The sequence below is a fragment of the Pecten maximus genome, chromosome 10 (genome assembly GCF_902652985.1).
Source record: "Pecten maximus chromosome 10, xPecMax1.1, whole genome shotgun sequence".
In the NCBI taxonomy this organism is placed as follows: domain Eukaryota; kingdom Metazoa; phylum Mollusca; class Bivalvia; order Pectinida; family Pectinidae; genus Pecten; species Pecten maximus.
Genome location: NC_047024.1, coordinates 19,660,965 through 19,779,634, shown reverse-complemented (window position 1 = coordinate 19,779,634; position 118,670 = coordinate 19,660,965). Strand labels below are relative to the sequence as shown.

The window sequence follows — 118,670 nt, the reverse complement described above, 5'->3', positions numbered from 1 at the left end:
ACATCAGCAGATCTAGACTGGTAATTGCAATTTGCATGCAGATCATTTACGAACTAAAAATCATTAATAGATTACCAGATGATAACAAATTTTTTTTGAAAATTTATTTTCCGACTTGTCAAGATATAGTCATCATAATATGCCTTATGGTAGAAGGTAAACTTCACATTGCTGGATCAATTACCTTCTACCTGGGTTATCAGTCAGGTGTGACCACACCCTACTGTTATGTAAGAATGCCAGACAAGGAAACTAAAATTACTACCTTAACAGTTACCTTGACACCTGTGTGTGTGTTTATGGTAAATTTCCTAGCTGTCTAAGTAATATTTTCCCTATAAAGTTATAAATAAAACAATAAGTCAAGGGGATACAAATATTATACGGGGGAAACTTATTTGAGGGCCTCAAAAAGTTTCCGGATACTTTTTTGATGGGTGGTACAAATATGATATGACACCGGCATTTTTCGATTCAGACTTACTATCGTGATTTAGGGGTATTTTCTTTCGGCCGAAATTGCATGGTAACGTGTAGCCATACACAAAATTCCCGCAATTATCCAGATCCAAGAATATGTTATGGACACAACCTCGGTTGGCAAGTACATTCCGAATATTAAGACACATATCACAAACACAAAAGCACGATGAACCTACTCACAATTTTTATAAGCAAAAACATAACATTAACTTAAGCAACAAAAACCACCTTTGCAGATGTTTAGAAAAACATACAGCAATAACGTTTCTTAGGAAATCGAATAAAGTATTATAATAGTGTGTTTGGGTCAAATTGAGCGGTCGGATGGCACCATGGCAACACACTCATAAACAGAAAATCACGCGGTGTATAGGTAATAAACACAAATAAGCTGACTTAAAAGCTGCCTAATTAACATATTAAGATGTTCTTCATATCAACATACTATTTTCAACTGTAAAAATAGAATTATAGTTACCGGTAAGTAGTCAATAAAGTATGTTTTCTTAATGCACTCCAGGCACCTCCACTCATTCAGCACGCCATTTTATGTTGACAGGTATACCCGAACCGACAGTAGTATATTATCTAATACTCCGAAATCTTCCCATGTAAATGTGTACAGGCGACTAATTGGGATTTAACTCTTTTGTGTGTGTTACTAGTGTATCTATTACATAAGATATGTAACATATCGGGTACGGAAGATCTTAGGGTCAATACAACACACAAGAACAACATAGCAACATTGGAACTCAGGTCGAAGGTCAACACAACCTACAAGGACAACACTGGAACACAAGGTCGAAGGTCAACATAACACACAAGGATAATATAGCAGCACATGGTCTATACAACATACAAGGTCAACATTGGAGCTCAAGGTCGAAGGTCCTTGTATGTTTTATTGACCTTCGACCTTGAGTTCCAATGTTGTCCTTGTATGTGGTATTGACCATCTGTTGCTATGTTGTCCTTATATGCTGTATTGACCTTCGAACTTGAGTTCCAATGTTGTCCTTGTATGTGGTATTGACCATGTGTTGCTATGTTGTCCTTGTATGTTGTATTGACCTTCGAACTTGAGTTCCAATGTTGTCATTGTATGTTGTATTGACCATGTGTTGCCATGTTGTCCTTGTATGTTGTATTGACCATGTGTTGCCATGTTGTCCTTGTATGATGTATTGACCTTGTGTTGCCATGTTGTCCTTGTATGTCATATTGACCATATGTTGCCATGTTGTCCTTGTATGATGTATTGACCACATGTTGCTATGTGATTTTGTGTTGATAAGTGTGTTACTATGGTGCCATCCGACCACTCAATATGGCCCCATTATAAAACTATATTTCACTCCCTAAGAAACTACATTGTTGTATGCTTTTTCTAAATATCTGCCTGGATGGTTTGCGTTGCTTTAGTTTCGTGTTTATATTATGCTTTTCCTGAAAATTGTGAGTAGGGTTCATTGTGTTATTGTGTTTGTGATATATGTACTAATATTCGGAGTGTACTTCCCATCCGAGGTTGTGTCCATACCATATTCTGGGAATCTGTAGGATAGCGGAAATTTTGTGTATGGCTACACGTTACCATAGAAGTTCCACGTAAAGAAAATGCCGTAAAATCGCTAAAATAAGCCTGAATCGAAAACAGACTGGTCTTGAAAGTAAGCTTTGGATTTCTTGCAGTCAAATACATCTTGAAAATATGTCTGCTTTGAAAATGGGCCGTACGTGAAAATAAGCCTTCAATTAATCAGTGCAGTGAAATATATATAAAAAAATTGTCGACTCTATTTGTCATGTTGTCACTTACCATAACTTTTTTTTCTATAAATGAAACACAACTTGATGAGCATATATGCATAATACTAACTACATCCAACTAATAAATTAAGTAATTACTTTAAAAAAAAGAAAGAAATATATATCATTTCAAACTTTATCAAGTGAATCATTTGTGAATACATTGTGCTCAGCATATAAGGGAACATACACAAACAAGTTGTTTAAAAAAAACCCAATTTATTTCTTTAGAAAGAATACAATGAAAGACGCCTGTTAATTCCTTTGCACCCAGCACAGCCTTTAAAACTGGCTCCTGTTACTTGCTATTCTTATGAAGACATGCTCGCCTGTAAAAACACATGTCACTGTGTAAGGTGTTTTATCGCAGGTATACCTGCTACATGTAAAGTAACATGTGTATACATGTGTAGGCGCTGGCAGGACATTTATGGAATCTTTAGTTAATTTGGGTATGCTTATCTGTTGATTTTTCATGTGTATCGAGTATGTGACAACTGAAAAGTGCTGACGATTTCATTAACTATTATGAGCAACGGCGAGTGTTATTAATCAATGATTTTTTTTCGAAAATAAGACGTTCACGTTAATAAGCCTTACTCGCCTTACGGGGTAAATGACTTCGAAAATAAGGCGGCCTTGAAAATAGGCCTATTTGATAAATAAGCATAGTATTCCTTACACAATCAAAGTCGTGAGAAAGAGGAATGAAGCAAAGTAGTTTATTTGAGACATTCCATATGATAGAGGGGTTTATGATATTGTTACTGACGCTTGTATATCACTTCTCACATCATCATCATCATCATCATCATCATCATCCATTTCAATCATTATCATCATCTTCATCGTAAGATCATTATTCTTCTATCAATAAGTTATGTTTTGATATTCACTATAAGTCATCATCATTACCATCATTACAAACTATAACAATAAATTTATTTATAACCATACATACCAATACATGTGTATATATTCTGACAAAAACACACGCACACATATGCAACACCCAAACACAAATATTCAGTTTTCTGGTAGCCTGATCAATCGTGTCAAGGGCTCAGTTTCTGTGTTGGTTATATCAACTCTAGCTACGTCAACTGAGTCGTCGGCACGATTAACCACGCTCCAACTTATAAATACCAGTTACATCTAGCATATACACAAAAAAATCAAAAAACAAAAAAACTTACATACACATTCAAAACAATCTCCACCCACGCAACATTACATATTAACATTATACATACAAACTCGTACCTTTGCACACAATCACACACACTCTTCACTTGTTGAAAAATAAAAGAGGAAAAATGCATGAGAGAGGAGAAATAGTGAGAAAGAAAGGGGAGATTCATTATAGTTTAAATGATCTAGAGGGAAACTAATACATATGTTTTGGCAAAGACAGGCTTTGGGGTACATATTTGTATTTTGGGATTTTTTTAAAGGAACTAATGGAAAAACAAAGAACAAAAATTTTCTACATCTCCAATAATGGCTTTCATTTCCTCCAGTTGATTTCAAACATTCGCTTTTTATGCTGATTATTTCCATTATTAAGATATTTTGAACAAGTAATGGCCTTTGATGACATTAACAAGACTATTAAGATTTAAAGACTTATTAAAACATCTGGTTGAATAGATATAATGTTTGAGGAAAATTATCAATTCGTTATCTGCTGGCCTCGCCTGAGGTGGTGTGATACCAAATATAAAAGATTCCTTATCTGTTGAAAAGCAATTACCAAGATATCTGTTAGATTTTCGAATTCCCGTAGTTGTCTTTGAATTTCTCTGCATTCCCATAAACAATGAATTAAAAATAAATAATTGTTTCCGTTTCACTATTACACATCGCAAGAAATATTAACTTTAAACAGAAAATTGTTTGTAACTATTATATGGTGTATTATTCTCGTTTGAAACAACTGTAACTCTGAATTGTTTGTGACTGTAAAGGAAAAGATTTTCCTCCATTTATCAGCAACAATAAGAAAAGTTGTACCCCGTTTATAGATCCCAGTTGGCACAGGACCTGGTGTAATGAGAAGTTATAAAAAAATCTTTTGAGCCTTTATGATTTTTGAAAAATATTTCTGGACTGGTTTTTATCTAACATAACTCTTTATTGCTAATTGGCAAAGCATTAAACTCCAGGAGGCGACGCCAAAACGATACACATAGATAAGAGACTTACATAATCTCTGGACTAAATAGCGATACTGGTGCAATGTTTTCAAATAATTGAATATCGGTTTGTTTGTTTGTTTGTTTGTTTGTTTTTGTTCTCTAGGGACCTGAGCCTACACATTTCAAGTGCAGTACAGTATCAATGTCTCTCATGCCATTTTTACTTTTACCCAATTATGCAGGGACAGTATCACAACGAGTGATTGTAAAAATGATAACTCCCCTACACTGGTAATAACTGTATATGAATTCTTCACTTCAAGCAAAAGGTTGGAATGAAAAAACTGACATGATCTTACCTAAGCTTGAGTGGAGGAATGAAATCTTCAGGAGAAGGAATTTTGGCTTTTGTCAATGGTTAAGGAGCCATGCATCGCATTCTAGGTTGGAGGATTCTCTGTCCTACATTCGTATTAAAGAATATTTTTCGTCAACTTATCCTTGATTTTGGAGAACACGAATTTCTATCTTAAACACGACCGGGATGGTAAACGCATTGCACTTGCATAAAAATTGCCACGTGAATATTCATCAAGCAAAAAAAGTTTTGGTCTTATGAAAAACCAAAATAAAAGAAAATAATTTTCATCGACATTCCAACTCGAATGTATGATAAAATGCACTGAAAGGAACACATATGATCATTATGTTGAGTTTGAATCATATCTGTATATCAATTTACAATGCCTTTTATTATGTATGACAGACAGGCAATTGACATACGCCTTTTTGGTTTCTTCTATATTAAAATTAATATGATCTATGTCGTAAGAAGGGAGATAACTTGAAGTAAATCTTCCGAAAATCATGTACGAAGAATGGGTTTCGGATGATTGTTCATGATAATGTTGTCTATATATAGTAACAATTAATTACTTTCTGCTCGTGTTATCGGCACTTCTTATTTGAAGCGTTATTTATGGATTCCAGAATATCTTCTGATATATTGATAACAAGATGGCAGTTCTTGAACATATCTTAAGTGAGAAGTTTTAACAATTTCTCAGACAGTTAGTTAGACCGCCGATGAATTAACCAAACAAACCACTCTAACGAATTCCTTTCAATCTCCCTGGCGTTTTCCACATTTCCTTTTCATTTTACCGCGAAATGTATTTCCAAACAACCGTCATTGCCGTGTATGAAAGCATTAAGATGATGGTCAGTTTTAACTGTAAGAGACACGTGTGTCATTGGAGGCACACTTATATGCTAACATCGCTCTATCTAACCTTACATTCAAAAGCAGCAAGAAAAAAGAAATGAATTTAACAGGTGATTAGTCGCACAAAAGAAATCTCTTTATATACGCTAATCAATGTATGTCGAGAAAAGTACTTTTGCATTCTCACATAAATCACAACATTCGCTATACTATGCAACCGAGATCGACCGTCAATTTGTATTGATTTAAAAAAAATCAGCATCGAATAAAAATACGTTTTCTTTAAAACAAACAGACGATTACGCCATGTGAATTTTTTATTCAGATGGTGTGTTTTTTGTTATGATTTATGATAGAGGACAAATTTCAATTATGTTTAAACCATCAACAATGTTATAACTCAAAAATTACATATTTTGCGATATTTGTTTGCCAAAAGGAATAAAATATTAATTGCATCCCGAAAGAATCATGCTCCGAATATGTAGCCTTTAGTCATATAGGTGATCGTTATAGATTTTTTTGATTTTTTTTTTATATATTGTCTGTGTATTAATGAGACATATTTCTAAACAGGTGATCATTTTAGGTCACTGTTGTTTTTTATCTTTTATTTATTTATTCATTTATTTATTTCATTTTTTTTTTCTTATCATATTTATTTTCAATTACATGTATTGTGTGTGTATTTACTGAGTCATATTTCAGTACATACGCTCTCAGAATCTTTAAATTGCTAAATCACTATTATCTATAACAGGTAAATATCTCAAATATATGAAAGTAATCCTAAACCAACCAACACGTGTTAAGAGAAACAACTAAAATAAACCAAAAGCTAAAACCACCATCACGTGCCAAGGGGAACAAGTAAAACAAACCATCATGTGTAAATTCCCTCCCCAAAACACAATCAAATATAATGGGAAAAAACGAAAATAACAAACCCATTTTAAAAGTTATATGTTGTTATCAATATAAGATATGAAAACCTTATGCGGTTGCATTTCTTCATTTCTCAGATTTTACCAATCGTGAAAACTGGTATCTGCCAATACACGTGACAGAGACAAAAGAAAAATATAACTGTCTGTGTTCTTTTTTTCGGAGTCAAAATATACCGTACAAGTCTATTTATTTATATTCCCTCGTGCAACTGTGCGTGTTTGCTCCACCTTTCGTATTTCTGAATACCGACGAGAGTGCAGCAATTCTTTTAATAAATCATGATGGCGGTGTTATTGGTAAATTGTAAATCCTTGATATGTCACTATTTGCTATCAATAATATGCATGGGAACAACACCTGTTCTAAGCTTTTATCGTGATATAAAAAACAATAGTGCAAAGAAGATATTTGCATAGCAGACAAAACAGTATAGTTCGGCAACATGGCTAAAAAGCTATTATCGTGCACTGATTTTTTTTCTTTTTAAATCTTAAAACAAGTTTCATTCGTCTTCATTACAGATTTAACCTATGAAAAAAACATGTAATAAAAACAATTCTATAAATGTTATTTCACAATCCTCATTTTATTCTAATAACCGGTTCCAATCACCAATACACCTTATACATTGAACGACTTCTTCAATGCATAATTTCCTGAACAGTCTATACATGTACACATTTACCAACATTTGGCAACACAGTTTTATTCTGAAACGGTGAACAATGAAGAGGATGTTGTGGAATAAAGGGAACGGAAGATGAACGAAAAGAACAAAGAAAAATAAAAAAAAAAGCATAAAGAAACTATTAAAGGAAGTTGACGAAGAAAAACGTGAGAGAGGTGAGTACATCAGTATAGTTTAATGAAGATATATTGTTATATACATATATATAAAGAATGATAGAAATATCTAAGATCCTTCAAAACTTTGATAGACTTATCTATGTTATCAAATACATAGTGTCACGTGTGCTAGGATTCTGAAAAATATACGATGACAGATTTCATAGTGTCACTATATTTCTTAAGGCACATATTCTCCTTAAAATTTTCAAATTCAAATTCAAATTTCACATATTGACATGATGTATAGAGAAAAACATATGTACAATATAATATTTAGAATTAAAGTAGTGTTCGTAGTTGATACACGGCACCGTTTCACAAAAAACATTTTCATTCTTATCAAGAAGAACAAATCATGTCATTAATTAATCTGATAAAAATACACATTTTCATTAGTGTTTTAACATTAGTTATATTCATTAGCTTGTTAAACATAATAATATTTGGTCTTGACCAATAGCATTTGTCTATATATACAATTCTGTCAGCAGATAACACTGTTCAATCAAGTCAATAACGTAATTCATCACCAATTTGTTGACCATTACAAGTTGGACATTTTCTTTCCTTATACTCAATCTGGTGCCATCTATCAGTTTCAACAATAAATTATGATTAGTAATGCGAACTTTACAATAAATAGCCTATCTTTATTAGGTGAAATACGAGATGGTCGTAATCAGCCAGCATAGTATGGGGACATGAAAATTCGTTCAAATGATGAAGCTAACATTTCCTTTTATCCACAAGGTGCTTGTGACTGAGTGTTAAATTCTGCCATTCTATAATATTCCTGGAATGCAGTGATCGAAAATGAAATAACCTTTATAGTATCGAGGATGGACATATTCTAGGGGTACAGAGGGCGAAAATGAACGTAACCTTTGGAGTATCGAGGATGGACATATTCTAGGGGTACAGAGAGCGAAAGTGAACGTAACTCACTGTGTATCGATTCGGGATGGACATATTCTAAGGTGCAAAGAGCAAAAGTGAACGTGACTCCTGGTGTATCGAGGATTGACGTATTCCAGGGGTGCAGAGAGTGAAAGTGAGCGTAACCCGTGAAATATCAAGGATGAATAGTATGTTTGATACGATAATATTGCGACTAACGAATTAAACTGCATCGTGCATCTGTTTTGGTTTTGGGGTCAAAATTGTTCAATGTCCAGAGGAGAAACAGGGAGAAATTATATCGTAGTGGAAGTCGTCTATTAGATGATATGAATATATGGATCGCGATGTATTTACATACATGGATGCGAATTGTACACATATTACAAATATTCATCGAGTACAACTACGACAGGGAAATTCAAATCTATATATTCGAATCACCAACACATAGTGTAAATGATACATTGTGCTAATAAATAGATATATAACATAGCAACACAAATGTCGAAGAAAGACAACTGTTTGATTCGTGCCAAGACTAGCCTAGCCAGAAATACCCGCAGCTTATACCACTGCACCACATCTGCGTTCTTGATATATTATATAAAGTGCATGTCCATGTAGAGTTGAATATGGGAATGCAATATATGCGATCTATAGAGCTGTATAGACATTGTCCCTTTTCATTTCGTGATTAAGGAGCAGGTGAACTCGTGCGCAAATTATAACAATGATGTCATCAGTACGATAAAGTAGACATCGTTTGACCAAGACCTTTCACAACATATTTCTTGTATAAGGTGTCATCATTACTATCGACCAACAAAACCTACACAGTGAAACCTGACTTTACCAACACATAACGTGACAGTGTCAATTTTTCGGATATGATAGAGTATCGGTAAAATCATATGTAGTTAAAGTTGAATTTCACTGTACAGTGTTATTAAGGACATGGGAAGCCCGGTTTGTATTTGTCTATTAGCCAAAGCATGTTAAACTGTCAAGTTTGGCAACTGTGGACTTCTGAGAAATCTGATCGATGTATCGAACAATCACCTCTGTTCCGCCAACCTCCATTTCGATTTTCCCGTCGACTATTTCCGGCCAGCCTCCTTCTGGTGGATCAATCGTAATTATTGCATGGCGGTTGCAGCCCGCCTCTGTGACGAATTTCGTGTTAGATTTCTTAGACGTGTATATTTCAATTTCCTTGACATCATACTTCCACATCTCCCTGTCGCTTGCTCTATGGTCGCTGTGCACCTCGGTAGTTTCCTTCTCGCCCATTTCCACGATGCGTCCTTGACGGAAGAAAGTTTCAAAGCAGCTTCCACATCTGACTGTCTCTCCGGATTTGAATGTCGCAGCCCCAACATGCTCTTCAGGGTCGTACAGTTTGTTAAGGCTTATACCTATACTATAGTGGCAGTACCTTGCGGTGATTGATTCTGGTCGGTGACCGTACAGGACAGCTCCCTTGAGGACAGACAGACCACTTTCCATAGGTATGACAACATGATGGCGAGGAAATACTTCTTTGATTGCATCGCTGACAAGTTTGCACTCTGAAAACCCTCCTACCAATAGAATAGTGGCTACGCTGATCTTGTTCCCATCCAATAAGGATTTCAGATGTTCCGTGATATTGGAGATTGTTTCACGAAAGAAACTATCAAATTTGAATGGTTTGATGTGCATTTTGTCTTTTTTCAAAGTAACACAATCAGCGGAATTTTCAAAGCCCTTGCCGTTGATTTTTTTGTATAATTTATGCAGTCCTAAAGGGAGCCGGATAGATAGGTCTTTCCCTTCTTTCAGTATATCCGTATTTCGTTTCTTAACCTCAAAATCACGGATAAGTTCTAGAAAGTCCCACGGTTCCTTTCTTTTCAACCTTCTAATTACCTCTTTTCCGAATGTCTCTATTAAGAAGCTCATGAATGCGGCGTTGACTCTTGCACCTCCCCATGGTCCCCCACTAACGGTAAAGGTACTCCTCATCTTGTTCCCGGATACCTCCTGGACCGTGATGTCAGCGGTGCCCCCTACAAAGAAACACAATTCGTAAAAGCAATACGTGCAGACGAAAATCTCTGCTGGAATTATTTTAATGAAATCTAAGGTCCCTTTCCAATCCGTTACGTTTATATTATCATTTGTAAGCGGCGTGTTCGATGATTGTATGTTGTCTAACAACCATGATACTTTGTTTCTGAATCTGCATGGTAAATGTCAAGTCAATTCGTCCACGTAATTCATGTAGGTGTATATCCGTATTTGGTATCTGTCAATCATAACACGTAATTAGAAATGTTTTGTGCAGGATTTCAGATACACAACTAGGCAATTAGAAATATTGTACGAGCAGGATTTTAGATACCACTTTGAGAGTACATGTACCTATTGTTATTTGATACATTTTGTCTTAATAAAGTTCAACATCGCCATTTTTGTGCATGCAGGAATTTAGATACCATTTGGTAAGTATTTAATCGATTTTAAGGTGTCATTCCGCCAGTGTTCATACACAATTTAATTATTACTATATTTAATGTCAATAAAGCCTTACCTTTATATTTTATCTTTAATATATATTGTTGCTTTTGTTACCTCTCTCATAGGGAGTTTGTAAATAACCCAATCAACACTTATCATCCGTGTTATTGTTGAGACATTACACAACGTTTCAATTGTTTTTACCGGCCCACCCTATTATCATTTAACTTCAACATATAAGTCATTGTATAAGTTTGATAAATTATCAAAAAGATTTATTAATATTTCATATTTAAAAAGCAGTAACATTAATAGATATTCGTTGCTGAAGTTTTATACATCTATAGTACTGTTTATTTATCCTAAAAAACATATTTTCCCTTCAAAGAAAAATAGCATCTTACCTCCGAGATCCACCACCATGATTCCGTCACCTTCCTGGAATATGTTTCTGTTTGCTCCACTGACTTGATCTACCGGAATTTGTTTGCAGAATAGCGCCGCAACTTCCGGTTCATATGCCAGCGATAGTGCATCGTTAGGTATACCAGCCTTGAAAATAAGTAAATAAAAGTTTTGCCTACTGTTATGTCATCATGCAAAGCAACTCAGTTACGGAAGGACGCATAAAATTGACACGATATAAACCGTTACATCAAAATGCATCTATAAATATCCATAATCAAGTAATAAGTTTCATATTTGATTGATATCGCGAATAAAATGTGGATGTTTTTAAACCTCAATTGCGCATTCCCTCATTATCTGTTTGGCCTGATCTGTCCATACGGCTGGTACAGTGATGACCCAGCGGACGTCCTTGACCCCTGTTTCAAACCCACGGGAATTCAGATGATCAAGAAGATGTTGTTTGAGATACCAAATCGACTTCATTATGACATACATCAATGATATCGGTTTTCCGAAAATATCATTCACTTCCATGTCACGCCGAATACCATTTTGAATTTGGTCACTCTCCTAGAATGATAATAATACACACAAATGACCACAACATGATTCATCTGCAATTAATCCATAAAAGTACTTAAAGAATTAACTAGACTTCAACAGAAGCGGATGGTCACCTACGCTCAAGAGTATCACCTCGAAAATACTTCATTCATGTAATATGATCACCATTAAAAAACCATGCAGCAAGTTACAGAAAAAAAAAACCAGAAAAATTGTATAGGTCAAGTAAGAAAATTCCCTATTTGCAAAGGGCCATAACTCCAGCAAAAACTGGAATATTAACGTACGTCACGCAAGAGGCCACGGAAGGAAAATACACGCATATTCGTGTTGTGTGTATGTATTAAAGCCGTTCAATTATTTACCAATTGAAACCAAAACTGACCGTATCTTGATAAAGTATCATCTTGAAGGAATCTATATAATAAAACGTTTCCAATTCATCCTTCATGGTGTCATCCTCTGCCATATCAGTAAACTTGTTTTCTGCTTTAAAGCCAAACGAATTAAAAGACTTGTCTGGATTCAGGAGAAGGACCGAGGACGTTTTGTGGGAAAGATTGTGTCCACCGTGCCAAATTTCAACGTTGATATGAAGCGGGTCTCGCAAATAATCAGATTTGAAGGAGAAAGCATGACTAGAATAAGTCGTTCCGAGATCAATGGCTGCCACCATGAATCCCCTATCCACCGGTGTCGCCATGTTGGTCTGGAAGAAACGGTAGATAACTAAAAATAATAGCTCATTAAATGAATGACAGATTAATAAATGCAAAAACAATGTTGAACCTCGGGTTTGATAATATAATGGGCATGAAATCGGGAAAGGCGCATTGCAACCAAAACATACTTGAACATAGGGTCGATACAATATACAAAGGACAATATTGGTACATAGGGTCGATACAATATACAAGGACAATATTGGTACATAGGGTCGACACAATATACGAAGGACAATATTGCTACATAGGGTCGACACAATATACGAAGGACAATATTGATACATAGGGTCGATACAATATACAAAGGACAATATTGGTACATAGGGTCGATACAATATACAAAGGACAATATTGGTACATAGGGTCGATACAACATACATAGGACAATATTGATGCATAGGGTCGATACAATATACAAAGTACAATATTGGTACATAGGGTCCATACAATATACAAAGGACAATATTGGTACATAGGGTCGATACAATATACAAGGGACAATATTGGTACAAAGCGTCGATACAATATACAAAGGACAATATTGGTACATCGGGTCGATACAATATACAAAGGACAATATTGGTACGTAGGGTCGATACAAAGGACAATATTGGTACATAGGGTCGATACAATATACAAGGACAATATTGGTACATAGGGTCGATACAATATACAAGGACAATATTGGTACATAGTTACGATACAATATACAAAGGACAATATTTGAACATAGGGTCCATACAATATACAAAGGACAATATTGGTACATAGTTTCGATACAATATACAAGGACAATATTGGAACAAAGGGTCGATATAACACACAAGGATTATATTTGAACTAAATGTCGATGCAACTCACAACTACAGCATTGGAACTCAATGTATATATAAAGGACAAGGGGAATATTCGAACAACATACAAAACAACGTAGCAACACAAGGTTAATACAACAAATAAGGACAACATAGCAACACATGACCAATACAACATACAATGACAACATAGCAACACATGATCAATACAACATACAATGACAACATAGCAACACATGGTCAACACAACACAAGGAAAACACGTTGTCAATACAACATACAAGGACAACATAGTAACAAATGGTCAATACAACATTCAAGGACAACATAGTAACACATGATCAATACAACATACAAGGACAACATAGCAACACATGGTCAACACAACACAAGGAAAACACGTTGTCAATACAACATACAAGGACAACATAGTAACAAATGGTCAATACAACATTCAAGGACAACATAGTAACACATGGTCAATACAACATACAATGACAACATAGTAACACATAGTCAGTAAAACATACAAGGACAACATAGCAACACATGGTTAATACAACATACAAGGACAACATAGTAACACATGGTCAATACAACATACAATGACAACATAGTAACACATGGTCAATACAACACATAAGGACAACATAGTAACAAATCGTGAATACAACATACAAGGACAACATATGACTATAAGTCGATACAACAAATGAAAAGGAAACACGACATTGACAAATACAGATATTTAGCGGCGAAACCATTTTGTCCAGAAATTGTGTGAGTCTCTATATACATCATTTGTGATGTTTCCTTCTTGAGATGATACTTTTTGCTCAATTGATGTGATCCCAACTTATTTATGCATGTTTACGTGTATACTGGCATGCCCCAAGGAAACTATTTCGCTCAATTTCTCTTCCTCACGAATCTTAGAACACACAGCTCACTTTTTTAATGCGTATATATGTTCCATACTGTAAAAAAAACAACCAACACAAAGACGACACACATAAACTTCAAAAAGAAAGGTTTACTACATGAAATTGCACCTATAGAATGTATATGTCAATACTATAGAATGTATATGTCAATACTATCTGCATATATATAGGTGACAAATATCAACAATCTGGCTTAAAAGCTAGCGATTAACTTTATAAAATTCTCTCCGTATATTACTTATTTAAACTGTGATAAATAGATTATAGTTACCATGGCTAGCAGTCAGTGAAGTATATTTTCTTTAAGTACTCCAATACACCACCACTCAACCAGCATCGCCATTTTATATTGAACAGGTATACCTAAAACGAAAGTACTATATAGAATACAGCGAAATATCCCAATGTCAAGGTGTACATGTGACTATCTGGGCTTCAACTGTTTTGTGTGTTTTTAGATCGGTGTATCTTTGTAAATAAAACATTATCTGTCAATATAAAATGTGCAAATGAATAAAAGTAAAAATTGTTGTTGAATTCGGGGAGTGAGAGACAATCGGCCGTGGAAAATAGTTCTGTGAAATTCCGTGATACCTGGCAAACGGGATCCAGAAGCAATCGTGTTAGGTTGAACCGCATATTTTAATCAAGAATAAGTTCTGATAACGACACGACTAATGTGTCGAAGGCTTAATCTTGATTTTTAATGCCTCTGAACACAACAATGCGTTATCGTGGTCACTGTCCTATTGTTATATGAATTCTTTATTTAAACTATCAAAGATTTGATTTGTTATTTCTATATCTTGTAAATTATATTTTCCCCATCACAACTCCTCGAAATCAAAATGGTCTGTTTTTTTCTCTTTAAAAGCAGACAGGAAGAGACTGCTAGAGCTTTGTAAAATTTTGTCAAGTTAGTTTTATCGGCAATTATTTGATCAGAATTTTCAAAAGGGTCATAGCTCCAGCAAAAACTGGAATATTAACGTACGTCACACAAGATGCCACGGAAGAATTATTTGAACGTGGTGAACTGTCTTAATACACGCATATTGGTGTTGTGGGTATGTATTAAAGCCGTTCAATTACTTACCAATTGAAACCGAATCTTACCGTATCTTGATAAAGTATCATCTTGAAGGAATCTATATAATAAATCTTTTCCAGTTGATCCTTGATGGTGTCATCCTCTCCCATATCAGTAAACTTGATCAGATTTGAAGGAGAAAGCATGACTAGAATAAGTCTTTTCGAATTCAATGGATGCAACCATGAATCCCCTATCCACCGGTGTCGCCATGTTGGTCTGGAAGAAACGGTAGATAACTAAACGTAATAGCTCACTAAATGGATGACAGATTAATAAATGCAAAAACAATGTTGAACCTCGGGTTTGATAATAAATGGGCAAGTACAATATTGGTACAAAGGGTCGATACAATACACAAAGGACAATATTGGTACATAGGGTCGATACAATACACAAAGGACAATATTGGTACATAGGGTCGATACAAAGGACAATATTGGTACATAGGGTCGATACAATATACAAAGGACAATATTGGTACATAGGGTCGATACAATATACAAAGGACACTATTGGTACATAGGGTCGATACAATCCACAAAGGACAATATTGGTACATAGGGTCGATACAATACACAAAGGACAATATTGGTACATAGGGTGGATACAATATACAAGGGCAATATTGGTACATAGGGTCGATACAATACACAAAGGACAATATTGGTACATAGGGTCGATACAATATACAAAGGACAATATTGGTACATAGGGTAGATACAACATACAAAGGACAATATTGGAACATAGGGTCCATACAATATACAAAGGACAATATTGGAACATAGGGTCCATACAATATACAAAGGACAATATTGGAACATAGGGTCCATACAATATACAAAGGACAATATTGGTACATAGGGTAGATACAACATAAAAAGGACAATATTGGTACATAGGGTCGATACAATACACAAAGGACAATATTGGTACATAGGGTCCATACAATACACAAGGACAATATTGGTACATAGGGTTGATACAATATACAAAGGGCAATATTGGTACATAGGGTCGATACAATACACAAAGGACAATATTGGTACATAGGGTCGATACAAAGGACAATATTGGTACATAGGGTCGATACAATATACAAAGGGCAATATTGGTACATAGGGTCGATACAATATACAAAGGACACTATTGGTACATAGGGTCGATACAATCCACAAAGGACAATATTGGTACATAGGGTCGATACAATACACAAAGGACAATATTGGTACATAGGGTGGATACAATATACAAGGGCAATATTGGTACATAGGGTCGATACAATACACAATAGACAATATTGGTACATAGGGTCGATACAATATACAAAGGACAATATTGGTACATAGGGTAGATACAACATACAAAGGACAATATTGGAACATAGGGTCCATACAATATACAAAGGACAATATTGGAACATAGGGTCCATACAATATACAAAGGACAATATTTGGAACATAGGGTCCATACAATATACAAAGGACAATATTGGTACATAGGGTAGATACAACATACAAAGGACAATATTGGTACATAGGGTCGATACAATACACAAAGGACAATATTGGTACATAGGGTCCATACAATACACAAGGACAATATTGGTACATAGGGTTGATACAATATACAAAGGGCAATATTGGTACATAGGGTCGATACAATATACGAAGGGCAATATTGGTACATAGGGTCGATACAATATACAAAGGGCAAAATTGGAACATAGGGTCGATACAATATACAAAGGACAATATTGGTACATAGGGTCCATACAATACACAAGGACAATATTGGTACATAGGGTTGATACAATATACAAAGGGCAATATTGGTACATAGGGTCGATACAATATACGAAGGGCAATATTGGTACATAGGGTCGATACAATATACAAAGGACAAAATTGGAACATAGAGTCAATACAATATACAAAGGACAATATTGGTACATAGGGTAGATACAACATACAAAGGGCAATATTGGAACATAGGGTCGATACAATATACAAAGGACAATATTGGAACATAGGGTCCATACAATATACAAAGTACAATATTGGTACATCGGGTCGATATAATACATAGTAACACATGGTCAATAAATCATATACGGACAACATAGCAACACATGGTCAATACAACATACAAGGACAACATAGTAACACATGGTCAATAAACAACATATAAGGACAACATAGTAACACATGGTCAATAAATCATATACGGACAACATAGTAACACATGGTCTATATAACATACAAGGACAACATAGTAACACATGGTCAATAAACAACATATAAGGACAACATAGTAACACACGGTCAATAAATCATATACGGACAACATAGCAACACATGGTCAATACAACATACAAGGACAACATAGTAACACATGGTCAATAAACAACATATAAGGACAACATAGTAACAAATGGTCAATAAATCATATACGGACAACATAGTAACACATGGTCTATATAACATACAAGGACACCATAGTAACACATGGTCTATATAACATACAAGGACAAAAAAGTAACACATGGTAAATAAAACATACAAGGATAACATAATAACACATGGTCAATACAACATACCAGGACAAAAAAGTAACACATGGTAAATACAATATATAAGGACAATATAGCAACACATGGTCTTTACAACAAACAAGGACAACATAGTAACACATTGTCAATAGAACATACAAGAACAACATAGCAACACATGGTCAATAAAACATACAAGGACAACCTAGCAACACGTTGCCAATACAACATACATGGACAACATAGCAACACGTTGTCAAAACAACATACAAGGACAACATAGCAACACGTTGTCAAAACAACATACAAGGACAACATACAAGAATAATAATGATGCTCAGAGACGAATATACACACACGGACAACACAAGACTACAAGTCGAAACAACATTAAGAGAAATCTGAAACTGTATGTTGTATTGACTGTGTGTTGCTATGTGATTTTGTGCTAATAAGTGTGTTACTATGGTACCACCCGACCACTCAATATGGCCCCATTATAATACTATATTTCACTCCCTAAGAAACGTTACTGCTCTACGCTTTTTCTAAACATCTGCCTAGGTAGTTTGTGTGCTTAAGTTTAGTGTTAATGTTATGTTTTTGCTGAGAACAATTGTGAGTAGGTTTCATTGTGTTATCGTGTTTGTGATATATGTACTAATATTCCGAGTGTACTTCCGATCCGAGGTTGTGTACATACCATGTTCTGGGATCTGTGAGATAGCGAAAATTTCGTGTATGGCTACATGTTACTGTACAAGTACCGCGGAAAGAAAATACCATAAAATCTCTATAATAAGCCTGAATCGAAAAAAGACCGGTCTTGAAAGTAAGCTTTGGATTTCTTGCAGTCAAATACATCTTGAAAATATGTCTGCTTTGAAAATGGGCCGTACGTGAAAATAAGCCTTCGATTCTTTGCAGTGAAAAATATATAAAAAAATGTCGACTTTATTTGTCATGTTGTCACTTACCATAACTTTTTTTTCTATAAATGAAACACAACTTGATGAGCATATATGCATAATACCAACTACATCCATCTACTAAATTAAGTAATTACTTTTAAAAAAAAATAAGAAATATATATCATTTCAAACTTAATCAAGTGAAGCATTTGTTAATACATTGTGCTCAGAAAATATGGGAACATACACAAACAAGTTAAAAATACAATTTATTTCCTTAGAAAGAATATAATGAAAGACGCCTGTTAATTCCTTTGCACACAGCACAGCCTTTAAAACTGGCTCTCATTACTTGCTATTCTTATGAGGACATGCTCGCCTGTTAAAACACATGTCACTGTGTAAGGTGTTTTATCGCAGGTATACCTGCTACATCTAAAGTGACATGTGTATACATGTCTAGTCGCCGGCAGGACATTTATGGAATTTTCAGATAATTTGGGTATGCTAATCTGTTGATTATTCATGTGTGTCGAGTATGTGACAACTGAATAGTGCTGACGATTTCATTAACTATTATGAGCAACGGCGTAAATAAGCCTTACTCGCCTTACGGGGTAAATGACTTCGAAAAAAGGCGGCCTTGAAAATTGGCCTGCTTGGTAAATAAGCATAGAAATCCTTACAAAAAAAGAAAAGAAAATAAGGCGGCTTATTATTTTGTGGGTCCAACACAGAATGCTCAAGTAAATATTTGATTGTAGAAATGGTTTTGTATTCTCGTTCTTCGATTATTTTATGTTATTTTGTAGTGTATTTTCTAGAAATTTTAGGGGAATTTGTTTTTTAGTGTATATTGGTGCGGTGTGCGTTTTGCTGAAAGTTTGAGTACAATACATTCGTCTGCGTGCAATTTAATGCAGTCAACCATTATTTGTGCGTTATATTTTCTTTTGGTTGGTTGATAAAGTGTGAAGCAAATCATCTTATTAAAAGTGTCTATGTACTAAAAGTCGTGAGGAAGAGGAATGGAGCAAAGTGGTTTCCAGAGAGAGAGAGAGAGAGAGAGAGAGAGAGAGAGAGAGAGAGATATTCATTATAGTTTTAAATGATCTAGATGGAAACTAATACATAGGTTTGGCACTGTCAGGCTTTGGGGTATTTTGGGATTATTTATTTATATACTCATTTGTTCTTTTTAAGGAACTAATGGAAAAACAAGGAACAAATATTTCCTACATCTCCAGTAATGGCTTAGATTTCCCCCGGTTGATTTCAAACATTCGCTTTTTATGCAGATTATTTCCATTATTTAGATATTTTTGAACAAGGAAATGGTCGTTGATGACATTAACAAGAGTATTAAGATTTAAAGATTTAAAGTTTTATTTAAACATCTGGTTGAATAGATATAATGTTTGATGAAAATTATCAATTCGTTATCTACCGGGCTGGCCTGAGGTGGTGTGATACCAAATATAAAAGATTCCTTATTTGTTGACAAAGCAATTCACAAGATATCTTATAGATTTTCGAATTCCTGTAGTAGTCTTTTAACTTCTCTGCATTCCTATAAACAATGAATTATTGTTTCCGTTTCACTATTACAAAAGGTACACATCGTAAGAAATATTAACTTTAAACAGAAAATTGTTTGTAACTATTATATGGTGTATTATTCTCGTTTGAAACAACTGTAACTGAATTGTTTGTGACTGTAAAGGAAAAGATTTTCCTCCATTCATCAGCAACAATAAGAAAAGTTGTAGATCTACCCCCGTTTATAAAATCCAGTTGGCACAGGACCTGGTATAATGAGAAGTTATAAAAAATCTTTTGAGCCTTTATGATTTTTGAAAAATATTTCTGGACTGGTTTTTCGAACTGAGACTCGGACTTAATTTTATCTAACATAACTCTTTATTGCAAATTGGCAAAGCATTAAACTCCAGGAGGCGACGCCAAACGATACACATAGATAAGAGACTTACATAATCTCTGGACTAAATAGCGATACTGGTGCAATGTTTTCAAATAATTGAATATCGGTTTGTTTGTTTGTTTGTTTGTTTGTTTGTTTGTTTTTGTTCTCTAGGGACCTGAGCCTACACATTCCAAGTGCAATACAGTATCAATGTCTCTCATGCCATTTTTACTTTTACTCCCCTACACTGGTAATAACTGTATATGAATTCTTCACTTCAAGCAAAAGGTTGGAATGAAAAAACTGCCATGATCTTACCTAAGCTTGAGTGGAGGAATGAAATCTTCAGGAGAAGGAATTTTGGCTTTTGTCAATGGTTAAGGAGCCATGCATCGCATTCTAGGTTGGAGGATTCTCTGTCCTACATTCGTATTAAAGAATATTTTTCGGCTACTTATCCTTGATTTTGGAGAACACGAATTTCTATCTTAAACACGACCGGGATGGTAAACGCATTGCACTTGCATAAAAAATGCCACGTGAATATTCATCAAGCAAACAAAGTTTTGGTCCTATCAAAAACCAAAATAAAAGAAAATAATTTTCATCGACATTCCAACTCGAATGTATGATAAAATACACTGAAAGGAACACATATGATCATTATGTTGATTTTGAATCATATCTGTATATCAATTTACAATGCCTTTTATTATGTATGACAGACAGGCAATTGACATACGCCTTTTTGGTTTCTGCTATATTAAAATTAATATGATCTATGTCATAAGAAGGGAGATAACTTGAAGTAAATCTTCCGAAAATCATGTACGAAGAATGGGTTTCGGATGATTGTTCATGATAATGTTGTCTATATATAGTAACAATTAATTACTTTCTGCTCATGTTATCGGCACTTCTTATTTGAAGCGTTATTTATAGATTCCAGAATAACTTCTGATATATTGATAACAAGATGGCAGTTCTTGAACATATCTTAAGTGAGAAGTTTTAACAATTTCTCAGACAGTTAGTTAGACCGCCGATGAATTAACCAAACAAACCACTCTAACGAATTCCTTTCAATCTCCCTGGCGTTTTCCACATTTCATTTTCATTTTACCACGAAATGTATTTCCAAACAACCGTCATTGCCGTGTATGAAAGCATTAAGATGATGGTCAATTTTAACTGAAGAGACACGTGTGTCATTGGAGGCACACTTATATGCTAACATCGCTCTATCTAACTTACATTCAAAAGCAGCAAAAAAGAAATGAATATGACAGGTGATTAGTCGCACAAAAGAAATATCTTTATATACGCTAATCAATGTATGTCGGGAAAAGTACTTTTGCATTCTCACTTAAATCACAACATTCGCTATACTATGCAACGGAGATGGGAATACGTTTTCTTTAAAACAAACAGACGATTACGCCATGTGAATTTTTTATTCAGATGGTGTGTTTTTTGTTATGATTTATGATAGAGGACAAATTTCAATTATGTTTACACCATCAACAATGTTATAACTCAAAAATTAAATATTTTGCGATATTTGTTTGCCAAAAGGAATAAAATATTAATTGCATCCCGAAAGAATCATGCTCCGAATATGTAGCCTTTAGTCATACAGGTGATCGTTATAGATTTTTTTAAATTATTTTTTTTATATATTGTCTGTGTATTAATGAGACATATTTCTAAACAGGTGATCATTTTAGGTCACTGTTGTTTTTTTTATCTTTTATTTATTTATTCATTTATTTATTTCATTTTTCTTTCTTATATTAATTTTCAATTACATGTATTGTGTGTGTATTTACTGAGTCATATTTCAGTACATACGCTCTCAGAATCTTTAAATTGCTAAATCACTATTATCTATAACAGGTAAATATCTCAAATATATGAAAGTAATCCTAAACCAACCAACACGTGTTAAGAGAAACAACTAAAATAAACCAGAAGCTAAAACCACCATCACGTGCCAAGGGGAACAAGTAAAACAAACCATCATGTGTAAATTCCCTCCCCAAAACACAAGCATATGTAATGGAAAAAAACGAAAATAACAAACCCATTTTAAAAGTTATATGTTGTTATCAATATAAGATATGAAAACCTTATGCGGTTGATTTCTTCATTTCTCAGATTTTACCAATCGTGAAAACTGGTATCTGCCAATACACGTGACAGAGACAAAAGATAAATATAACTGTGTTCTTTTTTTTCGGAGTCTAAATATACCGTACAAGTCTATTTATTTATATTCCCTCGTGCAACTGTGCGTGTTTGCTCCACCTTTCGTATTTCTGAATACCGACGAGAGTGCAGCAATTCTTTTAATAAATCATGATGGCGGTGTTATTGGTAAATTGTAAATCCTTGATATGTCACTATTTGCTATCAATAATATGCATGGGAACAACACCTGTTCTAAGCTTTTATCGTGATATAAAAAACAATAGTGCAAAGAAGATATTTGCATAGCAGACAAAACAGTATAGTTCGGCAACATGGCTAAAAAGCTATTATCGTGCACTGAATGTTTTTCTTTTTAAATCTTAAAACAAGTTTCATTCGTCAGAAATATCATTACTCAGGAAAGTTGTCTTCATTACATTACATTACCTATGAAAAAAACATGTAATAAAAACAATTCTATAAATGTTATTTCACAATCCTCATTTTATTATAATAACCGGTTCCAATCACCAATACATCTAATACATTGAACGACTTCTTCAATGCATAATTTCCTGAACATTCTATACATGTACATATTTACCAACATTTGGCAACACAGTTTTATTCTGAAACGGTGAACAATGAAGACGATGTTGTGGAATAAAGGGAACGGAAGATGAACGAGAAGACCAAAGAAAAATATTGAGGAAAAAAAGCAGGAAAAAAGCAGAAAGAAACTATTAAAGGAAGGTGACGAAGAGGGGGTGAGTACATCAGAATAGTCTAATGAAAAATATACTTGTTATGTACAAATATATGAAGAATGATCAAAATATCTAAGATCCTTCAAAACTTTGATAGAAGTACAGTGTACCCTCGACCTATCGCCACTCGAATCTACCGCCACCCTCGCATACCGCGTATCTATGTTATTATGTAAATACATAATGTCACGTGTGCTAGGATTCTGAAAAATGTACAATGACAGCTTTCAAAGTGTCACTATATGGAATACTTAAGGCACATAATCTCCTTTTGAAATAATTAACATACAATATACATATTGGTACTGATGTTCACACATAATGATGTGAGTTGGTTTTTTTTAAAACAAACATTCATAGATAGTAAAGAAACGATTTTTATAAAATGTTAACTGTACAAAAGGCACATGGTATCATGAAACACCAAATAATACATGAATTCTCGATACTTCAGGAGTTACGCGCATTTGTGGTCCCAGCATCCATGGAATATGTCATGGCGAAATCGAAGGCACACGCCGAGCCATTTCATTAATATAAGGGAGGAAATCTACCCAATCGCTTAGCTGGTGATTTTTATTCAGAACACAGAGGAGCGGCAGCCAAGTTCAAAACCAGTCAATGTAACAGTATGAAGACCTCCAGATTCGTTTGCTCCAAAACAAATATGAAGCTAGTCATTTTGCCATATCGAGAAGGTCGCTGTGACTGAGCCAAAACGGTAACACGAGATGGTCGTAATCAGCCAGCATAGTATGGCGGGGGGGGGGGGGGGGGGGGGGGGGGGAGAGATGAAGGCAACGTTTTGTTGTAATCAGCGAGGTGATTGTAACATAGCCTTACATTCTGCCATGAAATATTTCTGGAGTGCAGTGATCGAAAATGAACGTAACATTTGGAGTATCGAGGATGTACATACAGTTGGGAGCAAACTAAACTTGGTAGTCTAGTGCACTTCAGTGCACTACAAAAGTTAACTCCAGTTAACATCGTAGTGCACCTGAGTTAACATCGTAGTGCACCTGAGTTAACATCGTAGTGCACTTGAGTTCACATCGTAGTGCACTGGAGTTAACATTGTAGTGCACTAGAGTTAACACTGTAGTGCACTGGAGAGAACATCGTAGTGCACTTGAGTTCACATCGTAGTGCACTAGAGTCAATACATACAAAGTATTTGATATACAATGCATAATCTCTTGAACATATAAATGTTTCATTAAAACCAATTTTTTAAAATATATATACAGGGACTAGTCCATGTATGTTGTGTGTGTTCATGATGGTGTGTACATTTTACTTTTATTTCAGATATGTTTATTACATGTATATAAGTACAATACATGTCACGTATTGGTAAATAGAATATACACAAAAACTGACAAAATACATGTATCATATTACATAAATTCCACCCATTGATTCAACCCATTGATTCCCCCCATTACATCCACCCGTTGCATCCATGCATTTACACTAAATTAAGATTAGTTATAATTAAGGAAGCATTGAAAACACCAGTTTTGAAATTAAAATTAAATCGATCAACATCAAGCAATATTGATTCTGCCTTCATTGAAACATATATTGTACGTGCAACATAAATGTTAGTCTTTCCAGACCAGGTAAATAACACAAAATGGGATTATGATTGTAATTTTGTTGAAAGGTGTGAAAACACAGCCAAGGAATCTGGCACAAGGAGTCCAGCTGTTCTGGGCATGGCCAACGGGCATTAAGCTTAATTAAGGGTTTACCTGTACAGGTACTGTAATAGTCATGCATGGCTACCCCTCCCCTAAACACTCATGTAATTATATATAATCAGTCCCCAATCTAATTTTTATCGTATGTACCTAATAAGTGTATGAATTAGTTTCCCCGTTAAAACTTTTGATTATTATTGAGAAATAAAAATACTGATTTGCAAGCTTTCAAGATAATATTATAAAGGTTTTTGAAATCCAAACAAAAACTTGTGAGTTTACCTGTCGTTTTGATAAGTGTCACCAAGCTGAGTGTATTAGAGTATGGGTCAAATCCAAGTGTCAAAAATTATAGTTACAGTCATGCTAGACCAAATGTCTGCATCGACTACATCTTAAAAATAATAGGTAAAACAAATATGTTTATAATTTGATTGTTTTTTTCATTACTTATTACATTATTATATTCATAAGATTATAAACAAATGAATTTTTTTTCAAATGTCTATAGGGAGGTTAATTACTTATCATTATTATTTTGCAGAAATGATTGATTACAAAATGTTACATTTCACTGACCACTTTTACATGGCATTTACCTGGTGGTCACTCAGGTATGACCATACAAGACCAAGGTGTGAAAATTGATCTGTTGGTTAGACCTTACCTGTAATTATCCCCTATTGTTCTACTCTCACACCTGTAGTCTCACCTGACCAAGAAAATACTTAACCTGTATCATAGTTCAGAATGTCTTACCTGGTAAACGCTGGGTGTCGTATATGGGGTCTTCCCCGAACACCAACTCTGGTGAGGGTGGGGTGTTTACATAGGAGTTAAGGTGTGTTGATAGGGAGTTATAGTCTGTTACAGAAATATCATCAATGTAAGAACACAGGTAAATCAGCACAGGTAAATCAACTCACCTGTTAGGTGATCAGTCATTAGCTGTTAATGATTGCCAAACTGTTTCAGAAATAGTGTATAAAACTGAAGCACACTTTGGAAACTCATCATATTTTGCTGATCATCGTCTTTACATACATATTTATATGTACTTGCTGAATCTTGAATTGTAAAACAATTGTATCGTTGAATACTTTTGAACATTTTATTAAAGGATGTGTCATATTGATTTAATTTGGAGTGTAGATATTTAAAAAGTACTTTAATACGATTGTTTAATTTACATTCTTTTATATTATTTCAGCAAATTCAGCCTTGTATCATTTTTCATTTATAGTGTAAATGCTGTATATATCTGATAATCAATATTTAAATTGGCATTTAAATTGAATAATTACGGAATCTTAAATCCATACTTTTTCACTGTAAATTAATTGTATATTACTTAGACTATTATAGGTATACTCCCTAATCAATTAATCATATATATATATCATGAATATAACTATAATTATAACATTGTATGTGAAGCTTTCAGGAAAATATATAAATTTGTTTGCTTATTCAATATAAAACAAATAATTAACATAAGTTGAGGGGAAGCTACATACTTTTACACACAATGAATTCCACTAAATCCTAATAAAATCTTAACTGCAAGAGACTGATACCAGTCCAGTGCCCTTGGGGCCCCTAGACCATTGCCATTCATACCTGTCACATATTAATTACCCTGTGTGATGTGGGTCACACCTGATCAGGCTGGTTTCCCCAATTAACTCCAAGGGGGTCCATTTATAGCAGGCATTATACCGAAACCTTATCTAACTATAGGTATCCTCTCATAATATGTAAGTTAATAATTGACAAGATGAATGTTCCTGTAGTCAGGTTTCATTAATACATCATTACAAACATGAAATAAATATAAAATCAAACCACTAGAATGTCTGAAGATGGAATTTAATATTTCATATTGTTTTAGCATAGTATTAAAAATACACATTTCCTGCATCTGGCATGGATTGAATTCCTCTGGCCTTTATACATTAATACTGACATTTTGACAGAATATATTATATTTAAGTCTAAATAAGAAATCTCTCTGTCAGCAAGTCTAAATTAGTACTGAGTCAGAAGGTTTAATTGTGCTACATACACGAACATGGGTAGCTATACCTTCAAAACTTAACTTGCACACATAATATACAACACATCAAATCATATAGGCCTAGCTCATAACAACATTTACCCAAGAACTGAAGTGCACATCATAGTGCACTTGGGTTAACATTGTAGTGCACTGGAGTTAACATCGTAGTGCACTGGAGTTAACATCGTAGTGAACTCAAGTGCACTACGATGTTTAGTCTAGTGCACTACGTTGTTCACTACGTGTGCACTACGAAGTGCACTTGGTACCAAGTTTAGTTTGCTCCCAACTGTATTTTAGGGGTACATAGAGCGGAAGTGAACGTAACCCTTGGATTATTGAGGATGGACATATTTTAAAGTTCAAAGAGTAAAAGTTAACGTGACTCCTGGTGTATCGAGGATGGACATATTCTAGAGGTACGGAGAGCGTAACTCACTATGCATGGAGCGAATATGAACGTGACCCTTGGTGTATCGAGTATGGACATAGTCTATGGGTACAAAGAGCAAAAGTGAAAGTAACCCACCAGGATTAACATTCCTCTTCGGACAGGGATATCCGTGGTTTTACCGGGGTGAGAATTTCTTATCTGACCCTAGGGGAAAGACAAGCTACACGTGCTCTTTTCACGTTCTTAACAATTGTATTTCGTCACGTCAACAATACCATGACGTCACGTCGACATTACATTGCATTGATGTAACGTCAATATTTCTGGCTAAGCGATTGATTGCCGTAGACCATGAGTTCGGGGCCCGGTCAGGGCACGAATCATGAAGTTGTCTTCCTTCGTCAATCGTATTACAATGTTATATGTATATATATTATTACCATATATAGAGAGAAATAAAGGGATGCACTTACTCACACGTATCAATTATATATCAATTGTATATTTGGTTAAAAATAGCATTGCATGTGCTTATTTTCTTAACTTGTGACTATGTTTATATCAATTGAAATTTTTATCAGAAAAATAACCAACTATCTCAAAAGATTGTCGATGAACCAAAACAAATGAACTTATAAATCATAACGTAACTGACAAGCATTTAGAACTAATAATTTAAAATCGGACTAGGAATGCAACAGATGCGATCTATAGAGCTGTATAGACAATAGCCCTTTTAATTTCGTGATATAGGAGCCGGTGAACTCGTGTGCAAATTTTAAAAATGATGTCATCAGTACGATAAAGTATTTGACGAAGAATTTTCAAAACACACGGTATATTTCTTGTCTAATGTGTCATAATTACTATCGAACAACAAAACCTGCACAGTGAAACCTGACTTTACCGACACATTACGTGACAGTGTCATATTTTTGGATATGTCGTTAAACCTGGTTTTCACTGTACGTTGTTATTAAGGACATGGAAAGCCCGGTTTGCATTTGTCTATTAGCCAAAGCATGTTAAACTGTCAAGTTTTGCAACTGTGGACTTCTGAGAAATATGATCGATGTATCGAACAATCACCTCTGTTCCGCCAACCTCCATTTCGATTTTCCCGTCGACTATTTCCGGCCAGCCTCCTTCTGGTGGATCAATCGTAATTATTGCATGGCGGTTGCAGCCCGCCTCTGTGACGAATTTCGTGTTAGATTTCTTAGACGTGTAGATTTCAATTTCCTTGACATCATACTTCCACATCTCCCTGTCGCTTGCTCTATGGTCGCTGTGCACCTCGGTAGTTTCCTTCTCGCCCATTTCCACGATGCGTCCTTGACGGAAGAAAGTTTCAAAGCAGCTTCCACATTTGACTGTCTCTCCAGACTTGAATGTCGCAGCCCCAACATGCTCTGTAGGGTCGTACAGCTTGTTAAGACTTATACCTATACTATAGTGGCAGTACCTTGCGGTGATTGATTCTGGTCGGTGACCGTACAGGACAGCTCCCTTGAGGACAGATATACCACTTTCCATAGGTATAACAACATGGTGGCGAGGAAATGCTTCTTTGATTGCATCGCTGACAAGTTTGCACTCTGAAAACCCTCCTACCATTAGAATAGTGGATACGCTGATCTTGTTGCCATCCAATAAGGATTTCAGATGTTCCGTGATATTGGAGATTGTTTCACGAAAGAAACTATCAAATTTGAATGGTTTGATGTGCATTTTGTCTTTTTTCAAAGTAACACAATCAGAGGAGCTTTGATAGACTTTGTCGTTGAATTCTTCGTATAATTGAAGAAGTGCTAAAGGGAGTCGGATAACCAGGTCATTCCCTTCTCTCAATTTATCCGTATTTCGTTTCTTAACCTCAAATTTACGGATGAGCTCTAGAAATTCTCCAGTTTCCGTTCTTTTCAACCTTCTGATTACCTCATTACCGAATGTCTCTATTAAGAAGCTAATGAATGCGGCGTTGACTCTTGCACCTCCCCATGGTCCCCCACTAACGGTAAAGGTACTCCTCATCTTGTTCCCGGATACCTCCTGGACCGTGATGTCAGCGGTGCCCCCTACGAATTAAACAATTCGTAATGCAATACGTGTAGACCAGACATACAATTTCATAATTATCATGCATGTACCTTTATAGTTTTTCCTTAATAACGTTCAACAACGCCTTACCGTATAAATAACTCCAAGATTCCTTATGTCATATTGTATAGCTTCTTACAGCGGGAGTTTGTGAATAAACCAATCAACGCCTTATTTTTAGTTAAGTTTATTTTGTTTTACGTCCTATTAACAGCTAGGGTCTTTTAAGGACGTGCCTGGTTTCTGAGGTGGAGGAAAGACGGAGTATCCGGAGAAAAACCAACGGCCTACGATCAGTACCAGGTAACTGCCCCACGTGGGTTTCAAACTCGTAACCCAGAGGTGGAGGGCTAGTGATGGGACACCTTAACCACTCGGCCACCGCGGATCCTCAACGCCTTAAGTCCTTGTTATAATTCATACATTATATAACGTTTCATTTCGATTTTGTTTTTACCGTAATTCATAAACGGCCCACCCTACTATCATTGAAAGATTAGACAAATGCATTGGCAAAAACGAATTGAAGCTTATTGAAGTTTTGTCGTACTAATAAATGACATTTGTCTCATTTAACTTTGACATATATTTGTATAAATCATTTTATAATTGTTTCATATTTTTAAAAAGCCATGACATGGTGCATTTGCATTTATGAAATATTCGTTGCATCAGGATTTTACATCTATAATTATACACTGCTTATATACCCTGAAGAACTTATACAAAATAGCATCTTACCTCCGAGATCCACCACCATGATTCCGTCACCTTCCTGGAATATGTTTCTGTTTGCTCCACTGACTTGATCTAGAGGAAGTTGTTTGCAGAATAGCGCCGCCACTTCCGGTTCATATGCGAGCAAAAGTACATCGTCAGGAATACCGGCCTTGAAAAAAAAGTAAATAAAATTTTGCCTACTGTTTTTCATCATGCAAAGACACTTCAACTGAACTGGAAGTTACGAAAGGACATATAATTCGCAACCATTCATTACAACAAGATGCATTTAAATAACCATGATCAAAGAGTAAGCTCCATATTTGATTAATTGATGTCGCGAATAAATGTTTTTAACCTTGATTGCGCATTCTCTCATTATCTGTTTCGCCTGGTCTGTCCATACGGCTGGTACTGTAATGACCCATCGGACATCCTTGACCCCAGTCTCAAAGCCACGAGAGTTCAGCTCATCCAGAAGATGTTGTTTGAGGTACCATATCGACTTCACAATGACATCCATCAATGATATCGTCTTTCCGAAAATATCATCAATTTCCATGTCACGCCGAATCCCATTTTGAATATGGTCACTTTCCTAGAATAATGATTATATACATAAACGAACATTTTAAATAATTGATCTGTAATTAGCATTAGAAGAATAAACTAGAAATCCACAGATAGCATGCGCCCACTGAATTGAAAAGGTGTCATTTTGATGGTCAATATATGAAAAGCTTCATACATGCTATTACAGTTTGACTGATTGACGGAGTTTAACGTCCACAAATTACCTGAGGTATATGCGGATGGTATAATGATTGTTTGCTTCTATAGTGAGGGACATAACTTTAGACGTAGATTGAATTTAACGCAAGTCTTGAACTCGAACTGTATTGCCACATTCACGAAAACAATCATGCATCAAGTTACATACTTATGAGAATATCCTCTTTGCAAAGGGCCATAACACCAGCAAAGTATAGAACATTAGTACAGAATCATAAGTTAAATAATAAAAGATATACATTGTATAATACATTTTACGAATTTCCAACTGGATGCGGCAAGCTGTAGTGAAAAAAAGCTGAAACTCTTAATTGTGATGATTAGACAAGTGTACCTATGCAAAAAGATCTTTAACTCCAAAACAAATCTCATAAAGCCACACACCAAGTAACAAATCGATATAGCAAGCGTAACGAGAAAAAAGGTCCTGAAACAGGTAATTATGAGACTATCCTATGTGCGGAGGGCCATGACTCCAGCTAAAAATGGAATATTGAAACGAAGTTCGAACTCAAACTTTAATTCATTATGACAAAGCCACATAATATATCTAAAAATCAAAGTAGCAAACGGTAAATTAATGAATAAAAAAAACTGAAATGAGGTGACGACGGGCAAAGTGATCCCTAACGAGGAGTTTGCCATGCTTCGCAATCGACATAAAAATTATGACCGGAATTAAATGGAATTTAACAAGCTGGGGGTATTGATTGACCAATGAATGTCTCCAAAATGAGTTATCCCCACGTGAAATGTTTAGTGATTTTTGGTACCTACTTGACACATTCCTTTAACATTGCTTGTGCGAGGCTTCCTTACATGTCGTTTCTAAGTTCTGATGAACAATAACATCGCTTTGGAATATAAAAAAATATATTTCATTTGATTAACGGCGGATGATGCACCAAACATTTCCTGACATTAAGTTTTTCATTTTGCAATGCAGTTTTGTTTCACAACGTATCTTAACACCATAACGTCAACCTACAGATTTATCCAAAAAATATGAGGTCCAAAAACTATTCCGCGCTATACTCTGCGACATTACTGAAGGTAATCAATCAATTAATCAATCAATCAAAGACCTGCTGTGCAAAGGATAAGTACCTTAACATCATTTTGATGTTGGCATTTTAAACCCTGAACCTAACTTCCAACAATAGAGGACAATAAATTTAAATCAACATAACCGAATCTTAGAGGGTAGTGTTCATCATACGAGTCCCTTGTATCAGGCATATTCCTGTTGTGTGTGTGTCCTAAAACCACTCGATTCTGTATACCTATTGAAACCAAATCCTACCGTATCTTGATAAAGTATCATCTTGAAGGAATCTATGTAATAAAACGTTTCCAGTTCATCCTTCATGGTGTCATCCTCTGCCATGTCAGTAAACTTGTTCTCTGCTTCAAATCCAAACGAATTAAAAGACTTGTCTGGATTTAGGAGAAGGACTGAGGACGTTTTGAGGGATAGATCGTTTCCACTATGCCATCTCCCAGCGTAGATTTGAAGCGGGTCTCGCAAATAATCAGATTTGAAGGAGAAAGCATGACTAGAATAGGTCGTTCCGAGATCAATGGCTGCCACCATGAATCCCCTATCCACCGGTGTCGCCATGTTGGTCTGGAAGAAACGGTAGTTTACTAAAAATAATAGGGTGGATACAATATACAAAGACAATATTGGTACATAGGGTCTATACAACATACAAAGGACAATATTGGTACATAGGGTCGATACAATATACAAAGGACAATATTGGAACAAAGGGTCGATACAATATACAAAGGACAATATTGGTACATAGGGTCGATACAATATACAAAGGACAATATTGGTACATAGGGTCGATACAATATACAAAGGACAATATTGGTACATAGGGTCGATACAATACAGTGTATACAAAGGACAATATTGGTACATAGGGTCGATACAATATACAAAGGACAATATTGGTACATAGGGTTGATACAATATACAAAGGACAATATTGGTACATAGGGTCCATACAATATACAAAGGACAATATTGGTACATAGGGTCCATACAATATACAAAGGACAATATTGGTACATAGGGTCCATACAATATACAAGGACAATATTGGTACATAGGGTCCATACAATATACAAAGGACAATATTGGAACATAGGGTCCAAACAATATACAAAGGACAATATTGGAACATAGGGTCCATACAATATACAAAGGACAATATTGGAACATAGGGTCGATACAATATACAAAGGACAATATTGGTACATCGGGTCCATACAATATACAAAGGACAATATTAGTACATAGGGTCCATACAATATACAAAGGACAATATTGGTACATAGGGTCGATACAATATACAAAGGACAATATTGGTACATCGGGTCGATACAATATACAAAGGACAATATTGGTACATAGGGTCGATACAATATACAAAGGGCAATATTGGTACATAGGGTCGATACAATATACAAAGACAATATTGGTACATCGGGTCGATACAATATACAAAGGGACAATATTGGTACATAGGGTCGATACAATATACAAAGGACAATATTGGTACATACGGTCCATACAATATACAAAGGGCAATATTGGTACACAGGGGCGATAAAATACACAAAAGACAATATTGGTACATAGGGTCGATACAATATACAAAGGACAATATTGGAACAAAGGGTCGATATAACACACAAGGATGATATTGGAACTCAATGTCAATACAAATGACAAGGGGAATATTCGAGCAACATACAAAAACAACATAGCAACACAAGGTTCATACAACTTACAAGGACAACATATCAACACATGGTCAATACAACATACAAGGACAACATAGCAACACAATTGTCAATACAAAACATACAAGGACAACATAAAAGGTCAACATACAAGGACACTATTGATGCTTAGAGACCATAAGACACACAAGGACAACATATGACTGCAAGTCGATACAACAAGTAGGGAAATCTGAGCATATACAACGATTAATCAAATCAAAAGGAAACACGACATTGACAAATACAGATACTTAGCGGCGAAACCATTTTGTCCAGAAATTGTGTTAGTCTCTATATGTATCATGTTTTATGTTTCCTTCTTGAGATGATACTTTCTGCTCAATTTATGTGATCCAAACGTATATATGTATGTTTAGGTGTACACTGGCATGCCCTAAGAAAACTATTTCGCTCAATTTCTCTTTCTCACGAATCTTAGAACACACAGCACACTTTTTATGCGAGTATATGTTCCATACTTTAGAAAACAACCAACACAAAGATGACACACACAAACCTCAAAGAGAATGGTTGAACTCAAGAAATTGCACGCAGACAAATGTTTTGTTCTCACTAATTCACCAAAACGCACATCGCACCAGCATACATCAAGAATAACAACAACAACAACAACAGCAACAACATCAACAACAAAATAATTAGCAATTACACTACAAAATAACATAAACCCAAAATTACACAACAATAACATTGCGTCAACGAAATAATTACTTTTGTTTTAAAACGCAGCCTTAAAAACAAATTCACCACAATCAACGAATCAAAGAGCATGCATTTAAGAGAATTTCTCGACGAAAATTGAGACCTTATTATTGTTCAAATGTAAATCAATATCTAGACTTTTAACAAAACCAGTCTTAACAGGATACGACACGGTCAGGTAATAATGAACCGAGTGACATGACAGTTGACATAATTGATATTTGCACCACCATTTGGTTTTTAACAAAAAAAAAAAAAAAAAACATATTATGCCTTTTCAGACAATTTTTTTTTATCGATACTATTTGGGAAAAAATATGCATTTAAAAAAGTTTATTTCAAATAGAAAATGTCACAATTATCTGTAAGTGTTTTGCGGTTACAGGGAGAATCTTTATTTCAGTTGAGAAACTTTACCTAAAAATCATATACTCTTATAGTGAAAGATTATGATGAGTATTAAATTATGGAAGAATTAAATCAACCTTACCTTAAAAATGAAAATAATACAACACATAACGGTGGTTTTTTTTTCTATTTGTCACATGAAAATGAGACCTGACTAATATAATATACATCTAATATGTATTTGCTGTGCTCGCAGGAACAACAAGTTGTACTCGAACGTAGGTCTGACGTTCGTTTGGAAATCCTTTTTTTCGAAAGGCAGCATTTCATCAGTGTTCCATATCCCATTAAAATAAATTCACCGTAAAATAAAAGAACATTCATTGATGACCATCACTAGCCTAAAATTGTGTCAATATTGTTATGTTTGGGACCAATACAATAAAACAATAGAAACCAAATAAACAAAGAATGACATTGTGTCAACATATATAACACAAGGTAACTTACAGATTCAGACCGGCAGACTATGATCTTTCTCATAAACAAAATGTCCTCGATCCAGCAGATCTCAGAACACGACATGGACACAATTTTGGTTGAAACCAAAACATGAATGTAAGACTAAAACATCACACACCATCCAGCCAGATATTTCTGGGCGAGTCTAGTACAGTATTGTAGTAGGGATTATATAACATTGGCGAGCCAAGGTGTTATTCATTCATGGGACAGTGTTGGTCCTGTACTTCACTTGATTTTCATATTTATTATACAAGATATAAAGTATATAAGATATCTTATTTAAAGTTTATGAGATATCTTACATAATTTGTAAGATATCACAGTCAATTATCTTCCTAAGATATATCATTTACTTTATGAGATACATTATATGATATATAAGATAAATTGTAAAGAAAAATATATAAGACATCTAATTAAGTATTTAAGACACCTCATTTATTATATGATATATATCTTATAAGGTATATAACATATCTTGTATAATTTGGTTTATCACTAGATCTACATTACATTGCTGCATGAATAAATGATAAATTGACTCCCATATATGACTGTTAAAGAAGATACATTATATGTGATAACAATACCCTATTTACTGTGTACTTACATTTACATATGTACCACTGTGGCACACTTAAAGTACAGTTATAAACTGTTGATAACACTGAGACAATCTGGTTGCATGTTTAACTATAGCTATTATTACTGTTACATACATTTATTTACGTATAGAATAGCTATGTCACTACTATCAGCATAAAGAGCTTGGACAATTTATATAATCTAGCATTAGATTGAAATAATTATCTTAAAAACAAGCAAACAAACAAAAAATAAATAAATGAAAATTAGGAAACGGATTCTTTAAGAATTTTACAGTGTCGTTCCGATGGTTCAAATATAATTTTTCAATGGTCTAAGGTAACTCTATAAACAACAACAACAACAAATCACACAGATATATATAGGTGACAAATATCAACAATCTGGCTTAAAATCTAGCGAACGAACCTTATAAAGTTATCTCTGTATAATACTTATTTAAACTGTGACAAACAGATTATAGTTACCATGGCTAGCAGTCAGTGAAGTATATTTTCTTTTAGTATTCCAATACACCACCACTCAACCAGCAACGCCATTTTATATTGAACAGGTATACCTAAACCGAAAGTACTATATAGAATACAGCGAAATATCCCCAGGTCAGGGTGTACAGGTGACTATCTGGGCTTCAACTGTTTTGTGTGTGTGTTTATATCGGTGTGTCTTTGTAAATAAAACATTTTCTGTCAATATAAAATGTGCAAATAAATAAACGTAAATATTTTTCTTGAATTTTGGGAGTGAGACCAACGACTGTGCAAAAAGTTCTGTGAAGTTCTGTGATGCCTAGCAGACGGACTCCAGAACAAATCGTGCTAGGTTGAACTGTTTTAATCAAGAATAAGTTCTGATAACGACACGACCAATGTCTCGAAGGCTTATTCTTGCGTTTTAATGCCTCTGAACCCAACAATGCGTTGTCGTGGTTACTGTCCTACTGTTATACGAATTCTTCATTTAAACTATCAAACATTTGATTTGTTATTTCGATATCTTGTCAATTATATTTTCCCCAACACAACTCCTCTAAATCAAAATGGTCTGGTTTTTTCCTTTGAAAACAGACAGGAAGAGACTGCTAGAGCTTTGTAAAATTTTGTCAGGTTAGTTTTATCGGAAATGATTTTATCAGAACTTTAAAAATGGTGTTAAGCTGCGATTAGCCTAACGCCCTTTTAAACAACTGTGCCCAAATGGGAAGCTAGGAAAATCGGAATGAAATAAGAAAACTCAAATATATATCTTGTAATTTTTTAACATGACTTTCTGAAGCCTTTTTTGGGTTACAACATGCGTTTTTACTCTATCTAACAAGTTTTGTGCACTCAAATATCTTGTGTATTTCGATGTTAGTCTAAATGATAGTAAAACTGTCTGTAAAACGTTTCAATCAATCTAAAACTGGTTTCGTTTCGTCTTTGGCTTTTAGTTTAGGGTCGTTGAAAATGGTGTGCACGGATTAATGACAGTAATTCAAAGGCCATTCTATAGTTTCATCACACTGAAATATCATATTATGAAACGGGAGCACGTTATACCGACAACGGTTTAACAAGCCCAACAAAGAGCACGAAACTTGAACCGCATTGCTTTATCTTTGTCTGGGCGGCTTCCTTTGGTAGACCTTATCACTTAAACTATATATGTTAGGTGTTTACACATAAGACGCTATAGAATGTAAGAAGGTATGTTATTAAATGGAAACAATGATAAGTATTGCAACGTGTGTAGCTAATTTATTTAATGGTCGCTTGCCTTACGTGTCACTAAATCAATAGCCAAAATGGGATCCAATCTGATGCTATAAATTACTCTTTATATTTCCTTGTTGGGTTAAGAAATATTTTCATTTATGAGTCATTGAAAGAATTGTGTTTATTTCATGACAATAAGAATATATTGTAGTACCAGGATTTCTGAAACAGCAAGAGAATTTCGACTAACTCTTACCTTCCTACAGTCGTCATACTGCAAAAATCATCGACGTTATCAACCAGGACCACCTCTCATTGGGCGTTTCGACTCCAATTATGGAACGTCCTAAAAGTGGGGAGTCGACAGTGATTGGCCAAATCACTGCCCGTCGATGGATGACTTAAAGCTATTGTCCTCCCTTCTCCACCAGCTGGACGATTTCTCTGCTGTTGTTGCCAGTCTTTAGGTTTAGGTTTAAACATATTTTTATTGCTTCAAACTGTAAGCATGAGGATTAGGCACAAGTTATACAACTTACTAAAGCCCTCTCCTCCAAAAAATATTACAACATGTGACACAAAACAATGGACATTTACATTAATTTTGCGATTGACAAATTAGAAAAGGAAGACTAAAGAGAGAAAGTGAAGGGAATACAGATAATTATACAATAATTAATTTATGTCTAACAAAATTTTTTGATTTACACACAATAACATAATATAATATCTGCCTGGAACAAACTGACTACATATGCACGCTCCTTCATCTTATCATTGTCCTTTTATGCTCATTCCTTAATCGTTCTCCTTTAGATAATCAAGCTCCTGCTAGGTAACTTTTCATTGTGCCAGGCAGAATAATATTTACAGAACAAATAAAAAAATTAGTGGACAGTTTATACAAAAATATCAATTCGTAACGTTCAAGAAAGGACGGTGATAGAATTGTGTAGGGAATTAATAGAAAGACATGAATATAGGAGGATGGAATACTAAGAGCATTTGTATGATATAATGTGTTTAAAATAGTCTCATAGACTCACCTATTCTGCAGGGATATATTTAAAATCTGTTACTAGCATGAATGAATTCTTGGACACTTTCAAAAATAATTTTATGTTCCGGTTTCAGATAGAAATGCCCATACAGGAGAGTATCCAGTTGTAGTGGTTGATAATGATTCAACTTTATTAACATATCGTTCCTTATATTATTATATATAGGGCATTCTAATAAATGTACAGCTGACTTTCGGTCTTTTCCCCGGTTGCATAATGCCTGCAAACATTCTTCACATGGACTGAGCAGGGAACCCTCTGCACCCCATTTCTACTGGTATCACCCGTACACTCCATCCTTTTGCCCTAACGTCATAATTAAAGCAAGGCTGGCGTACGCCTCTTTACATATCATTGTCCAAAGTCAACTCGCGCACCACCCATTTCTGAGCTCCGTCCAGTATTCCTCACTGGTATGCTGCTGTTTTGCTACCTGACTCTCCATATCTTACCAAGTTGATGTAGGGTTGTTGTCTCGCACATAGAACCTTGTTCTGCATCCTTGTATATCCCCCCTGAGTCAAAGCAGTATTGCACGACGATATTAAATGGACAAGGTTACCCGGTCGATCACATAATGGCCAGTTGGGGTTTTCTGTGTCAGCCCCTATCGATGCAAGTTGGTAGGTGTTGGTGGAACATCGTACACTGACTGCAGGAGGACCAGAATTCTATACGGTTCCAACTTCCAGATGTCTGACCATGTAAGACGTCTTTCAGCTGCCTACCATCTCGCCCATGCACCATGTACTCTTATTTCAACCATATTTACCGTCCGGATCTCTTCCTCTATCTTCTTTCTACTCACTCTGTCCGCTGTTCCCCGCCTTTGAATATGTGTTGTCTCTATCTCGTCTGCTAATGCAGGTAGTCCAACAATGTCGCCGTGCCTCAATCTACTTTTTGATTTTTACCGCGCTGCTTGCTTCATCTACCACTTCCATCCTGATAGTCTCCATTACAACATTCCTGATCTTCCCGTCTTCGGAGTCTCTAAGAGTCATCACCAGCTTAGCCTTCGCCACGTTAAATTCTTTCACCAATGATGATATGGGTAGTTGTAGTTTGGCTGTCGTGCTGTACAGGCCCACACTGGCGAACCTATGTGAGACTCCAAGCCAACGTCGTAGACACTTGCTGATCTTCCTCTTAAGAGCTTCAACTGTAGTAGTGTTAACTTCGTACAGTGTAAGAGGCCAAGTCAGGCGAGAAAGAAGCCCATGCTGGTACATCCAGTATTTGAAATTCCCAGACAGTCCTGTTTTGTCGATCTTCCTCAAAACTTTCCTCCGTCTGGGTCTGTCACCGTTTGATATTCCTGCTGTCATTCAGGCTGGCATCAAACCACTATTCCGACCACTTGATTGGATTTTCCACAATCATTAGTATCCCCTCCTGCTGCATTGAGAGCTTGAACTTTCTTGTCATCTTCCCTCTTTTCAAGAAGAGACATCTAGATTTCCTTGGTTTAAACTTCATCCTTGCCAATCCAACTGTTTCATCTAGAGCTTATTATGATCCATTTTTTCTGTACATGGGTGGTAGTTGTTATAGTCATGTCGTCTATAAAACCTCTATTCGGTGGTAATCCCATCCCTGATGACGTTTTAGGTCCTCTAGTTCCCCTGTCTGCTATCCTGATGATACGTTCATCCCCATCACAAAGAGTGTGACATATATAGTGCATCCTGTCACGGAAACCTCGAGTGCCTGCCACGATGTTATCTCTCCAACTATCAACCGGAGCCTGATGGTACTGAAATGGGTCGAAAAAACTGGTTGGGGACAAACCCACATGCATTGGCGAGGTCTAAACAAACACCATGATTGATCTTGACTTTCAGGATAAGCTGTGTGATTGCGCTGGTGTGTTTGATACATCCTGGGAATCCTGGAATCCCTCCCTTCTGCACAGATGTACTCATTAGATGTCGTGTATGCCGTCATCTTTCAGGCGAGTATGGCAAAGACGATTTTTCCTTCAACACTCAAGAGTGATATATTTTTGGAATGACATGTTGAATTCTTAACCAAGTTTGTAAGCTCGAAAATGTCACACGTGTTTTGCAGCGGTTGACCTTTGGGTGTTGAAAGGTTGAACTATTACCTTTTAGCACCCAAAGGTCAACCGTTGCAAAACATGTGTGACATTTTCGATCTTAAAGATTTGATTTAAAATTCAACATGTCATTCTCACAAACAGACCAAATTGTATTGTGAAAATTTGTAAGTTTAATTCGGGTATCAGTGATGTATATAACATTGTGTCTTTGCAATTAAGAAGCCATATCTCTGTTAGGAAACCCAAGAGAACATATCACAGCAGTCTCAAACACTTTACTATAGAAGATTTCCACTTGGATCTACAAAAAGCCACCCTCGATGAAACTGACATACAAACAGATGTTAACACAGCATACAACCATTTCAACAATAAACTTACCGACATAGTGAACATACATGCACCAATGAAAAAGAGGAAACCCAGACTAAACCAAGCTCCATTCATGAACAAGAAACTCAGTCAAGAAATATATCACAAGAAAATGCTACACAACAAATACATATCAAATCGCACAAAACAAAACTGTGAACAGCACAGGGCACAAAGGAATAAGGTCACAAAACTCAGAAAGCAATCAATCACACACTACTTCATTGACAGATGCATAGGAGGACAAAACAACCAAGACTTTTAGAACACCATCAAAGCCTTCATCACCAGTAAAGGCTGCCAGAATCATGCAGACAAAGTCTTGGAAGGACAGAAAAATATAGTGAATGACCAGAATAGCGTAGCTAACATATTTAATAACTGTTGGTAAATGTAACAAAAGACATAGGGTCTGACAGCCCCACAAGAGATGACACGTATCCCGGTCTACATGCTATAGCTGAAAACAAGCGACATTCAACACAACTCACATTTAAACATGTAGATGAAAACTTCATAAAGAAACAAATCAACAAAATTAACCATAAAAGCTACAGGCCATAACAACATATCACCAAAACTGAAGGCTAGCTCAACCCTACATCATCGAACCAGTCACTACACTTGTAAATCTCCCTTTAACCGTATCAACATTCCCAGATACACTGAAAACAGCACAAGTCATGCTCATACACAAAAAGAACAGTACACTTGACAAGGGAAACTACAGACCGGTAAGTATATTCCCAGCACTTTCTAAGGTCTTTGAGAGAACCATACATTCTGAGTGAGTTCTTTGGTGTCTTTCATCCGTATCTGTCTGATTTCAGAGCTGGATAGGGATGTCAGACGGCATTACTGCTGGTCATCGAGGACTGGAAACTGGTACTGGACCAGAATAGGTATGTATGTTGCATACTTATGGATCTCTCAAAGGCTTTAGATTTTCTGCCGCACAATCTTCTTCTTCTAAAACTTAAACAATATGGACTCTCAAATTCGGCCACAGATCTCTTATCCAATTATCTAAAAACAGACAACATAACATCAAACTAGGAACTTTCACAAGTAAATTTCAGAACATATACAAAGGAGTCCCACAAGGTTCTATTCTAGGCCCCATCCTCTTTAACATCTTCATAAATGACATCTTCCACTTCATTCAACACTGCAAACTATACAACTATGCAGATGACAATACTATAAGCAAGGCATACACATATTTGGACATAGTAAAAACAGCACTACAAACAGATAGCAACTCACTTATTACCTGGTTCGCAGATAACCACATGAAGGCTAATCCAGACAAATTCCAAGCAATGGCAGTTGGTAACAAAACACAACAACAAAACACCACCTTTCAGATTGGTATTAACACTATAGAATGCGAACTAGAAGTTAAACTTTTAGGGGTCATATTAGATTTCAAGCTTTTCCACACACATGTAGCAAATATCTGCAAAAAAAATCATCAAGACAACTTAACACACTAAAACGCATTGGCAAACACCTAAACAGAGTAGGCAAGCTCACTATATATCACACTTTTATCCTTTCAACTTCAATTTCTGTCCACTCATATGGCACGTCTGAGAAGCAACCAACAGACAAATTAAAAAAAAAACGGAAAAAAAATCAGGAAAGGGCACTCAGCTTCATATTCGACATACAGGAAGATACTTACTAAAATTTACTGGCCCGTGCAAGATCACCATCACTCAGAATAAGGATACTCAGGAATTTTGCAATAGAAGTCTTCAAAATCACAAACAAACACCAACATACTTGCATGATTTAACAAATATCATAGAAAAAAAACATACACATTCAGATATCACAACACTGCAGATATACCACATGTTAGGACAACAAAACATGGCAAGAACTCTTTTCGGTCAGAAGCACCTAAAATCTGGAATGCCCTACCAGACCACTTCAGAACAACAACTCCACTCACACAATTCAAATCACTGACAAATAGCTGGTATGGGCCACAATGCAAATGCAGCAGATGAAGACAAAACATAGACGCATACACATAACATCAGACTTTTTTTTTTTTTTTTTAGTCTATATAAACTTAATGTTTAATATTTAATATTTGTAAAGTGCTACTGCTATATCTAAAAGAGGTAACTCCAAAGAAATATATTTCAAAACAATCATTTTCTGCAATAATCTGTTTTTGCAATTTGACATATATGTTTTATTTGTCTTTCTTTCTTTTATTTTGTATATTATGTGCATGTCTTTTACTGTTGGAGTCAGTTTTGATAGCTCATTAGAGCTTATGTTGATTTGTTATAATATGTACCGGCTATAAATAAAGTTTGAATTGAATTTAACTGAACTGGTTCAGGGTTGCAGAGTTATTCTCCTTCGGAACAAATATTCCTTCTGCTGTCTGCAAGGATTCTGGAAACTTGTCAACGGACTTCAATTAATATAATCAAATGATAAACATTTCTTATTTACAGATTCAAGTTATATAAATATGAAACTTAAGTACATATGCTAATTACACTTGATGGCCCTCGTGAAGAGCGCGCATCTTACTTTGAGAGGAAATGAGGTACCCGGAGAAAACCCATGTGGAGGGTGACCAACGTACCTTTTCACGTTCGATCGGGAATCTAACCACGGCCGACAAGGTGAACGGCGGGTGGGTAACCACTTCCCCATCCATCCCTGATTCTACCCCTTGAAGAAATACAACAAGAAAGAGAACGTGTGTTTCGGAGAGGTAAACGTATTTGACAAAAATTATCATAATGTCGTGTTCTCAAAGTGAGAGCCGTGTGTTGAACAGTTCAAGCTATATATATATATGATATCAGGAAGAATGTTTCCGGTGGGTATCAACCGTGATGTGTTACCACCGAATAATATTCTACCAGGTGACACAGTTGACAAAGTGGTATATCGCTTAAGAAGAAAGGGACTTGCATATATATTTTTTCTTGACTCTATGTGGCAACTATGGAATAATCCTGTTATCGCCATGTGTGATCTTTGTCAACTTAAAAACAAAAAATACTCACAACAAAGAAATGTAACGTGTCCCGGTTATTTCGGAAAAGTAAATATCACACAAATAAATTCAATAAGTTCTCTCAATCCCCTGCGTTCCTCGGATCTCATTATGATATCATTTATCACTCGGTATCCTGTGTAAGTAATGATGGAACGCGGGAAGTTTAGTACCAAATCGTTCTATATTTCAACTGCAAGACTGTGTCCTTTCTCCTTTACACCATCTGGCACCACCGTTTTGAAAATACTATTCATTTAAGCCATGGAATTGGTTTGTTTGTTTTGTTTAACGTCCTATTAACAGCCAGGGTCATTTAAGGACGTGCCAGGTTTTGGAGGTGGATGAAAGTCGGAGTACCCGGAGAAAAACAACCGGCCTACGGTCAGTACCTGGCAACTGCCCACGTAGGATTCGAACTCGCAACCAAGAGGCTGAGGGCTAGTGATAAAGTGTCGGGACACCTAAACCACTCGGTCCCTTAAGGCCATATGGTAGGCATATCAATTATACACTTTATACCAGGGATTAGTCTGAAACAACTTAACAAAAATAGCCTTTCATTGTATCTAGTTTTTGTTTACCTTGTGTAAACAGATTTCGTCAAACTAATCTGACCAGTTTTTCGTTGTTGTTGTTTTGTTTGTTTTTTATTTTGTATTTTGTACTTTTTTTTCTCACTCATGGTGTATATTGTGAAAATATGCGTGTTGTGGGCTTGTTATGTGTCCGCATTTCCAACGGAAATACAACATTTTAACCGTACTAGTAGGCTGTCACTACTGAATTGATACTAGCCAAACGAATATGACCAACAAACATAAATATCTCGCTCATGAAAGATCTTAAATTGCCGGCTGCGGAATGTGAATACACGGTTTCATGGTCAAAAGGCCGATTACACTACCGACTGAGCCATGAGGTCTAGATTAAAAATCCAGGTTGCCTAGTTACATCTCTGACCGAACTCTTTGTGTTGAAGCTATCATCGCCATTTTTAACAGAACAACATTCTTTACAAGCCTGTGTTATCTTCAAGCATGATTCGTATTGCAATAGAAATGCATTTATCAGTACGAGGAACGAGTGAATTAATTTAGATTTTTTTTGTTGAAAACTTTGTGTACTGAACACATTTGCTTTTATCGTGCAGACTCATGTTTTCATTTTTTTTCAAAACATGAAAAGTGTTGTGTTTATCGGAAGTGTTCCCTTACTCAGTTTGTATACACCTCCAAGCATGCCCATGTACAAACATTGCCATACCTACCGCATCAGTCAGAATAGAGACCCAGGCCTTTCCTTAACGACTGAGAAATGTCAGGCATTTTCTTTACGGCTATAATTCAATGGACTAAATTTGATGTTACAACTACCTTAGTTTGTTCTCTGACGAATTTGAGGTCTACAGTAGCTAACAAATAATTGATCTAAAACATTTGACTACCATTAATCAGAGACGTATATACCTGATATACATGTCTCTGCATTAATTATCACAATTATCGTCGCAATTTTTTCCAAACTCAAAATTGAAATACGTTGTTTGGAAATTAACAAAGCATTTAAGTTATATTAATTTTGTTATTATTATTTCAATTATTTATGTTTATTTCTTACCTTCTCTTGTTCTATTTTCTTTATTTATTTATTATCATGAATTTATCATGAATTCTCTGTTTTTATGTAGCCTAATCTAGAATCTAGGCTATTAATTTACAGACCATTTTCTTCCATAGTAGCCAGTATATTTATTTATAGATAATTAATACATTATTTACATAATTTATTCATAGATTATTAATACATTATTTACATTATAATGTATGTGTAATTACATCATTTATATATTTATTAGATAATTGTTACGATTACTAGGGACCAACATTTCCTCGTGAGATGCTCAGGTGCTCGGTGGTAGTTTTATACTATAAGAGTTATCTACCTTCCATTGATTGCCATTTTGAAAATGTACCTTTTGTTTTAAAAACCCCAATTATTTTTGAACACTCAATTTAAAAAGTTTCGATCGATTTTTCTAAATATCATAGTATTTGATAAATCATTTGTATATAGGCATTAGGCTAGTAAAGACTGCAAAGAATAATCGAAACCTTTCCCGCAGGAGTAGGGAATCTAATTGGAACAGCCAATGAAAATACCTTGATCGACATTTCAATGGGCCTCCAGCGGCTTGCGTAGGTATCGGTATATTGGACATTGTTTGAAGTCAACGGACGGCAATTAACCTGTAATCAGTGCCATGCGGAAGTAGGTAAGTAATCGAGATATATACGGACATTTACCATATTCTTTCTTAAATTGAAAATACTGGATTACAAGTGGTTAAAAGCAGCAAATTCAACTTGTCAAACGACGTAAGACAACTTTGCAGCAACGACCAATATGTGTGATTATTGGACCAGAGTTTTTAGGCCTTTTCGTCAACTTTGGCGTCCAACGGAAATCAAGACATGGAATTAAGTTTATCTTTATTGTGAGTGTAAACATGATGTTCAATTTACATTTGTGAAAATGCAAGGATTTGCAAAGGTGTTGCGTGACCCGGATTTCTACAGCTTTGTTTACGATTTTCACCTGTACTCGTCGGCCATATTTGATTGGTAAAAATCATGGCGGCGTCAGTGCACATCTCGAGCTCGCTCCCTGTAAACGAAGTCACGATGAGAATGTGACGGTTGTTTGGAAATTGCATATAGCTTAGAATGTGTTATTAGTAGACACGTGGGTTCATTTCCTGTCTGCCAGAAGTCATTACAGCATCAACAGTTCTCTGTTGTGTGTTAGCCTAGTGCATGGCTTCCAATACACATGGGTTCCCTCCGGGGGAGGGGAAGAGGGAGGCATTTTATCAATCATTTATTAGAGTGTAGACTTGACGAGTAGAAAACCAAGTATTTTTAGAGACCATTTGAACATACTACCCTTGATTAGAATTTTTGATTGCCTAATAATCATGTTTATTTTGAAATTTGGGGTTTATTGAGCAAAACATGACTCAAGATCCCCCCCCCCCCCCCCCCCCCCCCGTGGAATATCAGTTGGGGGGGGGGGGGGGGGGGGTAATTCTGCCATGTGTTTCCAACAGGTGGCGCCAGGTGTTAAGAGGTCAGTGCTACTGTGTCCTCTGTGAGAGTAGTGACCAGTGACTCTTCTTGCTGACCTGTCTGGGTTCACCCAATATTATAGATAACTGTCTGAGGACAAAACACCTGGGGCCTCTCTAATGATGTGTAGGCCTATATAGGTACATATATGGTATATTATGACAGCAGTTTGGGAAGAAATAGTACATGTATGCAAATTGCAATATACATATTTGATTGTTCAACTTCAACATTATAGATTTATATTAAAAAGTAAGACAAACTGAATATTTAAGATCGACTATAAAAAAATGTTTGTAATTTCCAAAATTTTGAGACTTGATCTGAAAAATATTTATAGCATTGGTTGAAACTAATTTTCACACTTTGCAATTGCAAACACGAATTGCTTTCTGTCAGAGCTGTATGTTGATTACAAAATCGCGATGTAATTAGGTCAATTGGTGTTTGTAGGAGGAAACCAAGATATCTCGTACTTTCGTCTTTAATATTTGACTCCTAAACGGTTTATCCTTATAATTCATTTCATCTTGATCAGCTGTTATTTTTCTCGGTGAAGTTATCTGAAATTGACACAACACTTACTGACCATAGTTTGTTTTCCTGAGCTATTTATATGTCTCCCAACCGTCTGGTTAAAACTGGCAGCTTCGTAATATGACCACACACAAATCGTGTTAGGTGGTAAATCTACTGGCTGTACAATCATTCAATTTACAAATGTGCAACATGCGGGTGCCAAGAATTGCTGATGTTGTGTAAATCTGTATTCAAATAATCTTAACATAAGGAGGCAACAGTCGTTTTTTAGCTTGTGCAAGTCGAAAAGGAAGGTATATTAAAATTTTAAAAGGAAGACATCAATATATATATCAAACAGACTACCAGGAGATTTTCAAAATCTTGGAGTTCCTTTCTCTCTTGACAAGGTGAAATGCCTGCTGGTTAAGTGCACATCAGCTGCCACACCAGTTGTTAGCGAGTGCAGTCATGTATGTAAGTAAGTTTGTATTGAGACCATTGAAAGTTAAGTGATGACTATAAGTATGCAGTTGTCAGTAAGTGGTGTTGTCAATTCAAAATGTTTTCAGGATGTTATATAGTGTGTTAAGAGGTACAAGCTGTTTTTAAATGATATGATGTATTCATTATACAACTTGATATTTGTGTATATCGTTATATTGTTTTTTTTAATTGGGATAAATGTAATATCGATATTTGTTATCAATCCAATTCCGCCTTGAATTTCCACTAATTATACAAATCATAAGTGTTTTTTCAGAGTAAAATTTTCAGAATAAGGTCATAGATAGCAAAAATCATAACATGCATAGCAAAATTCCTTTCCTTATTATAGATATGCAAGATGTCTGAGTTGTGGAAGCTTGTTTTGGTCTGAAGATTATGTAGAATCTCTTAGTCTGTTGATCATCAAATGTTTACAGCAAAACTCAACGAACTTAATCTCCCCGTTATGTAATGTAATAGTTGGAAGAGGAAGTGAGGTTTGGTGATTACAAACACATTTTTATGGCGTACGTGTAATGCTTCAGGGCCCTGCACTATTTTCAGATTTCCATTAAGTTACTGTACTTCAGAAACATTGAAAAGAAATATAAAAATTCTATGTCTGAATTACATTGATTCACTACTGCCTTGGGCAATCTAAACATAAAAGCTCTGTTTGTGCATTAGTGTAAAATATAACATCAATGAAAGTCCGTGTGCTGTGTAGAAATGGTTTGAGCTGCTTTGCATGTTTCGAGTGATAAGTCAACTGAAATATTGATCTGACATGACAAAACTTACTGAAACTGCGACTAATCTAACAGTTTAGATGTTTGTGATCAAAATGCATTCATTGCTCCCCAAAGATCCATTTTGGATTTCACAGTCCAATTTGTTTGAAAATAGAAAACCTGTACTTGTCAGTGGTTCAATGCATATGTCTAATGGTTGACTATCATTTCTGTTATTTTTGCTCCGAGATCAATGAATAGGAAAACTAGCGACTTGTTTCTGGTGTGATATTTTAACAGTCTCATTACATTATTGATGAGCATAGCCGGTGACAAATGTGTAGTGTAAACTTGTGTATATAGATTACAGTATCAAGGATCCTAGTAAATCAACATTGATGTTGTCCAGGGGGATGACATTGATCTGGAGCGAGACTGTAAGATGTACTAGCTATATATAGTGTATCACACTGATTGATAGAACTGTCCACAAATGACATATATATAAATTTATATATCAGTAAATGTCTTTCTGTATCGCTGTTACTAGAAATGAATTTTTGTTTGAACTATCATCTCAGTCCTGCCTACTCTACATGATTTGAAATCCATTTCACAAAAATCCCGCCTGTTGTCGCAACCCCTCTACCCGGTAAACCCCAGACGTAGTCACAGTCTTTGGCAGTCTCTGTCAAAATCAATATATCCCTGTCAATAACATCACACCAGTAGTCTGCCCCTCTCCCCCTCACACAAATTAAACATCACAACTAGCCTGTTGACTGCCATTTTGCCTGATATCCCTGTCACAAACATCTCACCTACGCCTTTTGTCTGTGCCTTTCGCACAAACACTGCACCTGTATATCTTTCAGTGATGAAAACATCACTGCTGTAGTCTGCCCCTTTCAGTGATCAAGTCCCTGACACAAACATCACACCTATAGTCCGCCCCCTCAGTGATCAAGTCCCTGACACAAACATCACACCTGTATACTAGTCTGCCCCTCTCAATGATCAAGTCCCTGACACAAACATCACACCTGTAGTCTGCCCCTCTCAATGATCAAGTCCCTGACACAAACATCACTGCTGTAGTCTGCCCCTCTCAATGATCAAGTCCCTGACACAAACATCACACCTGTAGTCTGCCCCTCTCAGTGATCAAGTCCCTGACTCAAACATCACACCTGTAGTCTGCCCCTCTCAGTGATCAAGTCCCTGACACAAACATCACGCCTGTAGTCTGCTCCTCTCAGCGATCAAGTCCCTGACACAAACATCACACCTGTATACTAGTCTGCCCCTCTCGGTGAATCAAGTCCCTGACACAAACATCACACCTGTATACTAGTCTGCCCCTCTCAGTGATCAAGTCCCTGACACAAACATCACACCTGTATATACTAGTCTGCCCCTCTCAGTGATCAAGTCCCTGACACAAACATCACACCTGTATACATAGTCTACCCCTCTTCCTTTACGGACATCAATTGTCGGCCACTAATTAACTCTATCTGATGACATGACTGCTGTAGTATAATTACTTGCCATTGTGGAAATAAAAAAGACAACATGGTGACTTGCATGATAGTTTAATTGTAGAAAAAACAGGTGTACACCAGCCTTTGGGACACAAAAAGGTTTTTTCAGAGTGAGGTATTTATTTCTTTTCATCTTTTGCCTGCCATTGTGTGAAGGTGTATTGTTGTTTTTGGGGACAACAGAGGACATCATGGGACTTACCCTGCCTATCATCCCCTAGAAGACTTTATCCTATCCTGCAATGTCTTTTAATGTCTTCGTGGACATGCTATCCCACCTGGCTATATGTGTACCTCAGTCGATGAGAACCTGATGATTATCATGACTTAAATATCTGTACTTGGTTTAATGGTTTCGCTATTGTGTGAAGTTATAAATAACACTAGGTATATTTGTCTGTGCCATAATGCTATGAAGAAATTTTCTTTTTTATAAGTTAAAAGCTGTCCCGTATTCGGTATATATATATGTAGCGGTAAGGGTTTATGCCTGGGAAAGTTGAGTACCGTTTCTTACCTGTCTTCACAGGTAACTGTGAAGTGAACAGGTAAATTTGAATATACACCGATGACTCATAGCTGGTGTACATGATTGTCAGATTTTGGCTGTTAATTCAAATATCCTGGGTTTTTTCATCGCTGAATATTTTCTATATGGATGTTTAGAAACATTTTAGATGGGTTTGTGACTTCAATACATAATCATACATGTGTCAAGTTTCTACAGGCCTTTATCTATATAGAATTGTTGAACATAAGATATTCAGCTTTATATATATTGCTGTAAGTGTATTAAAAGACATGTATCCAATTTTCAATAGAACTTTTTGGGGAAAAAAATGAAATCATTTCAGTATTAAGATTTTTAAAAATGTCACTGCCAATCTGGTACTCTGTACAAAATCATATACTAGATAATAATTTTACATACTGTATATGTTTACTGTATAATAAGCATTAATTATATGACATTTGTCATTTAGTAATACAGTTTAGGTATTCTGTTACACTCTAATCAGTATATAATGAGATATCTTTGAAATGAAAACTGTACTTGAGATATTTATATACATATAACGATTAACCATATTTATCCTGCAGTGGGTCCGGCCACTGGGCACTGAATACAATAGAGAGGTGGGCCTATTATCAGGCATGGGTATTATATTAAGAGATAATATGGTATATTTATAATATGTTAAATATATAGCTCTGTGGAAATGCCATCAAATATATCTCCATTCAGAGGTTAATCTAGACCAGTTTTACTACCGAAATTAGGTAGTATTCCTCACTGCTGGTGTTTTCCCCTTTGAATAAAAACAATTTCCCTATCAAGAAAAAAAACGGGAAATGTATTCAAAACAGGGGAAATCTCACAAATTTTGATGAAATATGTAAGAATTATAGCAAAGAATAGCTGTAAAATTTTAAAGTTTAAAGAATAATCAATAATAATTCAAGACACTACAGCCCTTCATTTCTCCTGAATTTCATAATTGTTAGTATTCTCCAAATCCTAGATTAACCCCTGCCATTTTTCTGTTCAACCCACGCTTTACCTAGAATCGGGGGTAAACTATGTTGGTTGCCTGGTCTAACTGTAGGATAAATACAGTATTTTCTGAGTAAACTATGTTGGTTGTGGTCTCACTGTAGGATAAATACAGTATTTTCTGAGTAAACTATGTTGGTTGTGGTCTCACTGTAGGATAAATACAGTATTTTCTGAGTAAACTATGTTGGTTGTGGTCTCACTGTAGGATAAATACAGTATTTTCTGAGTAAACTAAATTTTATCATTGCACAAGATATACACGTGTGTAGTACAAGGTTATATATATCCTGACAAACCGTCTGGTGTTTTGATTTACTACTTCTATAAATCATGCCAAAGACCAGTGGTTCTAGTCCATTCATGTTCTACATATTATTTATGTGTTTATGGTATTAAAGGTGTCGATGATATCAGGGTGGGTACAGATCAGTATACAGTTGTTGTGAGGCCATGAATTATGTATATATAGACAGAATTAGCTTGCAGAATTATTTGTGAGGGAAATATTGGATTTATATACTATTAACAATATAGCTAGATAAAATTCTCACCAGTATGTTACTGTGTACACAACAGTAATCAAGGCAATTCTCACTCCAGGCTTGGAGAACCTGCATAGTGTTGTGTAGTAGTACAGGTCCAATATAGCCTATGGCCTGGAATGTGGCTTAGATGATGGAGGGGGGATGCTTTTTATGTCATCATTCAGATATATTCCAGCAACTTGTTAAAATTAACTTCATATTGTTACTATAGTTGCATCAAACCTCATCACCAATCAAATAAATTGCATTAAGATTAAGATTTGAGCTGTTTTCCATTTCAAATACTCCCCCCCCCCCCCCCCCCCCCCAAAATAAAAAGACAAACCAACCCCCCAAAACAATAGCCCTTCAAAAAAATCCAGGATAAATTGAACTGCTTTGGGCATCAAGTGGGAGCTGTGTTTTACATAGTGTTTTTGCTTTGTCACCAGTGAATCTTGGTAAAACCTCGAGTCACCCTGATGTCGACCACAGGAGGTTTTCATGGAGTCATTAAGTGCTGTGTGCCATTTGACTCTTTTTGATGTGGTTAGTTGAGCACCAAGTGTTGTCATTAAAGCACAGCTGAAATAATCTGTTTATGAAGTTTCACTGCTATGATTTTTCTATAATTGTTGGCTTTATATATAGTGGAGTCTGAATTCATCACATTGGCACAGTTTAATAGCATATTCTGTACTCACTATAACCTACTTTGGAGACAAAATAGTTGCAGGTGGTTTATAAATGGGTTATAAACATTTTTAACATGATTAACCGGATATGAATAGGATAAACAGTTATTTTCAAAAAATAAAAGTGCATGCAGAGATTTTGAATCGGTTTTAATTAGTAGCTAACAGTGGCTGCTGAAATTTATTCTTCTAATCAGGTTATGTGGGAACAGGGTATATTTTAATCATTAGTCCCCAAATGATGATATTAGGGTAAATATGCTTGCAGCAGTACTATTATCAATGATGATAATATTGTGGTTCATTTTGTCATATTATGTTACATTGTTTTAACCATGATAATTTTTATTATCAAATTTCTCTAATTTTATAAGGATTTATTATCTAACAAACTTTTTTCATGTGTTTTTCGGATTGACATTAGTATCAGGCCATATATATGGAGTGACTGATGGTATGACCCAAAAAAAGCCAGTTTAGGTGGTATTAAGTCACCTCAAATGTAGTTGATTGACGCCGACATGTGATGGGCTCATGCAAGCTGTCGAGTTAATTTAAAAAACATTTATGTAAATTAATGTTTAAATTGAAGCTTTGAGTATTAAAATATGATACTGGTTCCATGTATTTCTGTCTAATTGGTAGGGAAAGTTCAAATTAAAATACAAAGTTGATTATATTAGTGTAGAGGTCATCCCATGGGTGATGTAACACAGTAATTGGTTGCTAGTTATCATAAAGTCCTTGAAGAGGATATCAGCACATTTTGGAAATATGTGACCTGATACCAGTACATTTGGGGATTTGGCCTAGTAATGCATTTTTGCAAGATGCCTGCATGCTCAAGTCTCTTAGGTTTGACTTCATGTGTACTTATATTTTTATGCAGCCATCAAGCAAGATTTGGGAAGAGGGGTCTAGATCTATATACTTGAACTATAATGATTTCAATGTGGCTATATAGCATTAGCTGTGTCCATGCATACTGTTTTGTAAAGCTCTACCTGAGCATGTCCAGTGTTAGTGTTTTAGGCCCTGTGACTGTCCAGTGTCATCTGCCTGCCTGAGTGTCACAGCATGACCATGTCCAGTGTTCTCTGGCCAGTGTACTTGTACCAAGTGTCCAGTGTACATGTTAGTGTTTTAGCCCTGACCATGACTGTCCAGTAGTGTCATCTACCAGCTGAGTGTCACAGCATGACCATGTCCAGTGTTCTCTGGCCAGTACACTCGTGTCAATGTCCAGTGTCACTCAAAATAACATTCACTGCATATGATCCAGTGTGCATGATCAGTCACCAATATGATCACAACAATGGCCACGGAAATGCATGGCCACAGTTAGCCATATAAAGCCTTTTATGGCCAAACACACTTAGTGTCCACCGACTTATAGACAGACCAGTCTGATATATCGATGACTAAAGGCGAGGAGACAATGACCGTTGACATCTTGACCGACTACTCACTATTGATCATAAACGGGTCGATGAAACATTATAAACAGATTAACTCTTGTTTTCCTGCACATGAAAAATTGATGCATATGGCATTCCTACAACTCTTAATTTAATAACTTCATTACCATCTGCAAGAAATACATGCATATACATGATATGAAAAATAGGAAAAGCTTTTACCTAAAATTTACGGATATAAGGGATTTTCATAGATATATATTTGGTGCTAAAATTCTTTTAAATGTTACAATGTGTTTGTTCCTATTTTAATAATATTAAGTATGGTCCAGCTTATATTGATGGTTAAAACCCATTTGATCACATATTGTTCTGATTGTTGATGTCGTTGACATTTTGTCAAAATCCATGATAATTCCTTCTGGAATTATTAGACAATTTACAACCGGTACAGAATTCAAACACGATACACTGACATAAAAACTTGTACGAAAATGTACATTTCTAAAATTTGTATGAATTCATTAAAGTATTTCATTTACATTAAGCATGTAGCATAATATCAAGCTAACAGTTCTTCAATCTCCATCAAGCAATATGGCTTTTAGCACCTTTTGATGGTGCTCATTGATGTGATTGGTGCATGTTATATTTCTGAATTGGTCAGGGACCCTTCTGTTCCTGTAATCTCGTTTATAATACTGGGGCTATATAATACAGGAAAGGTCGTTCGGTGTATGTCTCAACTGCTTGTTGTTTGACTGATCGATATATATTTATATCGCTAAAAAGTATTATGAAAACATTACCGTAGCACAATAAAGGAAATGACTCAGTTTAAGCTTTGGTCAATATGGCTGTCCTTGTGATTAAAGATCTAAAGATTTAATTTATTTTTATCCATTAGATCAATAGCCGTATACATGTGTATTATCGTATGTGCATACAGCAATTATGTATTAATATATATATAAAGTTTATTAAGAATTTATTAATTCTTGTTTGTTCTATTACCATGAAAAATACTTAGATATATTTTTTGGTCAAGACAATATATATAGATATATTTTTTGGTCAAGACAATATATAAATATATTTTTTGGTCAAGACAATATATAGATATATTTTTTGGTCAAGACAATATATAAATATCTTTTTTGGTCAAGACAATATATAGATATATTTTTTGGTCAAGACAATATATAAATATCTTTTTTGGTCAAGACAATATATAGATATATTTCTTGGTCAAGACAATATATAAATATATTTTTTGGTCAAGACAATATATAAATATATCTTTTGGGTGTTTTTTTTTCTATGTTGATTGTAATTGATTTTAAAGACAGGCCATGGCCAATATAACTTAATTTTCCATCAACATCTTGACCTCTTAAATCTCTATCTACTTAAGTGTTGACCTGAAAATCAGTCCACCTTTGAGATGGACAGCGAGTTGATGTCTGGTCAGTAGGTGTGGTACAGGTGCGTAATGACTCCCCACCACCTGGTCATCAGTACCACAGGTGTAAATAACACAGGTATATCCTTTAACTATTACAGGTGACAGTAGGAAGTGTAACCAGTTTGTGATTGACTGTGAATGGAACAGAGATGCCTTCAGGTCATTCTGACCAGGACAGCTACATAATACAACAGTCGCCATATCGCTCCTCTGCTGACCAGTCCTACAATGCTAACGAATCTGCGGCCAGCATTCTGAAGACAGTCAAGGCACAGGTATGCATTCCTGCAATCACTCATCCATGACCAGCCACGCCTCTAGGCACACATATACTACACACATTGTACCTCAATATGACGTGTGTGTACAATATCGTGCTCGATTATGAGTTGTGTACTGGGATATTCTGGTAAATTTTTAGGCCTATATACCTGTATACTTGTCTATCCCCAGCCATGTTATCAGCAAAACACTTCAGGGTTAAGTATTACCTGAAGGTGCAAATCATGAATATCAGAAGTAGAAATGTAAATATGAGAATTCAAATAATGTATACATATGTGTATTGTTGTCTTGCTTGGCTGCATATATAAGTCACACTGCCGACAATCCCATTTTCTAAAGAATAAAATTGTATTATTTTCTTAATTTTAATTCACAAACAATTAATTATAATCCCCCTTTGAGCAATTTTTGACCATGAACAATAACTACAATACTAACGGCAATTCCATAAAAGTAACTTATAATTCGTTTAGTGAAAGGAATTAGGGTATTAAATTAAAAAGTGAAAAAACTTTCTTAAGCAAATACATGTTGATAACAGAGTTAAGATCTTGACTTTAAACAGTGTTATAGATTTTATACATGGCACAAGTTGAGATATGTTCAATATGCCTCGTCAGCAGACTTTGATGCTACAACCAAGTATATGTCAAGAGAGTTTTAGATAAGAAATTTGCACATTATAGTGAAATTTAATCAAATTATTTGCAGAAAGGGGAAAAAATGCCAATTTCTTGATGGACCGCCAGTTGTAGAAAATGCTTATAACTATTGGCTATAGCTTTCAACTCCAATTTTCATGATATATATTAATTAATATGAACTAGGAATCATATCTGTAGAGTTAAACACATGTCAATTTGATGGACTAAGGTTTCCAGAGTGAAATAAAAATGCATTCACAATTAGTTTATGCATTGATATATTTGCAATTTGTTGTTTAAAACAAGGACAACAAATACTTTGTGAGAGTATTATCGATCAGATCCATAATGCTTATCTATATATCAGAAATTATCTTTCACTATCAGCTGACAAGGAGCTATAGTGAAATGCATTGACCCCAGTGCCTAGCTAGCTGAAAAAGGTTTACAAGTTGGGTTGACATTAAAAACTTCACCATCCTGATGGGAAAAGGACAGAAAAGTCACTCACATGCTATGTTAACACTAATCCAACTTTGACTTAAAGTTTAAAGTTTCCAAACAAATGTACTTTAATATGAAGGATTATGTCGTGTTTTAATTAAAAGATTTCGGACAAAATATCTCTTTTAGTGAGAATTTGGCAGTCATATGGCAGTGGGAGTATTGAACTTTTGAAATTTGCATTCAAAGTAAATGTGTTTTAAATTATACCTAAACTGATATAATATATCTTCTGACTTTTAAGCTTTGTTAGATCAAATTGTCCTGGGAATGAAATTTGTCTCTCACGATATGTATGTTTTAATGCTATCCGTGTTACAGACAGACATACACCCTACACAAAAGTTTTGGTAGAGTTACACCCCACACAAAAGTTTTGGTAGTAAACTTGATTTTAAGTTATGTTTCAATACATGTGAGTTAAGCTGGCAATGTTGTTCAAGAACTGGGCCGACAATGTAAAAAGATAAGTCTTATCAAGTGTACTGGAATTTATGTGGGTAGATGTGAATGGGGTAATTCCTAAGGAATGTCCTAATGGTCTCCCAGAACTGCTCACTGACTATAGAGATCAATAACATTTGATCAACTTAACCGGCAGGACTTTTATCCTGCCTGTTCCTCTTTGATATTTTAGTTCTTTAAACTCTACTGATTTCTAAGATAAAATTATGTCGTTACCGATATTGGTTATAGATGTGTATCTTTCAAATTAACAGAAATTGAGTGTTTAACGAACCTTTTAAAATGAAACACAATTTGATTTATTATAGTAATTCTTATTAGCTTATATACATTTCATAATCATGACTTTTAGATAATTCGTTGTAATAGCAATGCAAAAATAAGATTGATGTTTTGAAAAAAATTCCCATCGTATTTTGTATGCTTATTTCAAGATTAGGTATATGGAAAGTCTGTGCAAACAGCGTGTCATTATATATTGCATAAGTGTTAAAGCTGATATGTTTTCCAAGTAATATTAGCCTATTTAAACAAGGACTAGGAATGATTGTCATTCTTGTTAAAACAATGCCAGATTGTGTTATTGTTTAAATATGTAACAATCACTTGTTGGCAGGGTTACAGACATTTCAGGACTATATAATTAATGTTTATAATCCTTGCTAGACTGATAGCAGTCTGCTTGATGTCATAATTATTGTGACTGTCAAAAAAAAAAAGCACCCGTCAACGTATGATCCACGGTTGAGTGAGCACAGGGTCACAGTGTTGTTTTCAGGGATATTCGTTGAGGTCCTGTTAAACCAGTTCTTTGCTAAATGTTACGGATGACTGAATTCAAGTGTATAGGTATTATTACTACCAATCTACAGGATATATGTGTGTATTATAGAAGTTTATTTTCAATCAACATATTTGACGGGATATAAACAATGATAATAGAAGTTGAGTGTAGACAGTCCCATGGGCCCCTCGGTATGTGTGTAATGAATGAATCGCACTCCCACATTACATACCTTCAACTGATATATCCTTGTCTATCTTACCTGTGTGTGTGTAGTCCTTAGTCATATCATAGTAAACCTTGTTACCTGTCCCCATATACAATTGTCTGTGCGCGAGAACTTAGGATATATTGCCTGGATTATGTAATTTACAGGAAATTTTGTGCGATTCTAATACGGATGTGTTTATGATAATGTGGTGTGTTTTTCGTTTATTCAAAAGGAAGCCCAATTTGAAAGATTAACGAAAAAGTTAGAAGAGGAACGAGAGATATTGGCACGCCAGCACGACCAGGTAAGTCAACAAAGGAAAATGGAAGTGTCTGCTGTCATGTACGGTCAGTTTTTACACTGCTGGACGATGGTCAAGCGATCAATAGCACACCTACTGGTCCACTCAGGATCTCACCTGAACTTAACACCTGAACAGGTTATAAATAGTAAGATTCAAGTAGAGAATAGGACAGACAACTTGCCTTGGTATGGCAGCATAACATATCGTATTAGTTGGGAATCACAAACTACTGTTAGGTATTGTGTAGAGTTCAAGCTAGTAAGATACGTACATCCTCAGTAGTACATTTGAATGTCATTCCATTGGGGAAGTTTTTCGATAAAACATGGAAAATCCACCTTTGATTTATGAATCATAAGGAAAAGTCATTTTAACGGGCTGTAAATTGAATATAACAATGCTGTTCAGTAGTAGATGTACTTTTTTCTTAAAGAGCACAGGTAAACTGGTACAAAACACACCTTGCAGAGTGCAAAATTACAAAATAGGAAGGTGACATTTTAAACAAACAAAATAAACTTTATTTAGGTAAACACTGAACGGAGCTGTGTAGTTACTGTTGATGGTTTGGGATAGAATATGGCAGGTTTTTAATGTGAAAAAAAAATCCAGAATAAAGCTCAACTTTCGCACGTAATTTTCTAGGCAGATATATACATGTATGGCAATATTCCAATGAAATGGAGACAGGCTAATGGTAGTTGATGAAATTTTTTAGACAAAGATAAGTTGAAACAATAAAAGATAAAGAAGCGTTAGTGTACACTATAAAAGAAGTACTTATAAAATCTCTGAAGACAAGGGGAACGGACAATGTGCCAAAATATTTAGCCTTCAGGTATAAAAGGTTTTGTGTCTATATATAGAGACCAGGCACAATGGTTCTGTGTACTTGTGTGAGGGGTTAGGTAATGTTACGTTTTGTGTAGGTACAGCCGGATATATACAGGTGTAAAGTGTATGATGATACATAAACACCCACCAGACACCTTTTGAGTCGGTGGTAAAACCCAAACACACACATTACTCAGTTTGGTTTCTGATCTTCAGAAGCTTCTTAATACAGAACCTCTTCATTCTTAATCTTTACACAAAATCTCATACCCACCATAGAAGATTCAGGTAGTTCTGTATAAGCTTAACAAGATTTTATTGGTATTTTTTCTGCAAATTTATGCTTTTCACTGGAAACAGCTGAAAAAGGGTAAATCATTGTTACAATGTTTTATAATTTGAAAGGTATGTGATTAATATGTCTAAAACTTTAAATGAGTCCATTGTTAAAGAAATGGGGACAGAGCTACTCTATCATTACAACCTACATACCTACCTGGTTAAGTAGCCACACGTTGGCCGAACACACTGGTCAGTCCATTATACAAAGTGACATAACACCAATACTAGTGTAAATCCATTGACAGGTGATGAAGTAGGCACTTGACTTGGGCAGTAGTACTTACCGTACTTATCCAACAATTAGCCCATGTCTGCCAATAATCCTCTCCATACACATTGTATTTCTGTAGAGGTATCGATAGGTTCGTTCATTACGCTGTAATATTACAAGTTCACTCCCTGGCCTCAACCTACTTAACTTTTGAGCAGCCAGATATGACCCCCGGGCCTGGGTTTATTGCGGGGGGAAAAAAAGGAAAATTGTGAGCCGAAACTGATTCAGCCATAGGATTCAGTGCAAATTTTGTGCAGGGGTCATTTTTGATGGATATTTCTGGCCCTCAGTATTTTCAATAAAGGGAGATAATCGTAAATACCAGTAAGAACTTATCAACATTAACTAGCCTATTTTAAACTGCTATATAATTAGCACCATTAACACCTTGCCCTACCAGGAGTTAAAATGACAGGTTTTTACTAGCTGTTAACAGTCTAGACTAGAATGAGACACACATGACGTTAACAGTTATCCCATGTACCAACAATTAACACCTAGCTCTTATAATCTCAACCACAGTTTACAAGGCAGTCCATTGGCAGCAAGACAGTGTTAATAAATTATTATACAAGTGTTGCCACTGTGAAACATTTTTATTTTATTTTGTTTACAGATTCCATTTAACTAACTGCAATGGTTATTTCTGTATACATATATATTGAATTGAATCAAATATATACGCTGTGTTCAGGATTGTTTGTTTTTGTTCTGGATATATTGGTTTTCAGCCCGACAAGTATCACTTGTGTTCAAATCAACTAGATAAATATTGAGTCGGACATTCCACAGAGTGTTACAAAAGTTGTGTAACACAAGAATCAAAGAGCCAGACCTTCTGTTTATTGTAGCGTGGGAAAATCGCCTTACAAGACTGGAATGATATTTGTATTGGGGGGTTAGTGTCTGTTTACTGTACGCAGGGTCATCAACATCAGCACCGACTCAGCCTTATGGCTTCGTCTGTTGCCTGTACACATTGTTTTATTTTGCTGGCTTCTTTTTCCAGTGCAAGCAGCATTAAGATTCTTTTTTCAGCTCCTGCATGTGAATGTCGGATATTGTATGTAGCCCTCTTGAATGTTGTAATAACACTGAATCTCACCTGTTGTTAGCATGTCCATGCAGTAGTGAAGAAGTTGTAGTGACACGACTTATGATTATTACACTTAAATTGCATGTTATATCAATCAATCTTTTGAGAACACATTTGAGAAATAGAGAATCTTGTTCTTCCCAGGCATGACCTCTGTGGAAACATAATATCATGCTATACTGATATTACAGGCAATTTTAGATAAAGAAAGCCTGAAGCATACAATGCATACTTATGTTAATTCATCAATACTGGAGATTTTTTATAAGTTTTAGGAAAAATGCTTGAAGGGGAAATCCTTAGTATAAACTCAGAAAGTGTGGTACATTTTCTTAACAGGTGTAAAACTTCAATTAAGTATGATGATATGGCCAGTAGAGAAACAAAACCTTATCGCTGTGTCCACTGCTGTGGAAGTCATCAACAGTGATTGATGTACAGGTAGTGAGGGCAGACGACACTGCGCTGTCACCACCAGTAATATTACTCATGGCTATAGTAGTAAATGACCTCAGGCCTTGGTTTCATCAACGTTCAACTTCAGGAATTTCCTTAAAATAACTTAAATTTGTCCATTCGAAAGCATTAATGGATTTCAGAGAAAATCTCAAGTTTCCTGAAATTTTGTATAATATGCTTTCCTATGGAAAATGAAAGTTCATGAAATTATTGATATGAAACGGGGGGTCAGTCATAGCTTACCAAGTTAAGGTCTGAGGTCAGAGAGCTAGTAGGACTAAAAGAAATTCATGTAATGGAGAGATATTTTTCACTGAAAGATCTAGACAAGGACCCGGACTAGTTTTATAGTTGATTTATTCAGATTTAAAAATGATCTTTAATCCCAGAACAGATGAAATGTCAGTCTGTGTGTCACCTGTGTCAATTTACAACTTGAAAATACATCGTTATTGTTGTCTGCACCCCGCAGTGAGTCACAGATATTCTGATACTAGGCCAGGTTACATTTGTCATTATCTACATTTAAAAACGATTTCCAGAAATGTGTGGTATGAAATTTCAGAGGAAAGCCTATGTCTAATACAGTTGGTCAAGGTGTGTTAGGTTTATGGAAGGTTATCTTTCCTTAAATAAATGATTACTGATAGGCGAGATAAATTTCAGGTATATCAGAGGAGATTTAAATGTTTACTTGTGTGTCTGTTGACTTGCCCTAGTTCTGTCAAGATAATACACTCGGATCTCATTTTGAGTCACAACATTACAGTTGATGACAAGTCTGATAATTATGAAATGGAGGGAAAAAATCTGGTAAACTTCCTAAACTTTGATCGCTGAAACTGATATCAGGTTATAGATAAACATCTATCTGAATGGTGTAATATTTAGTCAAGGTTATGAAACTTGTCTCAGATATTTTCTTTTTCATGGTGTATTCAGTACTTTTATATAAATTGATATTATAGACAACAGCCTATTTGAATTGACCTTATTCAGGTTGACTAGGACCACACAACCTTGAAGAGATTATATAACTCAACCTCCTGAAGGACAGAAGAATTATCATAAGGAAGTCATTTATGGCATGCCTAATACTAGTGAACATTTAGTACAGTAGACTGAGTAGTAAATAAACTAAATATTTCAAAGGCAAAAATTTAGAACGATAGAATTATATAAAAATAAAATATCAACATGAAAACTGAAATTCCATATTAAAATATAATCGCTAATGTTTTCAAGCCTTATGGCTCTCTTCAGGCAGTTGCAATATACACATATATACATACAGAATAAATTATATCATAATTATAACTATGTTGTTGAAAATCCAATTTTTTTTACGTTTCATCTTGCATACCTGGTGCATGCATACCAATGATATTGCACACTGAATAATATTAATGTTACAACTGAATGCAGATTTGGGGCCATTAGTGATATCATTCAAATAAAGATTTCGGTTAATAAAAATTCTTCTTACTACCAGATGATTTGATTAGGTGAAAACTGACTTTCCATTATAGTATCACCCAGAATGCATCTCCCATCAAAAGAACCAATATATACCCTTGCTTTGTAATATATGGATTGTACATTACATAAGCAAAGCATTCCTGGATGAAAAGTCTGTATGTGAACCATTACTACTGGTAATTCCAAACTCGTTTGGGAATGGAAAAGAAAGCAAGGAAATCTGCTGAAACCATTAATACTCATGATTAAAAAAAATGTTTTAAATCAAAGTTAAAGGGTTAAAGATGTGATGTAGGTGAAGCAGAAACAGAAGCAGCCGAAAAAGTCATTAACAAGTTCTTTGTAAGTGTTATGCCAATGGATGTATGTAACAGCTTCGGTAATATCGGATCAAAATCTTCCCACCGCAGAATTTACTCATTGACACATTTGTATCTGTGTGGCAGGTTTTTACACAGCAGATGGAATTTGAAACACACATGCATGTTACACATTAAATCTGAGCATGCCACCTTATATATCTGTCTGGTAATTCTCTCGTTACATGTTTTGAGTGGCAGGGAAAGGTAATTTTCTGGATGTTTTGAGTGGGATGGAGGACTAATGACTGACTGAATGATGAGCTCCTATCCACCCTGTTATAGCCAGGTTCCCTACTAACCGTCTCCATCTGTTACCTCAGCAGCATTACATTACATTGTTTTTATTTTTTCTTGTGAAACAGCTGTTATGGAGCGAGGAATTTTTCTGTTCCACTCATACTGTGCTAGAATTAGTTAAGAGTGATAATTGAGCCAGATCTTCTGTTTAACCTCTGTGATAATTATGTCACTCAGAGAGAGGTTACGTCTGATTCCATGGATCCTCTTCCAATCCATTCATCTCATTTTGGCTTCTTCCATCTGTTCTCTACTCTTGTCCTCTAACTTTTATCCTATTTATCCTCTCCCCTATCCTCTCATGTATCCTGATCCTCAGATATAAACTCCAGTCTTACGATGTTGTTTTTGTCTCGCTACTGTAAATCTAGTGTTGACGTCTGCTTTTGCTAAATCTTTACCTGTTCAATAGAATTAATATTTTTCTCACCTTTCTCTATTCTTAATCTTAACTAGGTATGATCAGTAATTTTATCTATATCATGCCTTAAATTAAATCCCTGTGCCTTCACAAATAGTAAAAAAAAATGCCAAAGTTTTATTTGAAAAACATGAGAATTTTCATAGATTGGACTGCTATGCTTTGTTTTAAATTCCAAAATGAAAAACTTCTTTTTTGTGTTTATAATTACAGAAAAAAATATGGAAATATGAAATATTTAAAGATAATATTTACATTTCTATACATAACTGTAGATCAGTATTTATAAAATGTCAAAATAGAAATGAAAGTTTATTAAAAAGTGTCCCCAAAGTCCTGGGAATTTGAAACAGCTGGATGCACTAACTGGTTGGTTTGCATTGTGTAGAGTAGAAAATAATGCTTATGTATTTAGATTCTCTTGCATGGATGTTTTGTTGTTGGTGTAATAGATAGGTTTTAGGATATATAACTCCGAGCATAGTTATTTGTTTATGACTGTTCCGATTACACATTGCATGCATGACAGTATTGAATTGTGGTGACCAGATTAAAGTGCAGGTGAATGTTTGTAACTCATCTTGGTTCTGGTTTGATACAGCTTTCATCCTGCTACAGTTTTCAAGCATATATTTAACCAAGAGTGGCAAGATTTTTTTAAAATTTTCATCTTTTGTACTAAACTTACCTTGAATTTCCTTTTGTGTTTTTTGGCAAATTTTACATTTATCGGCTTACAATCCTTCATTGTCCATTTGTTTTGCGTTTTCATCATTTTGTGTGCATGTTGTTTTTGTTTTACTGTTACAGCAGTATAGGTTCGGCAGTCAGGCCAATAGTATGAATAGTATCACTAGCGCCGATGACTCGTATCTATGGCGATCGCCCGGCCCCCAACCCCTGGCCGAATCCCAGTTGAACGATACAAGTCTGGGAGACACTAAAATGAGTTCCCACCTCCTGGATTCTTGCCTGTGAGTATCCCCAGTAGGACCTATAATCATTCTGGATGTTGTGAATTCAGACAAAGGTTAAAAAGGAGCCAATTTCCTCAAACAGTATTGCAGCCCTCCATTGAGTTTCGAGTGGTAGTTCATATCTTCACCTGCCGGTGGAGTTATGTCCCCTTGTTGCTTTATTTTTTCAATGTTGTGTTTCATGGAGTTCTCTCACTTGGTGTAATAATCTGTTTCTCGTATTTTAACACCTCCCAGTTATCTCCCTTTTCATCTGTCGTTAACAAAGCAGAACAGCAACAAGATATTAAATTGATCCTGTAATTGTAAAGCCTAATGCAATATATTGCCTTCGTTTGTTTGCAATATTTTGGCATTGTAATGGGTGTAAGTCACAAAAATGTAACAAACATATGATTGGTCAATCAATATAAGTTTGCAACTGAATAAATTAAAGGATGATGTCCACAAATTTCTCTTTTGCTTAGATGCCCATATGGTAGGGGGTTCAGGTTTCATGAACCATGTCAAATCATGAACTTGATTATTATGGACCACAGTGTGACCACAAATATTAATGTATTCCTGGTAGGATATGAACTGAAATTGGGGTTACTGTGTTGTATTTTAAGATTTGTAGCTATATCATAACTATATTGTAAAAAAGCTTTTGACAGCAATTTTAAGGAAAGTAGATTGTAAGATGGGACATTGGGCATTTTATAGAATGGTTATGCAGTATGTAGGTGGATTCATTTTGTTTTGTAACTCCAATCATTAGAAATGAAGTAAAATCATAGTAAAAACCCATTTTTGCGACCTCAGCTTGATCACTTGGCTGTACTGTTGACCTCGTTTCTCCTTGTAATGTTCCTACTCAGGTGTACAGTAGTAGTTTACCTGTCCGTCCTATTGTCCTACTCAGGTGTACAGTAGTAGTTTACCTGTCCGTCCTATTGTCCTACTCAGGTGTACAGTAGTAGTTTACCTGTCTGTCCTATTGTACTGCATCATGTATTATAGCATGTATTGTTACTCATCAATGCTGTGGGAGATATCATCTAATGCTTACACCAGATTCACATCTACCACTACTTAAAGTGTCCCCAACAAAAAATGTCTGTGAAGTCGACACGTGATGGACTCCCAGAATCCATTCTAACTTTACATGTCATCATACAAGATCACCTTGGCGATTTACATCTGTACTTCAGATTGAATGAAGTAAAAATGATCTGAAGTCTGAAAGATACTTTCTGCAATCTTTTCCATTGAAAACAATGAATAATATGTATATATGTGTAGGATGTGGTTTTGGTGGATAAAAAGATCCCGTTGGATGTACAGTTGTAACAAAATCATCCTGAACTTATCTGACATTTCCCTGTCTAAGCTGTGTCACCTCTGCTGTCAGAGACCTGTGTGTATGTCTAACCCTATAATTTAGTTTTCCACCGCATGTAATTCTGTACACATCATTGGGCTATTTTATTCCATTACATATAATGCACTAATGACTGGTTGCAGTGTGGTTAGTGTAGCCTGCGTCTGTCTGCATATCACATTCACAGCGGTCTCCGATCCCTATGGGCGTGAACGCTGCAATTCTGGAGGGTCCAAAAGTTACAATGGTGCACTTCTCTGTTTTTCTGTAAAATTATTAAAAATGCATTAAAACAATATTTTGAATGCCTCCATAGCATGGTGCCATTAGCTTTTCCCCCCAAGTCCAGCAACATCTAGGTCAGCATGGTGTTATGAAGCGTTAAAGTTACGTAATTTTAGCAAGTTTCTTTTTTCCTGTTGCATCATGAACCACCACAGGGGAGATGTAATTGTTTGATATTTTTGGAACATTTAGCTCACTTTGAAATAATTTTAGTTTTGGGACCTAATTATGTCAGAGATGTGATATAAATGGAAAAGTGTTTTCGTGCCGACAAGCTAGTATAGGTCTGACCACATGTAATTGTCGAACAAGAAGTGATGTCATAGGGGCTGAATAACCGTTAATGTTGTAGTGTAATCGTAGGAAAACATATTATGGACAGTGACATTGATTGGGACTGTCATTTCCTTTAATGTTTAAACATATTTTATTGTCTTCAAACAAAGGGATTTCTTTACATTTAATGGTTATTTGCTCCTATTAAAGACGATTAAATCTCTCAGAAAGCTTTGCAAGGAAAATTAGGAGTAAAAGGTTAAATCTAATCTTATAATGGAGGCAATTGGTATTTAATTACTAATTATCCTGATTCTGTTTCTTCTTCAGATATGATCTTGACCTATCAGCCAGTTATACTTTCAAAACTTATTAACAAATTCACTAACTGATAGCTAGGGGATATTTTGTTCCTTTGGGGCAGCAGTGGCCGAGTGGTTAAGTTGTCCCAACACTTTATCACTAGCCCTCCACCTTCAGGTTGGCTGGTTCGAAACCCATGTGGGGCAGTCGCCTGGTACTGACTGTAGGCTGGTGGTTTTTCTCCAGGTACTCCGGCTTTCCTCCACCTCCAAAACCAGGCATGTCCTTAAATGACCCTGGCTGTTAATAGTCCTTTGAAAATTGTTTTTAAAATCTAACCATTAGTTATTCAGCTAGTAATTTCTAGACAACAAATATCTTAATACGTTTATTTTCAAAATAACCTTCAATATAAAAATGTGTTTAACATGAAGGTCACAGGCTTCACATCAAGCATTAGTGTGTAATTATCAACTTTGTCAATCGTTTTGCCATTATCACCCCTGTAACACTTGTTTTCACTTGTACCTTTGACTTGTACAACACTTATTGATAATTTTATCACTTATTTGTTTTACCTTTTTTCTGTGCAGTGTGAGATCGTGATTTTTGGTCAATTTCTGTTCGCAGGTTTTCTTTGAGTCATGGCCACTCCTTACATAAACAGTTTTATTCAAAGTCAAGTAGCTGTTTCTTTTGCACATGTTTGAAATATTGCCAGTTCTTTAATAAATATTTGAGATTTTTTTTATATCACGCTCATTGTGGTCAGTATTTGTCTGCATGTTTTCTTCAGAGTTAGTGTGATTTATTTACTTATTTATTTACCAAGTTTTATGTCCAATATTTTGGCCTGATGGCCTTTAAGCTGAGGAGAAAAGAAAGAAAATGTGAGAAGTAATAGATAATAGAGTATGGAGTTAAGGGAGAGAGTGTGATGGAGGGGGGGGGTCTGATCTATCTAACCTGTGGTGTTACTAATTTGGGAACGAGTCCAGTAGGTCTCCAGTGGTGAGTCAGTCACATCAGGACATATATACTGCATTTGATTGTCTCACTATACTAACTGGGTGTGGAAGTTAGGATTATGACCATGACTCAAGCCTATGTGGGCAAAGAGTTGTCATAATTTATTATCACAAATTACCTCATCAAAGTACAAGTCATGGCTAACATTACATACCAGATACACACATACATAATTACGGTCCATTTGCTAGTGTGTTACATATTGATATTGAGTGATTAGTGACGAGTTAATTAGTTGCGAGTTAATTAGCTAGTTTTATTACCAGTTAATTAAATTGACATATATTCTGAGTAAAGCTATTAGTATTGAAAATGCTTAAATATTTTCAATATGATATATAAAATAAGACATTAGTACCTTTCATTACAAATTTAGAATTAGACACAGTGGAGTCTAAAACGAATTGTAGCATACAGATGTTACGTCCTAGGTGATGTAAGGACACGTCCTAGGTGATGTAATGACATGTCCTAGGTGATGTAATGACATGTCCTAGGTGATGTAAGGACGTGTCCTAGGTGATGTAAGGACATGTCCTAGGTGATGTAATGACATGTCCTAGGTGATGTAATGACATGTCCTAGGTGATGTAATGACATGTCCTAGGTGATGTAAGGACGTGTCCTAGGTGATGTAATGACATGTCCTAGGTGATGTAATGACATGTCCTAGGTGATGTAAGGACATGTCCTAGGTGATGTAAGGACATGTCCTAGGTGATGTAAGGACATGTCCTAGGTGATGTAAGGACACGTCCTAGGTGATGTAAGGACACGTCCTAGGTGATGTAATGACACGTCCTAGGTGATGTATGGACACGTCCTAGGTGATGTAAGGACACGTCCTAGGTGATGTAAGGACACGTCCTAGGTGATGTAAGGACATGTCCTAAGTGCTGTTAAGGACATGTCCTAGGTGATGTAAGGACTTACTACTAAGGTTGATTTCATAGAAGGTAACTAAAATAGGTCGAAAGAAATCTAAAAAATCTATATGGGGAGGTGGAAGAGTCGTGCAATTGAATAAATTTCATACTTTTCAATATTGGATTTTAAAGGAATATTAATTACATTTATGTATTGTGAACCGTGTCACTATTCAAATGAAATGAAATATGACTAAACAGGGTATACTTTTCGTCCTTGTGGAAAAAATGATAGAATGCATTAAAGATCATTTGGTAGTTTTTATTTCACTTCTATAGACACCAAAGACAAAGTTTATGTCTGTTGTCATGTAATGTTAAGCTAATAGAAACTGCACATTGAGTTTATATAAATATCGAACATTTGTAATAAATAACTTTCCGAACATGCACAAATATCATTCGGTCTTCTATTGATTTCTTGTTGTCAACGTAAGTACATTTTCTATTTTAAGAGCTCCAATGCAAGATATGTTTGCAGAATACAATCCCATAAATGTAAATTGATTTATGGCTGATGTGACAAGTTGGAATTTTGTCCCGACTTGTTCTGCATGTAATGCATACATGGGCAGTACAGTCGAGCACCGGATCTGTGCCATCTACTGTGCATCCGGCAGATATGTCAGCTTTTGGTCTGCTGATTGTCAAATTATGAACGGTTTTAAAATATTTAGAAATGACAGTTGATGTTTGAAGATTTGAAATAGATGCCGTTAATTGATACAAGGGACAAAATGATGAAAGAATTACTGATATTCTGTAAGGGATTGATTCCACGGAAGAAAAAAATCTTGAAGTAGTTAAAGCTGATGACTATATATAGAGACAATTTTTCTTTGTTTATGCATAGTGTTATATTATTTCCTTCAATTCTTGATCGGTAGACGCATGGTGATGGCAAAGGGGACGTCATTAATATTTTACGTCTCTTGTCAATACCAGGGACAGTTGTATATGCAAAATCTGTTTAGCGTTGATCGACCGTAAAAACTTGGTCGTTATATCTTAAGGGAAACTCATACATGATTGATATCCGGGACGGGCTTGCAAAAACATGAAAGGAAGTATTTATATCGATCATTGTGTGCAACAGGGAGGTTTGGGTGAGACAACTTTTAGATATTGAGTTGAAGAAATGTGTCGTTCAAACCAGAAATGGGGCATGATCTTCCAATGAAAAAAACTTGAGTACAAGAGATGATATTGTATAGAATGTCTGCCTGGTAAACTGATCTCCCTTCTGTTCTTAATCTGTAAGTCAATGTTTCTTAGTCCAACATTTAAGCTGATCTTCTTTGCCTACAGTTCTGTACAAAGCAGACGACAAAAAATGTGCAGAGCACTTCCTGAGATCAAGGATTGGCATTACCGGGGTGTTAATTATACAAGCAATTCTATCTATTTTTAGATGATGAATTGATGGGAAAGCATTGCAATAACATTCAATTATGATGACAATTGTTACAAATCTTTTTAATGAAATTGTACTGTCAGGTATTTCCTTGTATTGAGAGCTTTGAAATCAGAAACAAAAATTTTGATAAATAAATATTTACATTAAAAAGGGACTAAACAAACATTTCTTCCATTCATGCTTTATAAGGATTCTTTAGGACCCTTACATCCTATGCGGATATGGTAATTCGTATCTATATGGTCGGCATCGTGGATGCAGACTTTTCCGAGATGCTTTATGAAGATAACCAGACTTGCCGACTGCCGTTGAATATTTGTCGTGCCACCAACAATAGGCTGCGTATACCCTTGTAGTGCTGACAAGTGATATGTTTTTTGCCAGGTAATTGGGCCAACTATTTGTAGTGTTTGGTATTTAGCTTGGGCACTGTTTACTTATACACAGAACTACTGGGTAGCTCTAATATGGCCGAGACTACACTTTGTTGTCTACATAAAATGTAGTTGTAAGTCGGATAGATCTATCTGATCCATTCAGTGACAAATCTATATGTGCTATAAATGTTTAAAATCCGAAATTTTTGTAGCAGACTTGATTAAAGCTGATCCACCCAGCACCACGTTGTCATGGTCATCTTTACCCTTTGACTAGGAATACTCAACTTTATGGCCGAACTCTTGTATTCCTTGTGGAATCCGTCGGCTGGGTAACACAGAACCATACCGAACTGTTTACACGGACGTTGGATCTCCCACCTTCCGTGTAGCAGGAAATGTTTTCAGCTTTTGGAACAAGATGGAATTAATGCAAAAAGATTTTATTCTGTAAAAGTACGTCCTACCTATCAATTGGTTGTTAATTTGACCAAGTCTATGAACTCCACTAGCTTTTCGGTCTCAATTTGATTTTCTGCCTCCTGAAATGTTACTATTTACTTCTCTGGTTTAAACCCTGGTAGACCTAAGACTACATAATTTAACGGGACAGCAAAAATGCTCTGGAAGAAAATTGGCTCAGACAGAGATTGGAACCAAAAATATACTTCGCTCACCCTCGGGTCACATAGGAGACTGACCAGGTCCGAATCTGCCTCCTTTGATGTTGCTTCGGTCAGATCGTCAGATCGTAATTACTGATAATCAGACATTTTCTTGTCTCAAACATTCAGGATTGTTCATAACTTTTAAAACTGCATGTACGTCCAGATAAGATTTTCCAGAAAGTATTTGAAGACGCAAGCTGTCAGAAGTTTAAAATATGTTGCTTGAACTCTTTTCATCTGTTGTTTAACTGTTGCCTGAAGATTGTCTAGATTCCTGTTGATATTTCCCCCAGTCAGGTGAAAGCATGGTTTCATTTCCAACCTAAAGTACCCCCTGTGGTTGTTGAATGTGCAAATCTTCACATGTGTTCTCTGCTCAGCCATCAATCTGGGGTGGAAGCTAGAGAATCTCATCTCTAGAGCTTCAGATTTGGACCATTGAGTTTGAGTACCATTGAAGACTGTTAAATCATAATGAGAATGTCTCTCCCACTTTAGAGACAGTTCTCGGTGGCAGCAACAATTTTGACCTGAAAAGGAAATTCAATTATCGCTTCAAAGTGATAACTGAAATATTCAGGGTTGGACAAAAAAAAAAACCATTAAAACTATTTTAAATGTGTTTCCTTAAAGTAAAAGCCCAACTATTTAGGTCTTGTTCCCTAAAAGTGCTGACTGAAATATAAACTTGATGTGTAATCGATTATCATGGTGATGGCTGATTAAGTCTCAATTTTCCTGTTCAGAAAGGAAATTATCAAACTTGCACCCTCTCATTTTAAATTTACATAGGAATTTGTGTATCCAGAATGTTGATGAATACACTATTGTAATATTGGTGATCTATAATTTAAAAAAAAAAAAAAAAAAAATTAAAAAAAGTTCCTAACAATGTTATTGACGCTGCAATTATATGGTATAATGAACATCAAATGTAAATCATGTGTAAAATATATTTTCTTTTTTATTTAGAACAATTTCTATTGTTCCTTGTGTATTTGAAAATCTATTTTTATTAAAGAAGGTCTCAAGTGTTTTCATGATATAGATTGTAGTTTATCGAGCCTAGTGTTATCTAGCCATGGGCATTTCAACAGCTGACTATCAGCATTGCATAGATTCACATGTTGTGATCTTTTCTTTTCTCCATGTGCAACCAAGTATATGAGGCCAGGAAAATAACACCACCAAAAAATTTGAACCGATTGTAAAAACTTGATCAATCGTACCTTCGAAATAATTACAGTTGGTTGAAATTTACAGGTCGGAGGACTTTCAAGGATTTCAGTTGTTTTAACAATAGCTGTACGAGATCGTATGTTTATCAAAACTTGTAGGAGATAATGTAGACTAACATTGCTAGATGTTAATGCACATCAACAGAGTTTTGAAAAGTGTATGTCTTTGGTTGATTAATATGATATTTGGTCAGATTAAAAAAAAAAATTTGAGGTAAGAACTTTTAGATCTGGTATTAAAGAAAACAGCAGAGAAAACCAACATGTAATTAAAATGATAATTCCTGTAAGTGATAAAATAGGAACAGAAATCTATTTTAAATGGAGACCATTGAAAATGTGTAAGGAAAACAAAACCAGGTGTTCAACATGGGTAAGCATCTTATGCTCCATTGACCACACACAACATGTTGATCAAGGTGAAATCCTGGTAAATAATTCAAGAGTAGATCCTCAGGAATGTATATGCTCCTTGTCAAATGAAGAAATTAGTTAAAAGTTTGGATTTTATAATCACCATGAACTTGCTGTTACTAAGGTTACATATATGTTGTTAAGAGATTCAGAAGCAGTATTCAAACATAAAATGTGGTATTTATTGCTGTAAGTTTGTGAAGAATTATAGTTTGAAAGTCATGTCTGTGGAATATTTTAAATTAGTCACAGTGATTGATATAAGTGGCTGTGAATTTATCGCAATCAGATTTATGGTGTCACGTACATACGAGAGGGGGTGTTTAGATCAACCTAAGTCAGCAGACATGTATGGTTTTTGGATGTCATTTAGATGATTTGTTACTGGGGTCATTAGTAAGGTTATGTATGATATGGTAGAGAGAAAAAGGCTGTTAATAGTCTTCTTTTTTTTTTAAATTTAAAAGTGATCGTAGAAGGACTAAGTGCCTGAAGGTGATTTAAAACACTAATGTTTCTTTGCCTATGATAATAAAAATTGTTTTTGGGTAGAAATTTGTACATTTGGCATACACATGGTGTTGTGTAAGTAAATATGTATGTAAATACTATGAGTTTACGGAAACTCAGCAAAAATACTGAGAGCTATGTTCAGATACATTATTATGCAGATTAGCGAGATAATTCCCTCTATTGTTATGTAATCAGTAATCATCAGAATCCAGATAACACCAGAGATCTGTCCCACAAGTCCATGTCCATTGGATAGGCACCGCACCACGTGAGGTAAATGTGCATTGTTGTCATTACGGGGGAGTGTACAGGGGCTCCGTAGCCCATCCAGACAACATAAATAAGAAATAAATGCTTCAAATTACGGTCATGTGTAAGTGATTAAGCCATAGTAGTTCTGATGAATTAACAGTGAATAGAATCGTTTGTTTGTGTTAGATTAGGCCCCAGGGTTCTTTGAGGTCACAGGACCAGTAATGATGAGTTAAAAATATGGTCCTGTGAAGAAGAGGACGATGTGGCAAAAAAAAAAAAAAAAAAACTGAAGCATTAACGGGGAGAGAAAAAAGCATGAGTGGATTGAGTGGGATTGCTGTTACCGTGGCGTCCCAGGGGATTACGGCAGTTTCTATAGTGATAGCATACACCATCTCTTACACATCTCGGATGTGGACAGGGTCGAAGTAACATCACTTCAGACATCCCAGGTCAGACCCTAAGTCCGTCCACGGATACCTGGGAACCTAATGGAATACCGTCCCAGACTTGGTTCCAGGAATGTGATCCAACACCTCCAACTGCAACAGATGCAGCTTTCAACAGATGTGGCTGTTCCTGGATTGCTATAGTGGATCATATGCTACTCTTAGGACAATTTGTGGATGTTGACATTTGCTTGGGAATATATGAAATGTTTCTTTTTGTGTCGAAGTGTATCCTGAGTCTGTCGTTTCTGTGACAGATTCTAATTTGTGGGAGAAAATGCTCTTGAATGTGTTATTGGAAGAATCTAAAGCCATTTTTTTTTTTTTTTTTTTACTATTCTAGTGTTGTTTGGAGGTTTTTGTGAAATATGTACTTTGGAAATAGTAGAAAAGTGATGGGAGTCTTGCAGACTATTGACCACAGACTATTTACAACTTGGGAGTTTTTGAGAGTGTGATTGGCAAAGCAATATAATCACAGTCTGTAACGACAGACATACTGGGACAACTACCGTTAATACTTTACCGTCATGGTGATGCCGTTCTGGGATTTAGTGTATGTCTGATAGTGTTTTACGTCTGATAGTGGTTTACGTCTGATAGTGTGTTACTGGTGTCGGAGGTTGAGACGGAAGGTTGATGTCCTCTTTCTGTCGTTACGTGCCTACTACCAAAGCGGACATGCTATCTAATCACGCACCAGTACCCTGCCACTACGTACCTGCTACCAATGGGGACACGCTTTCGAAGCCTGTCTCCAGACGCGGACGACGTAGGGTACCAAGAATGGGGGTGGTCCCCTGTCATAGGTATGGCCACTTAATTGATATCACTTGACGTTTCCTCGTAATACTCACCTCAACCGTCAATACCAAATTTTCTTCATTCATATTTCAGGGAGGGGGTGAGGTTTCTAGATTTTGCAGTATGTTTTTCAATTTCTGAGAATCTTAAGATTTTTTAGTTGAAATTTGAGGATCATTATGTGATCCAAGAAAGTTATCCGGATCAATGATCATGTACCAAGAGTATTGATTATAATGCAGCTTACATCCATGTCCTGAGAGGAAGTTATTATCAATAATCACTAGGAATTATATTATACAACTCACCTCTGGCTGTTTGATACAGGTGTAACACAAACTACAAAATCCTTGATGAAGGAACTAAATAATCAAGGGGTTGATCAGTAAGGTCATCACTGTATATGATAATCAAAATGCCTGTCGTGATTAAATGCTTCATTACTTACCAATTTGTCTATTGAACTTATTTTTGCTTTATTTGTTAATTTTTGAGATAATGATGTTTCATTTTTAGACCAAGATATTTTTCTGCATTGTTTGTTTATTTTTGAGATAATTATGTTTTATTTTTAGACCAACATATTTTTCTGCATTGTTTGTATGTTTATGAGGTAAATGATGTTATATTTTATTTCATTACAGGCGTGAGTTGGAGGATCGGGGTGCTATGAACTTAGGGTACGTACGGTAAGGTAGTTTACTCCACTTGGCATGCCGTACTGGATGCTGTTGTTGGAATGTTGACTGGCGTAGCTGTGACCCTATATATATATATATATATATGTAGTCGTAGACATTATTACTTTAGTATTGTGTATACCCTGTAGTAGTTACTGTCCAATATACAGCAGTGACAGTTAATAAGATAATAAACTTAAAAATTAGTGAACCCTATATACGTCAAATTAAAAAATTCCTGAATTGTACATCATTATGCAGCTTATCTTTGAGCTAATAAATTTCTGGTGTACTATATAGAAGAATGTTAATTAGAAGGGGGAAAAATCTTGTACTTCCTTCACATAAATAAATTACTTTGTTTATACCCCTATGTATATATACCCTGAGTGTGTTGATGGATAGATGGCCTGTTGGTCCTGGACGAGATTGTAATATTATAATTACCGGTAGAATACTGCATGTGTTTCTATCGTGGTGTATCTATAGTGGGGGTGTTGAAGCTTGTCTGTATATTATGATGAATTTTTCACAGGTTACTCATGTGGAATCATTAATCAGCTTTTTTCATATAGATTAGTAGAAATTTTAAAATATTTATTCTTTCTGTTGTTGGTGTGAGCTAATACCGATCATCTAACAATTACATATTTAATATGTATTGTGTATTTAGTAATTAATTTGCTGTAGTACTGGGTAAGCATGCAATGCACTTCATTTTAATTTTTTTTTTTAAATGGATGCCAGGGTCCAAATTATGATGAGTAGGCCATAAGATATTTGAAAAATCCTTCAGGTTAACATTTCTTGGTTTGATTAAGGTGCAGTATGTTTAAATGGTATTAAGTTATGTAATGTTCATGTTTGAATAGTATGCGAACTTTGGAGTGACAGATTTGATAAGCATTGAATAGAATGTCTTTCACATAGTTAAAGGTACTTGTGACTAAATCGAGTCCATATGCATGTATAGTCAGCCTGACAGTTATAATTAGGTCTCACTTTCATTTGGGGTACAGCATTTATAGAATAACTGTCTGTCATGTAATATGTTAAAGCAATTTGTAAAATAGCTCCTTTCTGAAAAAATAACCATAGCAACACAAGATCAAGAGTTGTAATTATTTGTGGAAACCTGTCTCCTTTCAAATGATGTTACAGGGGTTTTGGGTGGAAAAACAGCTCCAATTTTAATGATTTTTTTTCTGGAATTGATAATTTGGTCAATATTAAGGAAGCACATTTTCATTTTTTTTGCACAAAGTTTTTCTGTGGTAGAAAAGCTCTAGATTGTGAGATGCTTATAAAATAGTTAATGCTGTACTGTAAGTATCATTTAGTCTTGAATGCTGAAAATTTCAGAAAAAAAATGTCTTCATGCTAATGTGATATGGAAACCAATTTACAGTTAATTGTGGAAAATATGTACGTGTCTTCCTTGCTCAGCATCACTGTGAATTCATGTTTATATACTGTTGATGTTAATTTGTACTCTTCCTTTGTCTACAGTGAAGACAACATGGATTACCTTCAAGATGACCCCTACAGTTCTCACGGACGCATTCCATACAACAGTGAACCCTACAACCAGAGTTATTCCCCTGGAGCCCTTAATGGGGGCAACCCCCAGTACCTGACTGATAGCAGGTCCCCCCACTCATCTCATCTCTCATTGCAAAGCTCAGGCAGCAACCGTCAACTTAGATCGGTGAGTGTCTCGTATCCAGGGGTTGGGAACTTGAAGGACAAGGGCCATGAGCCTATGGCATGTCCTTAGAAATGTGAAAGTCAGATTTCACTCAATGGTCCTCTCTTTGTTTTCCATCTCATTGAATGGTCATCTTTACTTTCCATATCAGTGAATGGTCATCTTTAAAAACTTTCCATATCATTGAATGGTCATCTCTTACTTTCCATCTGATTCTGTACAGAGATCGTACAACTATAAATCAGCTAGATGCCAATGGCCCAGCCTACCTGTGCTATCCACTCTCCCTACAGAACAGAACAGCATTTTGTTTGCTTTCCCATCCACACCTCTACACAGCAGCTGAGAATCCCAAACTTTCATTTTACCTTATAAAATTTTGCTGTATTTCTTCGTTGTTGATTGTCATTTCTTTGATATGTAGCGTAATTGATTTTTACGGCCTTAAACATGTGTTTAAGATTTTCTGATCTGACACTTCTATTTTCGTCTGTCTAAAAGTGCTATTTTAACAGTATAAATTTAATGTCCCACATTTCCAGCTTTCAGCATTTTACTGAAATGTTGATATCAGGCGTACCAGTGTAAGAATTCAGAGTGATGAAATGTGGAGTACACATTTGTTTTATTTAGGCCTAATGATGTCAGGGTCAGAGATTAAAGAGTCACAGTATTGACCTTGAAGTAGTAGAAGATCACATTGATGTACGACAGTGATTGATAGTGCTGACATTCCTGAAATCTCAACTTCTAACTTCTGATATCTTCCAAGGCCGTCTTGTTTTTTCTCCCAATGTGTGAAACTCATACCACAAGATAGGTTGAATGCCAAGATTATATATATGCAGACAAACATTTATGGATTCTTCATCAACTTTTGATGTTAATATAATATTTCTAGCCAAAGATGTTTTTCAAGTTTACATGTTTGTTTATTATAGGGCATGAAAGGCCCAGGAATGCAAGGATCCATGTCATCGTTACCACGGGAACAGCCCAACGACAACTACATGTCCTACTCGGCGATGTCCCCTGGACAGGACCCTCCCAGCCCCTCAAGGTTCAACAACTACGGTGGCGAAGCTGATCATTATGGTGATCAGTCGCCCCGCTACAGTCTAGCATCTAACGACAGCTTACAGAGGCCACAGTACGACCCCTATAGTCACCATGATCATAGGTACACTTTATCCCACAAAGCCAGCCATACGATAATGATCGAGGTTCATTTCCAAAATTATGTAGAAATCAAAAATCAAATAATGATCAAAATTAGATACTTATGAATTTGTTTTAAATGAAATTTCAGATTATTATAGTTTCAATACTATATGCATTGTGTGATATCTGTTTTGAAAAGTTCTATGGTTTGTGTAATCAGAATCGTGTGATTTCTCTGTCATTAGTGTCTAACGAAAATTTAAAACATGCATGGACGTTTGCATCTTAGTCTTGATATGGTAGAGAACTAAAACATTTTGAATTTGAACGTATGCTAACTTTTCTTCAATGATGTTTTTTATAAAATTGTGTTATAAGTATTATTTTAAATTTTTGAATTTTGAAATTTAAGAAATGAGTTTTTAGAAGGAAAAAGGAAAGAAAATATATCAAGTGCATTGTGGGATAGACAGAACTTTTGCTCAGCCAATGAGCATGCAGGTCTGGTACCCATGACAATGGAATAAGTCATTAGTCGCCCAAACTCTGCCATTTTCCTTTTTATTTTGCCATTTTACTTCCATAAAATTAAGGTCAATTATTCTGTCAAAAGAGCTGGTGATCATCATTAACTTAAGAGTGTTTTTGGTTTGTAAGAAGTTATAAATAAATTTCATGTTTCTGATTTTAGAGATTTCAAATGTCCTGAAGTTTAATTTGTAATGGAAAGTTCAAGCCAGCGATTTTGGCAGTTTAAATAGAGTAGACAGTATACACATGGTAATCAAAGGATCATGGCAGAAATGCATGTGCGCATGGTGTATGTAAGTGTAATACATGGGCCAAAGCATGTCACAGTAGACATTTTTTCCAAAATTACCTCCCCTTGTCCCGTAACCTTTAGTGTTTTGAATACCAACAGGATGTCCTAGTATTATATTACATATATTACATAACCACTGTAAATTTTATTGAATTCAAAATGAAATGTATCAAGTTTACATTGCTTTACACAATTGGGCTCGGTGCACAAATGTCAGACCAGCACGCTAGCATATTGTAATCAGACTTGCTCGAGGATTAGGTGCAGAGAAATGGCCATGTCTGAGGAATTCAAAGAATTACATCGCTGTTGTAAAGAGTAGCTTCCCTTTGGCCTATCATTGTAAACTATGTATGTATGCTGATTTGGCAGGCTTGGCGAAACAGACTCATGTACACTCACTCGCTAAAAATAATAACAATTTTTATTTTGATAGCACTTTTCAAAGATCTATATGTTGTCTATTCATTTTACATTAATGTCATTTTCCTTTTTTTGTCCCTCCTTTGTAAAACAAAACTTCCAAGACTAACAAGTCTTAGATTTATAAAAAAAAAAAAAAATTACATGTAGGTTTTTCAGATAGCTTGATATGCATGTAATTCACCAGGTTACTTAATATATCTTAAGGAAACCTATTGTTTTGTTTATTGTTTGGTTTATGGAGCATTAGCTAGTACAGATATGGAATAATGAATAGCTGTAGATGTGTGTGTAAGCTAGCATGGGGTAAGGGTATCACAGATAGATATAACAAATAAATAAATAATAGATATAGCCAGGCGTTACAGAGGTAGAATCCCAGACACAGATTGGAATGATATGGGATTATACCAGCTAGATGTACAAATTATTTAATGGTTCCTGCATAATATGTCTGGAGATATTGTCATATTCTCCAGTTTGATCTACCAATGGTTGACCTTGTAAAAGTGGCCTATGAAGTGAAAATTTCTAGTAGTATCTAGTATCTGAAGCTTGACAAAAAATCTGACTGATATAGTTATATGTACATGGGAATCAAGAGATATGCAGGCCGGAGTATGGTAGACATTTAGAATTGTCGCTAGACTTTAACCATAGTCATATATTGGAATCCTAGTCAGACACAAGACTGAATCAAGACATGGGAATTCGAATCTGAGCTAAACATGGGAATCATCAGTTTGAGAGGGGAATCATCAGTTTGACATGGGAATCAGATCTAGACATGGGAATCAGAGGTAGTCATGGGAATCATCAGTTTCACATGGGAATCAGCTAGACATGAAGATCAAAGTTAAACATGGGAATTATCAATAATGGGAATCAGAGCTTGATATTGGAATCAGCAGCTAGACATGGGAATCATCAGGTAGAAATGGGAATCTTCAGCTAAAAGTTAGGAATTGGAGCTCAACCTTTGCATTGATCATATTATTATCTGGTCATGGGAATGATAATGTATGTGTTGTTTACTCTGAGCTAAACATGGGAATCATCAGTTTGAGAGGGGAATCATCAGTTTGACATGGGAATCAGATCTAGACATGGGAATCAGAGGTATACATGGGAATTGGAGTTAGGAATTGGAGCTCAACCTTTGCATTGATCATATTATTATCTGGTCATGGGAATGATAATGTATGTGTTGTTTACTCTTGGCTTTGCATTTTTGGATTAGCACAAGCTATTATCATATCTTAAACAACTTTTATTAATTATCATAATGCAATCTAATTCTACTTATATTTGTTTCTAAATTAACTTCATTTTTGAAATGTTCAAATTTAAATATATTGTTATATATTCTATACTATCACCTTCGATATGTCTATTTTAAGGCTTCTTTGAAAATTTTTCCGTGAATTTGAAATTAAATGTTACTGGAATTCAATCTTTTTATTAAGGTAAAGGTTGTGGAGCATGTTAAATATACAATAAATTTAAAGTTATCTTTTTGAAGAAAAGAGAGAAAAAAGAAAAAAAGCAGAAAAATAAAATTGTCCTTCAATTTTTTGCAAGATTTGATTACCGTCGTATTGTTTTATTTATCAGGGACATGGGACCTCCAGGAGGTAGGGGGAGCTACAATCAGCCTCCACCTGAAGACATCAACCCATACAACCATCACCCAATCAGCAGAGATCCCTATGGGGACCAGCCGAACTATGATGACTCGCGAGTGGGGGACTCATTTTACAGAGACTCACCACAGGGTGACAGACCAGATATGTCCCGAGGGGGACCCATGATTGATCCCCCTAGTCGGAGTGACTCGTATCGTAATCCCGGAGACCCTTACGGGGACCAGCCCCCGCTGTATGAGACCGGGGCTTATACTGGAGCTCCGCCACAAATGGATGACCGCTACAAAGAAAATTCATTTGAGGATGACCGTTACAGGGGCCCACCAGGTGACAATTACGCTCCCGAGAGTGGTTATAGGGAATCCCCTGTCCCAGGGAATCAGTACCTACCCCCAGATGATAGATTTAGAGACATGTCACTAGATGACCCCCACGGGGCCCCGCCCCCTATGGAGGACAGGTACAGGGACCCGCCCCCTAATGACAGGTACGAAGGTGAGCCCACATTTGGTAATTACGATGATTACCCATATAGCCCAAGCAAACATGACGGCTTACCTGATGTTCCACAAGACCCGTTCGCTGATGATCCATTCCAACAGAAGGCCGCAATAGCAGCAGCAGAGGAGCGCTACCGTGCGTCACAGGGAGATCTAAGGTACCGTGACGAGGATCCCTACAACAGACGAACTCCGTCACCAGGGGCCGGCAGTGATAGATACCAAGGTAAGCAGACACAAGCATAACAAATCTAGATCAGAATAGAGCGTTATTGTGGTAGATTTCTTCATCTACTCTTGTATAGCCTGAGCTGAAATTTTTATCAATATTACATTGTTCACGCTTTTGATTAATGTACAGTATAAGTATGAGATAAAATTGTGAGGTAATATCAGATATTAAAATGAAAAATTTCCATTTTGCTAGATGCAGATTTCATTATGATATAGAAGACAACTCAATGTTAGTATATAGAGCTAGTGTCTGAACCTCAGGGGAGATAACTCTTTCTACTTTGAAACATTTTTGTGTTGTCATCACTTCTGAACAGCATGTGTTGTTTGTATATTTAATTCTTAAAATGTTGCAGACTTTCTTTAACAGTAGGGGTATCTAAAACCGGTAGATTTTTTTCCTGTCAGAAATTTCAAATGAATTATTTTATATGTACCATTTGCCAAGGAACAGAATAACCTAAATTATATTTTTGGAATATTTGTGTTATGGTAATAGATACCAGGGCCCAGTTGTTTAAATGATGATTATGCTAATCACAGTTTAACAATAACCATAATAAAATAATTTCTGGTAAATTTAACATGATAGAATTTTATGAAACTATAAGACACCTCAGTCCCTCCTTTCCTGCCAATTTTAAAGAATATACACACTGATCGAGATTTTGAAGTAAGGGATAATGAGATTTTCACTAATCAAGTGATTAAGCTAATCCCCTTTTGAACAACTGGACCGAGATGGTAGACCTATTCTATGTGTTTGTTCATCCCAGTGACAAAGTTTTGCTTTTTTACAACAGGACAGTACAACGACCAACCTCCACAGTATCGTGACGACCGTGTGAATGATAGCCGAGATGGGCCGGCGTATCAGGATGACCGTGATGGGCCTCAGCAACCTTATTACCAAGACGATATGCAGCGTTCGTCAGCCATGAACCTTAATGCCCCACCTCCAGATGACTACCACTCGGACGGCCGTAGAACACCCTCCTTAGATGGGCAAGGTAAGCATAGTCTGTTTTCTTTTAAACACAATATAGCCCTATATAGAGAAAACCTTAAACCACACACTTGATCACCTTTCAATAAAAATTGAAACTCGGATACAATTAGGCCAGGAGGGCATCAAGCTTAAGTATACCCTTGAGAGTATGTTTTTGACTCCAAATTCAGATTTTATTCTTGGATTTGAAGGAATATCTCTATTCGATGTATGTTTGACCCTTCAAATTTCTGAGAAATAATTATTTGACTTCTGAAATTACTAAAAATATCAATGGTCAACTGGTGCCCTGAACCAGAAATTGAATCAAACAGCTGTTTAGTCCGTCTAGGTCTCATTAGTGAAGGTAACGGCCTAAAGTGTTGATAGCTAGGAGGTGAAGGAGAAAACTAAAAAAAAAAAGTCTACAGTCTTACTACCTCATGCTTATTCAACAAATGAATTTTACAATAGCCAACTTAATTTTTCTGGAATCCTGTCAAGAATATTGTGGATAGGTGCAGTCAATCAATGATTTCTGTGTAAATAATGTTGTAAATGATTAAATGGTCTGAAAATTACTAATTTAATCGGGACGTTTTGTGTTCAGACTCGACCGTAATAGTTACATATGAATATGATGGACGATGTGAATTTTAGTGATCACATGTAATATTAGAGAAGAGAGTTTCAAAATATGTCTTGTTAGTCTTGCTTAGATTCCTCAAATGGAAGGATTGCATGATTTTACAGAAAATCTGTCATTATTCCTCGTTTTAGAATTTGTATACAGCGCACCATAATCTAAATCCAGACTCGATCATTCCGATTAGAATTAGCTTCGTTGTAATAACTGGATCATATGGACAGCGATGGACATAAAATGATGACGCTATTATGTAAAAACCTGCATGGAAAGTGGGGCATTCTTATAAGTGGTGGCTGGAAAGTTGAAGAGCTGGATTAAGTAATTACTTGACTATTATAATGGGATGGCTGGATTAGTGATGGCTAGATAGTGACACAGTAGGTTCTTCAGTAATATTGGAACGAATAGATTACTTGTTGAAACAAGATTATTAGTTGGAAGATTAACGAGGCTTGATGGTAATTTGCCAAAATTATCCCTTCGAATCTTGTTATTGTTGGTAATAAAATGCACGGAGGCTGATTATGTAAGATAGCTGTTGATGTTTGCTACATTTTGGCCCAAGGGCATGCTGATCTTGTCTTGGAATATGGAGACTTGCAGGGCTATGCTGCAGTGCTGTATTGATTTTTGGATCATACTCGGCTATAAATGGTAAACCTTGAGAGTCAATGAGGAGTTTATTTACAAACCAGCCGCTATCGATTTCTAGATGTACTCGACAAAAAATATATACCAGTTGTCAAATTCCAGGGTTATAAAAGTGTTGTGTATCTAAGTTGTTGCCAAATAAGGTGTACAAATGATGTATAGTGTTATGTGGGGAGGTCATCATAGTCTGTCCCGAGGTCGCGGGGATGGGGCAGATATCTTTAGAATTGGTGTATGTAGGACAGTTTGGGATAGGAAGCTACCCAGACCTATAATCATTGTGAAGAGATATAGCAGTATAATTTAGCCCATAAGACGATTATTCCTTGCTTCTCAAGCTCCCAATCATATCTTTAATCTGTCCATTTTCAGCAAAATTGAAAAAAAAAAAAATTAAGAAGAAAAACAAAAAAATGATGTAAAAGATATTTTGACTTGCAGTTTATAATCCTCCAAACTTTCTGGAGTCCATTTCACTCACTATTTTGTAACATTCTGAACCAAGAAGTTCCACCAGTCTTCCAGATTTCCTTCAAGATGTGGAATAACAGAAACTCACTAATATTTCACAACATTGTTCCAACATCGCCATCAATGAAGTGACAAGTACACCATTGGTTTAGGATGATATATCTGATTCAAATTGGAATGAAGAGAACATTTTTGAAAACTCTAGATCTTGAGATGAGATGAAAGGGACATACCAGGGAGTCCTGTTATTGGTTGCTAAAGTCAACATAAAAATATAGTCAGTATATGTAGAAAGATCAACAACAAATTTGAGAAACAAGCATAAGAAGCCGTCAGATATGAGAACATTCTGTGCATATTTCAAATAAAATGTGAATTTTTCAAATTATTTATTTCTATTTCTCAATTTTGTTTGGAAAAATAATAAACAAATGCCCTGCAAGCATGTTCAGAAACAGTGAAAAACCAATAATATCCCTCTTAAAATAAAGTTGGAGTGATGTAAAATTGGCCTGAGAGGCAAGGAGATTTTAAAATGGCTTTTATGTATTTCTTTAAAATGTACAAAATTTTAGCTGGGGGGAAACAGGCTAACTATTCATTTTCCAATTGTTGTGATATCTGAGTCAGCTCTGATCGGCCTTGTTGGCATGTTACAGAGCGGTTTTAAATTTAATTGTCATCATTTACAAGGGACATTGACTTTAATTCTCAAACAAGAAGAATTCAAAAAAGGATGAATTGAATTGATATTTGTTGTTTGGATGGCTGTGACCTTGCCTCGTACATCCGTGGTGGAGTGCCCTGGGCGATGATCGTCCAGAAAGGACAGCTATGCTATAATGAAATGCACACTCATGCACATGTTGAATCAATATCAGTATGAATCATAAAAAAATGAGGCTCTATAAGGGGCAGTCATTTCATTTGATAAATGATACGAAATTTGTTGCAAAGCAGGAATTTTAAACATACTGGGGTCTAGTATATGTTTGAAAGAATTTCACTAAATATCATTCCCAAAATTTGAAAGAATTTCACTAAATATCATTCCCAAAATTTGAAAGAATTTCACTAAATATCATTTCCAAAATTTGTGGGAAAAATTGAAATGAGATACAAATTAAAAAGAATACAATAGGTCATTTTGAAATAAAAATGTTTGGAGGTTTGTTTATATGACATGACAATTGGTTTGAGGAGATCATGCTGTATTGTAATCTATCTTACTCGATTAAACATTTATCGGTTTTCTGATACTTTTTATTATATTTTGAGGGTTTTCTGATACTTTTTATTATATTTTGAGATATTGAACGTCAGTGTCATAATATTGCTCAAAGTAAGTTGTCTCTGTAAAACTGTTGAAAATGTGTTGTATAAGGACTTAATTAAAGTGGTAAACCATGAAAAAATCCATGAATGTACATGACTGTATACCATTTCTGTTTCCTGCTCTCAAGATGCCTACCGCTGCTCCAGATGTAGGATTTCTACTGCTACATTTTAACAACTGCCATTAACAATTTGAAGATTTTGTTATTTGAGGTCTTAGCAAAAAAAAATCAAAAAAAAAATGTTGCGTGAGTCTATGGCCATAAGGGTAGGAATTTGAGTCCCCTGAAGTCAAAAGCAGCCAAATGTGTGAATCAATCAGTTATGAAATAGTTGATGACACTCTGCTGATTCTAATCAGGTCAGTTTTTACAAGTAACCAGACATGGCCCATTGTTATGTCGGCCATGTGTGGATGCCTATCTGTAGAGGTGTTGGGTTCGAGTAGATTTACCTCGAGCAAACTTGAGATTTCACCAAGGTCACCTTGACAAGGGGACAAATGTCCTTCCAGTCCCTTGGTCACTGCCACAAACCTAGCTTGTCCTGATCAGAAGAGTTTACAATGAGAGGATTGTGCTGCTTCCAATATATTTTCAGTAAACAACAGTATTTTCTGAATGAAATTGGATTTTAACAGTAAATGTATATATCAGTTTGTTGAGAAATGTGTGGTGCTGAAATCCATTAAGTGATGGAATATTAATTCTTAGCAGATTTTTTTGGATTAAGTTTATAAATTGGACTAGATTATTTCATAAATATGTCTCTGGAGAGCCTGGACAAGTCGGAGCGTGACAGTGTATATTTCACTACCTACCAGATATACCAGATGAGGCTCGAGTCCCTCCGTAAGTACCTAAATAAATATCAAAACAAAAATTTCCTTATAAAGAAAAAACTTAAATCATGTTAGCTTATATGCAAATTATGCATTAATTTGACTGTAAAGTTAAAACTCTGGTTTCAAACCTCATTTTTTATAATCTGTATTTTGAGTTTAATAGACTATGAAGTTGGAATGGCAGAATTTTATATATTCTTAATAATTAGTTAAAATTGTTCATCAGTTCTGTAAATATTTTGAAAAATTCACTAGCCCGTACATAAAATGTTCCAGACCTATAAGGCTTGTGGAATTTGATTCTCTCCCGAAATATAAAATGCTGTATGAAAATAGCAAAGCTTAAATATCATTTAAAATAGTTGTCGATCATCGTGGCCTCCTGGACTGTTCACCAAAAGCGCAAGTTCATGTACATGTGCACCTGTTAAATTTCCCCTATTCTGGGCACTATTGTGTTTAAAAAAAAAAAATATCAAAATTAATTTTTTTTTTACTGAAGACAAATCAGTGCACGAATGTTTGTACAAATGTCCTTAATAGGTTTATTTATGGTGTAATTGATTAGAATGGTTAACATGATACTGTTGCAGTGTATTCAGCTGATTGATTGTAAAGCAAACCTGTATTGATTGATGCTATATATGTTACACAGGGGTATTTGAACCAAATTAACACTGTCATACATTAAATCTAAATGGGGAAAAACTTCTGTTTAATTTCGATGATTAAATTTTTTTTTTTTTTTTTTTGCATTTATGGTATGTTGATTAATTAATCTTTCTGTGTTGCTAATTGGTATATCACCTGTTTTGACGTGAATTTTCAGCGAACTATGACTTTAGCGTTACAGTTGAGCGACTTGGTATACGTTTACAATAATACAGTATTGACTCTCCGCGTCAGTCATGAGTAGCTTCCAGTCACGATAAAATATTCATGCTGAAATAACACCAGGGAAAATTCATTGAAAGATGGTTCAATTTAATTCTGAATTATTTGATGGAACGATCGATGCTGCTTCAAAATGTGTGGTTTATATGGCTAAAGTTAATAGCTTTCATAATTTAGATATGCAATAACATGGTCTTTTATAAACCATAACACAGTTCACTTTGAAACCATTTATGATGAAAAAGTACATTTTTTAGTGAAACCATAAATCAGTTTAACATATTGATGCGATTAAGTCAAAATAATCTTCCGTGGTATTAGAAACCTTGCATACTTCTAGCTGTAGTTGAAATTTGAACTTTGTCTGCACAGAAGCAGAATGGATGATGCAAACAGGAAGATATTGTGTTGCAAGAGTTTTAAATCAAGTATAAGAAAATTGTAGAGGTCCAGGTTTGGTTGGAAAGTCCACAAACATATGTCGGATGTTGGCTGAGGGGCATCAGGGAAGTGTGCCTGGCAAGGTTTGACACATCTGCTACTCTGGTCCCCCAGGCTGTGTATGTCCTGATTAAATCTAAATCACAGATACATGTCCAATATATGTCCACAGGTCTGGATAGCAGCCACCTCTTGTGGTATATCACCATTGCTTCCATATTAAAATTTGATTACCGTACTTGTCATCAAAGAAGCCCCTGCTCACAAAAAAGACCCCTTCTTCATTTTAATGGTATGGTCAATTTTGAAATAGTAAACCAAAAGTGGTTCAAAAATACTGGCCCTTCTAAAAATTTACACTAGGGGAGGTGCTAGTTAGAGGATAAACACGGTACTAAACTTTTACACTAGGGGAGGGGGCATGGTTAAGGATAAATACGGTACTAAACTTTTACAATCAGTGAGGGGGGGGGGGGGGTTATTTGAGGATAAATACAGTACTAAACTTTTACAATCGAGGAGGGGGCTTAGTTGAGGATAAATATTACACTAGGGGAGGGGGCTTAGTTGAGGATAAATATTACACTAGGGGAGGGGGCTTAGTTGAGGATAAATATTACACTAGGGGAGGGGGCTTAGTTGAGGATAAATACTACACTAGGGGAGGGGGCTTAGTTGAGGATAAATACTACAGTAGGGGAGGGGGCTTAGTTGACAATTAGATCTAGTCATGGCTCCTGTGTATTGAAGATCAGACTCGTTCTGCAAAATAACAACTTGTCAAATTGCAAAAAATTGCTAAATTTTACAAAAGTTGTATGCAGGAAAAGGACCTATTGTACATGTTTTGATAGCTTTAATTGCTTTACTAAGTACGGGTAGTTCACACGATAGAAGGTGATAATAGGGAATCAGGCCAGTAAAATTGTACTGAATGCTATAGAATATATGTTTCCCCATAATTTGATGTAAATTTGTGAAAAACATGGAAGATGATAATGATGTGAATGTGGTCTAGTGTGAAAACCCATAAGGCTGTCTGTGGGTAAAAAGACTGAAAGCTTGCTACATTTCTGTCTAGAGAGCTGTCCCTGAGAAAGGGTGTCATCTAACAAAACCACGTCCAATCAGGCGTGATTCAGGGAATACACAAATCATTACAGGTATATACAGAATGCCGTGTCCCTGGGGCTATAGGACCAACTGATTTGTTATTCACGGACTGAATATTTTGATAAATCTGACTGGAGCCGTACATATCTCAACCCCTTATTGAACCCCGGCGTCATACTTGGGGGAAGGGACCGATCATGATCAACAGTATTGGAATCTTCACCGAGAAAGCCACTATCTTTCTCAGACTGGACACTGGTCAATTCTAGGGTCATTTCACAGTAGATCTTTAGCATTATATATTGGATACAGTACACAATTTGGGTATGAGAGTCCAGTGTGTGAATTTGATACTGGTCAGTTTTAGGTTCATTTTAGAATAGATCTTCAGCATTTAAGTGGATGCCATAAACACAATTTGGATAGGGCCGAATTGTCTTGTCGGTGGAGTCTAGTTTGTCAATTCCTGATACATGGTAAAGAGTGTGTAATTGTTATTGGGTACACCGCTCGACCTGTCAATGACAGATTGATATAGCTAGAATGTGTTTATAGTGCTGGCTTATTTAGAACACCTTCTCAAAGCTGAGGAAGCTTATAGCTGGTGAAACAGTTTATATGTGTGTGTAGGTCTGTTAGATTCCAGCTAACACTAGGATATATTTTACTGCTCTGGAGATTCCGGTCTGGAGAATGTCATCCACTGCACGGTCGTGTGTACATGTTTAATACAAGTCGCAGTAGCACCATGCATGGTCTCCGTCACTGACACACCGACTCCAATATCAACAGTCAGAAGATATCTGGATCTCTGAGCCTGTTCCCTGTTTCAGGATAATTTCCAGTGGTATTCCTAACCACCATGATCCATTGGAATTTTTCGGATGGCTATCCTCTGGTTTAGACATGTCGATGAGCTGGCTAGCCGCAGACTGATAGTAGTAGTAGCCCGGTATATATACACTGTAGTACTACACAGCTCCTGACAGACTTAGCCAGGCGGCAACTATTGTTACACTGTTTCATACCACTGCCTATTGTTCTAGTCCTCTGGCATGTGTTCATGGATTAATGAGATATAATTATTCAATGCAATATTTGAATTGTCTGGTTAGTGATAGGTAAGTCGGTACCCTTCCGTTGGGTTGTAGTGCGGAGGAAACGTACAACAAGAAAATGGAAGATGGTCGGGTTCACTACACCGACATCAGAGGTAAGTCAATGTTATCCATGTCTTTTAAGATGTTGATTAATAATTCATGATATTTAAATTTTTTATCTCTGCGGGCTTAAATTGTGTAACCATAATCACCTTATACAAGGACATATATAGGTGTACTCAGGTCGTACATTTAGCCAGATTATAATTATACAGGCGGAGTTCTGCGAAAATCGGAACACGGTGTTATGTTGAGAACACCTTACAAAGTCAACAAAATCTAGATACAGTGTTGAAAGCGGTATAGAAAGCTGATGAATTGGATGTATTTAAATCGAACAAATGTGGTTTACACGGGACTGATAAGGCTGGGGTGTTTATCGCAGGGCTATTTAATTACCTATGACCTCAGGCTTGTGTTAGGTACACCCCTCTCCCTCCTCTTGTTGACCTTTACCCGTATACAGGTGATTTTACCTACCTGTATAAACGATTGGGTCCACACACAGGTAAACAAACAAGACTCGATAGAATTGTGGAAGTACCTGCGAAGTGAGTTCGATATATTGCAGTCAACTTTTTATCAAGATAATAGTTGAATTGGTTAAGTTTTAGAATTCATGTCCCTGCATATCGAACACAAATGCATTTCTGACATTTTTCATAGATCTGTATTTTTACTTTGGAGGTTATTTCAAATTTGAATTGTTTAGCTCGGCAAGTCAGTACCAAATTCAATATGAAGTCTTCTCCAATATCTCTTTAGAAGATATAAATGAATTGTAGTGTATTTTTAGCCAAAACTTGTTTTGAAGTTTTTCAAGTGGTTGGAGCCATACACAGTAACAGGCTGGACAAATTCTTGTTATCTGTAAACAGATAGATGTTGAGTCTACAAACAATATGGTTTCATGGTATAATGACCTATCATATTCCATACACATTCCCAGCAGGTGGAGGCTTTGTCCAACACTATTCAGTGTTTATGAATATAACTATTCACCCTGGGCCATAACAGGGCACTCATTTAGCAAACTTTAAGGGCACACCTGGGAAAATCTTTATCAATTTAAACATTTTAAACATGTGTATGAAATTTTTACTGTATCCCATTAATATTGAACAACTTAAATTTTGGAAAATTTGTTTTCATGTTAAAATAACAACACTCTTGGAGGTATACAGAAAATTGTTCACAAAATCTGTATGTGTGAAAGTTTTCAATATTTATGAGGAATTCAGTATTTTGTGGGGGGGAAAAAACCTGTATATACTTATTGTAATTGTGTTAATTACGTATAGAATAACTTTCTGTATTAATGTATAAAGATTAAATAACACCCAAGGATCTTTCCTCGGAATAAAATGTGGAAGTAACAGAATTGGTTTATTGGAAAGTAATCTAAAAGCAATACATCACATTAATTATAAATTGTCTTGATATTGGCTGAAATCGGTAAATGTGTTCTGAGAACGTCGGGCGTCAGGAGTCCCCATCAGGACCCCCGTCTGGAATGTCAACTCTATTTCCCAATGTGATGGATAACTAATTAACTAGAGGTCTCCTGTATTAAATGATTTACACATAAGACAGGAGAACAGTCACGGTTGACTGAACCCCATCTCTAGGTGTTAATAGGTAAACACTTAAAGTTGATGCTTCAGTGAATTTTGTGTCAAGTGTCAAAATTCATGTCAACAATTTAACCCAATTTATTGTGTTTGAAATAACGTTGATAGGTTAATAAAAGCTGGTTTCTAGTCATTTATTACTCCATATAGTTTTATAGCTTCATAAAAAAATGTTTATTACAACCATAATAAATCTGATATAATCATATTTTAAGAAGAATGCTCTTGAGGAAACTATATGCTGAAAATTTCAATGATGATTTAATTAATGCACGCTATTTCATTGATGACTTGGACCTCGTTCAGAGAATTGAAAACTGAAGTCCATTAGAGAGAGAGAGAGACTGTATTTTAGAAATGCAGAGTCTATGTATCGTCTCTTCCAACGCTTCTATTTGAATTATTAAATGTATCATTCCCATTTCTGTTTGTAGATTTAATGGGTATGTAGATATGATTATGGACTTTCAGTAGAATTCCGAGACTTTGTGATATTGATTATGTATACAACCTGAGTGAAATCTCCATAGACCTGAATAAACAATGAAGTGGGAGCTGAAACAAAGGGATCGGATGTTTGGGGATCTTGGGGGCAGGTTTGGATCAATGCAAGCTTTACATTAACACAGATCTCTAATGTCAAAGATCATCTTTCCTGACAAAGAACAATGAAAGTGAAGTTCAGGTGTAATGTAAAGATGAAAATGGCTGTTGTTAATTTTTGACTGTTATTTTTCATGCCACTAAAGAATTGAATATACAGGCAGAATTTAATGCTGCAATGCTGTCGGTTTTAGAAAATATAGAATATGCATCGCTTTTCTACTAATTCAATATAAAAAAGTATTTCAGTTAACATATCACAAATCTATAATTAATGCTATAAATCTGTGAATTCATTTCAAATATGCATTGAAAAAATATCACAGTTATTGATCAGGAAAATGCTAAGAAAAAACTGGGGGAAAAGTAGACTGTAATGAGATTTCAAAATGGCCTGACCTTGCCCAGGTGTCATTTTATAGTAAAGCTTTTCAGGAGCCATAAACTATTTCTTTGCAACTTGTGAAAACATCATTAGAGGACTGGAGAAAACTGGATAGATCTCTATGACATCCAAGGCTGTATTCTGAACACTGAGGCTATGAGAGAGTGTGAACTTGTATATGACTGTCATAAAGAGAAAGGAATGCTAATTGGGACCTATCTGCTACAGTTAATGGGCATCTTTTGCCACACGTACCCACATATCCAATTAAAACTTTTCACATACAGGGTGTGTGGTTTCTCTGAGATTTGCAATTGTACCATATGTTTCTGGTTTTGTCTGACGGGCTCCCTTAAATTAACATTTTACTGTATTCTTTGCAGATTTACACAGCAATGATCTGCATATCACAAAGACCTGTGTTTTTTTTGTTTTTTGTTTGTTTGTTTGGGGTTTTTTTTGCTTTTTTTTTTTTACCAATTTGGACTTTGAATAAATAAATAGAGAAACAATAATTATTTTTGTATTTATCCCGACCATGTTTTGAAAAAAGAAAAGATCCAGCATTGATGTGAAGTCAGCTGTAGCATTTTCCTTATAATTGAGGGAGGCCAGGGTCGGTCAATGTCAAGGTCACCTGTAGCCAGACAGACTCAATCAGAACCGATTGAATTGTCAAATCAACTATTGCCTTTCTGAGATCTTTGATTCTCATTGCAAACAGACCGATGAATGGGGCGCCAGACTTTCAGAGTATATATTGTGGCGTTAAATAACAGGGATATGAGACACAACTTTATTGATAATTACACAATCATGTCTTGCAAGACCATTTTATGTCACAAGTTTCAGATGTTCATACCCATGTTGCAGGCCCATGACTGACCTCATCTGTTGAAACCAAATGGAAAACAACATCAGAATATTGAATATTTTGTTCAGTGTTATTAATTATGATATGATGTGGGATTAGATTGCAAAAAAATTCTCCCAAAGAATATTATAAATTAGATTATGACTGGAAAATCCACATCCGTCCTTCTATCACCGAAGATGATGCACAAAGAAGAGATATCGGTGAATTTTAGCCAATTAAAACCATTTCCTAACCGGACTTTTATGGTCCACAGACATAAAAGAAATGTAGATTAGCTTTCTCTTGTCTGCATCTGAGTCGAGGATTATAATTCTTTGTAACATGAGTCGGTAGTGATAAAATATATTAGTATTTTCTGGTCTGCATCAGGAAATCTACCTAATAACTGAACGGTGATAAACCGTAATTGTAGATGGAAGTAAAGTTTCATGGGTCAGTTGTGGAGTGTATACAAGTGCATTATAGGGCGTAGGAGGCTGTAGCTGTACTGGAAGCATTGTCTTAGTCTTATAATGATACATTATCTCTGTCTAGCCCTGAACAGTTTTCATGTGCACAAGCCAAACATTTAGCTGGAAACTGTTATCAGTATTGATAAACTTGACAGAGAATCTTGAGATTCACTATTTTTCGTAAACTTTATCTGTGCTGATATTTACAAGATTCCACCACAGCTGTCAAACAAATGAAAAAAATATGTGTGGAATATTTTATTTTTTTTATGTTTAGAAAATTTCATAATTCAACATAAGGTAGTAGTGTGATTCAGTATGTGCTTCATGCCAGCTTGTAAGATAAATTTGTAAGGCTGGTATGTTTAAGTACTGTGGTCATGTTATTGTTAGAATACCACAACAATACCTGCCAGTCCATCGGATCCAGATGTCGAAACATAAACACAAATTCTGTAGTACTTCCAGTAGGTTTAAAGGAATGTGAGGAGGTCTAAACACTCAAGTCATACTGAAGTATGATAAAAGGACTTGTGCAAGTCTATCATGGCATCAGGCTCTTTGGGTACAGGTGAACTTTGTCTGTTGTAATTAACTTAATAAGGAGCATTCAGGACGGACAATTTCAGATTCTGTTTTCAAACACAATTTTCTGGAAGGATATGTACACCAGTATTATTTCTTTTAAAGGAAATATGATATTTGAAAAATTAATTATTTTGCCTATTTGTAAAAAAGTCTTTAGAATCTGAAATAGTCCTCTGTAGGCGTTGAATCATTATTAATTTTGTTTGATGCCTAGATAATGATGCCACACCGACAAGCTAGAGGTATTCAGTGAAATTGTAACAGTTAACTCCCCCAGATTGCAAGTGTTTGATTATTAAAGAGAATTATTTATTCTGTATTGTCTGACCACAGACGTAGACCGAGGGAGATTTATTGTCTTACGTGTCATGTGATCATGTGTTACAGGTGGGAACTGGCGTAACCCAGACCTCCAGGAGGTGATCGACTACCTTAGCCACCCCAGTGAGGCAGTCAAGGCTAACGCTGCCGGCTACCTACAGCATCTCTGCTTCAATAATGAGGACCTCAAATCCAAAACAAGGTAATTATCTATTAACCAAACTACGCTCTAGCATTATGATCCCCCATGTCATATTACAGTAGCTTTTGATTGGTTTACAGAAGCCTTTTTGTCCCCTACCTGTGAAACTTGGGCGGGGGGGGGATAGGTTTCCGCTGCTTCCGTCTTAATGTCTATATGTAATGCTAAATATTGTCAGCACTCTAGCGGCTTCATTCCTAGAAGGATTTTGATCAAACTTCATACAATGATACATAACCATAATATCCCAGTCAAGTTTGAGTTTCAGGGTTTTTGGGTCAATGTTCAAGGTTCAAGGTCACTCTTACTATTTTTAGCAGGGGCTGGTAGGGGACATGCATTGCTTTAGCAATACCTTAGCCATACCCAGTATGCTTGTTATTGTTCTTTTATCTATCTGTCATCATAATATACATACTTGAGACTATACTTATCTTCCTGGTTGTTTACAGCTATATAAACAAAATTTCCGATTCCGCTAATGCTTCAGTCATTATTTTGAACTGTACTCTGGAAACCAGGAAGTTTTATGTTTTCCGTTAAGTTCCAGTGAAGCTTAAATGTGGGCTCTGCTAATGGAATAGCACTGGTGATAGATGAAACAAATTGAGATTCTGTGTTGTCGGCACCACTTGTCATGGGAAAGTCTCCTTTAAGTGGTCCAAGTTGCCGTCAGTCCCTCTGGACATAAGATTGAAAACATATAAGGAAGGTTCGGTCTGTGACGATGATCATGATGTAATTACGGATGCTATTATTACGTACGACGGAGGCTGTAGGTGGCCTACAAAACGCAACAACTCCGGTGGCCATTCATGCGTATTAGGGTTTCTTTAATTTGATCAAGATAACGTTTGATTATTCATAGCAGGGAATAGCACCATTAAAAAACTGGAAGCTTGGCCTTGTTAATGTAGCCTGAAACTAAAACTGTATCATTTTACTCTTTTCTATATAAAACATATTGATTGTACAATTGGTCTAGTGCTAGGCCGCTGTAGTCACGTCACCGACATGCGACTATGACAGAGCTACCCTACAATGTCAGAATGAATTTTACATGGATTCCTTCATATAAGGCCTAAAAGAATATGTAGCTTATTTAGCGTACGGTTGCATGTTAGATTGAATTTATTATCTTACAGCACAAAGGAAATAAAATGTGCTATGTGTGTGTTTCGCTGCATGTATAACAAATTCTTTGACAACCAGGGAATCATTATCGATATATATAACTTAAGATGTTTTCCTTTTATATTCGCAACCCTACTCATTTCAATGTTTGGGGACCAATTGGCTCTGGTTTGGAAAGTTCTTCCACTTTGCATAAGAGTTATTGACTGTGTAGAAATCGCATGTGCGATTCGTGGTCTGAGAAATCGTTTTGTATTAATTATAAACACCAGCAGCCTGGGGTTTTAATGTACAGATAAAGTGCAAAATTTTCACGATGCTAGTTTTTTCGTACCGAGCTGGATGTTATATTTATTAGTTATTTTTGGTCATTTTATCGGCAAAAATAATATAATGATAATACAAAATGGGAAATAGAGCACGGGCCTGTAATGACATGGCAGGTTTAATTAACAAGTTTGCTTGGAGCTGATCAGCAATAAATTGTCATTCTAACTATGAAGATTTAATGATTCTTCAGTAATAATGTTGTGAAATTTAATTACGATAAGGGTCCAGAGGGAAGATGAGTGGAGGAATGGTGGAGGGGCTAGGAATAAAGAGGGAGCGGGACTGGCAAGTCAGGGACCAATTAGGGCATTGAAGACTTAGGGCAGACATGAAAGTTTAGGGGGGGGGGGGGGGGGGGGGGGGCTATTAGGGTAGACATGAAAAAGTTGGAGGGGGGGGGGGGGACTAATATAGGGTGTTGAAGACTAAGGGCAGACATGAAAGTTTGGGGGGGGAACTAATATAGGGTGTTGAAGACTTAGGACTGATGACAGGAAAGTTGGGGGGGGGGGGGGGGACTAATATAGGGTGTTGAAGACTTAGGACTGATGACAGGAAAGTTGGAGGGGGGGCAATGGATGTAGGAGGAGGATAAATAAAACTGGAAGAGGACTAATGTAACATTATGGCAAATAGAAAGTTGGCCAGTTTATGATCAGGGCATATATGGAAGCCACAGTGTAAGGAGAATCATAGAAGACAAATTTTATGGGCATGTAGGAAAGATTATGATGAATAAGGAGTAGAGCCTGACTGACAGTTGTGGACAAACAGGAAGAGGAGGTGATGTAGGATGGGACAGACAAGTGGACGTCTCCTCATCCCAGTGTTAGACCGAAGTATTACAGCAAAGATTGTCGTAGACGGGAAGATGGCTACAAACAGGGGAGGAGGGACATCAAAAAACAATAAAGGAACTTGGGGGATGATAAATAGAGGCTGAAGCTCAACCTGTGGAGATTGTTTCATATGGGCTGTCCTGATATTTCCGTTGATTGTAAAACAAACTAACTACACAGAAAGGAGAATAAAATTCGGGGAATTAATTGAGGCATTTAGCCAACAGGTGCCCCGTATCAGGGATGCTGGAGAGAAGAGAAGGTGACACCACATTCCTAGGATTGGTTCTCTGTTGTACCAGATGATAATTCATGTCTTCTTCAGCTTAGTTTTCATCCAAATTCACTATTAGAACAGTTTTGTTCCAATATCTTAGAAAATATTGGTTAATTCATGTTTCTTTAATGATGGAATTAATTTCCTTATTTCATCTCGCATATGATATATATTCAGTATTTAAGGAATGGTCGTCACTGTTTACATTTACACAGGTGTAAGCTAATGAGGCTTTGTCCATCTATATATTGAGATAGGGGGGAAACAAAACACCCCCAGAAAATACTGCAGTATGATAAACACAACATCACAAGAGGCCAGCAGATAAAGAAAGAATGGGAACAGACCTGTTTATAAGTAATGAAGCTGTACAATGTAGGCACCTCTAATCACCTGGGACACTAGATACCACTGACATGTTGTTTATGATTAGTGATAATCAGCTTTTAATGACCCCTCCCCTCGAGGTAAGTGTTCAGATGGGGAGAAGCACTTGTACTATCTCTGTATACTTATTCTTCCTCATTCCGGATCCTCCTGGGGGAGGTGAGGGGGAGGGGTGGTGGGGTGGCCGGGGGTAGAGGGCAAGTATTGCTGGAAATGCTGTTTTGACTTGACTAAGATTATACATTCCTCAAATGTCCCTCCCCTCTTCCATATTTTGTAGAAGTGCTTACTTGTGTTGAGGAGGAGGAGGAAACTGCACTCTCCCTCCCTCTACTCTCTCCTTCGTCCCCTCCCTCCTTCATCTCCCCTCCCTCTGATACTGTGCTGACACATGTAGGAATACAGATAATGGAGTTAGATTATATTGGGAGACACTCCCCTAGATGAATAACAAAACTCGGTGACTAAACCCTCTTTAACTCATTAGTGGTGTGTGATGTCATACTTCAGGCCATTGTCTTTCTGTTACAATATGATATACATCTGAAATAGACATTTTAGTAAGTACCAAACTGATAGCACTAAATCCTCTCTATATTGTGACATCACAGACCAAACGTTCATAAATCCTCTATAAATAGAACTGTCACAGATAAAATCACCTTAATTAGATTATTCAGAAAAGAACATCGGCTCTAATTAGAAAAACGCAAGCTATCAACAGGGTTTTAATTACGTTTGATGTATTGCTGGTGTATATTCCAGAAGCATACCTGGTAATGGTGAATATATTGACTGTATGATCATGTAACACCTGAGTGACTATAATTCCCCACATCAGAGTGCAGTGGTGCAGAGTATGATCACATATAAAGTAATGTTTGTGATCAGTCATACTCTGATTACTGGGTAGAGAATCGGGTAGTCTAGAATCGCTGTAAACACTTTTCCTGGAAATACATATAGTGAGCTGTCATACCTCACTTATAACTTTGTTGATCTGTGTTAATTGTACACATCTGGTATATATATATATGAGAACACAAGTAAATGGCTTTAGTCATGCCTGATGATTACAGTAAGTTGAAAATGTAGTCAGGATGATATTAGATAGTATTGGCACAGTGGATTGTGCTCGGCCATTTCACCAAAACTGCAGGGGTTCATTTTCTGAATTATTGTGTTACGTACCCAACCATAGGAGTTCTCTATTGGCTCTCAGGTTTCCTTCCCATATTAAGACCCCCTGCATAGCAAAAGTATCACTTCAAGTATAAATTGATTAATCTTGTTTTAAAAAAACAACTGATAAAACTATAAAAAAAAAAGTGGAGTTTACCTCCCCTAGTAAGACGTGTCCCTCAAATTCTATAAAATGAATGAGTTAACCTCTGTGGTCTTCATTAAGGTTGACCTTTTTTAAAAGTGTATTTCTCTGCATTGTATTGTTTATCTATCTGGTTACGGCCCGACTCTTGTTTTCCTTGTGGACTCCATCAGCTTGGTAGCCCAAAACCACACAGAACTTTTTACAGGGATGTGGGATCTCCCACCTCCCATCTTTAGGTCATCTGACCCGAAGGGTCAGGATGACCTATAGTCATCATGTTTCGTCCGTCGTCGTGCGCCGTGCGCCGTCCGCCGTGCGTAAACTTTTCACATTTCAAACTTCTTCTCAAGTTCCACCAGTGGGATTGAGCTGAAACTTGCCTGAAATGATCCTGAGATGGTCCTGACCAAGTGTTGTTATTTTTCGGGTCGGTCCGAAATCCAAGATGGCCGCCATAGCCGCCATTTTGAAAACACATTTTAAACTTCTTCTCATGTTCCACCAGTGCTATTGAGCTGAAACTTGCCAGAAATGATCCTGAGATGGTCCTGACCAAGTGTTGTTATTTTTCGGGTCTGTCCAAAATCCAAGATGGCCGCCATAGCCGCCATCTTGAAAAACACATTTTAAACTTCTTCTCAAGTTCCACCAGTGCTATTGGGCTGAAATTTGTCTGAAATGATCCTGATATGATGCCGACCAAGTGTTGTTATTTTTCGGGTCGGTCCGAAATCCAAGATGGCCGCCGTGGCCGCCATCTTGAAAAACACATTTTAAACTTCTTCTCCAGTTCCACCAGTGCTATTAGGCTGAAATTTGCCTGAAATGATCCTGATATGATCCTGACCAAGTGTTGTTATTTTTCGGGTCGGTCCGAAATCCAAGATGGCTGCCATAGCCGCCATTTTGAAAACACATTTTAAACTTCTTCTCATGTTCCACCAGTGCTATTGGGCTGAAATTTGCCTGAAATGATCCTGATATGATGCCGACCAAGTGTTGTTATTTTTCGGGTTGGTCTGAAATACAAGATGGCCACCATGGCAGCCATCTTGAAAAACACATTTTAAACTTCTTCTCCAGTTCCATTGGTGCCATTGAGCTGGAAATGGGTGAGGATGTCAAGGAAGGCGAGGCAACATAGTGTTGTTATTTTTTCAGCCTCGTAAAAACTTTGAAATGGCAGCAATGGTGGCCATTTTGTAACATGATTGCGCAATCATGGTTTTCCTGAACAACACCTATTTCAAACTTCTTCTCAAATTCCATCAGTGGGATTCAGCCCTAACTTACCAGAAATTATCCTGAGATGGCCATTACCAAGTGTTGTTATTTATCGGGTCGGCCAGAAATCCAAGATGACCGCCATGGCAACCATCTTGAAAAAACATTTTAAACTTCTTCTCCAGTTCCACTGGTGCCTTTGAGTTGGAAATTGGTGAGGATTTTAAGGAAGGAGTGCCAACAAAGTGTTAATATTTTTCTGCCTCATAAAATCATTGACTTGGCAGCCATGGCGGCCATTTGTAACATGATTGTGCAATCATGGTTATCCTGAACAATGCCTATTTTAAACTTCTTCTCAAATTCCCCCAATGGGATTCAGCTCTAACTTACCAGAAATGATCCTGAGATGGCCCTAACCAAGTGTTGTTATTTATTGGGTCGGTCAGAAATCCAAGATGGCCACCATGGCAAACGGCGCCACTATATACTTGCTAAAGAGAATACATACTACAATTATATAAGGTTTTTAATTTAGAGTCAGATGACCGTTAAGGCCCCTGGGCCTCTTGTTATCTGTTGTTATTGGTGTTGCTAGTAGTAAGAATTGCTACTAGATGTGTCGTTTTGTTCTTGTATCAGAGGTTAGATATTACCATGTTTTTTTCCTGACAAGGTTTTTTACCGCCAATTGTTACCTATTACATCTTCTACCTGTTTCAGGGGTCTTGATGGCATCCCTCCTCTGGTGGAGCTGTTACGGAGTGATTACCCCGAGGTCCAGAGGAACGCATGTGGTGCCCTAAAGAATCTGTCCTATGGCAGGTCTAAAGGTGGATTGGATACAAAGGTAAGTACTATATCATCAGTAGACTGACCCCTGTCTCTAGAATATCATTAAAAATGAAAATAAAAAATTTGATTTCTTATTCTTGAAACTCGAGCATCAAGCCAGGGGGACATAATCTTACATTAGAATTCAGCTGGGCAATTCTTTACAAAGACATGGGGGCTGGTATCCAGTCTATATCATGAAGTGTCTCCAAATTCTCACACTGCAGTCATACAGTCCAGTTCTATGTAACCATTAGAGGAATGGGATTACTTGAGGATTAATACATTGATAACAGAAAAAAACATGATGGAGCAGGTTTTATTAACGCTAATTTCTTGTTATATAGAAAGCTATAGAGAATGCTGGTGGAGTGACCGCCCTGATTCGGCTGCTGAGGAAGGTACATGATGAGGACATCAAAGAGATGATTACAGGGATTCTATGGAATCTCTCTTCATGTGAGGTATGTCTCATCCAAATACTAACGCTCTGGACTTTAGGTGTTTTTTTTTTTTTCAACTTTAAGGTCATTTCCATCCATAGTAATGTATTTCTTTCTGTAATAAATTTTGTGCAAACAAAAATTCTTCATTGTTGGTATTTTTTTTTTTTTTTTTTTTAATTGCTTACATTTTGATTTTACAGGAGTTGAAATCAAAGATTATTTCGGAAGCTTTGACAGATATTGTAAGCAGAATTATTGTTCCATACTCTGGTTGGGAGAAACGTGGGCTACTGCAAACTAACGAGGCCTGGACGACGGTGTTCAGAAATGCTACAGGCATAATAAGGTGAGATGCAACTCTTCAGTCAAATTTAACGCAAAGGTCATAAGCAATATTTTATTTGCCTTTCAGTATTTCAAATGAGGTTTATAAAAAATGATAAAACTGCCTGCAAAATGAACTGCAATATAAATTAGTTGATGGGTTTACCCTTAAAATTACCTTGGAGGATTGCCAATGTATATTTCACAACAGCTCCTGTCAATTACATTAAAAATTTCAAAGTAAATCGGAAAATCTTGAAGTGTGAAAGTGTTTGAAATCTTGTTCTGCAATTAATTAGGATAAGTGCAGAATAAATACACTAGGTGCAAATGAAAAGGTTCAACATTCAAATTCACCAGGTACAGATGATTGGACGCTTAGAATTCGGCTACTCGAAGTATGGTTACCTTTCACTTAAAGGTACATACAGATCGGTAGTATGTTCCTTCAAGACTGCTTACAAAATACAAGCATCTTGTATTCTGACAAATCAAGAACAAGTTGAACTTAGATATGATTTTCTTTAGAAATTTTAAAATTAGTGGAAACATCAGAAGTTTCAAAATTAGTGGAAATATCAGTAATAAGTTAATTAAAGGCTCTTGAGTTCAATCAGATGTTCAGACATACTCACCTGTCAGACCAGGGCAGCAAGTACACAACTTGATGACCTGTTGATACCAATAAAGATATACATGTATACATATTTCCTTCTTTTCCCCCCTTTTTTTAAAAAAAATTTAAATTATAGTTAAAAAAAATTCTAAACACAAGAAAAATTTGGCTAAGACTTTTTTGATGAAAAAGAATGTTCTAGTTTTAATGGCAAAATTTGCTTTGGAATTTTACTCGCCATGTCTCACCTGTCATAAGTATTCAAGATTAAGTGATATATCAAAACTTTGATATTGTATTGAAATTTCATTTCATAGAATTGAATATTTTCAAAAGTGAAATCAAGATGCTTCTAAAAACATTTTTTTTATTCTCTTATGAAAAAATCATTGCCTTGTGTCTAAAAACTTTCTTTTTTATTGTTCTTTCAAGAAAACAATCATTACCTTATGTTAACTCCCGATATTTGTTACAACAAGTTTTGTCTTCTATTTACAGGAATTTAAGTTCAGCGGCTAAAGAAGACGAACAGCGAGGATACGAAACGCGGAATCGTTTACGTGAATGTAGTAAACTGGTGAATTGTTTAGTGTATGCTATAAAAGTGTCGGTGGAAAACCACGACAAAGACAGTAAACCGGTGGAGAATTGTACGTGTTCCTTACGAAACCTTTCATTCAGGATACAGGAAGTGTCCGAACGTGACTTCTACAGAAAGCGAAACATGACATTAAAGAAACGAGCCAAGCCAGAAAAAGGTACAGGGCACAGTGTTGTTAGACACTTTATAGGTATAGAAACAGTGGGCACAACTGGATTACTTCCCTTTGATTTTGATATTGAGTTTTATCGTGGGGGATTATCTTTTCACAATAGAGTTGCTTTTGTAGAAAAAAAAACTGCCATGTTTTAAGTATTTTCAGTAGATTTTGAAACTTTATATAAGTATGCGAACTATTATGTTTTATTATGTTTGTGTTCTTATAAATACAAGAATGTTTTAAAAAAATAAATAAAATTATTATATTTATTTTTTTCCAGAATCAACAGGGTGCTTAGGGAATATGGGAAGTAAAAAATCACAACAGACCAAGGGTAAAGGAAAGCCTGACCTCAACCAAAAGTAAGTGTTAATTCACCTCCAGAGGTCAAGTTTTATAGGAATGTGTCAAAACCACTACATGTATATATGGTGTGTACTGTAAGTGTAATAATTCTTCATCATCTTCATCATTTTCTGTTTGGTCATATTTACTCCTGGTTGATTTAGTCTAGATCATGAATCTGGCTTTACTAAAATGTTAAATACTTGGGCCCAGTTGTTCAAAGGGTGATTAGCTTAATCACTTGATTAGTGAAAATCTCATTTCTTCTTTACTTCAAAATCTGTGTAGGTATATTACTTAGAATAGGCAGGCAGGAAGAGACTGATGAATGCTCTAGTTCCATAAACTTTTGTCAAATTAGTTTTACCAGAAAGTATTTAATCAGGATTTTAAAATTGTTGTTAAACTGTGATTAGCCTAATCACTTTTTGAACAACTAGGCCGTGATCTCATAACTAGGAGATTCTTTTTACAACAAAAATTTATACATTTCTGATTTTCCATTAATATGACATAATTGCGTGACATTGTATACAGCAAGATATGTGATGAGTGCTAAAAATTTTGGGCTGTTGATTTACCTGTGGATAATTGGCATGTTGACCATTCCTAGAAAAAATAGCTACGTAAGATCATGAACTTGATATTGTAATGAAGTTGTTCATCGTTGTTATTGGACTAAATTAATATTTTGATGACATTTTTCATTGTCATGATTGGACTGATTTACATACAGTGCGGAAATGAGACTTCCACCAGGTGCTGCGGAATTCAAGGCATTATGGGAACCGGAGCTGGTACGGTTATATCTTAGCATTTTGAAGGACGGGACCAACCCAGTAACTATGGAGGCAGCAGCAGGGGCAATACAAAATCTTACAGCGTGTTACTGGCAGGTATGTCATCTAGCTCGTACAAAATCTTACAGCTTGTTACTGGCAGTTATGTCATCTGGCTCGTACAAAATCTTACAGCATGTTACTGGCAGGTATGTCATCTGGCTCGTACAAAATCTTACAGCGTGTTACTGGCAGTTATGTCATCTAGCTCGTACAAAATCTTACAGCATGTTACTGGCAGGTATGTCATCTAGCTCGTACAAAATCTTACAGCTTGTTACTGGCAGGTATGTCATCTGGCTCGTACAAAATCTTACAGCTTGTTACTGGCAGGTATGTCATCTAGCTCGTACAAAATCTTACAGCATGTTACTGGCAGGTATGTCATCTGGCTCGTACAAAATCTTACAGCGTGTTACTGGCAGGTATGTCATCTAGCTCGTACAAAATCTTACAGCATGTTACTGGCAGGTATGTCATCTAGCTCGTACAAAATCTTACAGCATGTTACTGGCAGGTATGTCATCTGGCTCGTACAAAATCTTACAGCGTGTTACTGGCAGTTATGTCATCTAGCGCGGAGAAAGGCTAAAAGTGACCTGTACTTATCCTTGAAAATAAGGTTTTAGTTAGGAATCCTGTTGACAAGATTTGCACCCCAACGGAACACTGACTGTTGCCAAAGTTTGATAGAATTTGACTATCCTGAAAGGAACAAGGGGTATTTGAAATATTTCCGCAAGTCCCAGACTCTCAATTATATATAAGGTACCATACTAGAAATTATATAGCAACTTAATATCATACATATTTATAATGGAACATATCTAATTCATCATTGGTAATTGGTAGACGAAATAATGACAAGTAGCAAAAAAAAGTCTTCTGAACAGCTTGTGTATGTCTGATGTATTTTGGGTTGATATCACCTGAGATAATACAAATCTTGATATTTGAGTGATGGGTATCGAGTCTTGGTCTACCGAGATATAATCAAACCATAATCTTCATTCACAGCCAGCAGAAGACACGCGAGCCACTGTGAGAAAGGAAAAGAGTCTTCCAGACTTAGTTGACCTCCTCACCCATGAAAGGGATAGTGTCGTGTGTCACGTAGCTCTGGCTCTCCGGAACCTCGCCATCGACGAGAGAAACAAAGAGTTAATAGGTCAGCTGCTTTTCAATCATAGAGCATTGAGAAAAAATAATACATCCAATAATTATTTGATCTCATTATGAAATGTTTTGGTGACAAATTCTAGTAATGAATGTAATTTCTTGAATTCCTCACTTTTAACCAATGAATCCTGTATTGAAGATACACTAACTTATTAGTCCTTAATAAGTCCTTACAAGCTGATCTTGGTGTCTTTTTTTTCATATGGATGAAATTATTTTGATTTTAAGGAAAATACGCTATGAAACAGTTAGTGAGTCGACTTCCAATGGAGAGACAGATCGAGTTAGTCCCAGACCGGACAATATCAGCCGTGGTCGCAACTTTACATGAAGTCACGAAAAACAATCAAGATTTCGCACAGTAAGCACATCCTACCTCTAGTACCGCACAACTGTATATATCTTGCATCAGTTTTCCGACTTGAGTTTATAATGTGTTCAAGCTGTATTTCTATTGATCATTTTGTCCAAAAAAAAATCAAATCAATATTGAACATTAGAAATATTTTACTGTACTGTGTTGCTAAAATTGCTATTACTTAACATCTGGTTACCTATTGCTCAAATGATATTAAATTTGTTATTTCATTTCAGATCTTTGGCTAATGAAGGTGGTCTGAGGAGGTTGAAGTTCATTAAGTTTGCCCAAGGGAAATACCTAACGAAGACCAAAGAACATACACACAAGGTAAAGGGTTGGGGCAGTCTCTTTTGTATAACGTGTAAATCCAGTATTTCTTTCTTTATCGTCATTCTGCTCTGAAGCGCATTACTATATTGTGTACATAATTGAATGTTTGGAATTCATTAAAATAAGATAAAAGTGTGGAATTGTATTGTAGTTGAATTAATCTGATAGGAAGAAATAACCAACATCTCGTGACACACAATTGTATGACAAATTGTCATTTTGAAACCTGGAATGACATGATATGATGTATTTGATAGAGCAAAAAGAATTTGAATAGAGTTGGATATAGAAGAATATGTTTATTGCATGTCCGTTTGTATCCCAGTTATAAGAAAAATCCACTGGTCAGTGATGAATTAAAAATATGAAAGAAAATATATGAGTCTCATTTTAACAAAGTTAGATATTGTGCTGTAGACTTGAGATACATTAACAAGCAGACTTAACATCTTGTTTTGACATTCATGTTGCAGCTGCTGCAATCTCTGTGGGAGTTCAAGTCCCTCCACTGGGAGTTTAAGGAGCGAGGGCTAGTGGAGGCAGATGTCAACAGCCCACCTATGGTGGGGAGGTCAGTATTATCAAGTTCTTAGGGAGAGAAAATCACTACAGTGCGGTTCAAAATGGTTTATACAGGAAAGATAAAAAAAAAAATCAGAAGTTATATTGAATTTTATTTTGGTAACTGATTAAAAAAATGTGCATCAAGCTGTTGAAGAGATAACTTTTGAAAATGTGTTTTTGTCAAGATGGTCTTGGGCAAAGATCTAGCATTTTAAGACTGATCTTTGTAAGCCATCAGAAGGAAGGGAGGTCATGGGGTTCAAATTTTGTGGTTTTTCAAACGAGTACTATTTTGAAAGCACCTTTCATTGATTTAGAGGACCCATTAAATCAAGGAAAATTATTTTATAAAAATTAAAGAATAATGGTCAGACCCTACTGACTCTAAACACGTTATTTTAATTTGAAAAACAAATTTTCCCATCAACCAGAGCATTCTAATTCCCTGGGTATGTTTAGTTATGGTACAGGAAGGGAGATAACTTGAAAGCAAAATAATTGGTTTGAGCAGAATATGCATTACCAGGGAGGTAACTTCACATAGTCAGAATAGGTCATTCACAATGGAGATAATAAACTCGTCATGTCATGGATTAGGGAAAAACCTCACTTCAACTTTCCTAATAGACGTAGCAACACACCTAATGCATATTAAATTTAAAATCTTTACCTTGATATTCATTCCCTTTCTGTCAATTAGATCCATTTTCCGACCGGTTTGTTACAAAGAGGGTTATGTTGTTGTAAAGGTTCATGGTAACTTTATTTTCCAGGACTGATGATATCGGCTCACCAATCAGTAACTACAGCACAATGAGTCGGCCGACAGGTAGTCAAGGCTACGACGACAATACAATATCCTCTGGTCGTGTACAGAACAAGGACCCCTACCCAAACAGCTACTCGCCAAATGGTCGAATGGATAATAGTTATCCAGGATCAAACGGATCTAACGTCATGGGACATAGCAATCCAGCCATGCACGATGACGGTAAGAATCAGACTTCAAATCTCATCTTCTAGACTTCTTTTTGTTCAAATTCTTAAGACTATAAATTTTATAATAAATTGTTTAAGTGATTTCATTGGTGACGTAGGATATCAGACTCGCCTTTCTTTAAAGTAATCCGGTTTGATACACTGATCAGATATTCTGCTCATTGGTGTCATATTAAATATCATTTTATCTGTGGATGCAATAATTTTTCAAAACTGTTTTGAAATGTTGATTTCATTATATCCAATAGAATACTGTATTAACATTTGCAGGTCCGTCAAGATATATGTTTGAAAAATCGTTTGAAAACAGACGAACCGGTTTGTCCGCATAAAAGAACAAGCCCCTGGTTTTTAAAAGTTGAAAATTTATATTCCGACCTTTCATGTGTGTTTTAATACATTGTTTTGATACATTGCAGGACGGTACGACTACGACACAAGATCACGGGTAAGTCCAGTAGATAAATTATATAAATTCTTCGATACAGTAAAACATGCTCACTGAAAAACATATATTAACATATATTGGAAATATTTAATATTTAATACAGTGCATTCCGCTTAATCGGGTTGCCTATTTGCGGGGGCTTTTTACCCCATTAACCGACTTACCCGATAAGCCGAAATGCACGTCGCCATCTTGGATTTGGTCCGTAATGGTTGTCAGACTTGGGTCGATTTTGGATGAAAATATTTTCGTTATTATTGTTAATAAACGGTGTTTTTGTTTGTGCTTTAACTGATGTCAAATTGTCAGATTACTATTACTAATTGTATAAAAATGTGTGTATTAAAATAACAAAAACCTTAATGATTTTCTTATTCGCGGCACAGTACAATCGTAGCACCTCAAATCAGGGGGTCATACATCCCTATTTCATCCATGTGTTCCTAATTTGACATACGATCTAAGGACTCGCCGACAATTACAGCTAAAATCATTTATGTTTATCATAGAGACATTCTTATGTTCGCTTTGAAGTTTAAAATATTCCATATTATTTCCAATTACCAAAGCACAGAGATCGGAGAAACCGAGTTTATTTAGGTCGTTTCCTGTGGTATAAATTGATACGAACTTGACACTGGGAGTCACTGATAAAACAACACGAAATCCAATGTAATGTTTTTTATTAACCAGTTCTTATCCTTACCTGAATAGGAATTATGAGCTAACGTCGGGCGTCTGTCCTTTTACTGCTCGCTACCGATTTTTAACTCACCTGTGTACCGGTGTCGTCACATTTCCCCGTGGCGAACCCCTCACTTTGGATTCGCCATATACAGTAAGCGGTGATATCAATCGATCTTTAGCAATGTCAGACCCAGGTCAAAACCTATTGTTTTGGTTTCTGCTTCGAAGATTTTACATCCCAGACGTAAAAGTTTAATTGTCTAGTCGCTTAATTATGCTTTTAAAACCCAATTACGTTTTGCCTGCTGCTGACTCTAAAAATAACATTTAATTTTACCCACAATTCTTAGTCGACTTCCTGTTGGGGAAAAACCACACGAGGCAGAATCAACAACAACACAGTTCTGAACATGACAAAACCCCGACATAACATTACCGTTTAAGGTAATATTTAACCGTTTTTGACATTTTAACCATCAGATTTACACTATTTGTTGATAAAAGTATAAAACTTAAAAGAAATACGCGATGACTTTCGTGAAAATCGGAGCATTTCAATTTTTTGTCCCGATCGTTCTATTCGAATAACCGAAAAATACGACTTTTCCAACCCAATTAAACGAATTTTTTTAACATGATTTAAGAGAAAATGGTTTTGGTTTTTGAAATTTTACCCAATTAAACGAAATACCCGATTAAGCGTTACCCGATTAAGTGGAATGCACTGTAGTAACAAAATAAAATTTCTCCCTCGTAAATGACATATCTTTGGACCATCGATATCTCAGTAATGAGTTTTACCTTCAAACTATTATCACAATTGCATGTGTTAACCTACATTTATAAATGAAGTTAATGTCGCAGTTAGAAATCCAGAATTTGATCTTTTCACTAAAACATTTTCAGCATGAAATTTCCCTGTGTAAAGTATTGCTATGGACAATACTGGTAAATGAATATTAAAACAGGAACACTTTATGTGAAATTTAGTACATAAATTTACAAAAACGGGAAGATAGTTTAATTTATTATTGGTCTATAATGACTTTGCTGACCTTTTGACCTCTACTTACAGGGTGAAGATATCCCAATGACGGATATCGGGCCAGGATACGCTCCACTAGATGACCATCTCCCCCGAAACAAGGTTCCTGTGGGAGCTGTTCCACTCTTCCCCGGCCTGGAGAACCAACGACATGGGGTAAGATTTCCAGTCCCTTGAAAATAATCTTCAATGATTTCATGTTCACAATCGGACCAAATATATGCTAAGAATTTATGTCCGTGTTTTTGAAGACAATCGCAGGGAATATTTAGATGTTACAGCTCCAATATTTTCATTTCTGTTAATGAGGTATTAATTATTTAAGCTGATACTTTATAATAAAAGTAAAATGTTTTATGAGCAAGAATTTGCAAAATATATTCATTAGGAAAAGTTGATTACTTTGAGAGTGTGATCCCAAAAGCAGAGATCTTATGTAAACAATGTTAGTTGATACAAAATTGAACACATCTATAGTGTAACATCGACTTGTTTTGTTCGACAGAGTCAAAACCAGCTCCATGCAGAGCCACAGCCCGGTCCCAATGAACAACTATATGCACAGGTGGACAAAAGCAAGAAGCGCAATCCCAGCCAAATGGGGGGACATGCAAGTCCCAACCATGTGATGTTGGACATGTCGTCTCCGGGGAGTCCCCAGGGTGGGGCCGACTCCTGGGTATGATCCCCACTGTGGGGGAAGGAGTTTGAAGTGACCTAGTTTTATACGGGCTGTGACATGGGATAGTGGTGCTATTACACTAACCACACTGGTTGTGTAGAGCTGTATGGATATATACAATGTGAATAGAACAAACTAAAAAGCAAGTTCTGAACAAAGTATATAGAAAGTGAAAGTACTTCAGAGATTGTCAGGCTAGAATGGTATGGAATGGATTTTTCTCAGAGGACTAACAAACATGTTAAAGTTCTGAGCAAAGAATATGGAAAGTGAAAGTACTCCAGAGTGAATATGGCAGAATAAGGATATTCCACAAAGGACCAACAATGTGTTAATATTTATCACAATGAAATGGTACGGAATGTCCCTTTTGAAGTTTGCTTTCTGTGCGGGCATTACAGTGAAAACCCTGTCGAAGGTTGTACATAGGTGGACCCTGTTCCACGGATGAAGTGTAGGAGAGGTCACAGAGCCTGTCTTGTGCCGAAATACAGGCCGAGGAATCTACCGTACTTAATCCAAGTTGAGGAGTGACTATAGGTTGTGCGATAATTACTCCAGAGTCCCTCAGAGTAGTACTGGTTGTGTTCCACCGAGTATCTAAGAGTCTCGGGGGCTACAAGACTGCTGAATAGAGGGCCCCGGGCCCTCAAGTTGAGGATTTTAACTTAAAACTTTCCTAAAATCATGTTAATCAGTCCTGACTTTTAAATTTAGAGACTTATTTTTGATAAATATGGTTACTGGACAGAAGTGCTGTGCTATTTTTATCATCGACATCCATTATATAAGCGTATCATAGACTTAGCGCCAAATCCAATGCCCCATTACTGTATCTGCGACGAATCATGACACATATATCTTAACATTATTTTGAAAACAGCCAACACTCTTTTTTGTGTTTATTTGTCATGCATTGTATTGTGTTGTAGACCTTAGTTCTGTAACAGAATCTCCGTAAATTCCCTCTTGACTAAAACAGCTTGCCATTTAAAAACAGAGACACTCGGACAGAAACGCAAATGACTTCTCTGTCCCAATATGCACCTGACCTATCGGGTCAAGGTCAAAGGTCAGTAAGGGCATTTCATATGTTCCACTAGATGTAGTCAAGAGGTGAAATGGGTTTCAATCATTTCCATGATATTATTGTATTCACTGGTGAAAGTATATACTGCAATAGACTACTGTAGACTAGACGATGCCTGTAGCTCCGCAAGACGTTTTACTGTGTCTGTTTAATATTAAATTATATTACTGCACTGCTAATTATCATTTTTAACATTATTTAATTAATCTTGTTGCTAGGATAGGCTGCAGGTACATAGTAACTCTGATTATTGTCCTCAATTCCAAACTGAACAAAGTCTCTTGTATTTGTGTCGTCCTGTGTCGTAGAAATTCACAATCGGAGCAATAACAGTTTAGTACTGTATTACATAATCTAACACTATGCACGTTACTATCCAGGAAGGGGTAAAATTAAATTAATATGACCTCTATTTCATAAGATGCATATATACTTTTAATTATTGAAACTTGATGATAGCAAATATATATTTAGGTAAATTATGGAATCCGAAATTCGAACATTTTTATCGAACAGAAGTTAGAGTGCTTGTAATCTGATTTCTTATATTTTATTTTTGCATAAATTCTGTCCATCCATTTTCATCTATGTTATATTTTATATATTATGTTGTTCACATACATGGAAACATGTTTGATTATGTACATCAAATCATCATAAAATGATTAAAGGGTCACCGGCTTCACTAATTATGTTGAAATGTGATAAACAATTTATAATTAATAATTAACTTGAGACATTTTTTGAATAAACCATTTGTATGTATAATATTTATCACTGTTTTCCTATTGTGAATCAAGCGCTAAAATCCAGTGAGTAACAGGACCTAGTCGTCTGAGTTGGTCTCGAGTCTGAATACATCTATGCTCTAACACTAACATTCGGATGCTACTATTATAGAAAATATGACAAACCAAAATTCTACTTGATTTTTTTTTTTTTTTTTTTCAAAATCAAATTATACCTAAAATTAATTGAATTCAATAAATATTTGATTATATAAAATACAAATTTGTGTGTATGAAAAATCACATCTTTATATTTTGGTACTTTGATCGGTATTTGATGTCCTGATCACACGCAAGGGAGATAATTACAGTATCCCCTCGTGCGAAGTTGGCGATATTTCATACTGTTGTCTATGATATCATAGATGATCAGATATAGAACCGATAAAGCATGCGCACTTACCACAAGAAACGGAGTCATTTTAATTTCAGAATTTGTTAAAATCATTTGTCTGGATTATTGTAAAGAAAATTTTGATATCTATTGGGTATATCAAGTGGATCATTAATATTGTGATTTAAAAATATCCAATTATATAGTTTTTCAAATTTTTGGGTATGTATAATGAGTATAAGTTATAAAACTTTTAAATCAAGTTGTATTTACCTATGTATGCTGAAGGTGTAAATTTCTGTGGGGATTTTATCGGAAAAGTACTGTTATTGAATTTGTTTATTATATTATTAACATGAAGCGAATGTTAACTCAATATATATATATAGATATGCAATGGGGTTGAAATATGTATAAAGCATTATTTGCAAACAAAATTTAACATATGAACATCAACATTACACAATAACATCATTGGTCTCAATCATTCACTATATGAAAACTGTAGACTTGCATAGAAGACACAATATGTGGCTATACCACACGTGGCTTCTCACCACACGTGGCTACCACGCATGCCTGTTCATGATCACCACACGTGGCTACCACACATGGCTGTTTCCCAATACGTGGCAGTTTTGAAGTGGTTCACACATATATATTATTTTCTTATCAGGAATAGGCAGATCTGGGGGTTTCTTTTCAACTGACTAGTACTGGAATCAAATTTGTTTATTTACATATAAAAGAAGAATTCATTAACATAACTACTTACATACTTAACATTTTGAATATTTTGGATACATATTAAATAGTTTGGAATTAGTTTAAATATTTTTTTATTTTTTGAATAAAGAAGACATAAAATAGATACTTAAATAGTTTAATATTTTGAATAGTTTATACGTCAATAACAGATAGAATATTTATTTAGATGGCCTGTACTGTGGTTTGTTAAAAAAAATAGGACCCAAAATCAATGCTTATATATCAATAATATCTTTTAGAATTAGAATTTTTCATTCCAACATATTATTTATAGTTTATGTCATTGATCATGTGAGATAAACAATGGGCTTCCAATGGTTTCATTATTAAGAACAGTATTATATATATGCTGTATTCAATCATATGACTAGGTTATATTTACTTTACCGTTCAGACAGCCGCACCATTCCATAATCAAGTATAATCATGATGATGTACGCATAAAAATAACAACTTTCTGATGCTTTACAGTGAAACCAACTCATGTTGTAGCTTAAATTCAGAAAAATTGTCCTTTGATTTGTAATTTTATTGAAAAAATTCCAAAAATCATTTTCTGTTCCTTCGGGATTCTTGTTTACTGCTAAACACTGTTGTTCCACTTTTGAAAGGATGAAAAAAGGGAGCACAATTTGTACGAAAAATTTTGAAAAATACTGTGCATTTATTTAATTGCTTACGTTACTTTGAAAATTTTGGCTTCGAAAATATATTTGTATGTGCAAATGAAGCTTTTTCAGTGTATGTGTTTGTGTAAGTAAATCTTGAGACATAAAATTAAAGGGAAGATATATATTCTTCAGGTCAAGGCACCTGTTCTATATGTTTTAACATCACCATTACATCAGCTGTAACTGACCGATGGTCAAAGGTGACACAGCGTTAAGTAAGCATTCCATTCTCATACAATCTTAGTCTTCAATGCAAGTCTACAACATTTTTGTACCAAGAAATAATCGTGTGAAAATGGATAAATTAAATTTGTCCTTGAAACAAACGAAAGTGTTTTGTTATATATGAATGGCAGTTAGAATATATTAAATGTTTTTTCCTGTTCCTGTGTATTATTCCTTCTATGGATGTAGAAAAAATTCAAAATTTGTAAAAATATATTTCAAGATAACCCACTCTGGCAGTTTACTTTTGGCAATTATTGGTGTTGAAACTTACTGATCCATTGATAATTAACAAGAAAATAACATGAAGAATTAAACAGATGAAAATGTGTAATGCAACACATACAGGAAAATGCACCACCAGACCGGGATTGGAACCCAGGACCTCAGAACACTAGCCAGATACTCTACCAATTGAGCTACCTGGTCGCCGATGATCGACCCAGTCCAGTTCCGCAACATTCCTCACTCCTTTAACAAAGTCTTTGACCACGAGGACACACACGAGACCCTAAACCACCTGTGTAGGTATTTAGTTGGGTACTATATGTAATAGGAGTCGAAAAATGCACGGCCAGACTGGGGTTCGAACCCGGGACCTCCAAACACTAGCCGGATGCTCTACGCATTGAGCTACCTGGTCGCTGATTTAATCGACCCAGTCCAGTTCCTCTACACATGCATCGAGCATCCGTGTACACATGAAGAATTAAAATAGCACAAAGTCTTTATGTGGACATTGTAAACATCTTCGAAAAAGAAAATTATAACCTCCTTCACTAGACAGCCCTCCAGAGACATCTTCAGTCGTTTAAATATAACCAGGTATATAGCCCATGTATATATATAGGAAATTACGATATATCAAAAGGCCTTTATAAGATGAATCGGTCTGAAGTGAAAAAATGCCTGCTTTTTGCTCTCAATGGTTTGCTTTCAGAATCACTGGTTAGTCAGCCTAAAGTTTCTGGGTGGTTACTAGTATTCCAATGGGTTTACCAAGATTGAATTTCACACTGTGCTTTCATACTAAAAGTAACTGTTAATCACTTCTCAGGCATGAGGTCAAGGTCATTCATAGAAAAATGGTTTCCATATGATAAATTGAGCTCCTCTTGACCCATCAAGCTTCACACTGTGCTTTCATATTAAAAGTAACT

General features: G+C 35.8%; 3 protein-coding genes across 7 annotated transcripts; 1 reads left to right on the top strand and 2 right to left on the bottom strand.

Annotated features, from left to right (window-relative positions):
* Nucleotides 1-8,803: 8,803 nt before the first annotated feature.
* On the bottom strand, nt 8,804-15,620 carry LOC117335336 (heat shock 70 kDa protein 12A-like). Its single transcript, XM_033895269.1, has 6 exons — nt 15,430-15,620; nt 14,585-14,676; nt 12,215-12,538; nt 11,596-11,835; nt 11,259-11,406; nt 8,804-10,403 (listed from the first exon to the last, which is right to left on the bottom strand). Exons 2-6 carry the CDS (start codon nt 14,585-14,587, stop codon nt 9,337-9,339), a joined length of 1,782 nt encoding a protein of 593 aa, XP_033751160.1. The 5' UTR covers nt 14,588-14,676; nt 15,430-15,620; the 3' UTR covers nt 8,804-9,336.
* Nucleotides 15,621-27,306: 11,686 nt separating this feature from the next.
* LOC117335335 (heat shock 70 kDa protein 12A-like) lies at nt 27,307-37,058 on the bottom strand. Its single transcript, XM_033895268.1, has 5 exons — nt 36,989-37,058; nt 32,824-33,147; nt 31,087-31,326; nt 30,750-30,897; nt 27,307-29,986 (listed from the first exon to the last, which is right to left on the bottom strand). Exons 1-5 carry the CDS (start codon nt 36,989-36,991, stop codon nt 28,920-28,922), a joined length of 1,782 nt encoding a protein of 593 aa, XP_033751159.1. The 5' UTR covers nt 36,992-37,058; the 3' UTR covers nt 27,307-28,919.
* A 9,655-nt stretch (nt 37,059-46,713) lies between these two features.
* On the top strand, nt 46,714-117,611 carry LOC117336738 (catenin delta-1-like). Of its 5 annotated transcripts, none has more exons than XM_033897354.1 (24): nt 46,903-47,022; nt 56,917-57,093; nt 59,944-60,015; nt 66,390-66,553; nt 77,518-77,553; nt 79,063-79,261; nt 80,203-80,441; nt 83,283-84,040; nt 84,852-85,058; nt 97,518-97,653; nt 103,898-104,024; nt 104,356-104,472; nt 104,655-104,800; nt 105,893-106,152; nt 106,436-106,517; nt 107,237-107,396; nt 108,357-108,507; nt 108,747-108,879; nt 109,113-109,206; nt 109,683-109,780; nt 110,547-110,764; nt 111,192-111,220; nt 112,983-113,108; nt 113,458-117,611. In XM_033897354.1, exons 2-24 carry the CDS (start codon nt 56,968-56,970, stop codon nt 113,635-113,637), a joined length of 3,858 nt encoding a protein of 1,285 aa, XP_033753245.1. In that variant the 5' UTR covers nt 46,903-47,022; nt 56,917-56,967; the 3' UTR covers nt 113,638-117,611. The 5 variants fall into 5 exon arrangements, with proteins under 5 accessions (XP_033753248.1, XP_033753245.1, XP_033753246.1 ...); XM_033897355.1 differs by having other exon boundaries at nt 77,518-77,562; nt 80,203-80,321; XM_033897353.1 differs by having other exon boundaries at nt 77,518-77,562.
* The last annotated feature ends 1,059 nt before the right edge of the window (nt 117,612-118,670 follow it).

What these genes read in the sequence shown, in the direction of transcription:
- LOC117336738 (XM_033897353.1), top strand. Translation starts at nt 56,968, where the DNA reads ATGCCTTCAGGTCATTCTGACCAGGACAGCTACATAATACAACAGTCG. An exon ending in CACCTCCTGGATTCTTGCCT is followed by an intron (nt 66,554 to 77,517) that starts GTGAGTATCCCC and finishes ATTTCATTACAG; the next exon opens with GCGTGAGTTGGAGGATCGGG. An exon ending in ATGAACTTAGGGTACGTACG is followed by an intron (nt 77,563 to 79,062) that starts GTAAGGTAGTTT and finishes CTTTGTCTACAG; the next exon opens with TGAAGACAACATGGATTACC.
- LOC117335335 (XM_033895268.1), bottom strand. An exon ending in TGATACTTTATCAAGATACG is followed by an intron (nt 31,327 to 32,823) that starts GTAGGATTTGGT and finishes TCATTATTCTAG; the next exon opens with GAAAGTGACCATATTCAAAA. An exon ending in TGAGAGAATGCGCAATCAAG is followed by an intron (nt 30,898 to 31,086) that starts GTTAAAAACATT and finishes TTTTTTTTCAAG; the next exon opens with GCCGGTATTCCTGACGATGT.
- LOC117335336 (XM_033895269.1), bottom strand. An exon ending in TGAGGGAATGCGCAATTGAG is followed by an intron (nt 11,407 to 11,595) that starts GTTTAAAAACAT and finishes CTTATTTTCAAG; the next exon opens with GCTGGTATACCTAACGATGC. An exon ending in CATGGTGGTGGATCTCGGAG is followed by an intron (nt 10,404 to 11,258) that starts GTAAGATGCTAT and finishes GTTTCTTTGTAG; the next exon opens with GGGGCACCGCTGACATCACG.